A 105,858-nucleotide genomic window follows, 5' to 3' on the forward strand; every position below is an offset into this window, starting at 1 on the left:
TGCAACTATGTTCTGAGGGCTGCTCTGGTTGCAACAGGTGGGTTTATACATGTGGATCCATCCACCTGTGCAAAGGGCAGATGTACAGTAGTATTCAAAAGTAAAGAAAGCCTGTCTGGAAATATATTTAAAAAATCGCTACAGTATGTGAAGGCTACTTGTCTATTTTTTCTTACTCTGCACTTCATGGCAAACCCTCACACGCGGCCTCTGAATATGTAAAACTGGTCATTTAAAGTGCACCCTGTTGTTCCTAAGAGTGTGTCGTCATCGAGACGATCGTTGCGGAAGTGGCATGCGCTGTTTGCAGAGGATGAAACCTGCTTGGCGAGCACGCAGGGGGAAAAGAGCCGTCAGATGAGCAGGCTCTGTCACAGAAACACACAGGTGGATATGGATCATCTGGAAGCACGAAATCCGCTTTGAATCACTCTGAGTTCATGTGAGACTCCTCTGTGCTCCCTTTAAAAGCGGGCTGACCAGGGAAGATCTTTTTTGGAGCAATGGGTGCACTACAGTCTTCACCTGGACGGCCAGAATATAGTGATCTGGCGGAAAAGACGGGCTGTGAGTAGTCATCACCGGGCTGTTGTTTGCATTACTTGAAAATGCTTCATTTTCAATCAGACGTGTAGAATCAGCCTGCGTAAAAAATGCAAAACAAAAACAGGAACTCACTGCGGCGGAAATAACATTTTAATTAATTCTTACTTTAAGGCAGTCTTAAAGGGGAAATACGTCCATGTCAACGTAATGCTCAACATTTGGTGTTTCCATTCAGTTACCTGTTAGTCATCACTGTGTATAAGATAAACCAGTAGTTGTGGTGCATTACAGATGAATAATTTAAAGTGCAAGTGAATGGAAGTGGAACTTTACCCGGTTTGCAAAGAGAGGTGTTGTTAATAATAGATCGGACTCTATTGAAAGCTTTGACAGCAGCCATTTACAGTAAACACCCAAAAGCTGAAACTCCAGTTTTCTACTTTCCTAAATGACCTTATGGTTTCACCTGTATGTTCTAAACAGGTGAGTGTGAGAGATGAGAGGCAAACCAAACTGTTTTACATGAAACGTGAATATCCAAATTAGCTGCTTTGAAAGCTGAAAGTGGACAGCTGAACTGGCATTTTAGTGGAACTTAATCTTGGTGTGCAATCTTTACAGGTAGTTTGTCCTAAAGTTTCCGTCTTATTTCTCAGTTTCATTTGAACAGATTGGAGTTCTGCATAAAAGATTTAAGCAGCTGAGTCACAATGAAGAGACTCTACGGTAAGCTGATATTTCATTTGTTCTTGAAACAAATATTCTTTGGAGCGGGAAACCTGCTCTACAGGATTCTACGGTTGTGTCTCTTATGAATGAGCTACTCCTGAAAGTCTATTTTAAACCCTCAGGAGAGATCATTTCAATGAAATCGACGACCTAGCGTTCAATCCCATCCGCGCACAGATCATAGAGGCGTTTTTTGACAGAAGGTACAGTAATTAACCATTGCTTTTAATCATTTTACCTGTATTTTTCAAAATCATAAACAATTCTTACATTTAGGATGAAAAATGATGGAAGAAATTGTAGATTTAATGTATCAGTTGTCAGTGCATTTGAGAGCATCTGATTTGCTGTTTTCTTCAGAAACTTCCATCAGAATGGCGAGGGAAAAGTTCAGGAGATTGGCTTTGAAGAGTTCGTGGTGGTCATGTCCCATTTTAGGCCGCCATCGGCGCACATGACAGAAGAGCAGCGTGGAAAGACCAGGAGAGAGAAACTGAGATGTACGTCTCAGTATAGATCGCATGAACTCGACTGCTTGACTTTTACCTGAAGATGACACAAAGTCAAACCTGCGTTTGTTTGTTTTTCTGCAGTTTTATTCAACATGCACGATACAGACAACGATGGGATAATAACTCTAGAGGAATACAGACATGTAAGCTCGGGGGAAGAAATGATCGTGCACAGTCACCTTAAGTTTATGATCATTCTCAACTGAGTTTTTAAGCTGTTTAAAAATACTGACTGTAAAAGTAAATTATCTTTGTGTTTTACATGTAACTCTAGTGCTGGGGTTATTAGCTCAATTTCCTCCAACGCAACTGATTGGCTGCCAGTAACAGACAGGATGATGCGATTGCAGCATTACAGAAGTGATATCTTACTTCAGCTGTTGTTCACGTCTGTTCAGGTGGTGGAGGAGCTGTTATCTCGGAGTGGGACACTGGAGAAGGAAACAGCCAAATGCATTGCTGATGCAGCCATGTTGGAGGTGGCCAGTATTTCAGTGGGTCACATGGTATGTAAGCTAAAGCATCTCAAGATAACATTAAGGTGTCTGGATAAAGTCAACAACTTCACTTTCTGGCACACAGGAGCCTGATGAATTCTATGAGGGCATCACATTTGAGCACTTCCTCAAGGTTTGTACACATAATGCACATTATTAAACAATATGCACTCGTTGGTCACTTTGTTAGGTACACTTTGCTAGTTTTCTGTTTGGTTTGCCTTAAGGATGGCCTTAACTCTTTGTACAGGCCATCTGAGTACAGTGAACTTATTGTCACGTTCAGGAAACCAGTCTGAAAAGAACTGAAAGATGGGTACACCGTGGTAGATATGGTCAGCAACAATACTCAGGGGCTCTGTGGTGCTTAAATGTTACTCAGCTGCGATGAAGGGAACCAAAATGTGCCAAGAAAATACCCACAACAACATTATTCCACCATCAGAGGCTTGAGCTGTCGGTACGAGGCACTTCATGTTATTGATACCAAATTTTGACCTCACCATCTAAATGTCATGGACAAAATCTAGGCTTATCAGACCGGGCGACGCTTTTCCAGTCCTTTGTCTGGTTTTTGGTGAACCCATGCAATCTGTAGACCATATCTACATGCCTAAAAGCACCGAGGTGCTGCCATAGTTATTACGAGCATTTGATCAGGTGTGCCTTTAAAAAGTGGCTGATGAGTATATGTGTACGCTTTAACTTTCTTTTAACTGATCAGTTTGCATTTAAATTGGAAACTGGTACTAAATAACTGAGGTTTGAATGTAAATCTGTGTTTTGCAGTTGCTGGAAAGATTTGAAATTGAATCGAGAATGATCATTCGCTTTTTGAATATGGACACGACAACTTTGTGTAAGTGAGGTCGGTATGCTGAACCATGAGGTGCAAAATGACGTTTTCACTGTATTGTCTGTTTAAGTTTATTGCTCGCACTGAATATAAGCCTTATTCATGTTTGAATAACTATGCAAATCCTAAGACTATATATATACACATGCTGGATGTATTTGAAGTAATCTGACTGTTAGCAATACTTGAGATAATTACTACGCACTTCTAGCAGTTGGACAAAGCAATATTAATCAAATATCCAGTGCTAGCTAACCAACAATATGACTCTATGCATGCAAGTATGGATGCTTGATAAACATCTAAAAATGTTATTGCCATAAATCAATAAGTCTCAGTAGTCAGGGATATAAAGATCTGTCTTTAAATGTATCTGGATATGTCTCTATTAAGACAACAGCCTTTTATTAATGTCACAAACATGAACCTTCTTGGTGCATGCTCTTCATGTTGTACTTGCACAATAAATGACCCGATGAAACTGTCCTGACTTCAGCTCATGATGTGGATACTTGATAACAGGAAATGGGAGTGCTGTTCTGCATGAATAAATGCTTCACGGCAGAATCGGTTTAACATTTAAGAAGAAATTCATGATGTGAATTTCATTTAAGTCAAACCCCTTTTCATGTCAATTCTGCTTCGTCATGCAGAGGTCATTACTCCCTTTTATGGTAACTGGCTGTAGAGGGAAACAGTCTGTTTACATTAAATGTTGGAACTAAAGTGATCACAGGATTTCTCAGAAAAGTCAACGTACCCTGAGAATGGATGACTCATAGAAATGGTTTTCATTAATTGCTTTGTCTGTGGTATAGAATTTCCTTCCGATACTTATACTTGGCAACTTCTCTTTAATGATGAAAAGACGTCACAACACAAGGTTAGTCAGAGATCAAAGAGAAACCTTGTTTGGTGTCTGTAAGCTAACGGGCTTCGTGTGAGACTGTGACGTTCTGATGTACAAAAGCATCATTTTACAGCTTTACTCATTAACGAGGAACTTAAAATCGGGGAATAAAATCTTACGTTTGCAATCCTAGAAAGCAAGACTTTAAAAAAAATAGCTGGCAACTTAGGAAAGTGGAACGCATAAAATAGGAAGTCAGATTTTTCCTGGTGGCTGAGTGTTTACAGTATAAACCACATACAATAACCAAGGTATCCCTATTTTAAGTGTGGCTGAAAAATGACCTCTTTTGATTTTTCTCATCCTGTTTTCTCCCCATGTGTCTGTAGCTCTACTGTCACAACACCAAAAGGGCTTAAAATATGAAAAATAACTGAAATGCCTTTAAAAAAAAACAACCCTAGTTTGTTAACATGAATGGATGTTAGTCTTAGAAATGTTTTTTGCAGTGGTGCATCATGACTTTAAATGACTTGAACCCCTGGTCCATACTGCCCCCCACAGGTCAAACCATGTCAAAGCATATAAAATGATCATGGCCGTGCACCTGCTTCTCTTGTGGTAACTTGTGTCTTCATCTATAGAAGATGCTTCAGATAATAAAACTTTATCATTACTCGTGTAGATTCGCCGATCTGCCACAGAAGCATATGTCACTGTGCAACTTTGGCCTTTAACTTCACAAAGCTGCACTTGTGATGATACTTGTCGCTTCTGTTTGGTGACGTCTAATTTAAGAAGGCTTCAGTGTTTTAGTGGTCCCACATTGTCGTCACCACGTCTGCTGAGCATGACCTGTGTGTCAGTGAAATAACAGACACTACTGATTTCCACCCAGTAGGCAGTAGTCGTGGGTTAATCGGGGGATTCAAGAGATATTTTCGGAACAACTTGACTACAATGTAGACTGGAGAATGACTGTTGCCCTGAGGTACCCTCTGTGTTTGTGCCTTAAATAAGCCAGAGTTATAAGAGGGAACTTGATTCATGACCCAGAGTGAATCCCCCTTCTACTTCCAGTTTCCCGACAGCTTGTGACCTGAGGAAAGTTTAGCTAAGAATTACTTCACTCCAGCATATATCCTTATTGTCACTGTGTACAGAGGTGACATCTCTGGAGAACCTGTTCATTATCTGTGTGGTGGGTTGGTTTTTTTTGGTTTTTTTGGGGGGGGGGGTTTACAAAGGGTGTATACTTACACATTTCCTTTTTGTAGCTGCAGTTTCTTCTTTTTAAGGCACACAAGGATACACAGCACACACTATTAATGTAGTGCACAACTATTATCTGAACCACACACACCCACACCTTGTGACTAGCCAGACAGCCCGCCAGTTTCATGAAATCTTTCCTATCTGATGCAGCCTTCTTTTGAACACATGCGTCATTCAGAGTTGATATCACGCAGTCAGCGTCTCAGCAGCTTCCTGATTTTCTTTTAACCCCTCTGGATGGACTGATTCTGTGCAGATCACAAGCTGCAATGTTTTTTGTTTCCATCTTAACTTGTCAGAAGCAAAGGAAGAAGAATTATTATTGTAGAAACATCACTTTATCTTAGATTGTTGCCATGAAGTAGGCACCAGTATTGTATTAAACTCCATGCTTTTTTTTTTCAGATGGTCTCTGACAAAAATGATTAAATGGATGCTGACCACATAGTACAGATGCAAAGTATTCTTTTAATTGTTGTGTGTAGCGCAAATAAGTTTACATCATCAACACAGGATTTTCCCAATGGCATTTTGCAAATTAAATACATATTGCATGGACATAACATTTCCTTAACAGCATGACAATTAACACAAAAGAAAATAAATATTAAATACCATAAATAAGCTTGCATTGACACTCCAGCCACTTTTACACTTACATTTGTTTTTCTCAGGAAACTGACTGTGTAAGGCCACCTTCTGGTCATCTTCAGAATGCATTGATTGGTGTCCTCTTCGTGCACACTTTGCTTTTTAGATTCCTCAGTTCTTTGGAAACGTTTGACATGAAATCCTTGTAGGTCTTCAGGACCACGCAGCCGTACACCTTCTGCTGGAAGACGTTCTGAGCTGGTGGTAGTGTTGTCGGCCCCCCTGCCGGCTCAGGTATGGGCAGGTTTGGGAAGAGGCTCTGATAAAATGTGTTCATGAAACTGGCCAGACTCTCAGTGCGACCCCAGACTCTGGTGAGCTCTTTCAGGAGAGGGCTGCCAGGCGATTGTAAGTCTGTCTGCTGCTTGTATACACGTTTAAAATGTGGGAGGAAAGCTTGGAGATGCGTGTAGATGCTTGCTATCCTTGCTGGGGGATCCAGCCCAGAGATGTTGGGATCAGGGATGTCGTTCACCGACACCTTGCAGAAGAGCTCTGACATTTCCCCTTGAGCGGCTTTCTGCAAACAAGGGGAAAAAGGAAAGGAATCAGCCTACATAGCTTATAAGTGCACAAGCATATCTGCCAGTATACTGGTAAAGTAGAGCAGTTTTGTGCCTGTAGTCTACTCACATATGTCTTGATTAGGTCACCAGATTCCTTGTGTACAATTCTGGTGATCTTCAAAGTCCGCTGCAGGAGATCCCCACACTGCTGATTCGTGCTTAATGCCACAGTTTTTGTTGAATCAACAGTCATAAGCAGCAAGAGAGACAGTAATGCTGAGGAGAAATGAGCTAGTCAGTTATGGTTATCCTTCATCACATTGGTGGGTTTAAGGGGATCTTTGCATAAAAACCAAAAAAGAGATTTATTTTTTTATTTTTTTTGTACACCAAATATGTGGCAAGTAAAAGCTTATGGTGCCATTTCCAATACTTTATGTAGCATTATGTTAAGAAACTAATAAGCATTGTAATTTCCTTTACTGACGCAGAAAACGGCAAACTGCTCTTAGTTTCACAACAGCTGTAAATCGCTAAAAATAACCACATCCCTATTGGCAAAAAAAGATGCAAAAGTGTTCAGTGCTTTATATTTAAAGCACAAAAAGGAGACAAAAAACTATAAAACTTACTTGCTGCTGTTTCCATGAACTGCTGAAAATGCATATTCTTTACATGACCATTCATTCTCCTCTCGGTATCACAAGCAAATTGTGCGGACTTGTCATAATCACACTGCTTTAAAACTTTTTAAAGACAGAAACCGCACATTTGTCAGAGGAGGAAATGACGTGCACTTGTGAGGCAACCAAATTTCCCAGAATTTCCTCCTTTCGTTCACATGTGCATTTTTTTTTTTTTTTTTTTTTTACGCCTATAACAAGCAAAGTGGGCAATGTATCTAAATGCCTGCTCCCTTAATAGGCATGTTGGGGCATTGTCTACTCGTTAGGACATGTATGGACATAGGGTTGTGGCATTTAAAATAGGACTTCCTTTTTTGTGCATGGAAAATAAACACTTATATTTATACATTTCAAGAAAACTGAAAGAGTAACCTGCAGAATTTAGAAAACAGTGTCATACATGAATGAAAATCATATCAGGACTGAGGTCAACCTACACTTTTCACACATGCTCACCAAATTGCTTCCTACCACTCTTTAAATGGCAAGGGTGAGAAACTTGTCGGTGTGTGGAGGTAAAAGTGAGCTCATCACTGTCTGTGCAAAGCTGGGTGTTGATAATTTTTTTGTTTGTTTGTTTGTTTTATAGATCTGAAAAGAAACTTAACGTTTCTTATTTTCTATGTATAGGCATTCACGCAGGAGGAGTCTGATATTACTCAGGATCTTTCAGTTTGTGTTTAGCTTTCAGTGGCTTCGCTGGCGCAGGCATGACCCCAATGATTCAAAAACAAAACCACATGACTAAAGTGTCCTGCTGCTACCTGGCAAAGTTCACTCTGACATAACCAACAAATTCTAAGGTAAGTGCTGAGGAAATGTTATTTTTGTTTGGACCACAAATGTGAGGGGGGATTTTGAAAGCTGTTTCATATTGGGGTTTTTTTTCTACCTTCTGTTAAATTTGGTAAATAGTTCTCCTGAATTTCATCTCTTACTCCTAAATCCCCTCCTAAGACCACGTGTCTTTTTGCAACAATGTTTTCAAGCGGGTGTTTGCACAGGAAGCCGGCAGGGTCACAGGAAACAGGTCACATTTCTCAATCACAAATTTTCTGAGTGCGTAAAAGGACTGGGCCTGCTTAGGTAAAGCATGCAATCTGTTGCATGGGCTGACTTTAACACTGGATGATCTCACTGTGACATGCTAGTGTGGCGTGTCTTCCAGAGATTTATGAGTAAACATTAGACATCTCGCAGGATGGGAAAATATGAAAATAACATAAACTGGGCTTTTTTTGTTTTTGTTGTTGTCGCTAATCGTACAGTCATCCCCCAACACTTCTGCTTGGAGACACCCAATGACGTCTTTTTGGCTCACTATCTGCATTACTAGGTTTCATTTTAGGTCAGACTGCAGGTCAGACTGCAGGTCAGACTGCAGGTCAGACTGCAGGTCAGACTGCAGGTCAGACTGCAGGTCAGACTGCAGGTCAGACTGCAGGTCTGCAGGACAGAAAAGTGGCAATCTCCTCTGAGGTAAAAGCAACAGGTAAACTTTTCACTGAAAGTGAAAAACCTCATTATGAGCTGGCACCATCCCTTTGTTTTCTGTTGATTATCACATTTTGGTTTCAATACCCTAGATGTATTATTGCTGAACTACTGACTACTTGAGAAAAATGAGGGGGAACTCAATGCGCCACATCCCTGTCAGCACTACTTCAGGTAAAATCTAACCACTCTTTTGCCACCTTCAGGGGGTTTCCAGTTACCCCAGGGGATTAAAGAGGGGTTGCGGCGAGACTGGCAACTGCTGCAACAGATGTCGGCAGTTCAAGGAAACTACAGTGAGATTCCTGCTCACATATAAAGTAGAGGCATGCTAAAAAATAAACCACACTCACTACCTAAATCAAGCAGGCTTTCCCTGAAACGTGAGGAACCTGGACGCTCTGCAGTGCAACTTCTCTCTCACTTCTTGCTCCAACTTCAGGTTTCTGTTTTCACAAGTTAACAAATGTGTGTTTGCATGCTTGCAACCTACAGTAAATTATGATAAACAGCGTTTTATTTGATTTGATGTAGGTCACTGTGGTTATAATGCACTAAGAAAAGCAAAAGTGAGACGATTTGCACCACATGACAAAGCTTTACAAGAAAATTTAACCACAAATGATAAGAAATGCACTCTGACATGAGATGCAGGATGATAATTGAGAGTCCTTGTTTTCAACAGAATCTCTTTTATTTTTGTCTTTGAACTGCACAGGAAATGGTGAATAAAGTTCTTTAGGAAAGTCCCCTTTATTCTAACTAAATACATCTTTCTAGTAACATAAAAGTCACACAAATTGTAATTGTTTTGCAGCTCACAAACAAACTTATTCAAGCACCCCAACAGCACTTTTTAAAAAAATTGTGTCCACAAAGCTTTCAGTTACACATGACCAAGACAAAAGGCCTTACTGCATATGAGAAATGCTGTCATCAAATTTCAGAAAGTTCATGAAAACGTCAAAGACTGTAAATCTTAGTGGAGCCGTTCGACCTTAGAAAACAAATTCAGAATTTTAGGTGTAAAACAAGAGCATTTAAGTGCTATTGCGTTCCGATGCTGAATGCCATCGCGTTCGTCTGCTGTACCCCGGGGCACGTCTTCTAGCGTTCAGCCCTGTGAGGAACATAACCAAACATTAATACAAGTTGTGGCTCTGACGTGAAAAGAAAAGAAAAAATGTAACAGGGTTGCATTCAAGACCACCACATTAAACAATGTTCCAAAAACTGTCCCATGATAAAATAGCATTTATTTTTCCATACATATACTTAATTTTCTTTTAAGAGGGTTTCACTGCATGGGGTACTCTAAATATGTCATGAGTGTTTGAAAAACATAGTAGTGTTTTGACTCAGAGTGGGGGCGGGGGTGGGGTTCAAAATGCTTTACATTTTGTAAAAATCAATCGTCTCTCCGAGACAAAACCCACAAGGCTAAAAGTGGCATTAGAAATTAAGCACCAAACAATTACCCTTCCATTCAGTAGAAATGGAATAATTGTGCAACCTGTTCAATGACCATAACAAAGATGGCAAAAAAAGATGTAAATCTTATCATTAGACAGTAATAAGGAGAATGCAATCCAGACCCACATGCTGTTGTCTGCTGTTGTGGCGTCGCTGATACTGATATATAAAGTCTGTGGTTCCATTCACCTCCATCTTTACAATCTCAAAGTCTAGTGATTTGACTTAGCAATATATTGAGCTATTGTATGACCATTTCTCTATATTATAAAACGAAAGAAAACGAAGCAAAATCTTTATCATTAGACTCTGGTATCAGTAACAGACGAGTGTCTCTGTATATTCTAGCTATGTTCTCATGTACAAATATTGATATCAAAAATTATACAGCACAATTCTCACCATTTTCCTTTACAAGAACTTTGATTAGTGAACATTAAATGATTCACAAGTTTAGATGAACTCAAAAACAAAAATGGTGCCGGCCTCAGTAGGTAAAATATAGATATAACAAACACGTAACTAAAATCTGCTTCAGGCACAACTTAAATAAAGGCATTTGTGAAAATTATCATATCAAATATGGCGCTTATGTCCAGTATCCATAGGCCTAAAAAAATGCTATGACCACTTTTATTTACAAACAGCTAAAATCTCTGACAGATTCATGCTTCACTTCACAACCTGAATTTGTCCTTAAAGTGCATGCAATAATAAGCAGTTTTACCAAGTGGGATCTTGAGTTGTGATAAGATAAATGGGCTCATCAAGCTTATGCCAATCGAGTCTACATATCAAATGAAAGAAAAGATCAGAACTGCCTAGAAAAGTGAGGGTCCACAGTATACTGTATGCATAAGCACAAAATGGAAGTATGACGGGAAAATAAAAATTAAAAAAAACTCTGACTATCCAGTGACCCCATACAGTAATATTCACATTCAGAGAATAAAATAAAGAGAACAAAATGAAACTAGTAAAAAACAAAACAAAACCGAAACAAAGCAGCTTAACACCACGGGGGAATCCGTAGCTCACATTCCACAATGTCCCTCCATGTAACACACATTAAGCCTCATATGAACAAGATGGGTTTCTACTTAAACATACCAAAGTGCCCATTTTACTAAAATTTCCTGATTTATTCAATTCATACCAAAAGGAGAAAATGGCATGGAGGAAAGAGTCTTTTATTTCAGACACATAGGCTTTTGAGTTACACTGACTAGGTTTGACTTTTATTGACACGTTGTTGTGTAGATTCTTTTGTTTTACCCCCCCCCCACCCCCCACCCCCCTTTAAAGTTTCACAAAAGAGGCTCTCATTGCACGCAACACCCCAATTCAAAGATGCAATATCTAAGAGCAATGAAAAGTAATCCAGTTTTGTCACCCTGGGTGGGACAAACGGTCAAGTGGACGTGAAAAGGGCACGGATATGTTGTCCTTTAGAGATAAATCCACTTTCATCTGTTGTCTTCTTTGGGGAAGTCTATAGATCCCAGGCTTCCAAAGCCGAGGCTTCTACTTTCTGTGTCAAAAGCATTAATTTCTCTGTCCTGACGTTCCAACAAGTGCTTAATCCGTTCGGTACGTTCCTTCTGAAGTGCAGCCAGTTCCTCCTCAATCTGCAATGAAAACACAGCATGGTAAATGGAATTAGATTCATTTTACCTATTTTTTTTAATCTGTAATGGCATTATGGTTGGAGATGCAACAAGCACTGGTTAAATGTTGCCTATATGCAAAGGAGCTAAAGCTATCCAAAACTTGGAATCCAGCTGCCTCGGTATGAGCAAAGGATCAAAGCTGCCATGAGTGAAAAAAAGAAAAACGTTGACGTCCTCGTAAATGGTTAAGTTATAAACATAGTGAAAAATAATGTAAGTTTTGTTACATAAATCCACTGTATCTGCTTTTTTTTTTTTTGGTAAGGTCAAATATGTAAAGGTGAAGATCCCGTAACTTACTGCACTTTGAGGGGAATTGAATTCGCCTCAAAATTGAAAATTGAATCATTTCTTTTATTATAATTACAATATCCTGTACTGAAGAAAATTTTATTTTTCCTCATATATGCCGTCAATCATAGTTCTTAGTAAGAAATTGAATTGGAAAAAAAGTAGGAGTAGGAGGAAAACTGGAAATCAGAATCAACCGCAAAAAAATTCAGCTGTTGCATCATAATTGTTGTCAGTAATTTCAACATGTTTACTGTATATAAAGATGTTGCAGAAACCTATTACTACATTTCCATTAAAATTCATATTTTTGTTCCTTTGATGAAAAACTGGGTCTTTATGGGTCTTTTTGGCTTCAGGTTCATATTTAATATCAGAAAACTGTTGGGTAGTGAAACACTTGCCCATTGAAGGCAGTGTAGACAATCAAGACAACACGACCAAAGGAGGAAAGAAAAACAAAACAAATCACACAAAAAAAACACATAGGAAATGAAAAAGTAAACGAAACTAGATTAAACTAGACATGGGAAGAAGGCATAGGAGGAGATAGGGCATAATGGGGGAACAAAAAACATATTGGAACCCAGAATTGAAGATTCATAAAAGTAAGGAAGTATTTGTAAATCAAAATGTAGATATTAAGCAATCTAAGAAGCAAACAGAAAAACGAAAGAAGGTCCTTAAAGGTCCAAAAACTGGAAACTCTGGGTCCCATGCTGGGTATAGATCTGGACATTTCAGAATTCCTTCTGCTACTTCTATCAGCAGTCACATCATCAATAAACATTAGTGACCCAGTGCTACGCAGCCTTACATGCACGTATTATAACACTGGCTTCACCATGAGTGACAGAAGATGTGGACTGCTTTGAATCATGAGCTGTTTCTCTCACTCACCCACACTTTTCTCTTCCCATCATTCTGGTAAAGGTTAATCTTGGTTTCATCCGTTTTATATGATTTTCAGCACTGTGCAGGTTCTTTGTGATGTTTTTTAGCAAAGTGTAATCTGAAGACTTCTTTTCTTAAACATGAAAATAATTCTATCACTGCCCACTTGATGGATTTATTTTGTTTTATCAGCCTAACCCTGGACTGCACCTCAGCATGATGTTTATTTTACAAATTATGGTCCAAGTTATTGTAAAATAGATGATAATGGAGGGGATACATGTGTCTGTGTAGTGTCTTCTTATCTTTTCACTGCTCACTTGTGTTGTCTGTTTTCAAAAAAGTAAAACACCAACAGACAAAATGAGAAACTTCAGTTAGCAAAAAAGAGAATCCAGATGCCGTCATTTATGTACAGTGTGTGGCATTTTGTCATTTCAAGTATCAGACAAATAAAAACCAGAGAATTTCCTCCTTGGCCTGAGGAGGCAGGAATGTGTGACCCAGGTTTAACTATCTAAAACAGTACTTCATTCAAAACTATAAAGGCAGTTTCACAGTGTCATTAGAAGAAGACTCAAAACAACCACCAAATTATCTCCACAAGATGTTATGAAATTACTTTTTATGATCTTTCAGTTTGAACCAAAAGTGGTGAACAGAACAACGCTGTCATCATTAGAGCCCTGCCATGTCATGGCTTTCCTATATTATGAATAAAACAATAAGCATATTTACCATGTCCACGGTGCACTTGACTACAAACTAGAGCGCCACTGTTATGCTGTTGTCAGCTGATAAATCGTCTCTCTGGACGCAGATCTATCTACCTACCTATCTGGCATCATTTTCATAGAATATAGTATCATGCTGGATTTATTTTAGAATAGCTTTGATGCTAAATGTACCTTCTGTTCAAGGTGCGCTCTCCGTATGGAGACCTTCTGCTCAAGTTTCTGCTGCTCGCGCTCATGTTGGGTCTCCATCTGTGACTTGGTTTTTTTCTGGTAAGCGTCCAGGAGTTCCATCTCTTGCTTCAGCTGCTGCTTCAGAGCTTGGCACTCCGTTTCCTGCTCCGCTTCTAATCGCATCTAGAAACACGGCGAGACAGAGTTAGCGACAAACATCAGTGAGTGTGGCTGTTGAAATTCCAGGCTCTTGTGTTGACGAACGAGCCCCGTTTCAACTGTTTATAACAAACTGCTGCGTACCGCTTGTGAAGCCATCATCTCGTTGATGCTCTTCTCGTACTGCTCAGCCAGTATGGCCAACTTGCGTGTCTGCTCCTCTTTCAGGGCCTTCAGGATGGTTTTATGGTCACCTTTGGGAGACACCTCTAGCTGATGGTTCCTAAGAGCCTTGTACTGCTTATTCTGCACCTTACATGTGTCCTGAAACTGTTTTTTGATCTGCATCTCCAGTGTCTGCAACAGAGATAATGATTGAATGTTAGTCTCGTGCACTTTTCTTGGTATATTTAAATTTAAAGCTGGTTCAGTTGGTTGTTCATAACTCAACTGAATGATTAGGCTTGTGGATTCAAAGCCTGAAGACTGCTCAGTCTACCCTTTCAAAGTATACAAAATAAAGTTGTATGAATAAATAAATAATTTGTTTGCAGCACCCTTGAACATTTATTGTCATAAGTGGGCTTCTGACCACTGTGCTATTAGATAAAGAGAGACGAGATTTAAACTTGTGAACACGCATGTTTTGGAGGAAGCAGTTCTCATGGCAACGTGTTTAATGGTTTTCTACAGGTGACTACCAGGCTAAATATTTCAGTCAAGTTGAATGCTATGAATGCATTGCACAGCACTTGCAGAGCTTCAGCGTAAACGCATGACTTCATCAGGTTATTATGTAGATGTTCATGGGATGTAAACTCTCCACCACACAGAATAGCAGCAAAGAGTAAATCTCGGGCACCTTGAGGTTTCTGGGCTGCTGTCGTTGCTCCAGAGTGTGTTTTCTGTGCAGTTCCCTTTGCCGACGGTTATTGTACTCCTCCTGGTTTTCAAGCTCTGTCTGGTGCTGCAGCCGCATGAGTTCGATGCGCAGCTTCTGGAGCATCTGCAGCTGCCTGCGCTCCAGGTCCTGGGTGGACTCATCCTGCCGGATCATCAGGGCATGTTCCATCTCTTTCTGGGTCCTCTTCTTGTTCAGCTCCTGGGACACGAAAATGGACCATTTTGAAAGACAGTATTAATTTGTCATATTTCTTAATACAGGTTTTCTTCTTTTTCTTTTTAAATTTTTATTATTTTTGATTTAATGTTAAAACTTCTATTTATCTCCATGTGTTTCTCTTTGCTGAAATACATGAAAACTATGTAAGTGACATGCAGTTACAATGCCAGTACTTCCCTGGGAAACCCTTTTCCACTGTGGAAGAAAAACCCTTGCACTCTGTACAACACCTGGAGTTTTGAGTTTTTTAACCTTTTCTTGGTTGTTATCATTAATTGTTAAATTAATGCCTCAGAGTTTTTATACCGTTGGTGAGTGCACCAGCAGATATCCCTTTATGAATGATATCCTATGATCTATAATTGTCATTAATGTAAATAAGTATACATTATCCAAGAAATTACTAACAGTAAAAATAACTCTTAGTTGCTTCCTTCAAGCTACAAAAAGTTGTTGTGTCCACAAAGCTTCTGAAAACAGAAACAATCATCCCAAAAGCGGGTGACTGTGAACGCTGTTTCATGGTGGTATAGTCTTCTTCTTTCGGCTGCTCCCTTTAAGGGTCGTCAGAGTGGATCGTCTTCCTTCCTACCCGATCCCTGGTATCCTCCTCTGTCACACCACCCCTTTGCGTGTCCTCTTTCACTTCCTCTGTGGACCTTCTCTGAGGTCTTCCTCTCTTCCTGCATTGCAAGAAGAGAGGAAGACCTCACTTCCTGCATTGCAAGATTGAGATGTCCAAACCCTCTCAAGCTTGACTGCCTCTCTAACTTTGTCTCCAAACTGCTCAACCTGAGCGTTCCCACTGATGTACTCATTGCTAATCCTGTGCATCTTGGTCATTCCCAGTGAAAATCTTAACGTCTTCAGCTCCAATGTTTCCAAACCATACATCACAGCAAGTCGTGCTTTCATCTTGTAAACCTTCCTTTTCTTTCTCACTGCTATCCTTCTGTCACAAATCACCTCTCACACTCATCTCCACCCACTCCACCCTGCTTGCACTCTCTTCTTCACCTCTCTGTCCGTTGCTTTGGATGGTTGACCCCAGGCATTTACACTCATCTACCCTCTGCTCTTCTCTCTGCAGCTTCACTGTTACACCATCCTCCCTCTCATTCACAGTCTTGGTGGCACACAATGTTACGTAACATCAGGATATTGTATTACTGTACCTCTCTCAGTTGCTCTTGTTCAAACTCATGTTTCCTGAGCAGACTCCGGCGTTTCAGAGCCCTGCAGCTGCGATCGTACACCAGCCTCTGCTGGGCCAGCAGGTGAGCTTCCTCCTCAGCCTGAGAGCGCTGCATTGTTTCTTTGTGCCTCGACAGACGCTCCTGCTTTTCCTCCTTGGGTATACAAGGGTCATTGTCCATCTCCTGCAACGCAGCACAAACCGTGTGAATGGACTTTGGACAAAGCGAAGATTTTCTCAAAGAACACATGCTTCGCGTGCAACTTCATAAACTTATTTGTTGATGATATTTACTTCCTTGATCTTGTCTTTGCAAAGCCTGTATTCCTTTTTCTGGTTTTCTAAGAAAGAAGTCAGCTCTTTCTTTTGCTGAGCAACAATCTGCTGCTGGATCCTCCTCTCTTCTGCTGCAACTGACTTCATCTGTGAAGACACATTCAAATAATCAGATTATCACCTTTTTATAGAATCCCTTCCTTACGTAGACACAAGTGCAGCTCAGAGTGAGTTACATCACTCTTTAGTTTTCATCTCATTCACAAATAACACCTGCTGCTGAGGCTGTACCTCTTTGTCTGTTTGAGCAACATGGCGTTTGGCCAGTCTTTCCAGCTCAATGTAAGTGTTGTTCGCATGTGTCTCCAATTCCTTCTGCAGCCGGAGCCTATGCTCATCCATCTCGGCCTTTAGCCTGTTCTCCAGGGCGATCAGCTGCTTCTGGTGCTGTCGCCGCATGCGCTTATACCCAGACATCTGCACCCGCAGCTCAAAGTCCTGCTCATGCTCCTCGATCTACCTGATGCCCTACATGGAAGAATATGGGAAGCAGGAAGTGAAAGAAATCGAGCAGCCAGAAACATGAAGCCACACATCGTACAGAAAATACAAACTGCAAACTAAAAAGCAATCAGAAGCCAGATCAGCAAAAATCCATAACAACATCTTTTTGTTTGTTTGTTTAATCATCCGAAATTTGTAAGATGCCACTATTCAGGAATCAGCACAACAATCTAAGATGACTGAGAGAAAATTCAACCTTTTACAATCAGCGAGAAAAAAAAAAAGCAAATAAACTAAATCTCACTGGTAAAAGACATCAAACGGTCATTTACATGGATTACACATAAACGCAATACACACACTTCAAAGCAGGGGCAGAGAGGGAAGCTGAGGATGGAAAAAATGACATCCATTAACAGGATCTGGTTGCCATGACTACAGATGTACAGCTGAGAACACAGACATCCCTTCCCTCCCTCCTCATCCTCGCGCCGCCAAGCACGCACACACAAGCTAGCGCACACACGCACGCGCAAACACACTCGTATTTTTATTGTTATTATTGTCAGTATTATTTGCTCTACGCAAACGGCGGTGAGAGGGAGTTGCGTACCAAAGATGCTGATTTGATGGTGGCAATGTGTTCACAGATCTTGCAGTCGAGAGACCGGCTCTTGCGAGAAGTAGGCCGCAGCTCTGGCCTGGTGTCCCTGTGCACAGCCTCATCCCTCACGCAAGCATGGTCCTGCAGGGAGGGAGGAAAAGGGGGAGATAGTGGGGCTGGGTACTTCCCAGGCCCTCCGCACTCGCTGTTTCTGCTAGAGCCGCTATTACTGCCGAATCGCCCTGAATGCAGCACAAATCCAGCCTTAAATGCATCCTTCCCCTGCTTGTTCCCCCGCTACTGGCTGCAAGTCCTTGCTAAGAGAGAAAAGGGCATTGCCAAACAATTGCAGGCAGCACCGAGAAGGCAGCCACTAGATGAAGTCGCTCTTTTTTTTTCTTTTTTTTTCTGGCGTCCCCCTCTTTCCAAAGAGGAGGAACCGAATGGCTCCGGTGGATACGGGTGAATTATGCAATGCCTACCATTGATGATAATCGGAGAAAGACGGCACAGAGATGTCTTTTACAGCCACTCTTCTTTTCCGTTTCACAATGCCAGAGATGTTTGGGAGGAAATATAGTTTCCCTGCGTTCCTGTGGTCGCATGTAGTGCCATATTTGAAATGCTTTGAATCAGATAAGGCACATCCAAACATGGTTTTCCCTCGAATATGTCGCCCGACGATCCGTTTGTATTCCACTCGAATTTCTGTCCTACATTTACAGCGCACTTGGTCATGGTAGGTGGTTCTGGTGCCTTCTATTCATCTCTTTGCTCTGTCCCTCTTCTACACTCCCCCTTCCTTTAAAGAGACACCACAATACTACTGGCACATCTCAACACTGGTGAAGTCATTTCACACAAGAAGAGATGTTCAAACATGCATATGCAGGTGTTCGTAAAGGTACTCGCATCAGTTATTATCATCAGAGCATCTTCTTGAAATCATAATGAAGAGACAGTGGGGCATTAGACAGCATTAAAATTCTATAATGACTTTTACGCCTTTTGAATAAAACTGTCTGATTTTATTTCATCGGAAGTAAATGATTAATTATGTTAATTATTGCAACAATTCTGTAGCTGTCTGTAATTTGCAGTATAGGTAGAGTAACGAAAAACACTGATGGGTGCTATTATTCCTGCCAGTACTCCATGTGGATGCTGGAGAGAGACAGAGGGCATAGATTTGGGGGTGGGTGGGGGTCCCTCTCCGTGGTGCTGAAGGGGCAACCTTCCAGAGAAGAGGCGCCAGAAACTGCAGTTCCGCTAGTGGCCACTGGAGGCTGGCTCCAGAAGTGAGTCGATCCCCATGGGCTCCCGTGTTAAAATATTCAACTTTAGAGCATTTAAAGGCATGATTACCACCTGGTAAAGAAATCAGTTTTGGCCTCTGTGAGTAGTTTTCCCCTCATAACAACTCTAAGGCTGGTGATAGAGAGTGTGGAGATGATCACTTTAACTATGTGTCTGAAATCTTCAACCAATCTAGGAACCTTGTCTCAGCCGTTTGTTCAGCCTAACGGACAGACTTTTTGAAGTAATTTTCTTATCATGCTGTCAGCCACCAACAAAATTCTGATACAATCCTGGAAGTCTGAGACACCTCCAATATTCAATAGGTGGCTAAAGGGATACACTTAGAAATACAGCAGATGTAGATAGAGCAGGTGTCTTTCAGAAAATTTGCTTACCAATTATCAGTCTAATCGCAAAGTTATATTGAATCCTTTTTGGTCCTGCATATTAACAATAACAGTTGTACTATGAACACTTTTAATTCAAGTAATAATGTATCCTAGTTTATATGTGAGCCTCCGACCATTGTTCAGTTGGTTTTGCGTACCTTTATCTTCTAGGTCTGAAAAAACAATAAAGAAATGGTTAAAACAAATGACTGACACGTGCCCTAACACTGGCAGGTGTTATGACCTTTATACTAATACTAGGGCTTGATACATGCTACAGACCATCCAGGAAGTTTTTACTTTTTATAAGCCTGTTAAACACTAATGTGTCTGTGCATTGTAACCATACAGTTTATGAATGCACTTTGCTAATCAAGCTAGCTAGCATTATGCACTGTTAGGGGTGTGGCTGCCATGTGTGAAAGAAGTGAAAGATGAGAGACATTTTTTCCTGTTCATTTGCAGATGCTTCCAGTGGTTTAGTGGTTGATAAATTTGCTTAGAAAGCAAAAGGTCAATAGTTTACTTCCACTCTGGAAACTCCAAACGGGTTGCGTCAGGAAGGACATCTGGTGTAAAACTGCCAAATCAAGCATGCCTATGACAAGGGAGCAGCTGAAACAACTTTTAGAGTTTATTGGTAAAAGACCCCAAAGATTTGGCTGATTTGTTTCAACTGTTAGTACATTTTGTTTTTAGCTTGTTTTTTCTAAAGTTAGCATCATATTTAATATTTGAATTACGCATGCACTTTGTTACCAAATTAGCTACATGTTAGCATTAACACTGGGTAAATCCCAGGATCTACCCTTCCCTCCAATAATGCTCATGATGGAGTTAACAGACAATCATGCCAGAAACCAAACTCAAGTATTTAAAAAAATGGTAAAAACAAATATGAGTGGCAGCCGATTTCAATTTTATTTTTTAAATGTTGACTTTCTCTAGTTTTGAACTGGCTTTACACATTGGTAGTAAATGCTAGTAAAGGACTTTGCAAATGTACAGTTCTTTTCACAATTTGTATCTTAAGTACATATAATTAACAGTATTTTCTATTTCAGAAAAAGCATGCTGACTGCCATTCATCTGTTTCTTTGTGACACTTGATTTGCCGCTTTCTACTGATCAAATGACGCTCACAAAAATGTCAAAATCTCGTACTTTCACTGTGCCTTCTGTTTTTTCACCCCAAACATTCGTCATGTAGTATTCTGTTTCAACAGTAGATGTCACCCTTGACTTCAGCATGGGGACAGACTTTTTTAGACACTTTCAAGTCAAGATGAAACTGCCACTGTGTTGTGCAACTCTTACTCAGGAAAAAAAAGTCACACCCAAATGTGTGCAGAAATATTTATTGTAGCAAGCTCAACATCACCAAGAACATGACAATGACCACACGTGTTGTCGGGATCTATTATTGCCGAGCTCTGAAGGCTGTGAACTGATGGAGAATTTTAAATGGAGTCTATGAGCAACACTGCTCGTCTCCTATGAACCTTTTGGTCTGTAGACCATTAAAGAGAAGTAAGTCTGTCCTCCCACAGTATGAGCTAGGGGATGTCCCTACAGATTGCCTCACAAATTGCACACAGCGAGCCATCACATTGCCGTAAGAGTCCCATAGCAGACAAATCTTGGCTACGTTTGGGGAGAGCCTGACTCACCCTAAGTTGGCATGGCCCTATCTTAAATGGACTGGAGAAGAAAAGCAACATTACACATCACTTTTTCCATTTGGTGTTGATGAATAGCTTTATTTTATTTTTTTATTTGTAGCTTTTGCTCGTTGTTTTATGTATGTATTATAAATCTTTTTAAAAACGAATACTGTGCAACAAGCTTCTAACCTGGAAGGCGTACCCTGAATAGGTGGTCTTAGAGAAGAGCTGTTTATAAATCTCTACATGATGAAAGAAGTCTCATGAGGAGGAAATAAATTCCCTAATGTGACTCTAAGTAGAACTTCAATGCCCTCTTGTGGACTGTTTGACAAGAATTTTCTGCATACCTTAAGAAGCACAGCTACTACAGATTAAACTGAATTCTCTTAATCCTGCAATCTGCCAAAGTAAGAATGCATTTATGAACAGAGGATGATGTTTGTTTGTTATTTTCATTTGTTAGGGATTATGTGATATCAGGACAGCTTTATAATGCTGCTTCGTCAAGAAACCATCATATCAAGTTTCAGGTCAAACTCATAAATCTAATCTTGATCTGAAAACATATGAAGTGTCACATTATTATGTTGAACAGTATGAAATGTTCTCTAGTGGAAATAAACCAGCCTGGTTAGTAAATTTGCAATGCTAGAACAATTACATTTTCTCTTTAGGTCAGTGCTGCAAAGGTTGCTACACATAACCTGAGCTACATCAAGCTCTGCTCACTGGTTCATCCTTTTGTTCATCCTGCTTCTGTCTGATCTGAACTGGTATGACAATCTCATTGCCTGGGATGCTGCTTGAGGTCCCTGGCACAGGGGCCTCTACAGACAGGACTCCATCTGCAGACAGGGATGAACTGATCTGCTGCAAGTCAACCCCCTGTGGCAACCTTAATGAAATGAAAAGAAAGTTGGTAAGCAACTAACAGAACAGTGTATTTGTAACATATATATGTTTAACACATTTTGAGAGACTAATTAAATAGATTACAACCTATATATATATATATACAAACTCTATTATTGCTGCAGAATCATCTGTGTATGTGTTGATATCCTCACCTTCTGTAAGCTATACATACTGTTTAAAAGTATTGTGCCACCCCTCATTTCTTTATAGTTTCCTTCCAAGGAATCAGATTTTCTTATAATTTCTGAAAGTGATCTTGAGCAATAGCCATCCAATAGTTTCTGAAGGTCTTTCAAAGTTTTTCCTTTGTTAAGCTGGTACATCTCAGCCTAGTGTGCAGTGTGTCCTTAAAAAAGTTGAGGAAATTGAAAAACTGGAGGACAAAAGAAGAAGTGGCAAGCATAAAACACCGTCTAAAGCAGAAGACCGGTATCTGAAAATGATGTCCTTAAGAAACAGGGGGAAAATCCAGCAGAGACGAAACGTAGGACCTAACGGGTGCAACTGATCCTTCTGTTGATTTGCGTGTTCACCAGAGCCCGGACCTAAATGTTATTGAAGCAGTGTGGACTCATGTTAACAGAGAAGAGAACAAAAGGCAGCCAACATCCAAAGAAGAGCTTTGAATGTCCTTCAAGAAGCCTGGAGAACTGCTCCTTAAAACTGCTTATAGAAATTCTCAGAAAGCTTCAAACTGTGTAGACAGATAAAGGTAGTCATACTAAATATTGACTTTCAAGCTCATTCGAATGATAAAAACTCTGAACGGAAAACTCTTATATACTTAATGTTTGCATGTATGTTTTAATGGGGCTGTTGTCCACATCGGCAAACTCCATACCCGATACGCACGTGTTTTTATGGTGTGAAGATATGAAGTTTCATGTGCTTCTCTGTGCTGAGGTGTGGGTTTTTTTTCTGTTCTCAAACTGCTCTCCTGTAGGAGCTCAGTCTGAGAGGAGTTCTTTTTCTCCTTGTCTCCCCTCATGTATTGTATTTCATTGTTTTTCTTACCATCCTACCTGTTTCCGATCTGTCTTCCCAATGTGATGTAATGCATTTATGGTCGGAAGGGGTCAAATTTTCACTGCAGGTAATATGTATGTGTAACATTGCATGTGAAAAATAAAGGCTTGATTGATTGATTAGTAAATCACTATAGCTATTTCCCAATTTCCAAGAAAAGATAAATAGAAATGACTCACAGTGTTCTCTGACAACCTACTTGTATTTACGAGTGAAGCACCTTGAAACCAGTCCATGCTCATCCTGTCTTTCTTCGTGGGTTCCTTGAAATGAAAAAGAAGTGTTTTTTACACTTTTCATCACGTATTTCATCATAAATCTATCTTATGATCAAAAAAACTGACACTACCTGATATTTGTAAATAGCCCTCTTTGGTTGTGATTGTGATCTCTTCAGGTGAGAAGTGATTAACATCCAGATTAATCTTCCAGCTGTTTGGCCCTGTTTGGATCTCTGATACTCCACTTGTCAGTTGTCTCAATCCCTTCTGGTCTGTGGGTCGCATACCAATAAATGGGGGGAGAAGGGGACTTTGTGTGTACCCTGGCCATGAGAAAGATGCCAGTCTCTTCTTCGCCCAGTCTAGCCAGTCCAGATCACCGGGCTCCAGGAAGGGTGGAAGACCAAAATCCTGAGCAAAGATACGGCTCGGCTGTGTCCAGTTTGGAAAAGGATCCCATTCCACATCTCGGCGGAAAATTGGACGGGATAATATTTTATTTTCTTCACCCATATCCTAGAAAATCAGATCAATATGAAGGAACCGGTCTGCAAAGAGTTTCACTCCACTGTGACAAACAAGTCTCGTCTGATCACCAAGATCCAAACAACAGAGCAGCTGTATTTTTATTGCCTAACAGAAAGTGCGCAGGAGGTCCAAGGAAAGGCGTTCTTTGGCATCTGCATGGTCCAGTCTCACACTTTAAATACCCGGGTGGGTCATTTTAACACTTGCGTGGCAGTAAGAGTGATCCAAAGGATGAGAATGATTTATGAGATGAGCTGGGAGTTACTCCTCGGTTGCCCGGGACATGGAGGGGATAATGCTAATCATTTGTATTTATATCTCTGGAGTGTCTGTGGCAAGTTGTTGGTGAATGACTCTGGAAGCAAGGTTATTCAGCAGAGGCCTCTGCAGTCTTGTCACATACTGGTGCTCTTTGTCCAAAGAAACTACAGCCTTGGGTTGCGTGAGGGAACAGCACGTACATTCAGAGTAACACAGTAAACAACAGTGTTACGTTCACTTTCTGAACCCAAGATTGACTTGAAAAGATGAGATCAAATCGAGAACAATAACGCGATAAACGTGTGAGACAAACTGTTGTTTACCACAAACTAAAGACGTGTTTACAGCCAGGACAAAGCGACAGACTGAGAGACTGACGCAGTGGAGTGGTTGTGAGGAATTTCACATGCACAGATGAATCTGGGCAACAAGGGTGATATGCTGAACAAATAATGAACCGAGCTTGAGATTCATAAATCAACCAGGCATCTGAGGTGGAACTTTACTAATGAATTTATTAATGAGGAAATATCTGAAATCTTTTAAGAGCAAGAAGTCAAATTATCCCCAAAGGGCAGTTAAAGTGTATTTTAAGGACTGGAAAGTTGACATTACATTTATGGATCATCTGAGAATAAATACAGAAAGTTATTATTAGTACTCATATATAGGTATGACTAAAACAATCAGGACTAAATATAATCATTCTTAGGCATACACCTGAGCTGTAAGATGCCACGTCTTGGATTTAGTTGCTCTTAACATGTTATAATATTGTTTTCACCATACCAGTGTAAATGTACAGCACTGCAAAAGGCTCAGAAACTCACAGTAACAATGTGATGTTGGGTCTGAGTCATATGTGTGTGCCAAAAAACTGTGGTTAGTTTGATTCAAGAATAAGATTCACCTTCTCATATTATATTTTAATACAGTTTAAAAACAGCCAACTGTATAAGAGAATTTATTAACATTTAAGAAATACACAACCAAGAAAGTGCAGCGTTTTCTTCTCTACATACACAATAGTTCAAATATTTATATTAGTTTTTGACATAAGAGGAGTGTTTAGGCAGTGGCAAGGAGCAGTTTGCTGGAGTTCATCAGTTTATCTAATAAACTGGGTGCTGTATTTTACTGAATGACTGAATGACATTAAAACAATACTAAACCCAAAAGAAATGCAACACAGTTTGACTTTTCAACACAAACGGAGGTTAAATGTGTTGCACTGTATGTAGATACTAACTGTGCAGAGGAACCTGTTCCCACAGGAGCAGCTAATCAACAGACAAAGCAACTGTTGGAGCCCCGAGTCCAACGAGTTGGTCGCCCGAGGACTGACAAACTTTAAATTGTCCAAAGTTTGCAATGGCAGTAGGAGAGACCTGACATCTATAAGGGGGACACACATAACTCCATCCAGCCCTGCTTCAAATACTGTTTAAACAAACCCAACAAAAGCAACTCAGCGACTATGAAGAGAAGTTATCTTATTGGGAGTGCTTAAAAATAGTGTTACACAACTACGTGCTGCTAATCAAGCCTTAAATATGGGGGCAGACACTTGTTTAACACATCAAACGTTTTCTTTTGTTTACCATAATTTAACTTAGCCAGCACAGGAGCCTGGTGTGTCCAGCTCTGCCTGAAATACCTGGGAGTCAGAATCACGACAACAGCAGTCAACTTATTAGTGTAGACAGGAGGCTGGAAGTATATAGAAGCTAGCAGTTATAGTATTAACAGTTCACATGCAGTCGACTTGGTCTTGGACATTGTTAATAAATAGACATAGCCTCTTCCATTTCTAGATTAATGTTTTACCCATTACCTGTTTAGCTAGATTAATGTTTAATCTACATTTATAGCTGTGTCATTGTGGATTCTCCCCTAAGCTCTAATGACTCTCCGTTTCTGCTGAGTGTTCATCTTTTCTGAAATTGAAAGGGATACAAAATAAAAGTTAACTCAACTTTCACTCAGCAACAGGTACTATAACATAATCCTGATAAAATGAGTGCATATCATCACTTTATTCATCCACTAATAAGATTAAGTAATATCTTACTGTACCTTTTACGTTTTCTGGAGTGGAGCACGATTACTGTTATGATCACAATTAGCGTCAGCGCTCCGATGACTGAACCAGCCACAATCCCTGTGGTATTACCTGAAGGCACAGATTTAAATGAGACTCTTTTCCCACTGAGTCAAGTTATCCAGGACAAATGGGGAAAAAATGGGACTTGATTGTTAAGTGTGTAAGAATCAAACAGGAACCACATGATTCAGAGTTTGATTTAGCTGAAAAACAAAGTAGAAAACATGATCTTTATATGTTTTTTAAAAAAAGGGTGCAAGTCTTATACGAGGGTATCATGTCCACAGTACAGATTTTGTATATTTGTGTGTTTGTTTTTTGTCCTCTCCAGCACACATCAAGTGCAACGAGACTTCTTGGAAAGATCTAAAAATAGCAACGGCACTGAAAATGATGCAACGGTGCATGAAAGGATGATCTTGAACACTAGACTGGCCAAAATTTCCTTCACTTTTCTACTTTGCTTTTTTGTATTGTTGTTGTTTTTACTTTTTTGTTCAGACAAAAGCATCTCAGCAACTATTCTGTAAATTGCTATTACAGACATTTGCAGGTCACAGATGAGAAATCCTGACTGTACCCTGACCTTTCATGTAAGAACATCAGCAGGCCAAATGCGTCATTATCAATAGAAAGATCTACAGCCTGACAATAAATCCTAATGGCTTTGGTAAACCTTTGGCCCTTGAAAGTTTGTAGGTTAGAAAATAATCTCCTGACAGGCATTATATGAGTTCAGTGAAATCTCTTTTGTTACTAGAGTTATTGCTCGTCCTCAGCTTTTATTTTTCTTCTAAAAAAAATTCTATCTGCTGCTGTACAGATGAGGAGAATCACCCTCCCCTTTGATGGCTGATATGGTGGAAAATCAATTCCAGATATTTAATTTTTGTGACCAGAAAAATTCAAACTGGTATCTCTAAGAGGATCGTGATGTGATGCTTTTACTTTTTCTATGCAAAAAACTGGGCTGTTAATTTAGGTTTTCGGTTTAGTCCTCATTCCTTTGAGAGCGGGATGCATGCACAATCTTTCCCATTCTTTGATTCGGCCTTTTCTGTGAAGACTTCTGTTTTTCATCAAATTTAGGTCATTGCCTGCATATTATCTGATTGAACTGGGTGCTGATAAATGCACATCTTGAATGTCTAATCCTATGAGTAACAATTAAAAGCCTTCAATATTTCCTTGGGAAGTTACAGGGCAAGTGTGAGCGCTGAAGCTGAGCTTTTTTTTTGCTTATTCGCAAGGTTTATAGTACAAATCCAAACAAGAAATACCGGCAATATATTACAGTTGAAGAAGTAAGAAGATGCACGTCTCTTAACATCTCTTTGCACTGCATGTTTGTAACTACTAAATAAGTAAATAAGTAATGAAAAGGAGGCCCGTGGTTAAAAAAAAAAAAAAAAAAAGGTAAGAGTGCTGCTACTTCTTCTGAGGTATTTTTCCAGTGACGCAATTTTTAAAATTAGGCATGTAATATGATTGATCAGATCCATCCTCGTGCTAAATCTTTGTTTTTACAATTTGACACGCTTGTATGAAAGTCATTTGATGATATTTTTGTGCATTTCACACTCCTGCTCAAAGACGGACACATTTGTCACCAATCATCTGTTGATTTCTGAAGATCAAAATCTTGCTATTTATTGATTTCATCATTTATTGATGTCATGATGTGTCCATACTGGAAGCCACGCAGCGTGTCTCCTCTCCAGACCACTGGCCGTCGGCCTGGCATAGTCGCACTGCTGATCCTTTGAGATTGTAGCCCTCATTGCAGGAAAGCCGCACCTTAGCTCCTTGTAAGTAGGTGGTTCCCTCCTTTTTCCCGTTATCAGGTGGTGAAAGCCACCCACAGGATAATACTGCAAAGTATGACAATGTCATACCAAGTGGTACATAATAAACAATGGAATATCTTTTGGATAATTTTTAAAGCTTTTTACCTGGTTTTAGATCCTCTACAAGAGAAACATGACTCTGGAAAGACATTCTCGTAGCATTTCCGATTCCTGGACTACGACCTACCAGGATGTCATACCTACAGCACATAAGCAAAGATCAGAAAATGAGATTTTATGTCTTTTAACAAGTTGTGCCATATACCATATTATTTCCCAGAACGCTACTCAGTATTTCTCATGTATTCCTGTGTGTGGCAGACAGTCAATGTGTAGTTTTTACACCCAGTGGAGGATAATATAATTGATGCACTGTACGTGTGACATCATCAGTGTGTTAGTAGCCAAATTAAACTTTATGTGCAAAATTAGCACACATTTATTTAACCGTTTAACATTTACTGACATATCTGAAGCAGATATGCTTCATAAAAACATTACACTTACATTCAGTTTGTTATTATAATAATAGAAGGCTAATCAAAGTTTTCACTCATACCTACAGAATTGAGAGCCTCCTCCGGAGCATATCGTTGCTGCCTGATTGGCGAGTGGATCATCTGGACTCTCAGGAACCAAAAACACTGGAATAAAACTGGTGTCATGTCTGGGGGCACGGTAATATGTTTCCAACAAGTATTCTGAATCATAGGTAAACAAGGCAGACTCATTGGCTATTGCCCCTGTAAGACAAAAACAGAGCTTTACCTTCATTTCCCACCACAAATATCATAGAAAAACATGCTCTAAGTATTAAAGCAGACACAACCCCTGACAGAGAGCATTATCACAAAAAAACTGATGGATTTAATTCATGTGACATCTTTTGGGGATTAAAAATGAAACCAACCACCACCTACCACAAAACTGCAGTTCCTTGGATGACCACTTGAGGTTAGTCTTTTTGCCTAATTTTGCCATCAAAGCAACAGGGGTGATTTCTTTTAAATAATGACATAAACGTTAGGGTTGATGTCTAGTTGACTGCACTAACCGACGGTTAAAGAAGTCTGTGTTCCAGTTTCCTTGATTGAAATTTCAGAGTTTTATTTTTATATTACTTTGTCAGTATCTGTCTATGTGCGATGCACTTTGCTAACCAAGCTTTCTGCTGTTTTCATGAAAGCTAGCATTGCACTCTACACTCCTGCCTAACAAAAACTGACTGGGTCAATAAACTTCTCAGGTAAGTGTTTACAGCGGTCAGGACAGTAAGCTGCATCTCCACATTCTTCTACAGGGGCAGGAAGTATCGTTGTAACCACAGCTATTGCCCCCTTGTGGCAAGTTTAAAGCACTTCGACACTGATCACACTTATCAGACCTGGAAGATATGTTCAGGTTTTATGTTTATGTTTATTGTGATATCACAGTGGAAAGGTCTCGCTGTCACAGGCTGAGAGCATGGGTGCAACTTGGACAGATTCACCCGTTAACATGCATATCTTTGGGAGGAACTGGAGTACCCAGAGGAAACCCTGCACAGGACTCCATTCTGTGAGGCGACAATGAAAACCACTCTATCCCTGTACCAGTGCTGTTCTGTCTTTCAACCACCTCAAATCTTAGATTTGCCAACTGTTATCCTTCCTTCAGAAAAATTAAGTAACAATAGCAGTTTTCCCACAAATTAGTGATGTAAAGGTTTAGCGATTTCTTACAGCTGGCCCCAAAGCTGAACAGCTCCTCTGGATTGCTGGAGTTCTGCACAACACTCCCATTGCTGAAAACAAGGTCATCTTTGGCATCACCATTCATCTTTCCCAAAAGTCCAAGAGTGGCGTCTTTAAAATCCTCTGGCAGGAGCACAGTGGTTGTCATGGTTCCCTCTCTCTGTCGGACTTCCACCCCGGCTCCAGAGGGAAACATCACAGTCACATTTGTAGACGTAGGAGAAAACAGAAATGCACCTACGAGAGAATAAAAGACAGGTTGTGCCATTAAAACAGTGCTTTATAGATTTCTGCAGTGTTGGAAGAAGTACTCAGCCTTTACTTATATAACATATAAGACAGCACCTGATATAAGTATATGGCTGTTATCCCTTTCGAGGTGGTTGCCTTGAGCCTCTTACATTTAAGTCACTCCATGCAAACACCAACCGTTCAAAATGAAATTCATACAGGAGTCACATGAGTTTTAAAGGACAGCTACTGAGCAAATATTGTGTTGGCGTTGCTGTTTCAATGCACTGCGAGCCACTGCACATTTGCAGATCTCCACAATGGCTTGCCTCACAGTGGAGGACATTTGGGCTGGCTGTTGTCCTTCATATGTCAAGACGTTGCAGAAGAGGTCAGCACTGATGGGGAGCAGTTTCACTGTTCACAAACTTGTACATGTTGAAATAATAAGGAAGATGCTCCTGGTCAGGCTCTAGACCTCATGCTCCTTCATAATAATAGTCAGTGTCATAGCTGTACACGCAAGGCCTCAAGGCCTTCGACACAGAAGCTGATGTTTTTTCTCCACACAAGTATGAACTTTTTGATTTCGCCGTGTGAAACCTGTGAATTCAAATCTTTACAGAAGAAAGCGTAAAACTGGGTTTTTAGCAAACTGATATTGAAAGTAAAATCAGCTGCACAATAGAAAACACAATGTTACAAGAGTACGAGAGCCCACAAGTACACTCACTTCCAAAGAAAATGTTTGGAGTGAATACAGTTTTTAAAAGGGTTCCAAATAAAACCAGTTTGTTTCATCATGAGGAATAAGATAAATCAGTTTCTCACCGTATAAGTCCATCCAGGTCTGCTCAGTAAATGAGAGCGTTTTCTGGTTGAGCAGCACTTCGAGGTCACTGTTACCACTGACCAGCCGTACCTCGATGATGTCAGAGGACGCTTCTCTCATAGCAACAGATGACAGCTTTGTGGCGTTGGTTGTTTCTAATAGTGGTATAATCAGGTAAATAAACTGCTGTAATAGTTTTCTTCTTCAGTGACAGCATTTGTGGAGCATTGTTCACAGTGGTAGTGTTAAAGTTCACTGGCTCACCCGTCACAGGCTCTGTTCTGCCTTGGATTGTCAGCTGCTTTTCCGCTGATATCACCAAAGTGTATTCCCCTTTGCCGTTGAAGGAGTAGCTAGTGCCGTCAAATGTTATGAAGTGAGGGTCTCCAAAGACCACAGCTGACATTAAACACACAACAAAAATAAAGACACTAAAAACGAATCTTGTGAAACACGCTGTAATACCAGGGCTAACTCACCTGACTGGGGGGACTTGTAACGCCTGCAGTCACTGGAGGACCGGTGTTTGAAGTAGTAATGGCAGTTGTCAGACCAGAGGCAGCAGTAATAGAAGCTGAGGACATCGTATATCCAGTGAGACTGTCCAGGGATTCGAGGAGGTTTCTTGTAAGGAGGTGAACCCCAGTCATGCGCTCGGTCTGGAGTACTACCCCCAATCGAGTCTGCTGTCAGGACCTGAGCGCCGGTGCTGTCGTAGCAGCACTGCTGTCCTGCTCCGTACTTGGGACTGTGGACAAATTTCCCAAACAGTGTCAGTAAAATCTGTTAAAGCCAAAGGCAAAAAAAACCAATTTAAACAAGACTCCACAGTCATTCTAGTGGGCAGCACAAGCTTATAACAAGAACATAATACTGCATGATACTGTTTTTAACATATCTGACTTTTTTTCTAGAGTGTTGGCATTTTTTTACATGCGTGAATAAATAATAAGCTAAAAAGGAAATTCTGAGAATTTTCTAAATATGTATTTATAAATCCAAATGCAAGACTATGTTTCTCTAATACATACAGTATGATGACCACTTTTTAGGCCAAAACACAAAACGTTTTGTGTATTTTTAGGTGCAATCTTAAAAATGTAACCAACAGAAATAAACTTTGCACTAATCTAATTAATGAGACAGGAGCATAGGAGCGACACAAACTGATCCAACGTTGAAAAATCAAAAACTCAACTCAAACAAACCAAGTGCAAGTTAGACAGTGAGTAGGAGTTTGTTTGCAATGTTTGATCAATAAAGTAACCTCAAAAATAAGCTACTGTACAACAGAGGTGTGCGTGTGATCATAAATAAAGATTTTGCCACAAAGACTAGACATAGTCTAGACTGGATATAATAGAAAATATTATATTCTCGGAATGCATGACACTGACTGTATCTGGCGAGGATGATATACATGTGTGTGTTTCATTAACATAATAATCTAATAATAATCAGATCAAATACTCTGAATTCACTCTCACACACTGGTGGAGGCAAGCTACGGTTGTAGCCACAGCTGCCCTGGGGTAGACTGACAGAAGCGAGGCTGCCATATCGCGCCATCGGCCACTTTGGCCAAAACCAGGCGGTAGGGTAAAGTGTCTTGCCAAGGACACAATGACCAGGACAGAGAGCCCGGGGATCGAACCAGCGACCTTCCGGTTACAGATGCACTTCCCAACCCCCTGAGCCACAGTCACCCCAACTGTTGCGCATTTATTGAGTAGGACTATAGTTAGTCATTTAGCTAGTTAGTTATAATTATGGGTTATGGGCTATGGTTAGTACCTACATCAAAACTTAACTGGTGTAATGCATGATGTTTAACTGCAGCGCCCTGACAGTAAGTGGATATATGGTAATGAAAGTACAAAGTGTACTACTGCTCACTATCAGCCCAAATATAAAAATAAACAAGTGAAAACATGAGCCCTATTTTGTTATATGATTTGTTTTAACTTAAAACAAATACTTTAAAATGAAAAAAAAAACTTTATTCTGCACATATGCTACGTATTTTCCTAATTCGAATGCATATGTGGGGTTTAAAATACTTGAACTCTGGGCACCACTCTAACCAGAAAACTCACCTGGCTTGTATAGCCCTCACACAGTGAACACTCCCAGGATGGTAGGTGCACACACTCCCTTTCTCTATATCACACCCATAGTCAGTCTGAGGAGAAAGATAAAATGTCTGTGACCTGGCAGCCAAATGTGCAATTCACTGTGATCACGTGTTCACTGTAACTTTGAAAACATATCCCATGTCTGGCTTATTGTTGAAAAAATGGAGATGTTATGTTGCAGTTTGTGAATAACTTTCTATTGTGCAACCTGAAGTAAGGAGATCAGCTTCCCGTTTGAAAATAGCAAGTGCTGTGGATGATGGGTAGAGGTGTTGTAACCCAGTCCAGAAGCTTAATTCTTCCATGAACAATAAAACCATACAAATTTTTGATTATATTATAACATCCTTATTTGTGAGGCAATAACATCTGAAATGTTCAGCTTTCATGTTCTCATAAATAATTAAGAGAGACCTTCATAAACTGATAAGCAATGACCATTTACAAACGATAACAGCTACTGATAATCATCATAGACATGTGAAGTAATTACACACGTTTAGTTTCTGCATTAAAAATCTAAACTGCTGATGATCTCTCAGTCCCCTAAATCCCAAATATATTTTTTAGGCTTTTTTTAGTTCCAGCTTCTATGCATGAGGTTTTTTTTCCAGTGTCTCTCTTCATCTCTTTGTCCAGTGTTCAGTTCATTTGTGTTCAGTGTTTCTATTTATTCCCATGTTTTACTTTGTTTCCCATGCATTGTTTTTGGTTTTACTTCCTGCCTGTTATTTACCTTAACTGTGTTTTGCTGTGTTTAGTTTCCCTCCCGTTTCCACTTAGCTCGTTACCTCATGTGTATTTATAGCCTCAGTTTGACTGTGTTCTTTGTTTTGTCTGTTAGGTTCTCATGCGTTCTCCATTGTGCTTCCTTTTTACTGTCTGTAGTTGTTCCCTTCTTCCTTAGCAGTTGGACTTAAAAAGTACAGTTTTTGCATTGCTGTTACAAATGTGTGCAACCAAGTTTTTATTTTCTGCTCCTCTCACTTACATGAAACCTGCCTGTGTCTGCTCTCGCTTGAGCCAGCGTGCAGGGGCAGACTATGATCTCACTGAGGAAGTTGGGCAGCTGATTTTCCAGCTCGTCCCATGCCAGACATTTATCCAGGGCCCAGCCTGCTGAGTCCTTCCTGAAATTCTCCTCCAGATGCCACGCCAGAGCGTGATCCTCGGTCCACGCTGCCTGGACATTCCTGAGCATAACCAACAGAACTTTTTGTACACCTCAATTGTAAAAGAGATATTACATGTAGAAATTAAATTTTTAGACTTAAATATTTTTCAGGCTTCAACTTGTAGGATTTAGGGCATTCTTTTGGCAGAGGTGAAATTTATATCCATGTATAATTTCTTTTGTGTATAATCAAACATAATATGTATATTCATTACTTTAGAAATATCAGAAAGCACACACCAAAGACTAGAGGCTTTTTTACATTTAGAAAAGGAGGGTGAAAGGAACCTATCCCCATTCGCCACACAGTGGAACACTAAATGCTAATAAATATTGATCTTTGGACGATGAAAATCCTTAATCATTAAAACAGTCGCCTATATACCACAGAGAGTGTTTGCACGTACCACATGCCGTCAGGATGGCTGCTGGAGCTGACGCGCACAGAGCCGAGCTCCGAAGATGAAAAGCTGTTCTCTGCTGGTTTGGGCAAAAAGCTGAAGGAGCCATTATTAGGATGATCCTTTGCAAGAGAGTATAAATAATGCCATTCACCCAGCCAGTACTCTGTATAGGGCTCTCCTACAGAGAAACACTGTGGTTAAAATCATGTATTTCTCCAGTCAACAAACTCATGTGAGCTATAAAGTGTATGTAGAGAATTTCACCAACCTGTTTCCCTGTATCCCCAAAGCTCTATATTGACCTTTTCTGCTCTTACTAAAGAGGTATTCCACGTCATCTCAAGAGTGCCTCCAACATTAGGTGTGCCATAGTACTGCCATTTTGTTGAGTTGTCCAGAATCGCCTTGAACTTAGAATCTAGCTTACCGGTATGAACTGCAACAGCACAAAAAATCATGGTTAATGTGATCTCCATATCAAATGGAAACTGATGGGTTCTAATAACACCCGTAAGAGTATCTAGCGGGTATTATACCTGAAAGCCAAGTTCCGGCTCTAGTGAATGTAGTGCCATTGTCTGATGAAATCTCAAAAGGAATCCATCCTGTTTCATATAACAGCGGGGAGATACAATGGCCTGTCCCTCCGTCATCCACATATCCCACCGTACTAATGTTGCCATTGAACCTGCCATAATAAAAGAATGATTAGCAGGGTTCTGATCTGTATTTAAACTCTTTAATGTTAACATAAATAACACAGTTGTCCATGAAAGTCCATTGGATTCGGTTATTTTACATGAATAAAATGTTCACTTATAAGCTCTACAGAACTACAGATGTCTTACCTGCATTCAATCTCTGAAGCCGTTTCGAAACTTGCATCAAGTATAATAAAATCTGTGCCACCGAAAAGAGACCCAGAATATGGAGATATATCCACGCAGTACTCTTTATAGTCTGCGCAACAGTTCGCCAGAGATGTGCATGTAGTGTGGCATGAACATGAGTCCAGGTTTTTCCCACAGTTCTTTTCACATGTTTGTCCTGTTCAAAATAAATGACAGAAGCTCAGGTGTGGAGTCTTGTGTGAAAGAAAAGGCAAAATATTCCACTCTAACATGTGGATTAAAGTGTTGATTCAGCTGATTTGGCTCATTATCGAACATTATGATGGATTCACGAAATATTTTAATCAGTTTTACATTATTTTGTTATAGTAAAGTTGTATCATTTAAAATATATAGGCTTTTTTGTGAGAACTGTTGTTGCAAATTTACTACTCACTACATCATGATTGAAAACCAGAGACCGCACATTTCTTGATGATGTTGTTATATATATATATCATACAGTGCACTTACCTGACGTGCTGGAGATGCATGAAAACAGAAGGGCAACTATTACAGCTGTGAACCTTCCCATCATGACAGAGCCAAACTGTCAGCCAAGATTTCGACTACACACTCCTGGCTGCTGTTTTACTTTTGTCCCACATATATATATGCTCAGTATTTTTCTAAACCTTGGACCTGCGTGTACAAGCATCTGTTTAATCATCAACAACTGGATAACATTTAAGGCTTAACCTTCACGTACCTCCTTTCAACGATGTCTCGCGTCACACTAATCACACTTGAAAAGATTTATAGTCACATTTAGCTAAAGATACAATGCATCTACAGATATGGAGATATAAAAGAACAAATGTTAACCATCTTCAATAAAACACAATAGAGTATTTTAGTTAGTGGTTCTCTAGTGCGGGCCTCTAGTGGTGGGGCAAAGTGACTCTGCAAGAGGGCGTGAAATAAAGTAAAATAAATAACTGATCAAGGGAGAATAAACAAAGAGTTTGCTAATGGTATCTTGCTATTTATTTCATATTTACACGTTTACAAATGATTAATACAAAAATTGGGTTTGGGGGCATGAACCCACATGAACATCACAGCCTGCAATTAAACTAACTTACTAACTAACTGAAACAGTTTTATGCATCCTGATGTGCCAGAATCTTGAACCACAGTTCACAGACAGACAGTTTTATAGTACAGTGGTCCCTCGTTTATCGCGAGAGTTACGTTCTAAAAAAATAACCCGCGATAGGTGAAATCCGCGAAGTAGCCAACTTTATTTTTTACAATTATTATAGATGTTTTAAGGCTGTAAAACCCCTCACTACACACTTTATGCACTTTTCTCAGACAGACATGAACATTTTCACGCTTTTCCCTCTTGTTTAAACACTCTCAAAGTTCAAACCTTTGTAGAAAATTAAGTCCAGTATTATAGAATGAAACCAAAAACACCCGCAGGTGCCTTTGACGGTGCAAAAATGTTTCATCGACATTGTTGTGTTTGTTGGGGAGAAAACTTACAAACACACAGTACAGCACTTCAGAGTCACACTGCTAGCGATCAAAGATTTATGTAAATTTGACAAGCTGAACGCGCTCTGTACTGTGCAGGAGACACGGCACGAGATTGATTGACAGTGGTCTACAGCCAATCAGGACGCAGAACACAAAGCGCTGTAAAATAAGGAAAGAAAGGGAAAGAAAAAGCATGAAAAATTGCGCACAAAATATCCGCGAAACAGCGAGGCCGCGAAAGGTGAACCGCGCTATAGCGAGGGACCACTATAAACGCAGTAGCTGTAAAACTGCTGTAGGGTCATGAGTCCTCCAGTAGAGGGAGCTCCGGCCTTTGGAGTTATCACACTGACGCACATTAATGACCAGGAAGTCAAGCTGGTCCAGTGGCCTCCTAGACTTCTTCAGTCTGCGTGATGTTATCATTGTGTTGATAATAAGTTATTATCAAAGCTGCCTGACCAATGTTTTTTAGCAATTTAGCAAAGTTGATGGTGGTGGTGTGTCTGTGTGAGTGAAAGACGGAGAGGGAGAGCGAGCGACAGAATTTCTGTTATAACCTTCATTTTATGGACGCACAGTGTGAGCACTCAGGTCGCATCAGAGCGTCGGGCCGTATAGTGTGAGACCTGCATCGTGACCTATGAACTTCTAACCCCTGCGAGTCAATCGTACAGTTTGAGCAGGAGCTGAATCGCGCGACTGAAAAAATCGCACAGTGTAAGCCCAGCATAATACGGCGGGGTCCCTGTCGGCTGGTAGCCGAAAAATAGCTCTACTTTGTTGTGTGGGTCAACTTTTCTTGCGACAGACAGAGAGAGGCGTTGAAAGGCTGCTCCAACGGAACTTGTTGTTTTCGGAGGAAAACACGAACACAGTGTACAGTCGAGTCTTAATAGCTTACTTACAACTGGGCTCGTCAGGCACTCTTCTTGGCTGCAGTGGTTATTATTATATTTACATGCTTCCAGCTCCCGTTTTTGCTCGATGACTGCTCGTACCTTTCCACTCCCCTTTTTCTCCCTCCTAGCGCTCACAGATACATAACGTGTATGGCAGTCCATTCTCCCAGCAGCACGGACTACACTGCCCATGATGCTACATTCTTTAGAGCTATGCTTGTAGCATTCTGCCTGTTAGCTTAGCACAACAACAACAACGAAAAGGCGCTCTCTCACCCAGGAAACACACAGTCGCAGAGAGAGAGAGAGCGTCGCCCTGTAACCATGGCAACCGTAACGCTGCCGCCTGGAGCAAAAGAACGTAGCTGTCAAACAAAACCCAAACAGTCCTGACCCGCGACAAAATGAAACAGGAAAGTACCCCAGTGTATTCCATTTATTTCAACAAAGTAACTGTATTCTGAATACCACCTTTTTAAACGGTAACTGTAACGGAATACAGTTACTCATATTTTGTATTCTAAATACGTAACGGCGGTACATGTATTCCGTTACTCCCCAACACTGATAATAACATATCTAAGAAAAACAGGTTAGAGAGTGGCTTAATTCGTATCTGAGACTGTATTGACTGAGTTAGCGTGCTGTAAATGTACTTCAGAACTGCGTAATAGCAGCATGTACTACATAAACATAATCTGCACAATTCATTGGAGTTTCCTCTGCTAGACTAAACCATAATCTGACAATATTGCCACAACAAGGATGTTTTAATATAAAGGTACAACATGACTGAGGTATTATAAATGTTACAGTCATGGCTTTGCACACATATATTTCTTTACTGTTATCAAGTAATTCTATGAATATTTTGTATATATAATACAGTGTACATACATGAATCTGTTTGTTTACATAGAGATTATTTCAAATCCAAATATCATGAACACGGAGAGCTGCTGACATTGTAAGTAAGAACTTTCTACAGCTAAGTTATTGGCAGCATTTGGGTAATAACAGAATATACTTCATTGTATAACATTTTAATGAAGATGCAAAAGTATAAAGTTGCCTTTAATAATGTAAATAGCCACTGAGCAGGATTACAGGGTAAGCATGGCTGTTGCAACTCTGAGGCTTAAGGAGCACCATTAATCCCACAGCACTGGCATCTTCATCTTGACTTGGTTTTTGTTGACTCCTAAAAACACAAAGAGCTCAGTCAGTTGCTCGTGTTTTCAGTAATAAGTTGTCATTGTCTGAATTACAGACTCACCACCATCAGATGGCCGTTCTTTGCCCTGTAGACCATCGACTCCTGGCCACTCTTGAAGTCGACAAACCCCTCTCTGCCCGGCTGAATGTCAAACCGCACGCTGCATTTTAAAAAATATATATATATAATTATTTATGATTATTTATGATTTTTATTATTTATGATTTTTACCACTTTCATATTTCAAATTCAAATATTGCCACACACGATGCAGACTCTGTACCTGCCCTGCACCACGTGGATGCAGTTCTGCTTGTTAACAATAACACTCAGCTTAGTCAAGGCTTCAAACAGGAAGTCACACTGCAGAACCAGATCACCCTGAAAGGACAAATCAGTGCTCTGTTAAACGTTGTGACTTTTCCTCTGGAATCTAAATGGCAGACATGAACTGCTTTAATTTATGGTCTCTCCAACAGTTTCTTTAGACATATTTGACGTACGCTATATGGACTAAAGTACCGGGCCACACCTTTTAATCTTTGAATTCAGGTGTTTTCAGTTCCTTTACCACAGTCAGCTTTTACAAACATTTGTGAAATAACAGGTTGTTTTAAAGAGCTCACTGAATTCAAGTGTGACACTTGTGTGATAATAGGACCCAACCATTGTAACAAGTCAGGTAGTGAAATTTCTTTCTTCCTAGATATCCCAAGATCAGCTTTATTAAGTATTTAAACAAAAGTGGAAGCATTTAGGAAATATGAATGTTTGTTTTTGTCACTGAAAAGTCCAAATTTCAGATTGTTATTTTAAGATTTTGACTTACCAATTCAAATTTAGGCTGAGTGTTGGGCTGAGAATTACTAACTCAAACTACTGAGAAATTTTTTTTAAACTGACCCCAAAAAACAGACAAAAACCATAAAAATTTGGGTTCTTACATTAAAATTATGAGATAGTAATACAAAATTATGACTTACTGGTAGGAAAAATGTTTTTTGAGTCAAAGAAAAAAATTCAGATGCAGAAACAAGCTTCCATAAGGATCAACAGTGACTCATCCATGACAGACTGTATTAAGTTACAGAGCAGGTTTGCTGGGGCTCGTGTTCCATAAAATTTGCCATTGTTCTCCTGACTCAGTAACTGCAACGCTCCAAACCTCCTCTGGGATTAGCATCAGCACAAAAACTGCACTGGGAGCTTCATGGTGAGGGTTTCCATGGCTCCTCAAGCTGTAATGTGTAGTTAGCCCAGTACTTTTGTACATATACTGGATATTTTTCATCTTAAATTTAAAGACCTGAAAGTGATTATTATAAGAAAAACACTCCAAAATGTTTTTAAATGTCCTTGGTGTTTTAATAATGGTGCCAGCGGTTGTGAAGTCCAGACACTAAATGATTCACATCATTTTCATATTTATTAAGCTATTTAGCGAACTCTTGTGTCCTACTGATTGAAGGCATTATCACGCTGGAAGAGACCACTGCTTTAGTACAGAAATGTTTGACCAAAGGGTAACAGTGACCACTTAGAACAACTTTGTACTGATTTGTGGTAATCCTTCCCTGGCCCTCCCTACAGCATGATCTTCCACATCCACTCACTTTAGGGTTTAACATTTGAGTTTTGTTTTTCATTTTATTGGTTGCCCATCTGTAGAGTATAAACGGTATAATGTTAAAACTTTTAAGATGGCTGTGGACAGCGGTGTGCAGGTACCTTTTGCTTGCTGTCATGACACGTGACATGAAGAATCAGGAAGTTGTCACTGAGGTTGCTGACTGACACACCTTGCAAAAACAAGGTTAACCTTAAAATACTGATAAAATAACTGTATGTTTATATACTGCAGATAACAATGTTTTCTTTGTTTTATCTCCTCACTTGTTACCTTTCAGTGAGCTGTAATCTATCCGCTGTTTGATCTTAGCCTCTTCCACCAGGTAGGCAGCTTCCTGGGTGAAGATGAGCTGCCGGAGTCGAGGTCTGAACCCGTTCCTGTCGTACTTCACCACAGGTACGCTGTACTGTGGAGGTCCCGCTCAAAGATCAGAGAAGGTGAAAAAACAAACAAACAGACAACCACACACACGTCAAAGACAGTGTGCTGACTAAATACTAATATTATAATTTACCTTGACTTTCTCATGTTGAATCATCTGAAGCACCTTGATGCTTATATCTTCTGCACCTTAACAAAGTGAGAACAGTGAGAACAGCAATCGCTCAGTCCATCATATATTTAGCAGCAGGAGAGGGTTTGCAGAAACAACAATAATTGCCAGTAAACAAGTCCATGCATTCGTCAAACTGTAGCAGATTAGTGTTATATATTCTGTCTTCCATTTCAAATCACATAAACTACTGTAGTCTTATCTATCTTATGCATGTAAGTCCACTTTAATGGTACTGTAGTCTTACAGATCCTGGTGTCTGCGAATGGTCTGCACACACTGAAGGGATAGTTTTCTTTTTTCCCTTTGAACAAGGCGCTGGTCTGTGCTTTTAACAGCAGCTGCAAAGAAGATGTTTAACAGAGAGTATTTTAAGATCAACCTTGGAAATCTGTTGCACAAACTGCTTCCAGAAATAACACATCATGTCATGATGTAAAGAAACCCAAGAAGAAATGAGAAACAAAGTCATTGACATGTATCAGTTTGGAAAGAATTACAAAGCGATATTTTTGGCTTTGGGACTTCACTGAACCACACTGAGAGCCACTGCCTAACATGTCAACCTCTGGGTGGCTCAGAAAAGTAACCAAGATAAAGGTTTTGGAGTGGTCTAGTCAAAGCCTGAACCTTAATCCAACCAGTTTTAGGTTTGGGAGCAATGTCACATAGAGACAGGTGGATTTGGAGAGATTTTTTGCCCTAATAAATGAAAAAAAAAATGTATTTACTCAAGTTATGCTTGTCTAATACTAGGATTTCTTTGATAATCTGAAACATTTAAGTGTGACAAATATGTAGAAAATCAAGAAATCAAGAATGTAGGTATAAAAAACACTGGTGACAGGCAGAGCAAGTTTAGGTTATGTTATACATTTATTGAACTTCCTGCTCACGTACGACGGATTGTACCTGTGCTTTCCTTTGGGGAGTGATCCCTCGAACATACTTCCTCACCATGTGGCGAATGTAGATCTTCTTCAAGACCTGGGAAACCTGGAGGATGAACAGGAGTGTTGAACGGGCTCTGTTATGTGATATTACAAAAAATGCAGCCTGACATTTAAATATCACTCACTTCCTGCAATATAGGAGGAGGAGTGAGCCAAGAGTCTTTTTCCAGGATGGTTTTGGGAAGGTTTTCCTTGAGCCGCGTGAGGTAGCTGTGCCTCACAAAGGCCAGGTACTCGCTGTTGTCAGTGCAGGCCGGTTGATGTCTATTCATGAAACCTTTAATGAACCTGGAACAAATCAATAGATCGGTAACCTCACTTAATAAAAGTTCCCAAATGGCTCTCTCACAGCCATTACACCGACCTGCAAGCATCAGCAGCCATTTAACTGTCAAACATGTTAACTTACTTCTTGATGACCTTGACAGCCCATGCTCTCCTCTGACGTTCCCTCCTAGCCATCATCCCTCTCCAGCAGGTCTCAATCTTTGTGGCTATTTTGATTAGACAAGACATTGTTTGTTTAACGTGTTTTAAGTGTAGTAGGAGCTGATAAATCAAGATGGTTCTGGACCATTAACTAATAGGTTATAAACAAATGTCATGGCCTACCAGCCTCTCTCTGTTTTAGATAGTCTCCTTTCACCTTGTAGCCTTTGTACTTTGCCTGAATCCTTGTTGCTGCAGTAAAGGTTAAAAGGTTGAAAAGGTTGTTGATGTTTACTATAGAAACAAAAATACATTTTCAGCACAATATCTCACCCAGCTTGTGTTTGCAGACTTGAAAAGCATCTTCTGTTGCAAACAGAGTTCTCGGGTGGCGGATAAAAATCTTTGTCCTTGCGATGAAGGCAAACAGAGAGATTTCCAAAAATGTCTTTTTCCAGGTTAGTCAGCAGTACCCATCTGAAATATGATACTCATCCGTTCTGCCTACCTTCCCATCTTGTACTCATCAGATTTATAGCCCAGGTGTTTGATCAGACACCTCACACCTTCTGCTGCAGTTCCTTTCCAGTTGGGCCAAGTGTCAGGACACAGAGGTTTATACCTGAGCACAGAAGGTTAGCAGAAGACAAAAGAATCCTGATTTTTGTTTTTGTTTTTCATTTTGCATGAAAAAGATTAACGTAACTAACTGAAGGTTAGAGGAGTGCCAGCGTGCTACCTCTGGAGAAAGATTTCATATTTGCGACGATAAGCAAAACCAGCACGCCTGACTCTCAGGTGTTCCATCAGTCCCAGGTATTTCACCTGATGCCTTACCAACACGTCATCAAAGTGTCCTGCAGGAGACACCACAACACTAAGAGGTCAGCAGCAGCATGTGCTGATTAAATCTAGACTGACTAGGATGTCTCTTTATTGAAATACCAGATTTTTGATACTCAAGGCCTCACCTGGCTGCTTGGCTTCATTGGGTTTAATGCAGCGGACGTACCAGGGTTCTTTCATCATTAGGATCTCAGCCAGACCCACCAGGCTATTCTTAAACTGAGTCACTACCTGAGGAGTCACAGGAAAGTGGCCGATTACTCCTAAATTCACTGACATTGGTGAGACACCGAGTTTCTATATCTTGTATTGCTCTTACAGTTTCAGGTCTCCTCTTGCTATCCGGTTCAGTAGAAGGAAAACAGTGTTTGATGATGGCGTTCTTGGACTGCCGCATAACCTAAGGAGAACAGGAAAACTGTGAGCATCTAAAAGGTTAGGCAGTTACACATTTGTAGGCATCATTTCAGTTCCTGTTTGCATTATTTAATAGGGTTACTAGAAGTCACGTTTTTTGTAATGAGGAATCACCATCCACCAAACTGTCATCTTTACTGGGTTAAATTACATAACAGTTAAATTACCTCTTTCCCATTTCGATACAAAAGATCATTGTTTTTGTCCAAGAATCCTGAAAGTTTAAAGAACAAAAAGAAGCTTCAAGAGTGAAGCTATTTGCTCTGTAGTACGTCTGTAAACATGTAGTCAGTTCGCCGGGTTTATGACACTATTGACGCATTTCAGCATTTTTCTGTTGTTACACTGACTAATTCAGTGGCATTATAACAGAAAAAAAATATCAATAGTATTTAACGTCTTACCAACAACACAGTATGTAACTTCCCCAGCGTAGTGGAGGAGGCGGAAGTCTCCTCTTTTCAGAGTTTTCCTCGTCTTTTGGTCTGCAAGTTTGTGTCTGCAGGAAATGTAGTTAGTGTAGATTTGTATTATACTTGTAGTTTGATTGTTTGTTGACAACATTAATTCACCACATGTCACCTGTAAAAACTCACGTGACAAAATGAGGGTGGCCACCAATCTTGTCCTCCATCTTTTCCAGGAAGGTGAGATCTGTGGCCTCTCCAGGCCGTAAACATTCCTCATCCTATGAGAGGACAGCGGGAATTATGGCATGTTTTGGTTCATCAGCACAGTATTTGATGTGATGCCTTTTTTTTACCAGTAAAGAAATGATTCCTCTGAATTTCTCCTCCACAAGATCACAGATGATCTTGTTGTTGAAATATGGCACAGGCTCCCACTGTGTAAAAGAGAGAAAAAAACAGAAGAACATTATTTTCTTCTTGTAAATCAGCTGTTCTTGAGCCCACATATGTGAAGCAAATTGACTGAATAATCGTATTACTTCGATTCCTTCCATCTCGTACTCCTCCTGCTCTGATTTCAGGGTCAGCTCGATAAAAAGCTGCTGCAGCTTCTCATTGCAGTAGTTGATGCAAAACTGTTCAAAGCTATAAAACAGAAATTAGTCACTGTCACTGTCTTTAATTTGACACCTTTTCTACTGAAGAATCAGTCTCTCTGTGCATGATCTCACCTGTTTACACTGAAAACCTCAAACCCATAGATGTCCAGAAGGCCAATCACGGTTTTCCTGGAGGAGTCCTTTATATAGAAGTGCACATATAATAGGACAGGGTTTTAACACTGAGATCAGACATGCTGTAGACAAGCACTTCTAAAGCATTTCAAGCTCATGTGCTGACTTTACTTTGAGCCAATAAAATTACACTGTGCCCAAAAAGACTGCCAGATATTCAAATCAGATGTTTGCAGATTCAAAATCTGTCAGTAGACTACCTCAGGACTGCTTCCTAACCTTGTTAGCCCAAATCACTCCCTCTTTCTGTGAGAACAATAAGTTGGGTTGCTTTGTTGCTCACCATGTTAGCTAACGACTCATTGATCTTGTTGACTAGCCAGCTGAAAGTGCGGCCGTAGATGGCTTTGGCAAGGGCGTCCCTGGCATACACTGCATGGTCCACAGAGAAAGGACTAAATACCTTTAAGATCAGAATAATGTCAATTAAGGTAATTTAGCATTTCAAGCAAGTTAAAATTATTTTATAAGTTAATGTATATGCTACCTCCTCTGATTTGGCTTCGATCTTTCTGTGGGTTAAGCCCTGTTGTAGCACCTGGTTAGGAATCCCCAGCAACTGCAACCAGAATAGAAAACCAAATCATGTGGCATCAAATTTCTTCGCGGTATCATCAGTAAGTTGCATGAAGGGGGACAAATTGTTTATACTACGTGCTGTTTTCTTGGATTTTACCTTTGACACCCATTGCATCTCCTGGTTGTTGTTAAGCATGGCGTATCCTCGAGCATCTGCCTCGAACTTTATATTTCCCATGTGGAGCACGCTGGCAATTATTCCAAAGAGGTTCTGTATGAAATCCAGAGATAAATGGTTTTAAATTAATCTCCAACACAAAGACTGTACAAAGACTTAATGTGCATCCTCACCTCAATGTCACTTTCGCTTAAGTCTATAACAGACAGGGCCTTCCGTACCGTCTTCCAGTCACTTTTATCATTGATAGAGCTGACTTTGGCACAATTCCCCTGAAAAAATCAATTAAAAAGTTCAGTAAAGATGTCAGCTTTTTTTTTTTTGGGGGGGGGGGGGGGGGGGGGGGGGTTATAAGCAGCATGAATGTAGTGCATTATTTCCCTGACCTGCACCAAGTAGCGGTAGTGCTTGCAGTTTCTCTCTAGACCAAGCCAGCGGAGCAGATCTTCTTCTCCTCCTTCCACCAGCTGGTAGAATATATGGAAGTTTCTTTCTCCGTGGTTCTGGTGGACCACGCGGGACTTCTCCAGCAGGTAACTGAGAATGTGACCCCCAACTGCACCACCCTGAAAGTGAAAAGGTAATCTTTAACATGTAGTAAATGCCTAAGGTTTTAGACACGAGTTTTATTTTTTTTGTTTTGTTTTTGTTTTTTATAATTTGGAAGACTAAATACCTAAGGTTTCACCTTAGGCATTGCAACATGATTTAGATTTGTCTACCTGGTGGTCAAACTGGATGTCCATATATTTTCCAAAGCGGCTTGAGTTGTCATTCTTCAAGGTTTTGGCATTTCCAAAAGCCTGAAATTTGAAAACAAAACAAGGAAGAAATTGTGTTTTAAAAAAACTGCACAGGATCTTGCATAGCAGAAGCTTTACCACGCACATCCAGGACACTGACCTCAAGCACGGGATTGGAAAGAAGCAGTCTGTCACGGACATTGTTGAGGACTTTGGTACTTGGACAGCTGACAGCATAGAACTGAAGGATTTTCTTTGAGGCCTCTGTTTTTCCGGCCCCACTCTCCCCTGAGATGAGGATGAAGTGGTTGTTGAACTCAGACATCATTGTGCGGAAGGCATTGTCTGCCAGCGCATAACTGAAAGCACAGCGAGAGGTCAGAGGCTAACAAAATCACATTTTTTTATTTTTAAGATGAGGCAATCCATCAAGTCAAAGAGTTCTTTGAAGCTGAGCTATAATGCTTTTGTGATTGTCAGCATATTCACAGTCATATTGCTAACATGGTATTTCTACCAGTTACATGTTAACAGTGCTCAAGATTTCATTTTACCGTACTTGTATTTACTAATCACCAGAAAATGCAATAACTGAGGCTGATTTAGTCATATTGTATCTCACATTAATGTATTACAATCATCCAGTTCAGTCTTCTGGGGACCATCAATGTCCATTCGGTAATTGTCAAGATGGTTAAAGTCTATCAACCAAATGTCAACTTTGCGTGATCTACAGGTAGGTCAGGGATTTGCAAAGACAGTAGGATTCATTCATTTGCCAGGAATCATAAATCCATTTGTTCTTTCATTTGCTGAGAAATTTTAATATGGAATAAAGGCATGCCAAATAAATCTGATCATTAAGAAACTGAATTTTCACACGAAGCTTTAGAACAGAATTAAACACATTTACAGCCTGGAACAAAAAATGGTTTGGGTTTCTTTCTTGTGGCCAGGAAGAGGGAGGTCTGGACTCTGTTTATACTGCTAGGCCTAGACAAGTGGCAGAAAATGGATGGATGGATGAACAGATGGATGGATGAACAGATGGATGGATGATGGTGGATGTCAGCACAAGTGACTAGCTGTTGCCTTCAGCTAAATGGAGCCACTTTACTGAAGCACAGCAGTGTTTGTGGTTTTGTGATAACTTTTTGAATACACAGTACCAGGGTGGATGAGTCCAAACTGTAACCTTAACTATGTGATAAATAGTATGGATTGCAGTTTGAAATGTCTGTGCTCCTTTTTTGTCATGAAGGAAACAATATCAGTTTACGACCCAGTCTACAGAAGCGCCTTGCTAACCAAACTAGGTAGCGTTAGCTGATCCCTTAAACACCACCCTGTTCTCTAAAACATGATCAAGTCAAAGTTATCAAAGGTCAAAAGGCCAATCTGAAGTTTCAGAGTGCTAATCCACAAACCACTGACGTCACGGTAGCTAAGTACATCTTTTATGTACAGTCTACACAAATGACATGCCAGAAACAACTCTTACATGTGAGGCGGCAGCTCAAAGAAGTTGACTCCCATGTAGGTATCCATTTGCTTCTTGCTGTAGATGTCTAACTCTTTATATGGGTTGACTGAGACGAGAAGAGTCCCGATGTAAGTCTGTGGAGAAAGACAAGGAAAATAACTTATGGTCTGCAACTCTTGCTTTTGATGATTGTTTTCCTTGAACATTACGTGACATTATGAGAAGATTTCCGGCAATGTGCTGTCCATGTAGCTTAACAATGATAAGTAATTTTAGCAAAAGAAATAAGTTCAGTTAATCACTTGTCATGACCCAGTGGGTAGCACTGACCTTTATAGTGCTCACTCTGCAAATGAAAAGAACCAGAGCTGCTGACTCAGCAACACGCAGAGCCCGATTCAGCAGAAGACAACGCAGCATTAGGGCGTTGTGGGGTTGAAGGTTGAGGGCATAATGTTTAATTAGAGTAAGCGAAAGTGAAAGGCTACCCAAAATGACACCACACAGGAAAGACTCACGTAAATTAGATTCTCGTGGAACCGTTTCCTCAGGTTGTCCAGGCAGGCAGTCTCACTCGTGTAGGTGTCCAGGAGAACAAAATCCTGGATGCCAACGCGATCCCGGGCTGTCAGGGAGGCCTCCATGTTTCTCAGGATACGATTACACCGTTCCTCCAGGCTCTAGGCCAAAGAAGCAACCCATCAGTGAAATTAGATACAAAAGGGGTATCATGCTCATTTTAGTTTAGTTTAATGTGAGCAAAAGCACCAATGCCAGTATTATCAAACCATTAATTTACAAAACAAATGAAAAACCATCTGCAATGTTTATCAGTCAGTTTACTGGCGCTTAGTTTCATGGCTTTTACTTGGTAGAAAGATGATGAGACAGGTGGTTAATGTCTTTATCAGTAAGAAGGCTATAAAACCGATGAAGATTCCCACATCTGGCTGTTTAAATTGACAGCGACCACAACCACTCTAATGACTGATCCATCTTTCATTTACAACAGAATGTTTCCTCATGCAAAATCGTGCAAAATCTCCCCCCTCGGGCACTGCACCTCTCACGCTTTGCAAATCCATCCAGCTGTCCTGACTGGCAGTGGCGTGTCCAGCGGGGTGGCCTGGGGGGGCACAGGCCACCCCCCCAACCAGACTGGCCACCCCAGGTGCCACCCCAAAGGCAAAACAATAAAATTCAATCAAATATCAAATGTCCGATTATGTTTTCACGGTGACGCTCAGATATCCGAGTGTAAGTGAATGCAGCATCGCTTCTGCGCTATGCGCATCACCTTAGCAAAGGTAGGAGAGCCAAGCACGAAAGACGGCACTGCAGGAAAAATTTTTCGGTGAAAGAAAATGAGGACAGAATCAATGTCCCGGTAAGTAATATTAAGTTTGTTGAGTTTAGTAAACTTCGGTGAAATTAGAATACCAAGGAAAAAATAACACTTAAAGAATTATTGCAGCCGTCGAATATTTCAGACAGTATGCTACTGAGGGCAGCTAACATAAGAGTTATGAGTTATAAGATATAATCTAAGTCGTAACATTGCTGTATGGAGCTGCAGATTTGGTTGCAGGTTAACATAGCTGGACTGGCCATCGGGCATACCGGGGATATGCCCGGTGACTTATTTTTATTTTTTTTTTGTAATGGCATGAACAATGAGAGGTGGTGGATTGGCCAGATGCAGGTCGATGTGTAAAAATAACTCAGTTGTTTGGTGGTGGCTATGGCGGAGCTTCCACAGAGGCCAGCAGGTGGATGAGGGAAGGGGAGGCAGGAGGAGAGACCCGAGGCAGCCGCCAGTCCGAGTGTCAGGTGAACTGAACTCCAGGTAAGAAGTTATGACCTGCAGTCTATCTGGGTCAGATATAAACCAAGTTTAGGTGGAGTTTATTTTCGTTGTGCTGACTTTTTACCGTCAGTTACAATAACTCGTACTGCGATCTAGCCAGCTTGACGGAGTTTTTATACAGCTGGGTGGGTGCTATGATGTTACTGATAGTGAACTTTATTTTATTCATAAGGTTAGTTAGTAGAGTTGCCAACGACTCCTTAAAAAATGGAATGGTCCCTCATTCAGAGAAAATATTACACGTTTCGTATTGAGCTGAGAAGAGACGCAGTTTGTCCCGGACTTTCGCTATAATGAAAAAAAGACACAAAGGAGTTATTCTGTCGTTATGCTGCACAGCAGCCTCTTCTTCTCTCATTCTCTCCCCCTGCCTCCCCTGTTGCTACTTCAATCATGAAACTGATCAATGATCAGCTGATCGGCTTTTCTCTCTTGTTTGTTTATCGCCCACTTTGCGCCAGAAAGAGGAAACCAGCGGATGTCGCTCTAAACAACAGCAGCACGTTTAAGCTTGATCAGCTGTTGTTAGAATTTATTTAATATTAATTTCTAGTATCAGCTGATGTTTGCTGGAGCCACAGCTGTAAAGCTGCTGGTCATGATATCGGTTTGGTTATGTGATGAGAGAGAAACATGAAGATGAAACCAGGAGATGTCCTTACTGAATCATCAGAGCTGAACAGGTGATGGAGAAACAGGTTTACCTTTTAGGTGACATGGATGAGTTGAAGGGAAGTTATGAACTGTTTCTGAGAGACAAATAACACCAGGATCCTTTTCTAAGCAGCTGACAGCTGGTAACTCTAAATCTTACAACCAAAGTTTTTATCTGACGTAAAATGTATAGAAATCATACATATACCAACAAGACTGTACATCACTGTCACAACAGCATTTGTTTTCATTCAAAGGCTTTATGGCTTTAATACCTGGTGGGCCGGTCTGTAGTCAAAATGCCCGATTTTCTGTCCCGGTCCAGCCCTGCAGGTTAATACTGGCAGTGTCACCATGCCAGCTGACTGTATTTCATCATCAGCCAGTGTTGTTCTTTATCAATATTACCAAAGTTTACGATAAGGCAGCATAGAAAGTATTTACTTGCTTTCAGGTTTTATTCAAATGTTAGTCTTTTCATTTGTTTCTCCACTTTTTTCCTGTTTCAAAATCAAACACCAGTTTGTGAGAAGATTATCTTCTTTTTTTAACAGGCAGATAAAGTTTTACATTGGAATTGGCTAATTTGTCAATTGTTTGTTACAAATGTTCATATTTTAATATTAAAAATGTTTTTGCCCAAAACATATGTGCACTATATGTCAGTAAAAACACTATGCAAATATTGCTGTCCTTGAATGCTGAGTAAACACTGACAAAGCACTGATTGTATCTCTTGTACTTTATCAACGCAGTATCTAAAAACTTTGCACCGTAGTGGTTAAAATCTCATTCTAATAAGAGTTAAAAGCGCATTCAGTTATTAGGTTTACAGGATTATTGAATTATGGTTAACGGTTGGTAGAATTTATTTTTAAACATTATCTGCCAATTACATCTGCCACCTCTCTCCAAATCTGTGCCCCTACCTGGCCCCCCCAACAAAAATTTTCTAGACACGCCACTGCTGACTGGACAGTTCTGGCTTGTTGGCCAGTTGTGATCCACAGGCTGTATATTTGACGCAGCTGAAGTCAAACAACATTACAAAAGCTACTCTACAGATAATGTGTTATTATTATCCCTGCTGTTTGGATGGGATGGATGGAACATGTGCCCCACCTTTTTCCTTTGTGTCTTCAAAAATTATCCTGTTTTTGTTGAGGTTTTCATCAGTGAGGAGCACATGCACACACACATACTTACAGTCTTGTCAGCCTAGGATATATGGTAAATGTCCCAATGGGCACCTAATTTCCTGAATGTTTGTCCCTATATCTGTGACTTCCAGTCAGAGCCATTTCTGGCCTTGGCCACATCCTCTGTGCTCATGATAAATCTAAATTCAGCCACCACTATCTAATCTGCTGCTGTTTCTTTTTAAGAGCCATTAATCTTGTTCATGACAGGGATATATTGAGCACCAAAAAATCCATGTATCCTAAATAGTAAGCTGATAGTAATGCTAAATGCCTCTTTAAAAACACAAGACAAAATAAAAGAAAAAAGGTATTAAGCAAAAGTTGACACAAATATAAATCTGATCAACTTCAAAAGCCCACGGGTAGTAACATTTATTTTAGTATGCATAAATACAGGATATGTTCCGCTACTTAATACACAACGAATTTTATGCGAGGTAAAACGATCAGCAATGCACTTTAATTACGGTGCTGCGATGTTATGAAAGAGCCGTCCAGCACTGCGCTTCAGTAGTTCAGCTCTCATCACTGCCAAGTTGACCTGTCACTAAGTCAAAGTAACTGACACTGACAGTCTCCAGTGAAACAAGCTGCTGATCTACTGACCCAGCAGAAATTCACATCAAAATAAAATGAATTATGTAATTATGAGATCATTAAAACAGAGAAAAGATTGTTCGCATAAAGCTGCTTACCACTAAGATCCTCAGTGTGCGTGCCTCCAGGTACCTTTTCTGAACTGAGCTGAACATCTGGGTTTTATTGAAGGGAACACAGGAAACTCTGATAGATTACAGTCTCTGCTTCCTTCAATAGGAAACCATCAATAATATAGTGAGTGCGCAACAAAGGAAGCTTCGCTCCAAATATGTATCTGTGTGCGGGGGCATGTGTAGATAGATGCAACATGGGTGACAAATTAAAGGAAAGACTGAAACCCTTGACCCCGACAGTGTCAGGACCCAGTGTTTCTGTTATGGGGTATTTTGGTGATGTACTTCAGGTACACTTGTTCCCTTGAAGGGAAGTGTTACATCTTATTTTTGTTTTGTTTTTTTAATTTGTAGTCTCCTTCAGGATTAAAATGCCACATCTCTCCAGCAATCCATTGGGTAGATGCATCAAAATCAACCCAATTCAACAACTATGTGAGACTTTAAACTAACGTGTTACATACAACATTCCTGTAAAATCTTCCTTTAATTAGTCCCTCAGTTTTCTTGTACTACAAACTTGATTATTGCGTCCATCCTTTAAAAGAAATGGGGAAAAAAACTGCACAAAGGTATACTTCAGCAAAAATGAGGAGATACTAATCACAGTAAACAACATCCATTTAGCCATCCAGCTGCTTGTCCAGTTTTAAGGTGGCAGTGGTGCCAGAGCCTATTCTTGACGTCATAGGGTGAAAGGCTGAGTCATCACAATAACACAGGCCTAACTCAGAGTGACTATTAGAATCACCAATCAATCTAGCATGCATTTCACTGGACAGTAAGAAGAAGAATGAGTAACCAGAGAGAATCCACCTTAAGCAAAATAATGAATTTAAACTTAACCAAAGTCAGCTATATGGTTTAATGACTGCAAAGCATGTAGAAGAGGTTTTTTTAAATAGAGATTGACAAAATTAAGATAGCTGAAAAAATGTCTGCAAAACAGTTTCCAGTTTTAAAAATATATTTTTTTTTTATCAGAAACATTTGTAAATATGCTTCTGTTTAGTTTCTATCAGACTCTGATTTAAGACAGTAGACTGAAATATAACAGCAGTAGTAGTAAAACCAGAAACTGCAAGGGCAGTCTCCTGTTGTTGGCACTCTGTAGGCATCTGTTATTGGATGTTTCACTGGGCAGCGAGTGCAGGGCAGGGATTTTCTGCCACTCAAAGGAAATCTGACCTTTGCTGAACACAAATCAGGCAGGAAAACCGAACTATGCTGCGAGAGGATGGAGAAAAAGCAAAGAGGCGATAGATAACAGGTTGGCTTTCTTGGCACACTGTCATCTGATTCAAACTGGACACTAAAAAAACAAAACAAAAAATGTGTAAACAAACAAAACACAGCAAGCTTGTATGAAATATGAAATGAGCACCTATTGTAAACATCACATTTGAACAGGAAAGTTTATCTGACTGGTTGACCATCACCCGAGAGGGCGCTCCATTGTCCCTATTTATCCAGTATGGTGCAGGATCCTGTTACCCAGCCACAAAGTGGCAGTTAGGGTCCTGAAAGAGATAGCACTCCTCGTGGGCCATTGACTGACACCGTGCATCACCCAGGGCAACACACATTTAAGGGGCTCCAGGTGTCTAAAGAAACCTGACCTTGAACAGGCCTCCACCACACCGGTCAAGTACTGTACCTCCTCTGTTGGTACTGTTTCACACAAGCAGCCGTAACAAGCCACAAAGCCACAGCGCTATCTTTGGAAACGTTCTTGCATTTCTGGCAAATAAAGATTTTACTAAAAATGCATTACTCATGGGGACAGTAAGCAAACCTTTTGTTTATGGCGGAACAAGTGAATACACAATTCACAGCCTTTTAGCCAACTGTTCACCTTGTCCTCTAACAGAGGAGATACTCTGTTATATTGATACGGATTAGCATATAGTGTCCAGTATTTACTGCCCGTATTGGTAGAGAGAAGAGCAAGCAAGTACTGCGTAGCTTTGATGCCTCTGATATTATACAACATATACAGCATATGGTTACAGTTGCACAGCATCATATTTAGTAATAATTTCTGGATTCTGTTCAAAACTGCATTAAGTTTTCTTTTCATCCTGTAACTTTAACTTTAAAACATGTCTTTACCCTTAGATGATTTATGTCTCGACACCATGAGAAATGCAAATGCATGAACACAAACACACACACACACATCCACCACATCTTACTTGAAACCTATTTTAGTCTTTTTCTACACTCCTGGGGGAAGTATCGGCCTCTCAAGGCACTAAATGTGCCACTTTGCTGAGGAAGTCTTATGAGGCGTGTTTAGAGCTTTTTTGCCAAAAAACAAAAAAATATTAGAAAAAAAACTGTGAACTGCTCCATCAGCTGAAAAGAAGATTAATACAGGCTGTGTGAGGGGGGGGGAAACAAAAAAACAGGGATAGCTATTACACCACCATATTCTGTGCCAATAAAATATTTGATATTACACAGTCGTCTTTTATTATGCTGGAGTGATCATAATAATCATAACACATCTTTAACCCTTAGAGAGAGACCATTTTTTTCTCATTTTGTCTAATTTTACTGCTCCAGTCATACAAACACTGCATGACTGTGGCTTTGACACAACTGCATCCAAGTTTAGTTACCTCCTTTACTTCCAAAGGCTTGTGCGTCATTGTTGGGTCAGTCTTTTGTGATGAACTTGATAAATCCAAATGTCACTGAACTTCAGTCCACATGTATGTAAGTCGGGCAGACACAGCCCAGGACAGCAGTTTTAGTAATTGAAGATTTCTTCCATAGTGCAGTTTCTTCAAGTCAGCACAGGTACGTAACCAGTAATAGATTCTCTGCTTTGATGCTCATTGGTCTCTAATCCACATACTGGCTTGGAGCTGTCCTGTTAACACAACTAGGGACAGACTGGCTTAAGAGGAGGAGGAGGTGGAGGTGGAGGAGGGTGGCACTGCTGCTTCCTGCAGGGCTGGAGTCCCTGCATTGTTGGTAATGAGGCCGTAATGAGCTGCCTGGCTATGGAAGGACTGGTCTACTTAAACTTTCATGGAGCAGGCAGCAAACACTCATTCAGCGCTTCACCTGAGTGTTGAACAGCTATGCTGTGTGTTTAAGGAAGATAGTGCATGCATGTAGATGCGTGTGTGCATGACTGTGTGTGCATGACTGTGTGTGCGTGTGCAGCTATGTAATACAAGGATGCAGTAACTTTATCCACCCAAAGACCCCTTCTCACCCTCCTCCCCACAAAATTACAGTGCAGGTATTCGATTACTGATCTTTGATTAGGCAGATGCATTTCAAACTAATTACTTGGTGCTCTATAGAGAGCGGATGATCACACCAGTTTGGAAAAAAGTTTTTAAGTTACACTTAAAAATTCTAAACTGATTTCACGTGATTATGTAAAGCAACGGCACTGATTTAATAAAGTTCCAATTACTTTTTGTTAGCTGTTGAAAAAATAAGGAGCCGAGAGCTGCAAAACATATCTGTAGTTAAATCTTAAACAAATATTTTAATGTGTTTGACCACTTTTTGTTTATGATTAAATTGACATTCACCGCATGTGGCTAACACACCGCTCCACCCTAAACAAGCCGGCAGGAAGGAGGTGTATGTGTATTTAATTTAATTTAATTTGTGCAGCACCAGGCTGACTGGAGAGAGATGATGCTGGAACTTGCACCAGTGAACATCCCCAAACTTTCCGATACACTGAGCAGTTTTATCATAATAGATCACATCTGCTGCTTCGGCGTCTTCTTTTTCCTTTGGGTCAGCTGGCTCGGTTGTGACACGTGTAACGTTGCCCTCTCATTCATTCTCTTTAAAATTTAACATTGCTTCCTCCAACCATCAACAAAGGCATCTTGCATTACTACCTGAAGATCGGAAGAATCGCACGGTGACATAAGAGAGCATTCTGGTAAAATGGCCATTAACATAATGTAATCCATTATGCAACAACTGAGAGATTTCTTTGAAGAGGATTCCTTATACACTATGCCACAGAGGCCATGTCTTATGGAAAAATGACAACTCCTTTGCCATTTTATTCCTGAAGTGATTAATTTTGTCTCACACACAATTATGGTTGAAAATATTTCTTTCAAATACTTTTTTTTTTAGCATTAAATCAATAAAGAAGTGAGAATATGTGTTTGTTTTAAATTGGATGCCTGACATTTAAAGAGCAGTTTTACACCTTACAACAAGAAAACAGAGATTTTACACTATCTATCATATGTTGTACAAGCAGGAGCAGTTCTTGTTATTTAAAGTTGCTTACTGTTATTGCCAGTGTCATAGCTGAGTTATAAAGCAAGCCTTGTTGATAAGATTCATTGCATCTCTTCAGCAACTGAACCAAGGTGATAATTCAGAATGACTCAGATCTGGTTTCTAAAGATTTGAAGGATGAGTGACCTCAGGTATCCTCAAAACACTGTTTGTTCAAATAAATGCTCACACACTATTAAACATTCAGATAATTCCTTATTCGTGTAAACAGATTGCTGTGACCAGGGCAGGACTCTGAAGGCCAAAACCAGCTGTGAGGTTATCAGTTTTAGAAGAGTTGCCTTCAGTGACACAATAAGTGAGCAGCAGCAAACTGTTTAAGGTATTTAAACACGACTGACTCTGCTAAACTAAGCGCTCATAGATCTGAAATGTTTTGTCTTTTTCGTAGATTTCAAAGCTTACCTTTTGCTCCATGCTGCAGTTCGCTGTGCAAGTCAGAGAATCTCAGATGAGATTTTGTACTGCTCTGCGTGAGCCCGAGCACCCAGCTGACGAGGGGACAGTGTGGCACACTGTATATTCTACCTATACACTGTATTTACGGCCGTCCCATAATGCAGCAGCCTCAGCATGTCCTCACAGCGTCCTACTTTTCAACAGCTTTTATTTTCAGGTTGGCCTTATTAACTTACAAGGGTACTGAGAACTGAAGGAGTCAGCTACTCCCAACAGTCCGAACTATTCAAGAAGGTACTCTTTTACTTTTTAACCCAGCAGCTGTTCAAGTTTCACAACTAGTGTAATGTTTTCTATGTATGCATTTACATTTCAGCACTGTTATTTCAATCAAAGGTGATGAATAGTCTACTTAAACCTGTACTCAAAATGCAACCCTGAGCCCAGAGTCAGAGGAGCAGGGGGCCTGAGAAGTAGTCAAAGCTTCAAAAGCCCTTAGCAAGCCCCACAAGAAGATGAAGAAGAAGTCATAATTGGGTTTCTTCTCAGTGAGCTTCTGAAAATAAGCAGCATTATTTGACATGATGACAATGTGAGTGAACAGACAGCAGCATCCTTTCTATAGCATGACTGGCTTTTGGGTAGAGGGTGGACAGCACAACCTACTGTCGGCCACAGGTTATGACAGATACTCAGCTGCTAATGACTGAAGCGCAGTGCTGGTATAAATAAAGTTACTGTTGTAGGCTATATGATGTCACCTTCCTCTTGCTGAATCAAAGAAAGTCTTTGCCTGGCTTTTAGCTCCTATTCTTTCATAATAATAATAATAATATTAATACTTAAATACCACAAATTTAAATTTTGATGACCACATTAAAATCTATAAGTAGGCTATATGAGCTTTATTTTTCAAGTTTATGTGTTTGATTGATTGTAGTGCACTGTAATTATTTGCAGTAACAGGAAAAAGCCTGGCTCGGTGGTTTTATTTTTCTTTATATTATTACTTATAAGAAAATTTGCCGTTTGAACGAACTCCTGAGAACCGAGCTCTTGTCTGGGATGCACTTTTTAATTTCTCTGGTATAAATCTGAGATTAGCTGGATCTAATCCAAGCAGGAAATCGTTGCTTTGTCTTAAGTGTTTCCCAAAATGTGTTTATTTTACCTCACAATACAATAACATCAGCATTTCTTTCAACATTACAAATTGTATTGCATATAATCACTTGTTATTTATTTAAAGAAAACCTATCATTAATATATAATGTCATAAAGAACTAAGTGCTCTTTTTGCTATCTGTCCATAAACGGTCTGTACCACCGAGTGAGATTAGCATCAAACTAACCTGCTCTCAGGTTAACCAGCTCAGTTTAGACCAATCAGGAAACTTGGAGTCAAGCTCCTAGGGGATCAGTTTACACTAGAGTAAAAAACAAATAAAACAAAACAAATAGAAACTTTAAAAAAAACAAACAAACAACCACATAATGATGATATAGCATCAACTTGAAATGCAAAAAGATACTTTCATTTCCTAGATATGTTCTGGTCGATACCTTTTCTTTTCTTTTTAAATAAATTCTGCTTAGAACAACAAATAAGACTTCGTGGTGACATTAAAGTCTTGGAATATTTCTTCCGGTTCCTTTGACAATCTATTTAAAGATATTGATCAATTATGTGATAGTACTTCATTTTAATCCAATGGGGTCGCTTCTTTGACCCGAAGCCAGTTTGACAACACGGCACTTCTGCTTCCTGCTCTAACCCCTCCCCTCTCCGCCCTGCGGGTGTTGTTCTCTGATTGGGTGTCTCCTTGAAAACTTGAAGTGACTGCTCCAGCAGGTTTGTCCGCAAATCACCTGTGCGCTATGAGCTGGAACTCACAGCTCTCCGTGACGACAAAATGGACAACTGGCCCAAAACAGCTAAGATCTCTTACAAGCGCTGGAGAAACTCTGAACAGTGGTAAAGAGAAAAACACGAAAAATATGAGCTTTCTTGCTTTTGTAAGGACCTGCTATGTTTACATACCGGAGTGTGAGCCACAGGGCTAAGTGCAAATGTATTTAACGACAAACTTTGGTATGTCTGAAAGACAAACTTTTTTTTCATGTCTTCTTCTTGTGTGATGGCACTTAGGGGTGATGCAGATTTTGTGGGTCAAACGGATGAGGACCAGGGCACAGACGCTGAGATTTGCACCATAGCTTCAAATTTTGACGCAGAGGCTACGCAGTCTTCATCCGCCTCTGGGTCTAATAAACCCGAAGGTGTGTACAATATAATTGTTATTTTGTTTTAATTGTTGTGTGTGGAACTGTGGCGGCGGTAAAGTAAGAAGGGCATTAGAAAGTATTAACATAGAAAGACCCTATGTGGCAGTGTTGATCAGCTGGATTGGATTTTGATAAATGTAAATGTGGATATGGGTTAATTACACATGAAAGTAGACTCATCTTATATTGGCCATGTCCTGTTTATAACTGGCCTAAAACATAAAAACAGAAGAACTGCTTTGTTTTAATCTGTTATGCATCAAATTTGATTTCTTTATTATATATTTTCACAAGGCAATGAAGTGTTAACGGTGCTGAAAAAACCTTGTGAATTTAGCACACTGTCCAAGATGTAAAATGACCTTTGAGTGTGTTATACTGAATAACATGCTAATGCCAGGTTTTGTTTCTGAGACTGATCATGCAGTGACCGATGTGTTTTATTAACAGAAACCTTTACAGTGGATGATGCATTGGAGGCAATCGGATTTGGAAAGTTTCAGTGGAAAATCTCTTTCCTCACTGGACTGTCATGGGTAATAAATCTTAAAATAAGTCCAAACAGCTTCATCAACGTGCAGATACTGCACATCTCTAACTGGATGCTGTCCCTCAGGTAGCAGATGCCATGGAGATGATGATCCTCAGCATCTTGGGGCCCCAGCTGCACTGTGAGTGGAGGCTCCCCAGCTATAAAGTGGCACTCATAACATCGGTAAAGTCTGTTTACCTTTTATTGCTTCACTAGAGATTTTTGATTATATAACATAGTCAATGACCTATTTATTTATTTATTTATTTATTTATTTTTGTTGGAACAGGTGGTTTTTATCGGGATGGGGATCAGTTCACCGATTTGGGGAAATGTCGCCGACAAGTACGGCAGAAAAGTAGTGAGTCTCACATCTATGATTCTCATACATGATTTCATGAGGTTTGTAAATGATCTCATGTATTTCCTGTATATGTGTCTGTGCTAAACAGGGTCTGAAAGTTTGTATGTGCTGGACTTTGTACTACGGCCTGCTGAGTGCCTTTGCTCCAGCGTATGGCTGGCTCTTGTTCCTGCGCAGCCTTGTGGGCTTTGGTATTGGAGGAGCTCCTCAGTCGTAAGTTTGATTCTTCCTTCATGCATAACAAGATACATCAGTAGTTCCTCAATGAGCAATATCCAAGAAAACAATATGAACATAAATAAAGATTTAATCTTGTTTTAGGGTCACGCTGTACTCAGAATTCCTTCCCATGAAGGCAAGAGGCATCTGCATTATGCTGATTGCGGTACTGCGGTCATTGTCTTATAAACTCTCTTTTGACAATATTAGCTGCACTGCACTATATCATCCTAACTGTTTGTCTGCATCAGGCATTCTGGGCAATCGGTGCTGTGTTTGAGGTCCTCCTGGCCTTGATGGTAATGCCTGATCTGGGTTGGAGGTGGCTGCTCGGCTTATCCACAGTACCATTGGCAATCTTTGTTTGCTTCTGCTTTGTAAGTATGGCTGCGATGGGTAGAGGTCCGCCAAAATAGAAAAAAAGTTGAAAGTAACTCAGCTCAGTTTTCTGTGTTGCAAAGTGGTTGCCGGAGAGTCCTCGTTTTGATGTGCTGTCGGGAAGACGAGAAAAAGCCATGGCAACCTTAACGCGCATTGCTAAAGAGAATGGGAAGACCCTGCCTCAAGGCAGGCTGAGCGCTTATAATCAGGTGGGGATGAGATTTTATTTTTTCTGGATATGAATCTAAATATATACACTGCTTAAATGTTCAAAATAAAATGTCTACTTTCTATTTTTGTCTTTAATTACTCAGAATGAACGTGGACGGTTCAAAGATCTCTTTGCTCCTCAGTACTGGAAGACCACGCTGCTCCTGTGGTTTATATGGTTAGCTTAAGTGACACACTCTCTCAGATAAGCCTTCTCTATTTAAAGGGAGTCATTTTTAAATCAGTGGTTACCAGCTCGGCATCGTGGCCTTATTTTATCAAGTTTTCGATTTTTGTTGTTGTTGTGGCAGTTATAGCTTTACCATTACCACAGTGACTTGTATACAGGTAACCAGGAACGATACTTAAAATCCTGTGATGGACTGTGATGTGATTCCTAATGCAAGGGGGAGTAACAGTAGTACCTGATTGACATATTAAATGCTTTATTTTCAACTTCTCACAGAACTAATGTTCTAAAAAAAATGATCTTTTTACTTTTGTCAATAGGTTTTCCAATGCCTTCTCCTATTACGGGATTATCCTGCTGACAACTGAGCTGTTCCAAGCTGGAGATTTGTGCGCGAGTATGTTTACAGCTTCCTTTGTGCAGAGCTGCTTTTAATGTTTTCAATTGTTGAATTACAACAAATCCCAAATGCTTCCTTATAGTGACCCAAGGAGCCAAGATTGAGCCAGACTGCAGTCTTGAATGTAGATATTTAACGTCAGCCGACTACAAAGACCTTTTATGGACGACCTTGGCTGAGTTCCCAGGTAAAATACTCGCTGCTTGCAGTCTGTCAGAGGCGTGGTGTGCAGTTAAGTTGAAAGTCTGACAGCTGACATAGAGAAAATGTCCAATTTGTTTTTGGTAATTTCCCATCAACTTAATAGTAGTTATACTGTGAAAAAGTGGCAAACAAACAGTGAATTTGAAAACTATTACTGGTTTTCAAAATGTCCCTGTAATACTCTTTTCTTTTAAACTTTGATAAAGAAATGTATGTTTTTTAATCCGTGTTTAATTGTGGGCGTGCACCTTTCCTTTTGTTCATGTCCAGATCAACATGCAGTGTATTGATTAGTGGCTCTGAGCTGCAAGAGCTTAACAGTTAATCAGCTGGAAGCATGAGCATTTATTACAGAAGTGATTTTAGACTTCAGGTACAAATTAAAAAAATAAAAAAAAAGACAGCTGAAATTTAGGAGCAGCTGAATTGTGTGGCTTCATAAATAATTATAGTTAGAAATGAGACACAACATGACACCCTCAAGAGTGATGGGGATGGGCATGCATACGCGCTTCACTATATTTACTGGGCATAACATCAGTTTAGGCAGGTTGTGAAGTCTAGTTCGGCCACACAAAATAATAATTTTGTCTTTTTGAAAAAGACTGTTGCACTGTTATGTTCATTGTGAGGACTTAGACAGAGACAGCGATTATTCTCGCTTCCAGACACCACATGGGAGTGGTTCATCCTTATTCTACTTTTTCTAAATCCACAAGAGTATGTATTAAAGATAGATGAACCTACTATGACATCACTCATTTCTTAGGGAAGTCCCATTGTGAAGCTTCAAGATGGGCATTTTCTCGGTCCCCGTATTGGTGTTTTGAAACTGAATGTGAAGAGAGGAGTGAGAAACTGAGGAACACTGAACACTGGGCAATCTTTTCAAACGGCTGCAACATCTCCCTCTGTATAATCTGTGAATCTCTGAGATCCTGGACTGATATATCATAAAAATGGCGGTAAAAGCCGTCTCGACCGTACCCTGTAGTCTTCAACGGCAACGTCGCTGTTAGGCACCGCCCACATAAAAAAAGTATCCTGTATGATTAAAAGACGTGAAGCTAGCGTTTGAGCCCACAAAGTCATCAGGAAAGTGTTGACTGTGGATACAGTAAGAGTCCCTTGCCCTGATTCCCTCTAGATTTCCATGCAACTATAAGTCTGTTTGCAACTACAGGAGGCATCCCCTGCTGGCCATTATACAGAATGCATGCTTAAACAATTCAATATCACTTTTCAGACCTCAAAGACAATCTTCAATACGCAGTCTACATACTGATAAAGCCTACTAAAGACAATGCTTTGACGTTTTTCAGTGATTTGAAGGTGGGCAGAGTATAGCATACAAACATGTACATTCTCAGAATAAAGAGAACGAGATACAAAAAAAGTGCACTTTAAGAGAATGATTCCATCTTTCAGTGTTGAGTGCAGTCGTTGATCTTTTTTTTTTTTTTTTTGATGTTGCTTTTAGGTTTTTTAGTCGTCCTTCTACTAGTGGACTATATCGGCAGGAAGAAAAGCATGGCACTGTGTTTCCTCATGTTTTCCTTGTGTATTCTACCGTTATACGCTTGCATTGGGAGGTACGTTTGTTTTTTAATATCATAGTACGACAGCAGCTAACCCAAACATGCTTGACATTAAAACACCCAGGCTGATTTGTAACTCTTTTTTTTTTTTTTAAATTAATCCAGGATAGCCCTTACCATCTTCATCTTCATTGCCAGAGCCTTCATCTCTGGTGGATACCAAGTTGTTTTTGTTTACACACCAGAAGTACGTATCACTTTTCAATTTAGCAGATTTTGTTTGTTTGTTTCTTTTTTCAGACAGGTCAAATTGGACAAACTGTACTCACTGACTTTTCTTTCTTTTGTTTAGGTGTTCCCTACAGAAAACAGAGCTTTAGCAATGGGAACGTCAAGTGCCATGGCCAGGTTGGGTGCCCTGATTACACCCTTTGTGGCACAGGTATGAAGCAGTCTCCTGTTTTTGAACAAGCTAATAAAATGTTTTCGGTAAATTTTGTCCAAATCTATCTCCTAAATGAAATTCTTTTTTTTTTTTAAGGTCTAAGATGTTAGGTTCTCTATTACATGTAACAGCAATAGTACAATGCATACATACAATGGCCATGTTGTTAAGTAAACCTATTCAACTATTTATTGGCATAAATGTCTAATCAGCTAATCATGTGACATGTAGGCATGTAGACATGGTCCAGATGGCCTGTTAAAGTTCAAACCAAGCTTCACAATGGAGAAGAAACATGATTTAAGTGACTTGACCGTGGCATAGTTGTTGGTGCTGTCTGTATAAGAGGAACCTACTTGTTTTATCTTCTTGTGCTGTGGTTTGTTTGATTAAGTGTGTAATAGCTATGGACGAGGTTGATGCAAATGGGTGTTCTTGTTTAACAAACAGAACAAACCATTTGTTACAACTGACCATTTCCATCCCTTTATGACCACACTGCCGTCTTCTGATAGCTCCTTCCAGCTGGGTAATGTCACCACCATGTTACAAAGCTCATCATCTCAAACTGGCTCCTTAAACATGACATTGAATGCAATGTACTCAAATGACCTCAGCACCTTTTTGGATGTGAGATTCACATTATGGATGTAGATGCTGCCAAATCTGCAGCAACTGCGTCATGCACGTGCCAAAATCTCTGAAGAATGTTAAAGCAAAAGAAGGTCAAACCCAGTACAAGCAAGTGTATGTCCGGTTATTCTAAATTTTGAATCAGTGTGACCCGTTTTCAACTCGGCTGAATAATATTATTTGGCATCCAGCGTGGCAGCGATAATTTCCATACCTCATATTGGATATTAAAAGCATTACAATAGGCCTCTTAAATTAAACTGTGAATTGAAATGTCTGCTCTTACTGTTACTCACCAAAAGACAGTATCTATATCACTGAGGGCTAAAAACAAGTATCCAAGAAAAATAATCAGTGAAACTGTGTGAGGTGGGATTACGTAATGCATTGCTTACATGTTTGTGAATCTGCATCTGTGTCATTTCGACACACCCAAGTTTTGGAATTTTCTCCATGGTTTTACTAGAGTTCAAAAACCAACATTGTTGTCAATGATTATTTAAAGAATGTCATAAACTATATGATAGTTTGACAATATTGTGACTTGTGGTAGATTTAAATGAGTCCAGTCAGGCTCTTTATTATTTAAGAGGTGTGTTTTTCTCTGTTTGGCCTCTCACTTTTTGTGTTTTGGTTCTAGGTGTTGCTCAGGACGTCTGTGTATTTGACTCTGTCGGTGTATTGCAGCTGCTCTCTGCTGGCTGGCGTTGCATCTTGGCTCCTGCCCATCGAGACATTGGGAAGGAATCTGCAGGAGTCCAGTCTCGACCAGGAGACTGCAGGGCAGACGACCTCCACCACCAGAGAGTCAGATAATACAACGGGCTCAGCGGACCAGTGACGGATGAGGCAGGAATATAATAAAAAAAGAAAGTGTAAAACCTGTTCTCCCACCTTCCGGTCTCCTGCAGTTACGTTGGTTGTCAGTTTATGGGTAGACTCATCTGCGCAACGATGGGTGAAGAACAGCAGGGGGGACTCTCGTTACAGACGGGGAGTGACAATTGAGGCTTGGCCTAATGAGAGCGGAAGAACACTTGTTGGACTGGTTTGTTTACTCAGTCTTCCACTCAGGCCATAAGAGGCAACAGAGGGACATTCTGGAAATATTAATGGCTTGTCCCCATGCTGCCGATACAGGAGGTCTATGGCTTTACTCAGTGTGGGTTCAGATTTGCTCTTTGTATTTATTTGTGTGTAAAGTAGAATGTAAAAGGATGCTTTCTTCCTCACAAGTTCTAGTTGCTCACAGGTCTGATCTTTATAAAAGATTAATTATTTAAAGGAGGCACATTGAGCAAATTTAAAAACGTGTATGTCAGCAGTCTTAGATATAGGATTGTCTTTAAAAAATAATAATAATTAAATCGGCAGTGAAAATAATCGTGTTGCAACTCTAATTAGTTAACAATTATTCTAAAAAGTAAAATTCTTTTGAGCCCATTTTTAGTTGTAGTCTGGGGTGATGTGGAGGACAAAAACAGCTAAAAATAAATCTACATAAACAACTCCATAAATGGGTAATATGACATTGTATGTATAAAAAGCCATACATTTCATTTGTACCTAGTATCTGTTTCAAGTTTATATTTAATTGATTCATATTTAAATGTATTTATTTAGACATACTTTATCCTTTACTTCCCGCTTTCTAAAACCTAGCATCTACATTTTTTTCTTATAGATTTTTTTTATACTTTTGTTGCATCAGTATGCAAATGAGGGAAATACACTTCATTATTTGCAGTGAGAAATGGGGGGGAATAAAAATGTATACATATTTGTAGTTTTTAAAAAATAAATGGTAAACATGTGCATTTTTTTTGACAAAAATTATGAAAAATTAAGCATTAATTTACTTGACATTTTATAAAATTAATATTCATTTTTATGTATTATTTTGGTACATTTTCTTACCAATGAATGCAGAAAGGTTTTCTGTAATATTTTCATCTATAAATATTATATAATAAATATAAAATTAATCGGTTTTTGTTGTCTTAAAAACGTCCTCTCACAAACACTATGTTTCATAACGTGAGCACATTTTTATAATTATCATTAAATATCGTGAATATTTGTTTTTGGGAGTTCCTAGTCTGGCCTGTCACCTTGACAACATTGGCCCAATGACAGCGCACACGCGAACTAGGCCAGCCAATCACAGGCATCCGGCAAAGCTGCATGTCATTTCTGCCCCGCTTGCAACCTGCGCTGTGTTTTTGTTTGTCTGTCTGCACACCAGCGAAGAAATCACAGTCTGCTGCTGCTGGCGCGGAACGAAAACCCAGGAACTCTCTCTTCTCTCACTTTCCGCCCATGAGGACTCCGGTAACCGCAGAGGACGCACGGAGCAGGACCGAAAGGGAGCACGGCCGGGGCAGTGGAGTCAGGTGCTGCTGCTGGATGAGAGTCTGACTAGGCATTTTCTCCCCGGTGACAGCGACAATCTCAGCGGCGCATCTTCCCGGATAGGCGCTCCTCCTCCCCTCCCCTCCCTTCCCTTCTCCTCTCCTCTCCTGCAGCTCACTGACCATGGCTCTGGTGACACTGCAGCGCTCTCCCACCCCCAGTGCTGCATCGTCGGCTAGCACGACCAACAGCAGTGCGGGGGAGGTGAGTGGAAATGCCGGGGGGCTGGGTCTTTGTGTGTGTGAGGGGGAAGACGCCAAGAATGCGCCCACGGGAGTGTGTAAAACAGGTTGGGTGGCGTTTGCGTTTGATATCCTGCAGGAAAGGGTTAACCTGGTTTCCGTCATAGTGCGTGTGTCCAAATGTGTGCGCTTGTGTGCTGCAAACTTGATATATTGTTACAACAGGGAGTTGTTTGTGGCTACTGTGGCAGGGGATTTGTAAACAAAAATCCTGCAGAGGGGGAGGGGACGGAGGGGGAAACGGAGGGGGGCTGTCGGATTTAGCTGTCAAGACACAAAGTGCTCGTTTTGCTGCTGCACAAACATTCGCAGGTCTCGGTGTTGCCGAGGTTTTTATTTGCGAGTAGTGCGGTCACCAATTTGGGAAGGAGGTCCTTAAATGTGGGGAGAGCGAGCCAAGTGTTTTTGCGAACTTCTAGAAATTTCAGAATAGCTCAGATCCATAACTGCACCGTGAAAATGCGCTTGGCCCTCACCGAGACGTCAAATCCCGCGCAGCACCACGCAGACAAACCGATAAGCTCCGTGCTCCTTGTTTCCAAGTTACATAGCAGGAAGAAGGGTTGTTGGTTCTAGTCGGGTTGCGTGGAGAAGTGATGCTGACTTAGTGGAGTTGGAGGCATTAAACCTCCACCTGTGAAAGCAGGGGCGTCGGTTAGAGATGGAGCACTGTTGGACGTTTTTATCCACGTGAAATCCTAACATCTGTGCTCGTGCGCCACTTTCTGGGTTTTCAGGAAAGTGGATTATGCGCTCAGAAGTAGGCTGAGGCACAAAAATAAGCAGTGACAAGCCTTGCTTTGAAGATAGGTGGGTGCTTCATCTCACCATCACTATTCTGCTAGAGTCAGCCGGCAGGAAGGAGGTGTGTGTGTGTGTGTGTGTGTGTGTGTGTGTGTGTGTGTGTGTGTGTGTGCGATGTCTGAATTAGTTTTTCGTTTTTTATTCCTGAAATTTGAAGGTGTCCTAAGGATTGAGCTGTCAGCTCTTTGCAACTTCATAACAGATTAGTTCACCAAGCTGCAGAGAGTTGGCCAGCAGGTGGCGCAGGCATTCTTTCGTCCATCTCTGCATGGTCCTTGAGACGTTCAACTTATTTAAGAGCAACTGCAGCCAAAAATTCAGAAATTTCGAACAAAAAATGTAAAATCCTCTCAGTTGTAGTTGTGTGATATGTTTAGCAGGATACTCAAGCGTGTGGTCCATGTGTGTTTGGTGCCTGCATTTCTATTAATGCGAAGCACTCTTAACTTTATCCTTGTTATGAAATAGTTCTGTTCCTTTCCCACTGTTCCACTGTTCATGATCATCACAGTTTTTATTTTTTTTTAGTATAAATATATTGTATGCTGTTTCAGATTCGCTCTTTTTACTTGTCTTTCAGGATTTCGGAAGCGATGATGAGAGGAAAAATAATCAGAGGTAAGACACTTTTTTTAGGTTTTTTTTAACATATTTGAAGCTCTCTAGAGACGACATTTATAGCAGAATACAAAAGTATTGCGTTTCTTATAGTGGTCTTGTTTTCTGAACAACAATGCATATGGTAAATGGCCTGTATTTATATAGCGCTTTTCTAGTCCCTAAGGACCCCAAAGCGCTTTACATATCCAGTCATCCACCCATTCACGCACACATTCATACACTGGTGATGGCAAGCTACATTGTAGCCACAGCTGCCCTGGGGCGCACTGACAGAGGCGAGGCTGCCGGACACTGGCGCCACCGGGCCCTCTGACCACCACCAGTAGGCAACGGGTGAAGTGTCTTGCCCAAGGACACAACGACCGAGACTGTCCAAGCCGGGGCTCGAACCGGCAACCTTCCGATTACAAGGCGAACTCCCAACTCTTGAGCCACGATCATCCCCATATCATACTGTTGTTATAATGAGATCTGAAATTGTAATACAGCACATAATTTTCTTTGTTTTTGGACCAATTAAAGGAGAATCGGGCTCAGGATAGTTCACTTCAGATGCATTTGCACTACGTGAAATAGAGTACATACAAGGCAGCAAACCTGACACTGACTTAACAGCTGTAATGATGGAAGTCAGCATCTCAGCTTTGTCCCAGGAAGCTGACAGGATAAAGAGTGGCTAACGTTCAGCTTCATTATGTACTTGCATTCGTACATTCACCTCCACTGCCTGAAACAAGCTGCTCTAGCACCTCTCCCTTTAAGGTCACCTTGTCCTTAAGCCAGCTTTTTTCCTATTGGCTCCCTCTCACAAACAGAAGGTATGAAGTGGGTGGATGGGGTTTCTGTGTACAAGCCAGGCTATTTGTCTGATATGGCCATATAAGGAAGTCCCGTTTGACATCATAAAGAGCCAGGAGTGTTTACTTGCATATACGCTGACCTTTGGTGACATGAGCAGCCTCCACCATGGCGATTATATTACTGTAAAAGATGTAAGGAGAAGCATTATAGGTGCACTTTAGTCACATGTGAAATACTTTGTATGCCTGTTTTGAAAAATATTTTAGAGATCAAAATTGGACTGCACAGAAACGCAGGAAGTAAACAGGTCTGATCGGAATTTGGGTATGTTTAGTGTATCTTTAGTTTTTTTTTAATAGGTGCCTGCTGAATTTGACTATTTCTGCCAAATGCTTCTGTGCAATAGATAATATACTAGATGTCAGGAAGGGTTTGTCGGTATGGATAGTAAACATTAAAAAAAACATGTATACTTTCAAAAAAGAGAGTGAAAAAGGAAGGTTTTAAAAGATGAATGATAATTATTGTATTTAATAGTATTTTCATCAGGCCTGCAGTGGGAATATCTGCAGTAAGCGCAATGCAAAAGCGTTCCTGAAGATGAATTAATAAAAAGAGGGAGGAAAGAATTCCCACATGCCATGCATACTCAGCGTGTGACTTATGACCTTACTGAATAATTTGTTAACAAGCTGAAAATCCTTTTTTCTACGTATTTCAATTGTATATCACAGATTTTCCATCCATCATGGCGAACTATTTAAACACAAAAAAGTATCACTGCAGCGGCAAGATGATGCAGTAATGCATGAATACATTAGTGGCAAAATGAATGCATCTAATAGTTTTTTTGTGTGTGTCTTTAATGGAAACGATTTAAATAAAAGTAAATAAGCTGAACCAGGAAAATTAATGCTATTAAATTTTATACATTAATGTCTTTATTTGATTTTTTTTTTCCCTGGTGGCCTGTGAGTCATAATGAGTCACATACTTATGTTTGATTTTTGGCCCCGGTTTCTCAGAGCTGTCAAGGAGAAAAATCTGCTGGACGAACAGTTGATTTAACTTGACAAGGCTTTAAAAAATGTTTCTCGCACTCCGTTGCATAACAGAGCGCATAAACCGCTGTCCCCGCTCAGTCACGAGGCTTTTCTTTAATCAACTTGACGTCACAAAAATCATGACTTGTGTCAGCAAAGCTTTGGCACAGACTGCCTTTGTGCTCGCGTTTGTGCGTGTGGGTTTGTCAGAGTTGAAACGGTCGTATCATGCTTTGAGCTTCTCCGCGGTTCGCAGATTCATCAGCGTGTAGTCTTAATTTAGAATTCTGCATGTCAAACTTGAGACTGACGCCAAGTAACAACCCCCCCCCCCACCCCCCCCCACCCCCGTGCGCCCTCCCCTCCCTGGAATGAATGATGGTATTGTGGCCGGGCGTTGCATACGGAGAGCCGATTGCTGAATCACGAACTGTGAAAGAGGAGACGGGGGAGCCAAATCTGAACGGAACCCGGCGGCACAGATCCGGAGGTTTCAGGGTTTGGGATGGAAAGAAAGCTGAAAGGGGAAGAGAGGAAGGACAGGCAGGTTCAACCCAAACACGCTGTGCAGAGGTAGATGTTAATAAGAGGGAGGGGGAGTGGGGCGTTTTGACTGAGAGAAGATGCTTCTGGTCATAAAATCCTCAAATAAAGACATGCTCACCGTGCTGCCTCACTTTGTGGAGAAAGCTACTTGGACTCGGACGGAGATCTGCCGCATGTAAGTCTTCACAGCAGCACAAACAAGATCATTCTGTATACTAGATCCGTATTAGCAACAATCTGCAAACAGTGGCAGTATAGAATATGTGAGCTCTTTTACTTTAAAGTCATGAAAACATTTGTAGGAGAAGCAAGCGGCTTTAAAATCTACATCCTAAGTCTTATTCTGATGGTTGAGAATTGGGTTTTTCTTCGTGCTCAGTCCTTTACCCGGTCACGGTGTGAATTTGTTCAGGGATTCTGTTTTTTTTTTAAAGCTAAATCCTCCGTGACTTCGTCTCATTCGTCTTCTACATACAGTTGAAGAGGATTAATGATAGCACGTTGCAGTGGAGCTGAAACAAAAGGCCTTGTGATGGCCCCACTCAGTCATACCAGGCTTTGTGTGTTTTTGGTCAAGAGAGGAATGAGACCGTGGTCGAACAAAGCTACACACTGTTCTGTGTGAGAAAATACGCTGAAGCTCTCCTCCTGCTTAGTGCAGCCTTCATAACAAAGTCATGACCCAGGAGTGCTTCATTCAGCACAGGTGGGCCGAGCAGAGGAAGTCTGAACGTTTGAGTGCATGTAGATAGCTGAGTGTGTGTGTGTATGTGTGAGGTGCATAAAGGTCAACAAACCCAATCAAGTGGAGTCTGGTCACCATTACTGTTAAAACTAAGGGCTGTTAAATGTGCTGGATCAGGACTCTGCTGACTTTCAGTCCCAGATGAGCCATCCGTCCTGCTCAGTGATCCAAACAGGACTAAATAAGAGAAGTACCTGCTCACGCTGTGTGCTGTGTCCCGACAGGCCTTTCATACGTTACTGGTGTGTGACTTCAGCTTAAATTTGGCCAAATGTGCAACACAATGGAGTATCTGCACTCACCTGTTTACAGGAGGTACAGCAGGTCAGTCAGTTAAAGCCAAATCATTGTTTTTTTTTTTAGTAAACAGAATCACTTTGGACTTCAGGATTTTGTAATGAAATGAGGACCGTAAGGACGTCATTTCAGAGTACAGGATATTGTATAGAGCAAAAAAAGAAGTCTTTTCAGAATAATGGCTCATTGTGTGCACAGTTAGGGTTGAATTTTATGAAGTTTTATTTTTCAGCTTTAACAATTTTAGTTTAACAACCTTATCACCAAATGTTTACATTTATGTTTATATTTTGAAAGTACGCTGACAATTTTTGACATTGTCTTTTCTGATTTATAACTGCTATTTGTTATTCTTACTAAGACAAAGTTTAAAGTGTGTTTTCAAGCTGAACTGCATCGGTTTAAATCAGCTGATGGCGCCGAAGTAATGTCAGAGCTGAATTTTAGAAAATGTTTTCTTGTTTGTTTGTTTTCATTTGATTCTAAAGGCTGTTGGTTTAGTTTAGTTACATCTGCCAGTGAGGCTATGTGATTGTTTGAGGTTGTCAGTCTGTTGTTAGCAAGATTGAAACAGAGGTGGAGTTTGGCCCGGTGTGAGGGGGAATTAACTTTTGGGGTTGGTGTGTTTGCTGCTGTGAATTCAGGAAATTTTGAAAGGATTCTTTTACCATTGTAGACAAAGCCAAAAAAAAAAACTTAATTTACGCCATTTTGGACAAAGGTACTGGTCCAGCTGCTCGAACACCGTAGCCCATGCGATGAAGCTCCTGGCGCAGCACGTTTCTGTGCTGATGTTAATGCCCGAGGAGGTTTCTCTGCAGATGTTGAGTCAGCAGACTTTCATGCATCAGGACTCAGTGACCCTGCTCTTCAAGGGTTTGTGGTCTGCCACTTCATTGGCTGAGTTGCTCAACTTACAGTCAGTAGTGGATTAAAAAAAAATCCACAAACTGACTTGTTGCAACAGCGGCATCGTGTTACAGTAACACGCTGGAATTCAGTGACCTCTTTAGAACAACCTTTTCTTTTACAAATGTTTGTAAAGGCAGACTGCATGGTTCGCCTGAAGATTTGTTTATATAATACATCTTCACAAATGCATATCAGAGTAAAATATGAGAAACTGTCAGATATCATTTTGTAGTTCTCCAGAAAATAACTGAGTTATCCAAATCGTGACGTCCTTCTGGATCCAGGGTGGGAATTTATGCACGCTGTGGAGGGAATTCTCTTCTTCTGCTCTTATTTTGCTGTTTGAATTCACTTTCTTCACTTCGTGATTAAATCCTTCATGATAAAATACTGGAGGAGATGCCATTTTCTTTTTCTATTTCAGTCCATAATAATAATAATAATAATAATAATAATAAAGACTGAGAATGGAGTTAAAGTACAACAGATGTGATGTTTTTCAAGGAAGTGAGATTATTTAAACTTATTGCAGCTCAACAGATTTTCCACGAGGCAGTCCGTTCTTTGTGACTTTTAGCTTGGCATACGTGAGCTGGTTAGCTGTGAGCGCTACCATGCAGCCCAACTTGCTGCCATTTGATGAAAGTTCAGTATTTCTTGTGGTTGGATTTTAGGGTATAGAATGACAAATTTGGCTGCTTATGGCCAAAGTGTAGTTGTGTCCAGGCATCAGCATCACTGAATTCCTTTTGCACATCTACTTTTCAGCCTCAGCGAGAGCTTCTTCATGGTCAAAGGAGCCGCCCTCTTCCTCCAGCAAGGTGGCAGCACGCAAGGACCAAAGACCCCGACCCACCACAAACATGCAGGTGGGAACAGAGTCACGCAAAAACACACAAAGCTTTGTGTTTTTTCTCTTTTACCTATGTTCACTGCACAAACAAGACCCCAGACAAAAGCAAATGTGTATTTGCCGAGTCTTTTCTCCGTGTTTGTGGGTTTTGTTTGTGTTTAGTCTGAAGCATCACATAATTCGGTCTGACCCGAAGAGCCCTGCAGTTCAACGCCAGGCTTACATAGACTGTTTCATACAAGAGCACTCAGAGGGCACAACTCCCCCATAAGGCCAAGCGTTATGCTAAAACTTTGATGTTTTTATGATGACGCCAGCATTGTTACTATGGAAATCTAGTGCAGTATATTAATCTTTTTGTGTCATATAATGTTGTATGGAAAAACAACCTTATATTGTTTTAAAGAAAAAACAAAGTAAGTGCTGATGTCCCCCAATAAAAAATGAAAGTTTGGTTCAATGGAAAATGAAGCTTTTTCCCAATTCGTGTGGCCCTGACCTTTGACCTATGACCTGCTGCAAGGTCAAAGGTCAGGGCCTTTGACATTTTTCTTTGTCAAAGGCCCTAAAAATGTATTATTTTTATTATCTTTGATTGGAGCAGAATAGGCTGAAACGTTTGGCCTTTATAAACTGTAAAAACTTCAGACTTTAAGCTATAATAATGCGGTTGTGACTGAACCAGTTGCTAAACTTTATGGCGTTGTTGTAATGTTGTAGGGTGTGGTATTGAAAATATAAAAGCGGCATTGTACAGCTCTCTGCATGCTCTTTCATGAGATATATTACTCAATACAGTTCCTTTGATAGTTTTTGGGTGGGCGCCACTTTAGCTCAGTGGGTGAGCGTGTCCACATGCGGCATGACCAGAGTGTTTTCTCCCTCTCTTTCTCCCCAGTTTTCTGTCTTCACATTGCTATACTATCTAAAAGAGGCAAAAAAAATAGCCTTTAAGGATGATAAAATTTGACTGGGCACTAACAATAAGGTTGAGGGGAAATGCTTAGCTGCCTAGGTACTCATGTCCCCCAAGCTGTAGAATATTGTTGTGAAATTTGAAGACGATCCATAAAAACAATCGTGAGTGGCATAAAGTTTTTACTGATTTTCACATTTGGGGTGACCTTTACCTGCTTTAACCAAAGTTAAATCAGCTGTTGTTGGCATCTGCCATCACACAGAATTAGAAAATGATATCTTGAAAACTGTGGATGCTAGACCGCTAACAAACAGACCGACAGACAGACAAGCAAACAGTCGATTACAAACTCCGTCCCTTTGGGGGAAGAACGATCAAGTCTCAAACTGTGTGCTTGTGCTCATTTCCAGCTTCACCGTTTAATTATTAGACTCACCTAATAATGTCTGCATGCTCCATAGTTCAAAACAATCCTTTATCTAATTTATGTTTAAAATCTTTGGAAATGTGTTTAAAAACTGTTGAAATATGAACCTAACAGACTGAAACTGTGAGGTTGCCATTCAGCTCTATCAGTGACTGCCATTCGTGCTTGTCTCTCTGCCAGTCTCTTTCACTAACACTCTTTGGGTTTATTTTGTGTGTGTCTATAAAATTGTGGGCAAGGGCAGGAAAGGTCAAGTCAGTTTGTAAAAACCTCTGCTAAATATTTACTTCAGCACAGCTGGGAGGTTAAACGATTTGGATTTATCTTCATTGTGAGAAATGTGCAAAATTTTCCTCCCACTGAAGAAAACAATAGAAAAAGCTGAATGGTCAGTTTGTAGTTGACCTTCGGAAAGTCCAGAAATCACGTCTCTAAAGCTCATGTCTGATTAAAGTGTATATTATCTATATTGTTAGTGCGATCTTCAGTATGTCTGTCAGCTGATTATTGTTAGTTTCAGTTGTTATATTTTATGCAAATAAACATACAGAAGCATGAAATCCACTTCTTTGCCATGGTAACCAAGCAAAATCCTGTCCATATCAGACGACAACACTGTGACGCTGACCTTCAGCCAGTCTGGCATGCAAAACGCAGTTTAATCAGTTCCCACGTGAGGAAAAATGTGAATTATGTTAAAGGCATTGTTGTTGAATCATTTCACAGTCTGCGTTTCACTTTCAGGTGATTTGCCTCAACATCTGCAGGTCATGTTTAAGATTCTCCGGTCTGAAGATCGCATTAAGCTGGTCAGTACAAACATGTTGCCATGTGTTGCTTTGTTTTTGTTGCTGGAAGCGTTCATTTCATTTATTTGATTCAGCAAAGATGAAATCAGAGACTTAAAAGTAAAGACCTGCTCCACTAGTTAACTGAGTGTTTTTATAGTAATGTGCAAAAGTCTTGAGCCCAATAACCTGTCTTTATATTTAGCTTCAAAAGTTCTCCAGGCTTTCTGAAGGTCTTTCAAGGGTTATCTTTGGACACTGGCTGCTTTTCCATTCACTTTTAGTCCAGTCATTACACCTGATCATTTTCAGAGAAATCTTTTATAGAAAGTACATAATATGTTCCAATTTGTTTAGAATCTATGCATCTATGAAAAATGTCATGGATAACACAGTTTGACAGGCTTAAATTTGTATGTTTGTGTTAACAAGGTGATTCCCACAGAGCTATTAGCCAAAAACTTGTAGTGTCATGTACTGTTCACTACCGCCTCATTACAAATGGTCTCAGTGGTGGCTGTCAAGAAGCTATTCTTAAGGAAGAGAAACGGTAAAGAACTGGCGTGTAGATCATTGTTGTGATGGCAGATCCATCCATCCATGAAACAAAAAATAATAGAAGAGCAGGAATAGGCCAAACACCTGGGATTGCAAACATATGTAAAAACACAGATGTTGTTCCTGAGCTTGCAAAAAAGTTTCGTTTTTGAAAAGAGCTGGGGTTTTTACCCAATCAAATCTGCAGAATAAATCCAGAATGTGGCCACATTTTATTGTTATCCAGCAGTACTGCTGTAGAGTCCAGACGCAGTGTTTTGCAGTCTCTCCTTTTGTCGTGCAGGCTGTGCGGTTAGAAAGCAGCTGGACAGATCGAGTGCGCTATATGGTGGTTATCTACACCACTGGCCACCAAGATACAGAGGAAAACGTCGTCCTGGGTATGGACTTTACAGATAAGGACAGGTAATTAGTCTCTCTGCACGTGCACATTTTACCTGTTTTAATGAGATTTGTTAACCTCATGTTGTTGTGATCTACAGTAAGAATTGCTCTATTGGGATGGTGCTGCCGCTGTGGAGCGATACCAACATACATTTAGATGGAGATGGGTAAGTTTCACTTTGCCACATGCAGAGAACAAAAACACTAATGGATGTTTTCATTCTGATCACTTCAAAATGTGAGACAAGGGTTTTCTAGCGAGGCTCATTTCGAGCCTATTCTTTAGGCTTTAGTGCCCACCAGTGGCAGTGGAGGGAGTTACACAGATTTTTTTTTTTTCCTCTGTGTGATAACAGTTCTTGCTGACCTGTTAACATTGTCCCTGCCTCTGTAAGCTGGAGGAATGTTCCACTGTTTGGTGTCCTGAATAGACCCCATGGACGAGCCCTGTCCAGTCTGTGTTTACATCCCCCTCATTACTCTTCACCTCAGTCCAAACTAATCTCCTTCTCCGGCTTTTCTTCTTCTTCACTAGAGGCTTCAGTGTGAGCACAGCAGGGCGGTCACATGTCTTCAAGCCTGTGTCTGTGCAGGCCATGTGGTGAGTTCTTCATGTCTGTCTAGAAGTGTGGTTGTGTTAATACGCCGTTACCCAACATTTTTGCCAAAGTGATTGGGAATTGAATTTAAAATCAGTTAAAAATGTGTACATTTGTTTGTGTTAACTTGGAGGATACGGTTCGTGTCTTTGTGCAAGTTGTGAAGGTCTGTTACAGTTGTGCTCAGACATTTACATACACTCATCACAGGCATGGATGTCATGGGAATTTTGGGACTTTTAAGGATTTCTTGGAAATTAGGTGCACACATATCAACAAATATCAAATATAAGCAATGAAGAACTTCAAAGAACTCTGTGAAGATCTAAGAAGGAAAATTGTGAATTTACACAAGTCTGTTGAAGCCATTGTTAAACATCTGCAGATTTTAGGATCATTAGTTCAAACAACTGTACATAAGTACAAGTTATTCAGATGTGGCATTGCTTTGCCGCAGTGTAGAAGAAGACCCAAACTGTCACCCTCAGATGAGAGGAAATTGATTAGGATGTTCAGGAACAACCCAGGAACCATCAAACCTCAATCTTGCCATGAACACTGCAGCTGTCAACCATGGTGGTGGCAGCATCGTGTTCTGGTCTGCCAGTGCTACTGTTATGTTGCACAGTGTGGATGAAATAATGAAGGAGGAGGACTACCTCCCAATTCCTCAACTTCATTCAAGGTTTAATCAACTTCAATCTTGAATCAGCAGCTAGACATTTGAAACTTAGACACAGTTAACTAGGTGTTATAACAGGATAATGATTCAAAACACAGCTCAAAACTGGTTTTGGAATGAAGAAAGCAGCGGATTACGCTTAAAACCGACCAATTTAAATGAACCAATTCTTGTACGTCTTGATGGTCAAATATTCACTCAGAATTATGTCAGAAGCTTTTTGATGGCTACCAAAATCTTCTGGATACATCTTGTTTAGATACTTTACCTTTTATATATTTGAGTCTGTTTTCCACTGATGACACTCCTACCACACTCTGTGTATGTGAGCGTTCACATGCCACCTTCTGGTCAGCTGACAAAATTACCAATAATGTGCAGGTTTCCCTTCTGTTCAATGGGGATCTTTAGCAGTTAAAAGTTTGCGTCATGTTCCTGCAGGTCCGCCCTGCAGGTCCTCCATAAGGCATGCGAGGTGTCCCGCCGGTTCAACTACTTCCCAGGGGGCATTGCTCTCACATGGATGGCCTTCTACGAGAGCTGCATCACCTCCGAGCAAAGCTGCATCAATGAGTGGAACGCTATGACCGACCTGGAGAGCACCCGGTCTGATTCTCCCACCATGTTCGTCGACCAGTGAGTACCCAGCATAGCAACTCACCTCATGTAATGAAGGAAAAACGGGCACATCTTTTAAGTCATGCAGTACTAATTAATTATCCTGTATTTTTCAAAGAAGATTTAAACAGATCTCATGCAGCCAAACAGATCATAGATCAAACGTGCCTGCGCCGTGTGTCTTTAGTCGTAAATTTATATGCTTTGGACACGAGCTGCTGTTCTTCTGTTTCTGGCCTTTGTCTTCATCAGTGGGAAACACTGTTATGCAAATTTTCATTCAGACCACAGCACTGATGCATTGACTCATTATGTGCAGGCCAACTGAGCGAGAGAGAACTGAATGTGCCATTAAAGCCAAACTACGCAACATCATGATGTTTCAAGACTTGGAAAACATCACCTCAAAGGAGGTACGTGCCGAATCAGTATTTGTCATTCAACGGGCAAGGAATGGTCTAAATTTTCTTTTATTTTCACGTTTTAGGAAAGAATACACTAATTAAAGATTCAAATTAGCTGTCTATAAAAGTTTAAGTGTGTTTTCCTCAATAACTAGTCACTGCCGATCTTTGTTTTTATGCATTCAGGCAAAAGGCCTTATTTTAATCTCTTCAGCACAAAACAAGTTTTTTGTTTGTTTTTTTGCATTTTTGCTAAATAAAAATTAAAAAACTATTTTCCCAGAGCAGGCAGCACTACGTGTTTTATTTGTCAGATTTTTACACTTTTACACTTTCTACACTAAGGGATTTGCCTCCTGGGATGAACCAGGGACCTTTTGTTTGTAGAACCTTTACAATATTAAATAAAGGTACCAATGCTTAACCTGTGGTTGGTAATGCATTTGGAAACCATGTTTTTAAGAAAGTGGGGGTTCATGTTAATTCCTCATCCTCAGATCCGTAACGAGCTGGAGCAGCATATGAACTGTAACCTCAAAGAATACAAGGAGTTTATAGACAACGAGATGCTTTTGATCCTCGGTCAGATGGACAAGGCTACACTTATCTTTGACCATGTCTATTTGGTGAGTTGTTTGCATCTTGTAGTATAATTTAGAATTCTGTATACCCGCCCTCCATACTGATAGCCAAATACTCTTTCACTGTGGTATATAGTTGGTTTAAATACAGTTATTCTGTGTAAGTTTCGGCCTTTCTTCCTCTCTAGGGCTCTGAGTGGAACGCTTCCAACCTGGAAGAGCTACGTGAGTGTGGGTGAGCTGAGAGCTTAACACTAACCAAAGAATCTAACCTATTTTTCTTGGTTTAATCCCACTTGTCTAATTCTCATTTATGTGTCTCTTGTTATTCCTATAGACATATAATTGCAAAGTCTGTTAAAATCAGACCAAATTTAAGTGCTTGACTTAACTTTGTGCTTGAAGTTAAGTATGAAAATATGCAGAGCTTTAGTAATAACCATAGATTGCATATAGATTATGAATATTGGCGTCATGCATTACTTAATGTAGTTTGGATTTGAGCTTTGTGGCCATGGCTGTCTTGGTGTTTAAAGACCAAACATCACAAGTGAGGCCAGGATCTGGCTGAGAAACTGAAGGAGAGTTCTCTTGTGGTAGAGATCTGTCAGTCACAAGGGTGCTATACCCTACACCTTACTGTTATTTCTCTACATTGCACCACAATTTACACAATTAACATGTTGTATTCAGTAAGAATTTAGACCCATCAGGAAAGTGTTTACTGATATCATACATTAACAGAGTAAAAGACCTCCCTTGTAGCCCATAGAAAATACAGCATGACTACTTTTTGCAACCAGAGGAGGCACCTCCTGCTGGCCATTAGCAAGTAATGCAGGTTTATAGCATTTGTATCTGACCTGAAGGCTACATCCAGTTTTTATATCCAGTCTATATGAACAATATGGTTCATGCTCAAACACCACATAGAAAAATAACTGCTCAAAGAAGAAAGTGCAAGAAGAAGAAAGAGAGAAGAGACTTTGGACACACGAAAGACTTTTTCTAAGTAGAATGGAGCCTTTTTGTCAAATCTAATCTTTGCTATTTGTCACAGCAAATCAAGACCTGGTTGTGGGTGAGCTCTTTCAGGACTCACTGATCTTTTTTGTTTTGTTTTTTCCTACTATGATAAAGGTCTGTGGGCAGAGGAGTAAATATTAACATGATGGGTTTTTTTGCAGAGTGGGTTTTATTCTGAACGTTACCAGAGAGATCGACAACTTTTTCCCAGGCTTGTTTTCTTACCACAATGTCCGAGTGTACGACGAGGATGCCACTGACCTGCTGGCCCACTGGAATGACACTTACAACTTTATCGTCAAAGCCAAGTGAGAGCAAAACAAACCAGTCATCTTGGGGGTGGGAGGGGGCTTGCTACTGTTGTCTAGATTCATAAAATGGGGTGAGAGTGATTTTTCTTTTCTCTTGATCCAATAGGAAGAATAATTCCAAGTGCCTGGTGCACTGTAAGATGGGGGTGAGCCGGTCTGCCTCTACTGTTATTGCCTATGCAATGAAGGAGTATGGCTGGTCTCTGGAGAAAGCCTACAACTTTGTCAAGCAGAAACGGAGTATAGCTCAGCCAAACGCTGGCTTCATGAGACAGCTGGCAGAGTATGAGGGAATTCTAGATGCCAGGTAAGCAGGTCTATGCTTTCACTAAGGTTTGCACTTTGCAGAGCCAACAGATGGAACCACTGTGTTTCATGAAGCTAATTAAGAGATTATAACTCTGTGTGGTTTTAGTTATTCTAGTCACATTTAAAGCCTAATTCACCTTTGCAGCAAACAGCGTCACAACAAGCTATGGAGGCCTGGAGCAGATGAGGAGGGATCGGATGATTTGCAAGCCTCAGGCCATTGTGCCGGTGGAGGGGAAACACTCAGAGAAGAGGAAGCCTGGGGAGGCTGCGGGGCATCTCCCTGTAGGGGTATGGGTCTGGAGATGGAACCTCTAGACTCTCTTAACTATAATTATTACTTTAGACGTTTGTCAGACTCCGCACTTGACAGTGAGCCTTCTACTCCAGTTCGGGGACCCCCTCTGCTCGGTATGGAAAGAGTTTTTATTGAGATTGAAGATGTAGAGAGAGATGCCCTGCTGGAGGACGAGGGTTTCCCCATGGCCCATTTAGCCCTGCCTGGTGAGGGCACCGCAGCCCAGACCTGTGGACGCCTTGATCCCCTCGAGGACATGAGGCTGAGGCTCGAGTTCAGTACTTTGGAAGAAGAGGATGAAGAAGAAGCTAAGAAAGAGGAAGCTGAGATGGCAGCTTTGGCTCAAATGCCTGGAAATTCAGAGGGGAAGAAAATGGGGGAGGAGGATGAGAGGAGCGAGGAAAGCCGGTTAGGGTTAGCCAACCTGAACACCAACAACAGTAACCGCCTAGCAGCCAAGCGCAGCTGTCCTGCAGCTTTTGATGTGAGTTTAAAAAAAACAAAACATTTTTAGTTGAAAGATAAAGTCTTTAAGTTGCAATTTTAAACATCTATTTGTCGTAGAGGTAAATGTTGTAAAGTGAACATATTTAGTTTTCATGTGACTGACCATATGCTGCATTTTGTTCAATTTTTCTCCATTTAGGACAGTGGTAGCACAGGAAACCCTTTAAAAGTGAAGCCCTCCTATCAGTCCTGTAAGGACTGCATGCGTCTACCGCAAGGGCGGCGCTGTGACCGTCCAACAGGAGGCCGTCCCCACCGCCTTAACCCTTCCCGCCACTGCACTGTCCCTTCCATATGCATAGATCCGCCTGGAACGAATTTTGCTTCCACATCGAGTCTGCAGTCTCTTTCCAGCCCTGCAGTTGTACCACCTAACTTGATCCAGCCCTCTACTCAACTGTACCGCTGTTCCACCTGTGCCCCTGACGTCACAGCTGTTCCCCTAACCAACCACCAGAAACTGGCCTCACCCATGACCTGTGAGGAGGCGCCTCCTGACCGCAGCTCAGTGGAAACGGAGGACATGGATGAACCGCAGGGTGAACAAGTGTTAAGGGAGTGTACTGACGCCATCAGTGACGCTGAAGATTTAAAATTACAACCTGGTGGAGCAGTAGAGCTCCCGCAGCTGCAAATGCCAGGACTGGGGATAGAATTTGGTCTGGAACTGATGCGACAGAGGGCAGAGCAGCTTGAGAAGCTGCCAAGCATGGCCATGGAGGCCAGCTCTCAGTAGGACACCTGCCTTAACACGGTGGCTCAAGCAAAGATGAGATGGGGGGGATGAGAAGTGGCTTGCCACTGTCTCAGTCTCTTTAATGGCTTTGAGAAGTTAAAACCTGCTGCTGTGGTACCACGAACAAAGCACTGTGCTGATCTCCACTCTAATGTCTCGGCTCCATTTAAACAAGCTGCAGAAGCTCAGTGCATTGACAGAGAGAGCTCCGTCGTAGACTTCCGGCATTGAGATCCAGATGAGGCCGATTGCTTTCACTATGTGCTTAAGGCCTGGATGCTTCAGATCGAGCCAGGGTGGAAGACTTTCCCGTGTGTTTGAGGCCGCCGTGGGCTATTCGAACTGCCTTTCTCACCACACGTGCAGGATCATCCCCTTTTCCCACTCCCCAGCCGAGACGAGCATTACGCCGCCATGTTGCCATCAGAAGACAAGTTTCAGTGCAGCAGTGGCAGTTCGTAACATCTAGTTGTGGTTCCTTTATGACTCCTCAGAGTGCTTTATTTAAATGTCGATGAAAAGAAAAATACAGAAGTAGCACGCTTCTGTCAGTGTACTCTGTTTCCAGTATTCATGGAGGAGCTCAATAAGTAATTATAGCTGAGCCACTGTTTCCTCATATTACTACAGATAACTGAACCATCACTGAGCTTAACTTATATTTTACCTGCTGCAGCTGCTTTTGCATCGTGAGAGAACATTTCATGTGAAAGCATACTAGTTTATATGAAAGAAAAAAGTGGATGTGACCGTAGCCTTTTTAATGCCTCTTTGTGAAGCACCGTACCTCGGGCCAGGAGCGTCTCAGACTGTTTTTGGTCAAAGACTGTTTTGTTCTTTCTGCTCAGCGGCTACTTCACCCTGACCTCCTCCAATAAAGTTAATCTAATCATGTACTGAAAGCGCTTAGTTTAGTCCACGCATGACTTTGCAGTATTACATAACATATCTCCAACACATTTACACACAAATGTATCGAACAACAACAAACTTCTACTTGAGTTTTTTAGCATTTGATTTTCTAATAATTGGTTACATTGTAAGTAACAACAAAAAAAGGTGCATTCGTTTTTCAAGTGGATGTTGAATTGATTCAGCCTAACCTGATCAATCATCTTATGCATAAGAGAATGACAGAAGATTGAAAGGCATTTAGACCCCGAGCAACAACCAGATCATTTCTGATGTAACCAAAGCTGTAACATGTACGGACACTCGGATTGCATCCACAGATATTTTTAAATTCACACAAATCACATATACAGTAGATTATGCAGTTGAGCACAACTCTAGTATCCATTCACACCATGCACAGTCATACGAAAACAGACCAGGAAATCAAAAAAATATATTTTTTAATCTCTTGAAAGTTTAAGGGATTAGTTGCGTTTGTTCGCCGTGTCAAGTGGAGCCCATCCCTGTGTAATGTATAACTTATTTGCTCTAATGATAACATTTGATCCACGTGTCAACTGGTTATGCTGTAAAAATTTGTTCATAATATACTGTGAAATTGAAAAAAGTAACTCCAGTCACTCCTATATGAAAATCAGATGATATTTATAACTTATTGTACTGGATTTCCTTTATTTTAAATGCAGAGAAGGTAATCTATGACATCAAGATGATTGCAAAGCTTAGCACATGCAGGTTTACACACATGTGTCCCAGGCAGTTATTTCAGAGCTTTTTCTAATTTTTTATTTATACTTTCTTTCTTTTTTTGTTCTTTTTTTTTTTTTTTTTTTTTTACAGTGTCGCATAGCCTAAGGCTTCTTCTGGTTTGTTTGTTTTTAAAGCTGTTTCCTAAGTGGTGTGCCACAAATCCAAAGTTGCTGTGCCACAAGGTTTATTCTCTGTAAAATTCTCTGTTTGGTTGCTCTTGTGTCGATTCCCTTACTGGCGCGCTGGGTGTGCTGCTAAAGGATGCCTGTTTTTCTGCAGAGAAAGCGTGTGCACGATGTATTACTGTGTTTAGCACTTAAGAAAAATGAAAACTGTGCAAAGAACGAATGCAAATCATTTGGTTATCTTCAACTGTGCATTTATTCTTTATTTTTGTGGAAATTTGGTTTGTTTTTAATTCGATAAGTATGAACAACAGTGCAACCTCTGTTCCTTTTTCTCCCCGGACTAACTGAATCAGAGGGAGCTGCAGGTTTGCTCCACTAATTAGATTAAAATATTTTGGTGCTCAATTTAAGCTGGTCTTTTCCTTCACATGGCCATTTGAGTGTTACGTAACACAAGATGATTGAAAGAGCTTGCAACTGAACAACTTCAAACTGAAAAGAGTTTGAATTCAGAAATTGTAACAAGTGATGAACTTGCAAAGGTTTGTGAAAGACAGATTAAGGAAATATCATATGGAGCTAAAAAACTGGTATGCTTTAATGTAAGTATGAAGCTATAGCCATTATCCAGTTAGCTTAGGTTAGTGTGATGACTGGAAGCAGAAACTAAGTTTATGGGTCTCTGTGTAAGCCACCAATTTATTTCACTACTTGACATATTATCTTACTTAAAAAATGTGAAAAATCTTCTTTTTTTGTTTGTTTTTGTTGTTTTTAGTTTTCATGCTACGCTAACTAGCTTCTGACTATACCAATCAAATGCCAAGGTGGTGTTGATTTTGTCGAAGTAAGCATACATTATCAAATTTCAAACTATTTCTTTAATGTATTAAAGGTGGGATTCCACGTTAAGCCAGTTTTTAGCATTTTAAAGCTCTTGGCACATGGACCTGATTAAGGTTGACAAAATTCCTGCATCCCTGCACCACAGCACTATGTTTGGCTGGTTTTGTCCCTTTTTTTCTATTTAAGTGCCTTAACCTCAGCCTTAGCTCTAACATAAAGCATCACAGGCTTTGCAAATTTTCTGTGAGTGTGTTGATGGTCTGGCTTTTTGTACATTACTTAACCTCACTCCCAATAATAACCATTACCCTTTGCAATGTATAACTTAGCACATATTATAATGTATGCAAACACACTCGAGCTCATTTACAGCAGCATCTTCTCCCTCAACGCACTTGGTGGACTTCCATTTATTAATAGCCTCTAATAATGATGTAATTGTTTGATATTGTTGAGACTTGTGGTACATTGTATTGGTTCAATAGCTGAAGAACCTTATTTGCTGGAATGAGAACTATCATTTACATTAAACTGTTAGATAGGATGAATTTATCTTTGAAATTTACCAGTCTGTACATATTTTTCTCTACAATTTGCTATTTGAGTATATTAGCTTGCAGACATGGTCAATATTTAAGAAGAAAGTATTAAAAATGCTACTGTGTATTGATAAGTACTCATAATTAAGTTCTCGTGTTTGTACCACGCAAAATATTTTATATAATCTCTAATTTAGGCAGTTTTCAGGCTCTATGGAAAATGGCTGTGTTTGTTTTATTGCATTAGTCCCAGGCATCAGGCCTCAAAATGACAATCCTACTGAAGAGCCAAGCACTGAGGACGTTAAAAACACATTGTAATGTAGGGAGGGGGGGTTATTTGAGGTATTTGAGTGTATTTATAGAGCACAAGTCAGCCCCAAAGCACGTGAGCTTGAGTGGAAGATGTAAATAAGTAAAAACCTCCCTGAGAGTAAGATTTTGTTACGTTTGATGCTTTTTGTTAACTTTTGTGTACTGTACATTGCCAATGTTCATGTGTATGCACTTTTTTTACATTTTGTTAATATGTTGTCCAGTCTAATGTTTATCATGGAAATAAACTATTTCCTCTGCATTATCTGTGTAATCAGTTGGATTTTGCATGCATCCAGTGTAGACAACACACACTAGACTAAAGAACAACTCAGTTTAAAATTTTAGCAATGCGTGTCATCATTTGTGTAAACATATAGACTCAACAGCCACTTTGTTAGTTACATCCTTTCAGCTGCTTGTTAACACAAATATAATCAGCCAGTCACATGGCAGCAACTCTGCATATTTAGGTGTGAAGACATGCTTACGATTACCTGTTGCAGCTCAAACCAAGTATGAGAATAGTGGAAAAAAGGTGATTTAAGTGACTTTGGATGTGGCATGCTAGTTAGTGCCAGACAGGCTCGTCTGAATGTTTCAGAAACTGCTGATCTACTGGGATTTTCCCACATAATCATCTCCAGTGCTTACAGAGAATGGTCTGGGGGGAAAAAAGAAAATATCCAGTGAGCAGCAGTTCTCTGGGAAAATGGAGTCTTGATTTCTGCTGTAACATTTGAGTGACAGGGTGAGAATTAGGCGTAAACAAGATGAAAGCATGGATCCATCCTGCCTTGTATTAATGATTCAGGTGGCTGTTGGTGGTGTAATGGTGTAGGGGATCATTTCTTGGCACTATTTGTACTCCTTACTATCAATTGAGTATCATTTAAGCACCATAGACTACCTGAGTATTGTTCCTGACCATTTCCATCCTTTTATGACATCTTCTGATGGCTGCTTCTAACAGGATAGCACACCCTGTCGCAGAGCTTAAATCATCTCATACTGGTTTCTTGTACAAATGGCTTCCACACCTTTGGGTGTGGTGGAACAGGAGGTCTCATCTATGATCTGCAGCATCTGTGCTATCATGTCAACATGGACCAAAATCTCTGAGGAATGTTTCCAACATCTTGTTGATTCTTTGCAATGAAAAAATAAGTCTGTTTTGATGGGAGTTCAACCTGGTACTAGTAAGGTGTACCTATAGTTAAAAATAAAAAAAAATTTCTTTAGATGCAGTCTAGTTATGTTGGTACGTTACTACTAAAGAGAATGTAAGGGAAATGAAGCAAATCTGACCAGCAAATCTTCTGGTCTTGTCTTTCTCTTTTAGTCAAATGGACAGAGCAGAAAGCACCCTTATTGAATTAGTCAAATGAAGACGGTGTGACATCACAGGGCAGGTGACTGCTGGAGGAGCAAAAAGTCCAAAGTCCTACGGGCATGCGAAGCATCTGTTTGAAACATCACCCTCAGTAAGTAGCTTCCTCTTTCCATCTGCTTTCTGTAAACATTTTTAGTGTTTTCATGTCAGTGGTGCTTAGATAACATTCAAAACTATGGACAGTTAATTGCTCGAGGGGAATTCAGAATAGTTTCAGAAAGTATTCATTAACAGTAAAGACTACAATAGAAAGCTAGTAGAAAAATGTATGTAACTGCCTCATGACATTTAACAACATAAGAATTTTCATTCAAGCTTTGAAAAGCTCCATTGCTGTATCACCATCTACTATCATTAGATGTTTAATATGGATATGTAATTATATAATTACATATGTATGGTAGATGTTTAATGAAAATGTTTTTCAAGTTTAAGAAACACCTTATTGGAGCGTTTAGTTTATTTAAATCCATCATGCCACCTTTAAAATTGAAGGCCATTTACCTTTTTATGACCAGCCGTACAGAAAGCTATGGAAATTTTACTGTCAGACTAGATAATGCATCTGAATATCATCCCGTTGTACTGACAGTCTGAATTTGAATTTGAGCTTGTTACTTTGTGAGTTAACACTCTAAAGGAACAGTAATGTAGTTTTAACTGGAAAAACAAAGCCTATGCAGAGACCAGGCTAATAGTTTGGGTACTCCAAGTCACAAGTCTCTTATAAACCGTGTGCCTACTATTGAAAGCATGACAGACACATGAATGGGAAATGAAGAGGGGGTGGGGGTTTAAAAGTCAGTGTCACAGATGCCTCCGCCGGCTGCCCTTGTAACACAGCCATCCCAAAATAACACTTTAACACTTTAGATACAGTAAAGCTGCAAGTCGAGCTGTTTTTAGCCGCATAACAGATAACCAGAGCTGGAGAAATAACAATGAATGATGAATTACATCCTACCTTCCCATCAGACACTCACAGTATTATTAAGAGCATTATTTATTTAATTTTAGATACGTATTTAAACATATTTTTGGATGAACCACCTTCCCATTGGCTATCACTTTAGCATCACTTTATTTAATAGAATAATATATTTTTACATTCAAACAAACAGAATTTTTTTTTTAATTGGTAAAGATTCGACACAATCTTTATCTTATGTGAAGGGAGCTAAAACAGGGGTCAAGGTTCAAAGATAACAGTTCTGTTTTTATCTTATTAGGTAGGTAGACAAGCTTAAAAGAAGTGATGAGCCACTTGGTGCTCCTCAGGCGTGAAATGGCTGAAGCAGAAGTACATTCATTCCAAATCCTGAAGAGGTTTGGTCAGTTTCCTCACTCCTTTTTCAGCCAGCAAAATCCGTATTACTATGGCGATTACTCAGTGAGAAAACTTCTCATGCGGCAGCTCATGATTTGGTGTTTGAAATGAAGTCTGTGTGTGCACAAAACTACCTCATGCAACAATACACTCTCCTTGCTTTGCACTTGGTTTGCCTGAAAGCTAAGAATACCAATTCCACATAACACTGAAGCCCGTTAAGCTGTTTTCCCCTTCGTAATAATGGACCTTACACCATCCATCATCATGTCTGTGGTTAAACTCTGTTCTCATCAGACCCTGGACAAACGATTCCAGCTGACCTTTCTCTAAACCCCGTCACCAAAACAATCACAAACATTTACAGACAGTCTGAAGGCAGGCACGCACAGCACAAACACGCCTTGTCTCAGAAGCAGTAATTGACAGCGCATGACGCCTCACAAAGGCACAAGCTTGACTAAAATGTATTTTCTTGCACTCACAAATTATACAAAACATGGATTAGATGCTACTGAATGCTTATTAATGTAGTGATTTAGGTGTTATGTGTTTATTCAGTGATATTAGATTTGTTCAGACTGCCTTGTCTGACCTTGGCACCTGGCAGCTGACCTCCTATATAACTCGTCGTGTTTCCTTTTTGGCCTCCTGACTCATTGGCAGCAGCCAGACCCACTTTAATTATAGCCGCCACAGCATTCCTCTTTGACAGAATAGGAAGAGATAGAGAGAGAGAGGGCTCAGGAGGGCAGGTGTGAACAGTGCAGAAGATTATGCAAAAATAGAGAAAGACTCAAGATAGTTGATAATGGTAGCGTCTGTTGTGTGATTTCATCTCACTGGGATGGGCAGGCAAGCCATCCGCGTGACTTCATTATGCCATGCTGAATCTTGAAGTGTCCCTAACGCTCTTTTCCTAATGCTAAGACAGAGCAACAGCCATGGGCCAGAAGCTGGAGAGGCTGTCGGAAAAAGACGAAGACTCACTTGATAACTCTGACTGTTCAGAGCAAACCGGAGATACACAGCAGACAGAGGTAGCAGAACAAGACGAGGGCAAACAGCAGGATGATGGCAGCTTTGTCACCCCGCGGGGTATTGGTGAGATTAGTGGGATCAGTGGCAGCAGCCTAGCCACTGGGAAAGCATGGGAGCACACAGTCACATCTCCATGGACAGACCCTCAAAGTGGGCAGCCAATCAGGCCTCTAGGTCAGAAGGAGCACCCTCTGAACACTAGGACCGAGTGGGTGGGTGGAGTAAGTAGAAATACAGAGAAGTCAAAAACTGTCCCGAGGGCTAAGGAGACTAGACAAACGTTTGGCAAAAAGCAAGGCTCTGAGAATAAGGCTGTGGCCTGTGCTGGGACTACAGCCATGGAGAAATCAGCCACATGCAATCCAACTACTGAGGAAGACTTTGTGGTTCTTGAGAAGGATGAGACGTGGACGTCACCGGAAAGGGAAAACGATATTGTTTTGAGGCACAGGATAAACACAGAAAAGCCTGAATCACTAAATAAAAGAGGAAGTAAGGAAGACACACCAGATATCTGCAATGACGATAACTTTGTACATCCTTCCAAGAATACCCCTCGGGAAAAGGGTAATGAAAAGAAAAGCAGAGGAAACTCTGACACGCTTTTAATGGGAGCTGACACACATGCTAGGACTTCACCCACGGTCTGTTTTAAGAGGGAAATGGGTCAACGTTTGGCTGAAGTGACAGGCAGCAGGTGTCAGCTAAAAGGAGCTGGTTGTGTTGGAGCTGGAGCCCAGAGTGAGACAACTGGTAGCGGAATAGCAGAGGGGGAGCAAAACTTGAGAGACCACACCAAGGAGAAAGTTTCTACTGACATCCAGCAGGAGCACCTGTCAATGCTAAACAAATCCAAAAGTCAGGATAAGGAAAGCCACAGTTCGGGGTTTCTTGCACAAAGACAACAAGTGGATCAGTCGTACCAGAACAGATTTGCTGGGGCTGTGTATAAGAGGGCTAAAGCAGGGGTCACGGGCATTGTTTCAGCATGCACCAAGAAAGATGACAGCCAAGATGTTGGCAAAGCAGCCAACTCTATAACACTGCTACTGCAAGACAATCCCCCATTTACAGTGGAAGAATGTGATTTGATCCCTAGTCCTCCTCTGCCAGAGAATGGAGGCTGTGATGGAAAGATACAGGTCGCAAGCCTAAAGAAGGAGAGCGAGCTTGTTTGCTTCTCTGCTGTCATCACCCCTCCACCTTTAACTCATGTGATGCCCAATAGAGACACAACAATGATGAAGCAGCTTGACACAAATGCGGTCAGTTCAACAATGGCACCAGACGCCACGTCTAACAAAGGTGAATCGGTGACAAAAGAAAAGCCCAAAATCAAAGGTCCACCGCCACCGGTTCCCAAAAAGCCTAAAAATCCATTTATAAAGCTGAAAACTGCACAGTTAATGTCTACAGATGTGCAAAGACGAGGAAAGGAACACCTGCGTTCAGAGGAGAGGGTCAAGAGGAGGCACACTTTTCATTTTAACAGAGACCTTCCGTGCAGCACTCTAGCTAATCAGGACATGTGCTTACTGTGGGATGAAAAGGGCACTTACACTGTGCCAGCTAACATTCGTCGACTCTCTGCTGACCTTAGCCCTTGGGACCATCTTTCACTGAGGCACATGGATGACCGGTATGGAGATATGATTGACTTCGAGTACTGTGTGCGAATGGCAAATCTGTCTCCAGAGGAAGAGACACAAAACTTGGACATGTGGCAGAAAAGAGTATTCCCAGAGAGACGGACCAGAAGTAAATGGTCACCTCCACCCTACGCACAAAAGCCCTCGAATCCATTTGAGACACTTCCCAAACCGGAGGTCACAGCTGAGAATGAAGGTGAAAGACCAAACCCTGCGTCTTCAGGGAAAAAAGAAATAGACCCAGAGGTCCAACCTGAAACAGTCCACACACAGGTCAGCGACCATAACCACGTTAACTATGCTTACCATAGAGATATAAGTGATCGCAGCACTGAGAGAGATGCAGGGAATGGCAGTGAGATTGGTTCCTACAAGCCTGTGGCAAAAATTATCAGAGAAGCAAACCAAATGCAGAGACATCAAGCCGGACGGGGACCTGAAGGGTCCAAAGCTCCAGTTCGTGTGTCAGAGCAGAGTCCGAGCATCAAAGTATTCCAAATGAAGAACGCCTTTGATGTCCCAAAGAAATCCAAAGAAAGGCCAGCAGAAGTGCAACAGTCTCCAAAGAAAGGTAAGTTCTTACATATATTCTATCAAACCATTTATGCAAGCAATAATGTTGACTTTCACTTAAAATAGTTATCTCGTGGTATATGAAATCTACTAGAAGTGTCGTTTGATCAATTCAAACATTTATGTTCAAAGTAAGGTCATGGTTGTCTACATAACGATGGGCTGATTAAGACTGATGTGCTTGAGTGCCAGTTATTTGGAGGGAAAGTGTTTCCATAATATATTTTCATTTGATAACCCAGAGAAGAATTCGCTGCAGTTTCCTGCAGCTCTAAGAAGTGTCCTTTTGGCCTCTTTAAGTAGTTTGTTTTGGTTTTAAGTCTGACCTTTAACGTCATAACTCTTGTGGACAGGAGTAAACAGTTGACAGATAGAGTTAGCAGGAGGCTGATGAGTAGTGGAGCTAGATATTTCTTTGAAGAGGTAAAAGCAATAACCAAAAACAGCTCCATTTCTATTTACAGCTCTATTTACAGCAAGCCTTTTACTCATGCTGAGTGAAACAGAAGTCTACAATAAGGTCTAGGTAATGAACAGCAGTCACAAACCGCATACTCTAGTTTTAACCCTGAGGTGTTAATGTGAATATTAATATAACAGACCACCTTATAATCCCAGTGGCAGTCTTGGAAACTGTCCATGATTTTCCCCCAACTTCTGTTGACACATACTGGGATAGGCTCCAAAGCCCTTGTCCTTATGTAACAAGCGGGAAAAGAAATTGGAAATGCAGCATTAGAAATTAATGAGAAGTCAGTGTTGACCTTTATGAAGACATGATGATGGGAATGAAAGGCCTGAAATAGGCCTGTTACTTTCTTATCTGTCCCAAAGGTCAATAACAACTTTAAAAAAAAAAATTGAATCAGACATGTAATTACTAGACTGCATAAAAACAACTGAACCCTTTATTTTAGGCATCAACTAGCAATAAGGGAAACTGGTTCTATCACAAACATCTACAGATGAGGACAAGTCAAACACACATCTCCTCAGCAAATCCAGCCCATTCTTCTTTGGCAAATCACTCAAGCTCGTCCAGATTTGATCGTCTTGTGGCATGAACCTCGCTCTTTAGTTCATGCCACAGATTTTTCTCATTTGTGCAATACATCAGTAATGTGGAGGTAGTTCTTCACGTGAAGCGGCGTATGTTTTGGGTCGTTGTCGTGTTGGAAGACAAAGCGACAACTTAGATCCAGTTTTGCTGCTGACTGCTTGAGTTTTTCTTTCAAAATCTTCACACATACTTTTTCTTCATGAGTGCTCCCACCTTAATGAGCTGTCCAGTTCCAGACACACTGAAGAATGCCCACTTCTACCACCATGATCCACTATAGGAATGGTGTTCTTTGGGTTGTATGATTCTCCCTTCTCTGTGGCCAAAGTTTGGTTTGGTCTCATCTCACCAAAGAACACATTTACATTATTCATAATCTTTCTCCAGGTTGTCCTTGGCATACTTAACTCTGGTTTGAAGGAGTCTCTTCTGCAGAAGTGGAATTTTTCATGCTCTGCAACCTCACGGTCCCTACCTGTGCAGGGTTCAAGTGGTTGTCTTCTTTGAGACTACAATTTTCAACCTTGCTAAGTCATTCACTGATGTCCTGGCAGTTGTTCTGGGGTCTTTATTCGTGTCTTTTTCTAATTTTCTTTCCAGAGTCTTTGACATATTGTGCTTCCCACCTTAGCTCCCATTCCAGCTTGGCAACACTGTGATAACTTTGTATATCCATCTCCTGCTTTGAGAGAATCTTTTTTTTTTCTCAAGCCCAAACTGATTTCTTTTGTTTTTGGCACAATGTTTTCTCAAGTGACAGGTCAAACCCTTGCCGGTGTTTTTATACTGTGTGTAAACTGGAAGATAACCCTCAGTTTTAACTTGATTTTACAACCTATAACATTAAAGCACATCATTGCATACCAGTGGTTTGTGCTGTGGCTCAATAAAAAGGTCAGTTTTTGTTTAGAAAATTTTGACAAAAACTTTCAATCTCATGGGGGAGGAGATGATACTTGTGTCCTCATCTGTACTTAGCTCATCTGTACTTTGCTTTAACCTCCTAGGACCTGCCGTCCACATATGTGGACATCACATTTTGGGTTATTTAGACCAAAATACTAAATTTTGCTCTACATGGGCCTGATATCCACTTACAAGGACATTATACTGCTACTGTTCTATCAAAATTTTAAATGAATATCCTCATATGTGGCTCTCATTTTTCTTAAAAACAAAAATTCTTTGTTTCTACATTCATCAGGCCCCAATATGCCCAAATATCAAAGAGAAATTAAAAATGCATGTCGTGGAAGAGTTCAGGTCTTAGGAGGTTAAATATGTTCAGTGAAAATATAGTCACTTAATTCAACAAAGGCAGCATTTAATGGCTGATTCCCCTTGTTAGACTGGGTGCGAGAGGTCGGCGGATCAATCCAAATATCGATAGTATCCATACCAACACTGGTATGGGATGGATACTAACGCGATAGGATGAAACCAATACACCTTAAACATCCACTGTGAAAAATGTCCGAACCTTTTGTGCCGACTGTCACGTCTATTTTATTTATGGCCTATAGTACCTATAGCATAACAGAAACAACGAAGGTTGTCCGAAAGTGCTTTAAAGAAAGGCATATTTACATTCCTGGTCTCCAAAAAAAAAAAAAAAATCAAAAAAAAAAATCAAAAATCCCCTTTCAAACTACATAAAAAATTGAAAGGCATTGTGGAAAGTAAAAAATCACAGTGATTTAATGATTATTAAACATAAGGTGTCCGCATAGGTTTAAAGTATTGGTATCGGTAATACTGGCCCTGTATTTACTTGATAGTGGATCAATACCAAAAGTACAGAACAGTACAAATGAGCGCTCGTCCTTTCTTTTTCATGTTTTTGGACAGGACAAGCTGGTAGGTGGGAGGAATGGGACGGAGGGGGAGGGGAGGGACCCTCACACAAAAGATGCTCCTGTTTTTCCACATTTTTTTTGCGCTAAACGAATATTTTCAGAATGTCTCCTTAAACAGAAACACGCGGATACAGTGAAGACACCCAGTTTTCCAGCAAACCCCATCCCATTTAATCAGAAGCAAAGAAAAAAATCCGACTTTTCATTTGCGCATGTGCCGTAGCCAGTCGTCAGCGTATTCTATTGAATTCAATAACGAGATGAGAATAGACGAATACTAGACTTCCGCAGGTGAGGACCGAGCTGGAGATGCTCTGTTTGCCATCTGGCATCCTGAAATACCACTAGATTTTTTTAAATTGCCTCTGGCTACCCATCTGCAGTGAAGAAAGGGGAATAAGAGCATTGCGGCTGGGCTTCTTTTTTTTTCTTTTTTTTGGTGGTGAAGTCAAGGGATACTAGCAACGTCCTGCAGGATAAGGGCCCGCCTAAACTACCACATTCATGAGTTGTGATTGATTTGCCCCCCCTCCCCTTCCCCGTGCGTACGAAAAATCTTGCATAGATTTAGGAGGTAAGAAAGAGTGACATTGTGCATTTTGCGTGTTATATATCAGTGGTTTATTGTGCAGCATCTGTGTAGCTCGTTGGATGGGTTTGAGAATGGGAGCAGCCAAAAAAGAAGGGGGGAAAAAAACCTTTGGGTGGAAATATCTGCACTTGCGTCAGCTGGCAGAGCTCCACCGCAGCTAACTGTTAGCAGCTAGCCGTTAGGATGCAAAACGCGCTGCCCAGCTAGAGCAGCGGTAGTTCGTCCCCGGTAAACGCTGAGTGAACCACACACAAACCCCGCATGTGTGAGGAAAAACACTCCCCGCCCGTCGCCTCCTACTCGCTGGCGGTGAAACGCTTGCGTGCCCGCCGCTGCTGGTGACCCAGCCCCGGCCCACCGGCACAGCTGCCGAGCTCCCCCCCCTCCCCGGCAGTGCGGCGGAACAGTGTCTGCGGTTATCACCTTCCCCTGAACCGTATAAATTTTAGTCTGTTACACCGTATTTGGTTAAAGCTTAGATTAAACTTCGCTTAGTGCTGTGTTTCTTGGATATCTCTGGGGAATGCTCCCCCAAAACCCTATACTGACCAAAACACACATGTCCACCCCCCATCCTCTTTTTCTTCTTCTTTAAAGCCGGTTTGCTAATGGCACGTAAAGCTTTTAAATAACGGTAACTATCTACTTTTAAGAGTCTGAAGAGGTCATCTAAAATCACAAGTGAACATTGACTGCTAAATAAAATTATTAATATAACTGATTTAAAGAGGAGAGCGGGGGGCGGAGGGGACATGCGGAGCTTTGTGGTTGTGTCGGCTAACGTTAGCCAGCAACCTTTGTTTAACGCTAGCACAGAGCCTCCAATGAATACGACGTACATGAAATACTCAGCCTTTAATTTTAAAATATATATCCCATGTATGTGGCCATTATTATAAACAAAGCTGAATTGGATTTAAAGTGGCAGTATCGCACACACCCATTTAATCACAGTTGCCCAGACTGTGAGTATAGCAGCCAGGGAGGCCACACACCTTGGGGGGCTGCTGACTGAGTCTTTTTAGCATCACACACCAAACTGTCCCCCTTCTGACTCTCGGACCACAAAATGTTAGCACTAGTCTTTACCTGCAGCGTCAAGGCTAAATACTGTGTGCTCTGCTGTCTGTAAGGCCACCATCATGACGCTCAGTGATGTGTGTGCTGGGGTTGGGTGGTGGAGGGCAGAGAGCATCATTTTAAATAAGTAGCATCAACTAAAGCCTGCGGGGTTGTGAGGCATCTCATCTCGTCAGGTGAATATGTGGAGTGAAGGTGACTGCTGCTGAATGGAGATCTAATATTGACTGAGGGAACATGCTGTTCCGATGGGCTGTAAACAGCAGCGCTTTGCTGTTCAAGCATTATGCAGCCCTGCAGCAATGTGGTCAGTGTTTGCAGCTTTGGGAATTGCCATGGGAATTTCCAGAGCAAGCATTGTATTTCTAGGAAGAGCAATTCACCACTTTCTTATATTGCACAAAGGTGTGATAATATTTGCAGATAGAAGTGCTTTTAAGGCATTGTCAGTGCTCTCCATATGGGCAGTATAAACTGTGGCTGGTGAGGTAGTTATTTACACACTAAATATGAATTAAAAAGCAGCCACATTATTATACGTGATGCAGCAAAACTACAGAAGAGTGTCAGTCAGTCCTGATCTGTACACATGCGCACAGTCCTGAAGTCTAACCAGCCTGAATAATCAAAGACATCTATTCAGTGTGGGTGTATAATGGGCTTTACAGCGTCAATCTTATCTTGACACATTGAGATTGGTGAGACTGGAGCAGCTCATTCTGCTTTAAATGTCTTTAAAATCAGTAAAATTCTGGAAAACTTATTTGCAAAGCTGTTTTGTTTTTTGTTTTTTTTTAACTAAACTGCCAAAAAATGATGGTAGTCAAAAATAATGCGTGATTCAGCTTTCCATTTTCAGAATCTGTGGCTCGACGTGTGAAAGCAGGTGGGTTTGGTGTGTTGACAGACCTGTGGATGTCAAGAGGGAAAAAAGAAAGCCTGCAGCTTGTGTAACGCTCAGTTGGTTCAGACTGGCACCTTAATTACTGTCCTGAGACAGGATGTTTCCCACATAATTATACAATAAAGCCTGTCACTAAAACGGAATAAAAGTCCTGAATACCGAGAGTTTAGGAATTACAATAGACTGTGCCTAAGACAAGCCAGGGTTAACTTCATGAGATGTCTGCACTTACTACCTGATGACTTGGGCTGAATTCAATAAGACACGGGGGTAATGTGCTTAAAGACACACAGAGCTCCAGCGTGCATCAACAATTCAGATCATAGCCAGAATCTTGGAGCAACAACAGGCCATCTGTGGTGTGCTCACAGGAACTGATGCAGCACTTTAAAAATATAACATCCGCGATGACGGGGCTGAACTTTCGTTGCTGCATCTGAATCAATAGACCCAAAATACATTTTGTATGTACATGTTTAAGACTTGAAATGAACCGCCTTGGGTTGTTTTTAATATACCCATCTAATGTGTACGTGTCACACTCGGCATGCAAGATGCGTCTTCTTCTATGGTTTAACTTCATAGCATTTGCCAGTAGGTAGAGCCGACTTGTTTCCTCTGCATGCACAGGACCAAATTTAGTCACTGTTAATGAGCATAATGTGAGATGAGAGTCTGTGCTGGCACTAAACCAAAGTTACCCCGAGGTAACTTTGGTTTAGTGCGTTTACCAGTCTGCACAAATCTGAGGTAATTGTCAGATTTGTGCAGACCAAGAGGCCACTTGGTTTTCACTTGTGTAGCAAACTGTCGTCATTTAATTAGAACATTTGCCTGCAAAATGCACAAAACCCTGACATCCTCTCTGCAGATATGATGCGGCGAGTTGTGCGACAGAGCAAGTTCCGTCACGTGTTCGGCCAGGCCGTGAGGAACGACCAGTGCTACGATGACATCCGCGTGTCCAGGGTCACGTGGGATAGCTCCTTCTGTGCCGTCAACCCCAAGTTTGTCGCCATCATCATAGAGGCCAGCGGGGGAGGTGCTTTTCTTGTACTTCCTCTCCAAAAGGTGAGATGCCTTGCTTCCATCGGTGTCAAAGAGTTGTGATGGCAGATCCATTTAAATGATATAAGAGAGAATAGAAGTGTGCAGTCGTGTGATGTGATCTGTGATGTTCTTTCTTCCGCTGTGGTGGGAAATCATTTTGTTACAAAATGTCCCTCAAATGATGTTCATGTGATATGATAGTGCAGCGTTTTTTCACTTTAAATGCAGCTCACAGTATCCAAGTGGTAATTCATATTCAGAACTGGCCAAACAAGCTAACACCACGACAACACTGAATAGATAGAAACAGCTACTGAACAACAGTGTGAAAGCTGTTATACTTTACGCACCTCATGAATAAGAATATATGTAATTGTTACATTTCGGAGTTCACCAATAATAATTGCAAGAAAAACAAGATTGGGGGGGATCTCAGTGACCACCAATTAGTTGATCTACTGAGAGAATGTTTGCATATAAGCAGCACCTGTCTGGGCGCAACATCAAAGAAATTCTAAGTTCTATAACTAGATATGCTCACCGGCCTCTTTATTAGGTACTAGTAATAATAATAATGCATTGCATTTATATAGCGCTTTTCGAGACCCCCAAAGCGCTTTACAATTCCACTATTCATTCACTCTCACATTCACACACTGGTGGAGGCAGCTACAGTTGTAGCCACAGCTGCCCTGGGACAGACTGACAGAAGCGAGGCTACCATATCGCGCCATCGGCGCCTCTGGCCAACACCAGTAGGCGTGATGGCCACCATGTTGTTTAGATTGAATTTTAACTCTATCACCTGAACTGAGACTCATCAGAGCAAGAAGTGTTTTTCCACTCTGTTGTCCAACTTTGTGGAAGCTGTGTAAATTGGGTTCATTTTGTTTTAGTTTAGTTTTGAGCTGACAGGAGTGACACCTGGTTTGGTCTTCTGCTGGTGTAGCACATCTGCTTCAAGGTTTGATCTGTTATATATTAACAGATTATTTTTAAATTGATTTTTTAACTGCTGACATCACCAAAATATTTCCACCCAAAGAAATTCTGCTCACTGGATAGTTTCCCATTGTCTGCAAACCCAAGAGATAGTTGTACAGGGAAAATCCTAGTAGACCAGCAGTTTCTTAAATACTCAGACCAGCGCAGCTGGGAACTCGGCTGAAGGCCCATTTGAACTTATGGATATGATGTGATTGGGGTGTTTCATAATGACATTGCAAATGTTTTTGATCTTAATATCAAAGGCAAAAATTGTGGCTTTAAATGTCAGGTTGGAAAAAAAATCTTTTAGAAAACTGTTCCTGGTTCAAAAATTGGACACTGATAGTGTAAAGCTTACCCAGAGGCACAGGGGGTGTTGCAGCACACTCTGTCATTCAGAACATGGTGAATTAACCATGAATACCGGCTCTTCAGTGCGCCCCTGCTGTTAGCCCATAGATAATCAATGTTTAAATTCGCACGATTCTAAAGGCATTCAGTTTGTGTCATGTTACAGCTGTATCAGTCAACACATAATCCACACACAGGACAGCTGCTCTGACATTATTTTAGGCTGCTTGGATGATTAGGTTATAGTTGCTGCTCAGTGTCCTACATCTGGAGTAAAGTGCTTTTACTTTGAGTCATGTGGAAAAGACAGAAATGATACTTGGATATCAGATTTTAAGTAAATACCCAAAAAGCATTAAACTGATCTCCCGTCTGCAGCAAGTTGTTTTGCAGCTGAATATCAAAGTTCACCACCTCCACTTCGGCCACAAATGAATTCAGTCTTTGGAAAACATCGTGAAATGTTAGGTGCTCTTTTTACGGGTTGTAATGGACTAAATGTGATTAAACAGACTTTTGTGAATGAACATGTGTTTTCTACTAAAATTCAACAGGACTGAATCGCTTCTGTTGGCAATTTTTGCCTATTTTTAACTCCTATCAGCTAGCTAGACTTGACTGCGCTGCCTTAGCTTACACTTTTTGACCTCTTTATAATAAGCTTGTGCTGTGTGTTGTAGACTGGCCGTATAGACAAGGCCTACCCGACAGTATGTGGTCACACAGGCCCAGTGTTGGACATCGAGTGGTGTCCTCATAATGACCATGTCATTGCTAGCAGCTCGGAGGACTGCACAGTCATGGTAAGAACATGACATTTGATTTTTCTTGGGGTTTTTATGGTTTATGCTTTAGTATTTAACAGAGCAGTACTTTAAGTGCAGTTGCCCTTTATAGTTTATGTATTGTGAACTATGTGCTGTATAATATAAGAGAAAATAGGATGTTGTTATAAACTAGAATGGAGTTAATGTACCGCTGTAAAACTTGCACTACTTTCTGTGTAATATTTATTTAAAAAGATCTTTATTCAGCAGATTTTCTCTAACTTTCTTTGTCCGGTGTAGGTCTGGCAGATACCTGAGAACGGACTGGAATCTCCCCTTTCAGAGCCTGTGGTTGTGTTAGAGGGCCATTCTAAAAGGGTTGGCATTGTGTCTTGGCACCCCACCGCACGCAATGTTCTTCTCAGCGCAGGTAACCTTTACCTGAAGCTTTGGAACAATCCATTCCCTCCAAGTGCAGTAATGCTGCCTGCATGGGTAACTCATCCTCTGCACACAGCTGAACTCCAGATCTGACCGATTATCTCGACCCCCTACCGTCGTTGCATTGCTCCGTGTGGTGTAAAGTGCTGAAAATAAACTCGGACAAAGAGGCGTGTGCACTCACACTGTGCGTGTCCATTTTAGGGTGTGACAATCAGATCATCATCTGGAATGTGGGCACAGGAGAGGCTATGATAAACCTGGAGGACATGCACCCTGATGTTATCTTTAGTGTCAGCTGGAGCCGCAACGGCAGCCTGCTCTGCACCGCCTGCAAGGACAAGAAGGTCCGCGTCATTGACCCTCGTAAAAAAAAGATTGTGGCGGTAAGTGAAAGCCCTGAGGGATTCGGGGGCCGTAGCGCTTCACTTCAAAGCATTGATCGCCAAACCTGACCAGTGTGTTTCTGTTTTAAGGAGAAGGACAAAGCTCACGAGGGAGCTCGGCCAATGAGAGCAATCTTTTTAGCAGATGGAAACATTTTCACCACTGGATTCAGCCGCATGAGCGAGCGCCAGCTAGCCCTCTGGAAAACTGTATGTCACTGAAGTCATTTAATACTGAACACACTGATACATCACATTACACTGTTATCCTCACGACACTCCTGTCTTTTAAAGTAATGTTAAGGTTAGGGAATTTTGCTTTCTGTCCAATAATACAAGTCAAAATATCAGGGGCATCGTCAGTTTCTCCTGTCCTGATTGGTACAGGAGGAGCATTTATCTGTACTCTGAGGCTATGACACCTCATCTCCAGCTGGGGGCAGTCAAATCAAAGTCTAACAGGGGCAGATCTATTAGATCTGTAAATGTTATCCGACACTATGCTGTCACTACATGGGAGGAATTTTATGTTTCCAGGATAGCATGGATGAACCAATATGTGTTCAAGAGATGGACACCAGTAATGGAGTCCTGCTGCCCTTCTATGACCCCGACACCAACATAGTTTACCTGTGTGGAAAGGTACATCAACCTCTTATTTACAAATGCTTTTCTTTTTATTTGAATTACCCTTTATCACTCTTTTCACAAACTTAACTTTAAGCTGTGAATGTGTCCTCAGGGTGACAGCAGCATTCGGTACTTTGAGATAACTGATGAGGCACCATTCGTTCACTACCTCAACACCTTTTCCACCAAGGAGCCCCAGAGGGGCATGGGGTACATGCCGAAAAGAGGTCTGGATGTCAACAAATGTGAAATAGCAAGGTACAGTAATAATATTTCTACTCGATGTCCAAGGTTAACTAGAAATAAACTAAAAACTACGATTCAATGTGAAAACCCATTTTAGTTCATTAAAAGGAATATGAGACATGTTAAAAAAGTAAGCTAAATTAAATTCTTTTTTTGAAATTGGAAAAATGAACTAAAATAAAAATATAAAGGAAATATCATTAGTTTTATTTTCTGTCAAAAATTTACTACAGCTTGCCTGATGAGTCTTTGATGGACGTGTTTATTGAGACGAGCAAGTCTGTGAGTCGACTGAGCACTCAAAGGACCTTCTTTCTACATATTCACCCATATGCATAGAAGGGCTTTTTTTTCTTCTAAGGCTAATCCCGTTTCACCCAACATTTACGCACTTGCGCTCCAATGCGTGTATCAGGGGCAGCTTGGGGTTCCTCGACATGTAGACATGTGATCGAATCGCCGACCTTCTGATTGGTAGGCGACCTGCTCTACCTCCAGAGCCGCAGCCTCCCCAAATTAGATTTACCAGTAATTCTCAAAGTGGAAAGTCCCCAAGGAGATGTGACTCACAGTTGAGGGAATCACAGAATATTTTTTTTATAAATAATGTAGTTGTGGTATACCATAGAAAGTGTGTGTGTGTATGTAGATGTGGTGGTTATTTATGCCAGCAAAACAAGTGTGTTAAGTTCATAACTCTATTTTTAGCTTAATCCAAACTTCACTCTAAGCCCAAAGCAGCAAAATCTGTGTTTCAGATAATATTTTATGTGACCAACAATCCACAGATGTTCAGTATCAAAATATTCACACTTTAGACTTCATGTAAAACTCATTTAACATAATGGAAAGTTTTTGTTTTGTTTTTACTGTAAAGCCATAAGGGGGGAAAAAAACTTCTATAATAGTGACATCTTTTTATTCAAATGTTTAAATGTCTATTGCTTTGGCATTCATTCATATTACATCAATGCGCGAAGGCTTTTATCAGTTGGAAAAGCTGTAAAACTTATGAAAATGCAGTTAAAAGTCCCAAGCTTATGTCCCCCTTTATATTTTCTAAAGCTGTCCAATTGTCCGGATTGGAGTCTTTGTCAGGCCAATTTTAGTCCCTGGCCCTGCTTTAGAAACTAGAAGTAGGACTTCTTTTGATATTTTTGCTCCTCTGACAGCTCGTATTCTTGTCTAATATTAACTTTCTCTGTAGGTTTTACAAATTACATGAGAGAAAATGCGAACCAATCATCATGACAGTCCCACGTAAGGTAAGTCTGTTTATATAGCTTTACCTGCCTGCTGTGCTTCCTTTGCTGCTCTAAAGACCAGGTCCTCTAACTTTTACACCTCAACATTTGTTTTTGTTTTTTTTCTCTCCCTGTATCATCTGCACCTGCCCAGTCGGATCTGTTCCAGGACGACCTGTACCCAGACACGGCCGGCCCTGATCCCTCCCTGGAGGCGGAGGAGTGGTTTGCGGGCAAGAACGGTGGGCCCATCCTGATCTCACTGAAAGATGGCTACGTCTCCACAAAGAACCGGGACCTGAAAGTGGTCAAGACGAATGTTCTGGAGAGCAAGCCGGCCACAAAAGTGGAAAATGTCCCGACTGTCCAGAAGCACGCTTCTCCACAATCCTCAGTAGTGAGTGTCGGGACTGAAAAGCCGAATCTGTGTTGTGTAACGTCGTCTCATTACTGCTCCCTCTTTTAGCTGACTTTTCAATTCTCCGATCCCAGTAATTATTATGGTTGGAACAATTCACTAAAATTATGGATCAGCACATACTCGGGTGTTGGAGTCACAATTGAGTGTGACAGCAAAGGAAAATGTTAACTGCTTGCAGGGTCTCTAAGTCAAGAAATAAATAAAAAAATCACTGTTTCCAAAAAGTTGTTTAAATGTTTAAAATGATAAACGACGTTTTTAAATGGCTTCATGGAGCTAACTCACTCTGTGTTTTTTGACCAGAAAATGGAAGACAAGCTGGAAGAGGTGCTCCGAGAGTTCAAGTCGCTCAGGGACCGCGTCATCCTTCAGGACCGTCGCATCGCCAGACTGGAAGAGCAGGTCGCAAAGGTCGCCATGTAAGACGCGGCCCCTTCCCAGGACCACTCGTCGTTTTTAGGGAGAGAACCGACCAGATGGAGTCAGCCACGGCCAAATTCAACAGATTCGGCTTCATCGAGCTTGGCATCGTCCCCGTGACGATTCCAAGCCCACATTCCAAGATGAACTTTTTATCTTTCCTCATCAAAGCCTTCTGTCTCACATTTCGCCCCGACAGCACGGCGGGAAAAGGAAAAACTCTCGCAGCCCGTGTTCACATCTGAAGCAAAGACATTTTTGTTGAAGGAACAGTCTTAATTTCTTTTATTTTCTTTGTTTTTTTGTTTGTTTTGTTTTTTTCAAATTGTGGTTCTTATGTAACGTTTGTACTCTACAACTGTATGTAGCATCAGTATTTCCATTGTTCATTTTTGTGTTGCCAAATATGGATTGTGTGCCATTTCATGCACTGCTTTTACATTTTGTTTTCTTTCTCCTGTTGTACATTCCAGTCACAGCCTGGTAGAATGACAAACAACCTGGATTGTTTTTTGTTTTTTTTAAACAGTATATGCTTCTTCCTCCCATCAGTTTGCTCAATGATAATCCATCAGATTTATGAATGTGAAAGAATCCCTTCTTAAAAAAACATTTTATTCCTGATCTTCTGGGCTTTAAATTTAACTGGGGTTTTAATCGAGGGAGAGGGGTGGGAGGGGTGCATCTCTCTGGTGTAAATGTTGTGCAAATGTAGTGGTGCCTCTCGTCACTGTCAAGGGTCAAAGGTTGCCCTCTCCAGTGTATATTGGTGTTGGGAAGGGACCACTCACCCAGCTCGTGTTTCACTCAAACCCCTCCCCCTGACGAACAGTTCTGTGCACATAATAAAGATTTTACACATGGGAACCCTCCACCTGCCTCCGTTTATTCTGATCCTTTTGGTGCGTCAATCCAAACCCATCATGCTGTCTCATTCAAGTTCTCACACTGAAAAATTAAGCGTAGCATTTCAGGCTAGTTTTACAGGCCTCATCTGGAGACGCACTGCGCATCAGTCACTGTTGGCAAGAAGGACATTTGATGACTGCTGTAAGTGTGATACTATTTAGCATTTCTA

General features: G+C 40.7%; 10 protein-coding genes across 18 annotated transcripts; 4 read left to right on the forward strand and 6 right to left on the reverse strand.

Moving 5' to 3' along the window:
* The first annotated feature begins 265 nt into the window (after positions 1-265).
* Positions 266-3,630, forward strand: tescb (tescalcin b). Its single transcript, XM_082538610.1, has 8 exons — positions 266-567; positions 1,203-1,272; positions 1,398-1,478; positions 1,636-1,775; positions 1,869-1,930; positions 2,186-2,293; positions 2,370-2,417; positions 3,074-3,630. Exons 1-8 carry the CDS (start codon positions 504-506, stop codon positions 3,149-3,151), a joined length of 651 nt encoding a protein of 216 aa, XP_082394736.1. The 5' UTR covers positions 266-503; the 3' UTR covers positions 3,152-3,630.
* A 2,135-nt stretch (positions 3,631-5,765) lies between these two features.
* Positions 5,766-7,244, reverse strand: m17 (IL-6 subfamily cytokine M17). The gene is made up of 3 exons (XM_082540491.1): positions 7,055-7,244; positions 6,550-6,698; positions 5,766-6,436 (listed from the first exon to the last, which is right to left on the reverse strand). Exons 1-3 carry the CDS (start codon positions 7,107-7,109, stop codon positions 5,975-5,977), a joined length of 666 nt encoding a protein of 221 aa, XP_082396617.1. The 5' UTR covers positions 7,110-7,244; the 3' UTR covers positions 5,766-5,974.
* Positions 7,245-11,359: 4,115 nt separating this feature from the next.
* On the reverse strand, positions 11,360-18,603 carry taok3b (TAO kinase 3b). 2 transcript variants are annotated; one of them, XM_082542382.1, is made up of 9 exons: positions 18,182-18,603; positions 17,709-17,840; positions 16,883-17,119; positions 16,610-16,738; positions 16,296-16,499; positions 14,860-15,099; positions 14,142-14,354; positions 13,839-14,021; positions 11,360-11,703 (listed from the first exon to the last, which is right to left on the reverse strand). In XM_082542382.1, exons 3-9 carry the CDS (start codon positions 17,066-17,068, stop codon positions 11,542-11,544), a joined length of 1,317 nt encoding a protein of 438 aa, XP_082398508.1. In that variant the 5' UTR covers positions 17,069-17,119; positions 17,709-17,840; positions 18,182-18,603; the 3' UTR covers positions 11,360-11,541. The 2 variants fall into 2 exon arrangements, with proteins under 2 accessions (XP_082398508.1, XP_082398507.1); XM_082542381.1 differs by having other exon boundaries at positions 17,709-18,603.
* A 2,141-nt stretch (positions 18,604-20,744) lies between these two features.
* On the reverse strand, positions 20,745-23,735 carry LOC309711775 (heat shock protein beta-1-like). Its single transcript, XM_082542232.1, has 3 exons — positions 23,345-23,735; positions 23,195-23,258; positions 20,745-21,949 (listed from the first exon to the last, which is right to left on the reverse strand). The coding sequence occupies exons 1-3, from the start codon at positions 23,727-23,729 to the stop codon at positions 21,769-21,771; spliced, it is 630 nt and encodes a 209-aa protein (XP_082398358.1). The 5' UTR covers positions 23,730-23,735; the 3' UTR covers positions 20,745-21,768.
* A 1,141-nt stretch (positions 23,736-24,876) lies between these two features.
* On the reverse strand, positions 24,877-29,671 carry LOC309710036 (sushi domain-containing protein 2-like). 3 transcript variants are annotated; one of them, XM_082539172.1, is made up of 6 exons: positions 29,446-29,671; positions 28,516-28,699; positions 28,062-28,156; positions 27,801-27,980; positions 26,082-26,178; positions 24,877-25,942 (listed from the first exon to the last, which is right to left on the reverse strand). In XM_082539172.1, exons 1-6 carry the CDS (start codon positions 29,453-29,455, stop codon positions 25,906-25,908), a joined length of 603 nt encoding a protein of 200 aa, XP_082395298.1. In that variant the 5' UTR covers positions 29,456-29,671; the 3' UTR covers positions 24,877-25,905. The 3 variants fall into 3 exon arrangements, with proteins under 3 accessions (XP_082395298.1, XP_082395297.1, XP_082395299.1); XM_082539171.1 differs by lacking the exon at positions 29,446-29,671 and having other exon boundaries at positions 28,516-29,426; XM_082539173.1 differs by lacking the exon at positions 29,446-29,671 and having other exon boundaries at positions 28,520-28,631.
* On the reverse strand, positions 29,598-35,890 carry LOC309712017 (sushi domain-containing protein 2-like; the record flags this gene model as incomplete). Its single annotated transcript, XM_082542605.1, has 10 exons — positions 29,598-29,926; positions 30,752-30,907; positions 31,017-31,151; positions 31,232-31,535; positions 33,879-34,080; positions 34,469-34,643; positions 34,734-34,901; positions 35,002-35,153; positions 35,314-35,425; positions 35,830-35,890. 10 exons carry the CDS (start codon positions 35,888-35,890, stop codon positions 29,598-29,600), a joined length of 1,794 nt encoding a protein of 597 aa, XP_082398731.1.
* myo1hb (myosin IHb) lies at positions 35,426-52,580 on the reverse strand. The gene is made up of 33 exons (XM_082539174.1): positions 52,332-52,580; positions 48,432-48,593; positions 47,932-48,047; positions 46,591-46,789; positions 46,410-46,490; positions 46,074-46,253; positions 45,861-45,959; positions 45,667-45,780; positions 45,478-45,549; positions 45,274-45,393; positions 44,928-44,995; positions 44,736-44,841; positions 44,550-44,630; positions 44,383-44,474; positions 44,191-44,285; positions 43,954-44,000; positions 43,689-43,769; positions 43,495-43,600; positions 43,263-43,380; positions 43,032-43,145; positions 42,857-42,933; positions 42,707-42,775; positions 42,504-42,588; positions 42,220-42,382; positions 42,054-42,137; positions 41,389-41,482; positions 41,103-41,158; positions 40,859-40,994; positions 40,687-40,757; positions 39,242-39,339; positions 39,019-39,118; positions 37,749-38,943; positions 35,426-35,512 (listed from the first exon to the last, which is right to left on the reverse strand). Exons 1-32 carry the CDS (start codon positions 52,386-52,388, stop codon positions 38,917-38,919), a joined length of 3,168 nt encoding a protein of 1,055 aa, XP_082395300.1. The 5' UTR covers positions 52,389-52,580; the 3' UTR covers positions 35,426-35,512; positions 37,749-38,916.
* On the forward strand, positions 49,307-66,401 carry LOC309710035 (synaptic vesicle 2-related protein-like). Of its 3 annotated transcripts, none has more exons than XM_082539168.1 (16): positions 49,307-49,759; positions 59,194-59,324; positions 59,781-59,866; positions 59,947-60,045; positions 60,152-60,223; positions 60,315-60,439; positions 60,548-60,611; positions 60,697-60,822; positions 60,907-61,035; positions 61,141-61,214; positions 61,547-61,623; positions 61,709-61,813; positions 63,311-63,422; positions 63,534-63,615; positions 63,721-63,810; positions 65,087-66,399. In XM_082539168.1, the coding sequence occupies exons 1-16, from the start codon at positions 49,587-49,589 to the stop codon at positions 65,285-65,287; spliced, it is 1,746 nt and encodes a 581-aa protein (XP_082395294.1). In that variant the 5' UTR covers positions 49,307-49,586; the 3' UTR covers positions 65,288-66,399. The 3 variants fall into 3 exon arrangements, with proteins under 3 accessions (XP_082395294.1, XP_082395295.1, XP_082395296.1); XM_082539169.1 differs by lacking the exon at positions 49,307-49,759 and adding an exon at positions 58,770-59,019 and having other exon boundaries at positions 65,087-66,397; XM_082539170.1 differs by lacking the exons at positions 49,307-49,759; positions 59,194-59,324 and having other exon boundaries at positions 59,792-59,866; positions 59,951-60,045; positions 65,087-66,401.
* A 113-nt stretch (positions 66,402-66,514) lies between these two features.
* On the forward strand, positions 66,515-86,624 carry ssh1b (slingshot protein phosphatase 1b). Of its 2 annotated transcripts, XM_082540228.1 has the most exons (15): positions 66,515-67,062; positions 68,485-68,522; positions 73,638-73,738; positions 75,813-75,877; positions 76,698-76,819; positions 76,897-76,965; positions 77,334-77,399; positions 78,521-78,715; positions 79,017-79,110; positions 79,599-79,727; positions 79,871-79,917; positions 80,870-81,016; positions 81,126-81,326; positions 81,474-82,110; positions 82,273-86,624. In XM_082540228.1, exons 1-15 carry the CDS (start codon positions 66,982-66,984, stop codon positions 82,867-82,869), a joined length of 2,589 nt encoding a protein of 862 aa, XP_082396354.1. In that variant the 5' UTR covers positions 66,515-66,981; the 3' UTR covers positions 82,870-86,624. The 2 variants fall into 2 exon arrangements, with proteins under 2 accessions (XP_082396354.1, XP_082396355.1); XM_082540229.1 differs by lacking the exons at positions 66,515-67,062; positions 68,485-68,522 and adding an exon at positions 70,778-71,090.
* A 3,742-nt stretch (positions 86,625-90,366) lies between these two features.
* Positions 90,367-105,652, forward strand: LOC309709558 (coronin-1C-A-like). 3 transcript variants are annotated; one of them, XM_082538242.1, is made up of 11 exons: positions 90,367-92,343; positions 98,709-98,908; positions 100,906-101,028; positions 101,293-101,422; positions 101,638-101,819; positions 101,910-102,029; positions 102,357-102,461; positions 102,562-102,707; positions 103,903-103,960; positions 104,094-104,336; positions 104,664-105,652. In XM_082538242.1, the coding sequence occupies exons 1-11, from the start codon at positions 90,462-90,464 to the stop codon at positions 104,781-104,783; spliced, it is 3,309 nt and encodes a 1,102-aa protein (XP_082394368.1). In that variant the 5' UTR covers positions 90,367-90,461; the 3' UTR covers positions 104,784-105,652. The 3 variants fall into 3 exon arrangements, with proteins under 3 accessions (XP_082394368.1, XP_082394370.1, XP_082394369.1); XM_082538244.1 differs by lacking the exon at positions 90,367-92,343 and adding an exon at positions 95,453-95,552; XM_082538243.1 differs by lacking the exon at positions 90,367-92,343 and adding an exon at positions 95,462-95,835.
* The last annotated feature ends 206 nt before the right edge of the window (positions 105,653-105,858 follow it).

The sequence above is a fragment of the Aulonocara stuartgranti genome (genome assembly GCF_965226115.1).
Source record: "Aulonocara stuartgranti genome assembly, chromosome: 7".
In the NCBI taxonomy this organism is placed as follows: domain Eukaryota; kingdom Metazoa; phylum Chordata; class Actinopteri; order Cichliformes; family Cichlidae; genus Aulonocara; species Aulonocara stuartgranti.

Bases quoted from the DNA above. Each gene is read 5' to 3' on its own strand.
- taok3b (XM_082542382.1), bottom strand. From the start codon at position 17,068: ATGTCTGGGTATAAGCGCATGCGGCGACAGCACCAGAAGCAGCTGATC. The intron at 15,100-16,295 runs GTACAGTAATAC...TTCGTGTCCCAG, and splicing joins AACAAGAGCAACTGAGAGAG to GAGCTGAACAAGAAGAGGAC. The intron at 11,704-13,838 runs GTACATTTAGCA...TTTTCATTGCAG, and splicing joins GAGCGCACCTTGAACAGAAG to ATTGAGGAGGAACTGGCTGC.
- tescb (XM_082538610.1), top strand. From the start codon at position 504: ATGGGTGCACTACAGTCTTCACCTGGACGGCCAGAATATAGTGATCTG. The intron at 1,273-1,397 runs GTAAGCTGATAT...TTAAACCCTCAG, and splicing joins CACAATGAAGAGACTCTACG to GAGAGATCATTTCAATGAAA. The intron at 1,931-2,185 runs GTAAGCTCGGGG...ACGTCTGTTCAG, and splicing joins CTCTAGAGGAATACAGACAT to GTGGTGGAGGAGCTGTTATC.
- myo1hb (XM_082539174.1), bottom strand. From the start codon at position 52,388: ATGTTCAGCTCAGTTCAGAAAAGGTACCTGGAGGCACGCACACTGAGG. The intron at 39,119-39,241 runs GTACAGAGTCTG...TTTAAAATGCAG, and splicing joins ATCCACGTGGTGCAGGGCAG to CGTGCGGTTTGACATTCAGC. The intron at 38,944-39,018 runs GTGAGTCTGTAA...TTGTGTTTTTAG, and splicing joins AGAACGGCCATCTGATGGTG to GAGTCAACAAAAACCAAGTC.
- LOC309711775 (XM_082542232.1), bottom strand. From the start codon at position 23,729: ATGGGTGAAGAAAATAAAATATTATCCCGTCCAATTTTCCGCCGAGAT. The intron at 23,259-23,344 runs GTAGTGTCAGTT...TTTCATTTCAAG, and splicing joins GGGCTATTTACAAATATCAG to GAACCCACGAAGAAAGACAG. The intron at 21,950-23,194 runs GTAGGTTGTCAG...CATTTCATTAAG, and splicing joins TGCTTCACTCGTAAATACAA to GTTGCCACAGGGGGTTGACT.
- m17 (XM_082540491.1), bottom strand. From the start codon at position 7,109: ATGAATGGTCATGTAAAGAATATGCATTTTCAGCAGTTCATGGAAACA. The intron at 6,699-7,054 runs GTAAGTTTTATA...ATTTCTCCTCAG, and splicing joins GTTCATGGAAACAGCAGCAA to CATTACTGTCTCTCTTGCTG. The intron at 6,437-6,549 runs GTGAGTAGACTA...CCTTGTTTGCAG, and splicing joins GTGACCTAATCAAGACATAT to AAAGCCGCTCAAGGGGAAAT.
- ssh1b (XM_082540228.1), top strand. From the start codon at position 66,982: ATGGCTCTGGTGACACTGCAGCGCTCTCCCACCCCCAGTGCTGCATCG. The intron at 67,063-68,484 runs GTGAGTGGAAAT...CTTGTCTTTCAG, and splicing joins CCAACAGCAGTGCGGGGGAG to GATTTCGGAAGCGATGATGA. The intron at 81,017-81,125 runs GTGAGAGCAAAA...TTGATCCAATAG, and splicing joins AACTTTATCGTCAAAGCCAA to GAAGAATAATTCCAAGTGCC.
- LOC309709558 (XM_082538242.1), top strand. From the start codon at position 90,462: ATGGAGAAATCAGCCACATGCAATCCAACTACTGAGGAAGACTTTGTG. The intron at 101,820-101,909 runs GTAAGTGAAAGC...TTCTGTTTTAAG, and splicing joins GTAAAAAAAAGATTGTGGCG to GAGAAGGACAAAGCTCACGA. The intron at 102,708-103,902 runs GTACAGTAATAA...CTTTCTCTGTAG, and splicing joins AACAAATGTGAAATAGCAAG to GTTTTACAAATTACATGAGA.
- LOC309710036 (XM_082539171.1), bottom strand. From the start codon at position 28,730: ATGAAGGTAAAGCTCTGTTTTTGTCTTACAGGGGCAATAGCCAATGAG. The intron at 27,981-28,061 runs GTAAAAAGCTTT...CATACTTTGCAG, and splicing joins TGTAGAGGATCTAAAACCAG to TATTATCCTGTGGGTGGCTT. The intron at 26,179-27,800 runs GTATGGACACAT...CTGTGCCTTCAG, and splicing joins GACACGCTGCGTGGCTTCCA to GTAATACCACAGGGATTGTG.
- LOC309710035 (XM_082539168.1), top strand. From the start codon at position 49,587: ATGAGAGGTGGTGGATTGGCCAGATGCAGGTCGATGTGTAAAAATAAC. The intron at 49,760-59,193 runs GTAAGAAGTTAT...GATGGCACTTAG, and splicing joins TCAGGTGAACTGAACTCCAG to GGGTGATGCAGATTTTGTGG. The intron at 59,325-59,780 runs GTGTGTACAATA...TTTTATTAACAG, and splicing joins TGGGTCTAATAAACCCGAAG to AAACCTTTACAGTGGATGAT.